Consider the following 102,373-nt stretch of genomic DNA (forward strand, 5'->3'; position numbering starts at 1 on the left):
ATTATGTAATCTATTTAAGAAAATTACGAAATAGAAAAATGAAAATTTAGTGAACAACTAAAGCGGAATATTTAAATTTCAGAGAAGAGATGATACAAATATCTGGATAATATTGGCTTTGCAGATTATATATCAGATACAAGTACAGGGGTGCAATTTATTTGCGCAACACACTAGAGTGTTTATTTGACTATTCGTTGAATTTTTTTTACTTCTTTCTTTATTGATTTCGTTTTTCTTTCTTTTTATTATTATTATTATTCTTTATGTGAATGGTGGTACATTTTGGTAGTTGGGTGCGCAGGGTTGCTAGGCACAGATAATTGACTCGCAAATAACTCTTCAAACAACATTAGAGCATACGACACATATTAGTATAATATACATAATTGTTTTTTTTTGCTTGTTTGTGTTTTTGTTTCATCATTTTGCTTCGTAATAAAGATATTACTATTATTAGCATATCTCATGTAAGTTGTGTTAGTGTTGTGTCGGTGCGATAATTGGTTATGTAGATAGGTATATTATTTCAATACAATTATTTTTGTTTGTTGTTTCTTTTTCATTTTCTTGTTTTGTTTTTTTTTTTCGTTTTCTTACTTTCTTATCCGTTGTGATCTCGTAGTTTAATACAGATGGCTAATACTAGGAATGAGTTCGATTACACAACTTTTCGTTTCTAGTTTCAATTATTTATACATACATATATATATACCTACTACGTCTCACAGATTGTGATTTAAATAAATAAATCGTTCTTCATTAATATCAATATTATTAGCGTATTGTCGTACAAGAAATAGAGAGCCTGCGACCGTCAGTCAATAACCGAGCAGCATTAAGAGTACACAAAGAAGTTGGCAGATACTAGATTCAAAACTAGCGACAAGCTAACTTTATTTGGATATATTACAGGACTTTTGCAACTATGCTTTTCTTTGCTTTAATCGACAATTTTTTTTTTCAATTATAGTATTTCTATTTTGAGCCCCGAGCTGATTAATTCTACGCCTATACACTGTCGATTTAATAATATTTGACAGTTCAGTCTGGGCGAAAGGGTAGTTTTCGCGACACTGGTCAGCATTGCTACTCCGTGTTATTCTCCAAATACACAGCACTAAGATTATTTTTCATTTCTTTCTTTTTTCTTTTTTGTTTTTTAACAAATTTTGCACGTTCCTATGTAGTATTACATATATATGTATATATGCAGTATGTAACGTATAGTCAACAAACCTTATGATTTTTTTTTCATTTTTTTTCTTTATAATCTAAAATTGTCTTTTGATGCAGCAATGGGAAGACGGCGCATAGAGTAGACAGTTTCCTATTTTTTTTTTTGGACCAGATTTTAGAAACTGATTAATGGAGCAGGTGAAAACCAGAGCCATAAAGAGAGGAGGAATAAGAGGAGAAAGGATGGGGCATGGAGTGATTAGTACTTCGCAGTGTACGTCGTTTCTAAATAAGAATTTTTCATCTTGTTTTTCGCGAAATAAAAGTCGAATGTTTTTATAGGGAAAGGAGAGGGAGCGGAATATAAATATTGATATGACACGTCATGGTGCATAGAATACCTACGACCTGATATGTGGAGCAGACGGGTATGTCACCGGTAATACTTGGGATTGCTAAAGGCTGCTGCGTCTTGGCTTGTTTTCTTTGATGTACACATTTGATGTATCTATTTGTCCCACGCATACATATAATATTGCCGTCCACGCCGCCGCCACCATTCGTACGAATATGTTCATCACTGACAATAATAAAATCGTCGAGTTCAGAATTTTTCAAAATATTGTTGTAAATATGTACCCTACATTAATTTTCCTAAGATATTTCAATGTCAAATATTGTACTTCAACAGCAATAATCAAGTAACAAAAAGACACCAATCAAGACGCTGAATTAGTCTGCATAGCTAAGTTTGAGACATTACTGTTGTTATCCTTTAAATTTTCTCACTCTGTCAACAACAATAACAATAGTAACATAAGTTATAATCGTCTGAGTAATCCATTATTACATTAAAATTTTGAAAAAAAGAGAGAAGCAGTATGAGAATTGAGAAAAAAAACGAACCAAAACGCATCTGCCGTAACATTTCTATACAATACTTACTATTAATAATTAATATTTAATAATAATATTAATAGTAATAATAATAATGTTAACGATATGTACCTACGATCTATCTAACTAACTACAAAGATTAACTTAATGCCTTAAACGCAATATCCATTCAATATGTCTATATATATATATTCCAATTTTTTGAAAATTGGAACTATAAACAATAATAATAATCGCAATAATAATAATAATAATAATAATAATAATAATAATAATAATCAATAAATTGTATTTTCATGCGTTCGCAAATATATACATATAGATGGGATATGTATTGGTAATAGAGTTAAACAAATTGTTTTTATAATTACTTATCGACACAGATTAGGTTTTTATCTTACAACCTCGAGTTTGTTGTTATTGATGTACATGCGTAACTTTTGTGTTATGTTCGGAACCTCGAGTTATATTCTACCTGGAACATTTAACTACTGAGCGATTTTAAGAAGTAGATGAATACACGAAATAATAGATGCTTCGTTTCAGTAACAAAGTAAAATTATCATTAATAGATTGTTATCGTAGAAATCTACGATTTACCAAAATTAATTGAATAGTTTGGCATAAAAATTATTATTGAAAAATTTTAGGGGTCTTTAAAGAAAGTTATTGAAATGCATCAACACCAATTACATGTATGTACATTACATTCTTATACTCAAAAACGCTTGCAGTAATTTATTACAACTTCATTGCATTTCCAGTTAGAAGTACTGCTCAGTAGCGTGTCGTGTGTTCGTTGTAACGTGTAATACAAATTCACTTTACCCCAGCTATAAGTTTGCAGGTAAAGTATCAGAAAATAAGCAACAGTCTTGCATGCAAAGTGTGTGTTCTATGTGTAGTTTTAGTTTGTTTTTTTATTAAATTTTTTTTCTAGTATAAGCATCTCGTTATAACCGAATGCCTAATGTACATCACATTAAATTAGACTTCCAATTAGGAAATTCATGATATCCTCTAGGAAAGTGATAACGTCGGTATACAGAGAAATGTAGGATGAAAACGTGGGGTATTGCATTTTCTGTTTTCCTAATTCATTAAAATTTATTTCATTTAGCGGAGGACCAACAAAAAAGCATCAAGTTAAATCGCCCGTTATCACATCCCTGAATTGAAGCCTAGTTTTCATTTTTTATTTTCGCATCACATACATATATATATCTACAAAATTTTTTTATGATATGCTTACGCTTTCTAATCGCTTATAGACTACCCTTACATGTCTTAAAAACGTGATCACTATATGAAAAAAAAAAAAAAAACATACGACTATTCAACGACAATAAATGACATATGTTAGTCTTCTCATAGAAACTTAAACTTCGAATTAGGCAATAAAATAAAGGAAACCTACTTATGCGATAATAACGTGAGAATGTGACGTGAAATGGTCAATATTATTAATAATATTGATAATTTAAAACAGAAAAAACAAATAACTATAGGGTAAAGTTACTTCCGGAGAAGATTAAAATATATTTTTTAAGTTTAAACCGGGAAGAAGGGAGGGGTGAACCAGCAAAATACATTTATGCATCATATAATATTTCGTAAACAGGAATTGAAACAATTTTCAAACAATTCTTAAATATCATGCACCGATAGATGACCATTAATCGTTATTAGGCTACTATTTCGCACAAATCTCACATCCACCTAATTTCACATATTTCGCATCAATATACATCGTCGTGTGATGAAAAGAAAAGAAGTGTCCTTATTGAATTCATAGTCCTTTATATACAATACGTAGTGTATTGTATATATAGTGTATACATACGAATGTGTAATTTACACATGTGTCATATAGTATGTTGCTTTCAGCAATCATTATGGGATCCTTTTAAGCTTCATTGGGTCGGATCCTAAACGATGTACAACTTACTCTCTAGTTGTATTGTAACAAATATTGCCTCGAATATAAACTTCTGTTATTTCCTTTCTTTTTTTTTTACTTAATTAAATTATACTTCATTTGTTAGTTCACTCACGATCAATGGACAAAATTGCGGATATTCTTTACGCGTTAAAAGGGTATAATAATAATTATCCCTTTTCCTTACGATACGTATGGCCGAGTCAAGATTGTATATTTATATCAGTATAGTCATTTGGTTCGCTTCGAAGTTTTAGAAACACCTTTTCTAAAAAAATTTCTTTTTTTTTTGTGTTTTTAAATTATTATTATTATTTTATGTGTTTGTGTGTGTGTATTTCTTTTTTTTTTTTATAAAAACGTCCCACAGTCTGTCAAAATATTACTGGGAGACACTACAGCATTGTGTTTTTCACATCAGTATTTGTCTTATTATTTTTTGTCCCCTTGATTTTTCTCCCGGAAGGCACACATCTACACATAGTATGTATAGTTGCACCCTATGTATTTATGTATGCCAATCTATTATATACAAGTATATATAGATATAGATATATATATGGAATTTCAATTCACACTCTTCAATCCGATCGTGCGATTGAGAGGGGATTCAGGTTACTCACTTTTTTTGCATCAAGGTTTTCGGCAACAAGTCTAGTCCTCGCAACTTGAACACTACAGCTGAGGGATTGTTTTCGTTTCTTAGGAACAATGTCGTGGCGAGATTCTGGTCAACTTGACATTCTTATAAACAGCAGTCTTGTTTAATGTTTAATTTAAAAAAAAAAACTTTCGTTTTCATTACTAACGCGTCTAATCCCCAATCTTTTTGCATCATAGAGAGCACTGATACAACGGTTCCAAGCTATATCAAAGGAATCTAATAATAACGGACAAACCCGATTAATCTCCTTCATAGACGGATATATATACTTTTGGTTTTATTATTTATCAGGTCCCATGATATAAAATCCATGCAAAAGATTTTTATTTCCAAACGAATTCTTCCACTGGCATTGACAAACTTTCACATCTCGACACTTGAGATTTGTTTGAAGCTTGGTGAGGTTTCTCCAATATTTGGAGATATAGTTGAAAAATGTCGATATTTCATGCAATAACACATTTTTCTTTACTGAAAAAGTTTATTGTATTTTCATGCAACAGTTGCTTTAGGAAAATCCACACCCATTTGTTCCAAACTTTACAAAAATTAATTGAAAAACCCCCCCCCAAAAAAAAAAAAGATCCCTAAGTTGTTGATAACCGTTACTCGACAATTACCGTGATTTCACATTTACGAAGTTATATCATTTAGAGATGTGAAAAATTGCTTCATGAATGATGGGAAGATTATCAATATGTAACATAAGAGCAGATTAGTTTTATCTTACATAAGGTTAAACCAGCGCAAAGAATCAATTCCTTTCAACATCACTGCCATGTATAAGACGTTATTCACCAAATTTTCATTACAGGTGAACGGAAAGAAGGAAGTGTCGTGTCTCTCGTTTGATCTGCGACAGATGAATTTCAATAAATATTTCCCGTCGTTACGTCCCCGTTTGATATGTGGCTAAATTAATATTATTCTAATTTTCTACACCTTCCCTGGATCGATGCAGCGAATTACAAGCAAGGGTTCCGCCGATAGTCCTAAATATAAGATATGTAATCCTTTGGAATAAATTCTAAAGCATCTAGGTATAATGCTTATCTCAATGCACTGTTACACACAACAGTTATGCCAAAAGTCAATTGTTTAAACATCGACTAAATATCAAATTCTTCCACACGCCCAAAAGTCTTGTCATCGCAGATCATCACTTCCCCAATCTACCGCCAACTTTCTTTCCACCCGTTAACCAACTAATGAACCTGGTTTCAGTATGGCCAAAATGCCGGAAGCGGGGGAGGAGGAGGTGGAGGGACAGCAGGGTACAGGGCAGGCGCAGCGATAAGAAGGCATGCGGGTGGCAGAGGGGTAGGAACCGGAGAAAGAGCAATCGTTGCGGGATGCAGAGCCGGCATGGGAGCGGCGCATATAGGATGCAGGGCAATAGAGGGGCGCTGGCGCTGGCGCTGACGCTGGCCCTGGGTTTCTCCGTTCTATTCGGAATCCTGCTGCATTTTGATGTGCCCATTCCCAGATGAATTACTCGCTACTCCGCTACTGCTTGGTGGAAAGTTGGTCGGTATGGTGCGCGATGATGAGAAGCAGAGCTTCATGATGTACGGAAACTTTCCATCTATGACAGAATAAGTGAAATAAACCCTCGTTACTCTCATACAGGCTAGCCATCAGGCAAAACCTAACACGGATAATTCAGGGTATCCACTTAATTTGGTTTTGAAAATTGCCTGCATATTAGCAGTTTCCTTGTCTGTAATTACGATTTTTCCTTGACCTCTTGCTTTGAGATATCGCATTTTGCAAAATTTTTTTTTTTATTGTTGAAAACATTGTAATGGAATACTTCACTAACAGAAAGCAGAAGGTCATAAGCACTAGTGAAAATGAAGTTTAACCTTTGGCATTCACGTTTGCAGTATGATTAATATAAGCAATATCATCCATATAAATAAATATTCTTGATCGAGCAAAGGCAGCAGGTGAAATAAGAATTTAAACTTTCGTTACTCGCGTTTGTTTGCTCGATGTATTTCATCGGCCGGCGAGCACTGTGCCCCCATGTTAACTGCAATGCAACGTTGCCACGTTACAATATAATAATGAAATATTTCTATTAAATAGCTTCATTGTTGAATTTTGAGTTCAAATTATAAGTAATAGTTGAAAAACTTAGAGCTTAGTATTAAACACTATATTTAGCAGGATTCCCAGGAACAGCTGCAAGTCTTTATTAAAATTCTTTGATATTTTCGGTTTTTCAGGTATTGCAAACAAGTCACCTTGTTAAATTCCGTTCGTAAAATACAGAAAATTTGTAGATAAACACGAACTGCAGTTTCAAACTAGAACATTGAAAAATATTTTTTTCCTACGGTCGGATAATCCTGTATATACCAGATCATTGGGTACAGAGGTTCTTTACAGACCTCTATTGTCGTTTTTCACAATCAACAGCCAAACTGAACATAGCAGCTACCATGAATTTACCGCACAACTAGTACTGCGAACAGCCACAACACTTGGTTCCTTGATTGCCTAGGCTCAAATTGCTTAATTGGTATAATGTAGCATTGCACTTTGCACGAAATGACTTGGTATAATCTCTGTTGGAGTTTAAGAGTAAGTTTAATCAACATGATCAATTTCTATTTCAGTTTTCATACAGTGACTGTTACTTACTGCTGTTTTCAAGTGCTGTATGGTTGCACTCCATGATTGCTGCTACCGCTACTCCAACACTGCTGAATTCGATAAGTCCGGATGAAGAACGTTCGGACTTTAGTGGGAACAGTTTAACTGTAGTTGGCGTTTCTATGCCACGTTCCATAAATACGCGATTTACCGTCTCCTCAGTGAGATCCGGAGGTGTATTGAAGAAATGAACTATTTTCGATGGTGGCTGTATCCTATTTTTATTTGCCATTGCCGGGTTTAAGAATCTGGAGATTGAATACCAAAGATTCAACATGTTTCAGCAGTCATACATCTGTTGTGGATGTTGAACCAGTACTCCAAAAAACCTTTGGGATTCATTACGGGGTAACACCATTCTAACAACCGAAAAGAGGCCTAACTTTGACGATTTATTTTGGGAGTATGGAACGAAGGAACAGTATTTATTTTCAAAAAGTTTATTTAACACATATTGAAGTATGAAAAAAGAATTTTTATTACCATTTTGATGCAAAATGACTGCGATAGGGCCAATCTTTGAAATCGCCTTTTGTTAAAACTTCTTCACGAGAGGACGAATTTTTCGTAAAGTATAAGATCCGGCACGAAAAAGCAAACCATTTTTTGCAGTGGCAAAATCGATAATTGAACCTTTAAAAAAATATTTTTTCACTATAGGACCAACTGTATATTGTTTTTATGATTCTAAGACATTGTATAATCCAAAAAAAAAAAAATGAAAAAATCGATTTTCCAAAATTCTAGAGTGGTGTTACCCCTTAAATCGATAAATGTTCAATGTCGAAAGAACATCATCTACATCTGAGACTGTGGAAAGACATAGTACCTGTTATTCTTGCTCCCTGTAAAATCTTTGAAGCTGGCCGTTTTGTCAGGCAGGCTGTAAGGATTTGTGACATCGGAGAGAAATGCCTGTTTTGAAAAACCAAGCTGCAGTTTGCCCTCAGCACCGATTGTAACATTGTTTAAATTCTGTAGACACCTTTCAACAGCTATACTATCGCCCATTTGAATCATCGCACAGCCTTCTTTAGTTTTCAGAAATTTCACCTGAAATATTTGCGTGATGAAAAACTTGACTGGATTATATGATTCACAATATTACACATCTATATCGACGACGAGTTCAACAATGCTTTTTCTCATTATTAGATCTGAAAAAAAAACCCACAAAAATATACCTTTGTAACGTTCCCGTAAAGACAGAACAAGTTGAATAGCTTGTCTGTATTCACTTTATCAGGTTGAAGTCCGTAAACCATCATGACGGAGCCTTGTGTGGTGGATGGCGGCGTCTGTCCAAGTGTTGGTACGTATCCTGGACGAGGTGGAGTCGGGTGAAGTGGTTCTCGACCACCAAAATCATTCTTAAGCCCATATCGTTCTACGTATGGTTCAGGATACGTTGCAGGGCCATTGAAACCCTCTTCATAACGATCATGGGTGGCCCCAGGTGGGAATGCGACTTGCGGCGTGGAACCTAGAACAAAATAATCTTTGATAGTAGCCAATAATATATTTCTGGTAATTGCTGAAATTCTATTTGTGCAAGCGTGTCATGGTATAGACATATAATTTTCGGTGATGAGCTCAGTGTACCCGAATCGATGAAAGTCTGTAATTTACGTTACATAGTATAATATATTGCTGTAAAAACGAAAAGTAAAATACCATAAAGAGAAATTCATTCACTCAATTCGTATGTACATACCTATACGTTTTACTGAAGTTCCCAAAACATAAAAAGATATCAACAACAATAAGAGACAAGGGGGCAAGAGGAGTGATGTAGAAAAATTAACAAAACCCACTACCAGTAACTGGGAGATAAATATTCATGCGATGGTATATGTGAAAGGAAGCGCCAGGCGTTTCGATATGTCAGAAAGTATTGTTGTTTTTATTTTCAGCTTATTGTTTAACATAAATTAATCAATATAGTATGTGTTAATTAAAATAGAAAAATAAAACGAAACCTAGCGAGGATATGTTTATACTGATGTACGTCGCAGCGTAAATTGTGTGAAGGTTGGCTTTGGGGCAGCATGAGTTTGTAATACGGGGAGGAGGGTACAGCATAGATAAAATTTTGGAAAAATATCGACAACTCACCATATGGCTGCGGTGCTGCACCATATCTAGGCTCTGCCAGTAGAGGCGCAGGCCTTCCATTGCCCGCCGTGTCGTTTTTGTGGGCGCTGGTGCCTGCAACAGACAAAATTTATGCAATCAATTTTTCATTTTCTGCATAAATAATGCTTGTTTAAGGCAACGCTCGATGCGCAATAAGTAAAGTACTTTTCTTTACAACCGTCGCAAGATCTTTATTCCACTTTTCACTCAAAATCATACTCTAATATCATATATATCAGTATAAATAAATGTGTTTCGACTTGTTTCAAAAGAATTTCGTTGATTAGTCTTTCTGCTTTCTGTCTAATGCGTTTACACGCAAAGGAATGATCTCTAAATTATTCTCTTGCAAATAAATTAGATCAAATAATTAAATGTAAGGGATGGTTGAAAGCATTCACAAAGAACTTAAACTCTGTGTGAACAAGTTCAAATGTAATATTTATAACTCATTTTCTTATTCTTACAAGGCGGATACTATAGGAATACTTAATAAAATGAGAAGTTGAGTAAAGATCGTGCTAATACGTCACATTCTGTGCGGATTTACTCGACATTCTGCTTATACTTTAGTTTGTATTCATAAACAGTTTTTATCTGTGATCGTGTATATTTTTGGTCCATTGTACATGAGGTGCAAATTCAAATAAGGTGCAATACACGTCAATTTTTATAAATAGTGGATACATGCACTAGGGGGGGTGGGTGAGTTCGTCTGTTTCTTTCTTCAATTTTGCGTGTATATATTCATTGAACCAAGTGTATAATCAAATTATTAAGTATACGGTGAATATTTTGAGGAAATTATCATTTTTCATCGTTGAAAAATTAAATGAAATGTGAATATTACAATCTGTTAACAGACGATATAGGTGTGGAATTATATAATACGTATAAAACGTCTATACGTAAGTTTGTAGATATACATATTATGTGTGCGGAAAGAAGAAAAGAAAAAACCAGAAGATAGGATACTGAGTCTCGACAATTTTTTCTTTCTTCGCGAAACATATCCTCGCCGCAATGGCCGTTTTTTTAATACATGACATACACACATACAATGGGAATTATTATACAAGGTATTGCAATTAGGGGTACATACATGTGGAAAACATATTGGGATGAATGAGGCTTCTCTGTGTTAGTTTACACAATGAACAAATATGTGCCTCGTAATGAACGCAATATGACTAGATTAAGGTAAAGCGGAGGAGAATGTAGAGTAAGCAATATCACATAATTACTTTTCAGATAGGATAAACGAGATTTTCAATTAGTACAAAATGACATTCTTGACATCGTACATACGAAAAATTAAAAAACCATTCACAACGCTCAAAAAAAAAAAAAAAATCATCTAACCATGCGTTTAATTTGAATGCCGTCAACTCCGTAAAAATAATATAGTACAATTAAGGGTAAATAACTCTATTAAATATTCGCTCTTTGTTTACAATGAATGATTTTAGAAAGAATTAGTTGTTACAACTGAAAATCAGTTCCTCTCGAGTATCAGACCTGTTGATTCATTTGACAAAGTACCAACAACCATTAGTTTCGTACAAAGTAATGAAACATTTATTTGGCAGTAGATGAATCAAACCAAACAAAAAAACCAAATGATCGAGTCGATAAAATGTTTTGTTACGCTTTGTGCAAGTACAGGTGTATAAGTGATGTAATGGAAAAAATGTTAATACACATATTAAAGCGATTTCGACATGGCCGTATATATCTTCAAATATCGAAGCCCAAGTATCTCAAACGTGAAAAATGGCTTAACATCCCCATTCTATATACAATTCTGAACAAAAACACTTCACACATTTTCATTCGTCGGAGAAATAAAGAACTAGCATAAACTCTACGAATTTACTATTGCGTTTTCATAGAATCGGTGTCATTTCTTTATTACTGCGTCAAATGAAAATGTGTCTTAAACGTTTTTGTCTAGAATCACGTCTATAATGGAGATAAGTGTACTTCGATATTTACATAAACATATACACATCGACGTCAAAATCGACCAGGGCTCCCCCCTTAAGAAGAATGTAGGAAAAAAAAACCCTAGCATTTTCTAACCAACTATCATACATTGTACGTCCAACGTACCAAACGGTTCATACCTATCACATATCAAATACATAGGTATACCACAAAAGTGGGGCGTTTCATTTCTCACGGCATTTTCATTCCACGATGCATACAAACTATACGCCATCCGCCTATCCAGGAAGTAAGGTAAAAAAACATTGGGTGCAAAGTACACACGTGATAGGCGGCTAAAGGTAGCCTCGGCCAAACGTGAGCTGATAATTTGGTATATAAGAGATGGCGGGTAAGGGGGGAGGGCGAAGGGTGGCATGCCTGACGGCGTAGACGACAAGCACCCCGCTGTATCGACCCTCGACGCCGCCACGCAGACTGCTTCCGCGCACACCCCCCTCCCTCCTCACGCTCCCTCGCCCTCCCTTGCCGGTTCACCTAGCCGTTTGCCGCTCTTTGAACCTTCCCGGCGCTCATCTACGTCGATGCACCTGTCTACCCAACCCAATACAAATCTGTGTCTATTGTAATATCGATGACTAGCAAGTCGTTGCGGCTTCGTCCGCTAATATTTTCAAATGCTTACTGTGGCAAAACTATTGGACAAACTCGTAGAACTCGTCGAGTACTTATAAAACTGTTGATTATAACTTTTCGCTAGACGTATGAGTTTAGTCAGTGTTTGCATAAGTGTGTAATCCCCTTCCGATTTTGCTTACAAATATCCTTATATACCTACAAAACTACCGATCTGATTACAACTATACATAGACTGAAACGCAGTCAGATTTTGTAGCTATACACGGAAAAAAAAAGAATCAAGTTCGGTTCAGTAGTTTTCGGGTGTTATGAGCGAGAATGCGGACAGACAGACACAGAAAATTTGAGTTTCGTACATGAAGAGAAGAGAAAATGTGGTTGCAGTTCGAGGTACATAAGTCGAGATCTGTTCTACCGAGAACATCCGAAACTATATTTTTGTCACCGCAGGTTGATTATTTACTCATCAGGTGTGATACTGTATTATGTAGGTCTATTGGAAAGGGTTAGGTGAAATATGAATGGGCCTCACCGTCTAAATCAAAGATAGGAAAACGGAGAATAAAAATGTTACAGAAGTTTCGAGCAATGTTAGTTCCATCACCTGTGTAGTAAACCCGGATGAAACAACAGCTCTATTATGTGGTAGATAAAAAAAAATAATAGTATCTCCGGAGATCGCTATGGCAAACAAAATAAACTCAAAACATTAGAAACGGATCAATAGGAAACTAGAGTTTATTTATTTTGAACGTTCTAATTATAAAACGTTTCCACATATTGTTGATATCTTAGCGTGCCCTATCCGCATATGCTGATTGAAAGATTAATTTCGATTATACAGTAGGGATGTTGTTTTATTTGTGTTCACTATTATTAGCACAAGTTACACTACTAAAAAATGTGTAAGCGGTTTTTTCTTTTTGCCTAACTTTAGGTTCAGATGGCGGGATCCATTCATCCCTAAATCTATACAGTGTAAGAGAAAGGTAAGAAGATTACGAGATTTTCTTCTTATCGTGTCAAGGCAGCGAGCTGCAGAGGCCGCAATAAAACTAATGAAAATTGTCTAATATTTGCGTTCCATTTTTTAATGCATACACGCGCGTGCATATACAAAGCTCTTAGTAAGTGTTAAATCGACTGCGCATAAACAACCGACGTTACTGTTTCCGATTGACAACCGTAATTGCCCAACTACAGACGGGTAAATTGGTTCAAGCAAATTGAGAAAAATATGCGTATTTTCCATATGAACAAATATTCATTTTTTATGCAACACTGTACGTAAAATTCGATTTTACGCACCGTTAGTAATGCGTAAATCGACAATTTTCGATACAGCGTCCGTAAAATCCAAAAATCAATTTTAGCTAATTTGACACTAAAGTAAGCTGTGGAATCGCCCCAATAGTGTATCCTTACAACGTTCATGTAAATAATAATATAATTGTAACCTATCCTACGTGATACTGAATATTGTGTTTTCATATCGTTCTTGAATTCCTTCTGTTTTTTTTGTTGTTTCTATATGCTCATATAAGCTAATAATTATCGTGACGTTAATACTGATTTGGAATATTCAAAACTAATCTTGATATTCGTTTTGTCGTTACGTTTATATCAAGCAGGAAAAATAGAATTATTACAATGAGAAATTTTCGTTACGTTAATCCTCTTTATATTATAACTCCCTATAAATAAAATAAAATATACACGTGCATACAGATTTTGATGGTTAACTTGATACAACAACTGTACAAACTCAGATGAAATAAAAAAATGCGAAATAAAATAGCATACGCATTGGAAACGCTTCTATTTTTATCATGTGTCAAATATTTTATACTTGTTAGTATTATCACAGTTATTATCATTTACCTAAGACTCAAAAAAGTTGTGGAACGTTATGTGTGGGAAAAAAAAAAATAGCAAACGATTCCCAGACTTTCCGCAAAAACCCCTGACTATTCCAGAATTTCAAAATTCCATGACATTTCCAGGTTTTCCATAATTTCGTGACCAGGCCACCCTGGATACGTCATTAGGTATGTGACAATGTATTGTTACAAAGGGTGAAATCACCCGATTTCCCCTCTTTCTAGTCATTATAGATAAAATATATACAAGAGGTCTCATATGTCATAAAATTAATAAGGTTGCTGCGTCAATCAACATTATTGTAAAAACAGTCCTCTTTCAAACTTTAAACTGAAAATACGTACCGCAATTAAACCTATTTTCCCATATTTTAATTTTGCCAGTCTTGGTCACTTCTTTATCGCACAACGATCCAATTTTTTATTTCCGCAAAATCCAAAAGTGTCACCAATATATAACTGGTTGAATCTGCTGACACGTTAAATCGAATTGCTTGTATCGTAGGCTCTCGCGTTTTTTGGTCGTGCGGCTAAAGGAAGAGACATACGTGTAAATGGATGGATGTATATATAATGCGCCGAAAACGAGAGCTTAGGACACCGACTGCCATGACCATTACACACCTGACAATCTATCTACCGCTTCAGCCGAAAGAGTAGAAATTCCAGGTTTTCATTTTGCGATGTGTACCTCGAGCGATTAATTGCGTTTTCCTTCAGAACCGGGTCACCGTCTGTGTAGAGGGTGTAGGCATGAAGTAATTTATATATGAAGCGGAAAGACGCGGATGTTGAAAGAGACCGAAAACGTACGCATACACATAAGTGTTTATAAGTACATACATACATACGTAGGATATACGTGTCTATAGCTGGCATCGTTTTAACCGTCGTCGTCTCGAGTCGTGAGGCCAGTCGTTGCAGGGCTGTAGGCAGAATTGGATTCTCTAAAAAACGGCACATCGTCGTGGAAATCGTCACACTGCTCTTGACTGCATAAGCTGCCTGCCCGCTTAAACGACAAGAGCCCTCATAACGCGAGACGACCGTATTTGGGTTGGGCTTTCTACCTCCGAGTTCGGGAAGACGTTAAATATCATGCTTGAACTCAAGTATACATAGCCGGTAATGATAATTGTACGGTGATTCGGTTGAAATTCGAATTACATTAAGGATGGGGTTACAGAGTGATGTGGAAAATATGATGCCCCGAATAGGTTATATTCGAAAACGAGTGTTCCAAGATGATATTTGCACGCAAAAAAGAGAGGGAATCGAAGGACGGGCTATTCGATCAAGCTGGAAGTTATAGATTTAACGGTTGGAAATCAAATTATCAATAAAAGGCACTTGCCGTAAGCGACTGAAATATTCTTTAAAATAACGAGGAATCAGTCAAGATGATCGAAATAACATTGCAAACCACTTAAAATCGTATGCTATTGTTGATGAAACGGCGTGACAAACGTTGGAAATCATGAAAAGTTCAAGGTCACGGAGGGATCGCCAAATGATTTCAACTCACTAACATTTTATTGATTTCCAATGATTCGTCGCGTTATTTCGTGATTCAGTCCGACCTAGAAATCACTGAAAACCGCTTAGAAGGCTCGGAAATCATTGGATAACAAGGGTAACATTGGAAATCATTTGGTACACGTATCGTCACGAATTCTGCGTCGACCAATTTTTTGGCCAAGTCTGCCAGATTCTGCATTACCAGCGTCCAATGAAAATCCCACGATATAATATAAATCAATATCAATCAATCGAAATCAATGCTAATGAATTGGAATCATTGCGTTTGATTTACAAATGAACGGCCCCTCGAAATTGAAAGGAAGGAAAGGAAAGAAAGGAAGGAAACAGCACTAGTGATTGGGTCATCGGGTATATTATTTGTATAACAAAACTTACCATTTCGTTGCGGGGGTATATTTTGAATAACAAGTAAGTCTCGCGTCCGCGTTGGACTCGGCCACTCCACCTTCGCCTTCGCTTCCGCCACCGCCTCCGAATCAGATTAATCCCAGAGCCGTAGATCTGCCTAAGCCTCCTCTCACTCACCATCCCTGAACTTGTCGACTTCCGATTCCGTCTCAACAACACGGAGTAAAGCTGCATCTGCACACAGACAAACATTCCAACATGACATCATCTTTTTCTTCCTAATCAATTTTCACCTCTCCGGTGCATATATCGATATTATTCAATTGTAGTAGTATGTATATATATATTATATATATATATATATTTTTTTAACTTCTCGTTTCTTTCATCAACTTGGAGTTAGTCAGGCCGCAATTTGTTGTGTGGTAAGCAAAAAGGTTATATCGACTAGCTGTGTGCGTATTTTTTTTTTCTCTTTTCTAATTTTTATATTTATTCTATATGTATTTTTTTTTTTTTTTTTTGCGAATCTCTTTTTTTCCTTCATTTTTTAAGGGTGGAAAACAAATGTACATACATAGATTTTACACGTCGTGTATGTATTCCGGTTTTTTTGATAGTAATAAATTTTTTATTTATTTTTTTTTCTATCTTTTGCTGCTGTATCCGACTTTTGCGACGTGCACATACATATGTACGCATAAACATACATACATACATACATACAGTGGATAAATGGTGATATATAAGTAACGTAGATATGTATGTATGTACGTATGAATACGTTGAGAATTGTTTTTTTTTTTTTTTTTCGCCCTCGGATTTCGAAATCGATATTTATATACGATATATATATATATATACGGTAGAAGTGGTTGACTGAATGTTTGTCTGTGAGTGCTCTGGTAGCCCTTGCAACGGTATAAGGCAGTGATCGTTACGTATTTATACATATTATTATCATTTTCTTTCTATCAATACGTATTTAGATTTGTTGTTTTTTCATGTGAAAAACACATGGTTTTGTTTTTTTTTATTTATTTATTTTTTTTTTCTACTATTGAAGATTTTTTTTTTTTTTTTTTTGTTTGTTAACCTTTGATCGTGGTCGATGGTTGCAGGTGCATGGAGGGTCCGGCAGATCTACGGCGTATGTGTGACTGACGTTGTGACGTAGGTAGTTAAGAGGTATGTAATACATATATCTATCTACCTATCAATCTATCTTTTTTGTGCCTATAATATTAACATGTGAATATATCTGTTCCAATCACAAAATTTAAATATACATATCTAATATAATGTCGTGATAGTACCGTTATTTTCGTACAAACGATTACTACTCTATAATATTCAATAATTTCTCAACAACTCAATGGTATTAAATTCAGGTCCGTTTTCACACAATACTAATCATCCAAGTAGTCTACGTCGTTTACAGTTGTCGTTATCTTCAAAATGTTACTACTATACATCGGCCTCTTATTTCTCTCGCCGTTTCTCTTGCTCTCGCATGTTTTCTTTTTTTTTTTTCTATCCCCTACTAACGCGTTTGAAACTGCTGTAATACTGTGGTTAATAAACGTCTACGCCATCATATCTGTATCACGTGAAAATTTTTTCTCATACTTTACTCTTGCATCCGCAGAAAAAAAAAGGAACAAAGAATCTACGTCGACGTGTAGCAAAAAGCAGATTTTTTTTTCGAGACAATTAAATGCGTTGTATATAAGGGAAAAAAAATTTTTAAAAATGAATCATGCCACAGGCTAACCTACGTTTACGTACCTATTGTATATATACCTATTACCTATGTATGCATACTATAGGCATATTAATTCAGCGTACTACTGCAATAATTGATCTATTCATTCGACAATGATGACACAGAGAGCCGAGAGCCAGCTGTAATATACGAGGCGACGAAGCGGGTATAAAGCTATATGACATATCCGGTTGTTACAGTTATTGGGATAAAACAACGCATACTGTTCACGTACTTTAGATATGTATATATATATTATATGTATATATATGTAGTAACAAGTGACGAAAATATTGTTTGTTAAAAGTCAGTTCTCGTTCTTGTCATTAGTTTACGATGTATGATATTATGTACGTTATCTTCAGGAATGATGAGTTAGTTTTGCTGTTGATATAACAACATGTTTGTTGTACAACATTATATTTCACGATCTTTGCTGCATTTGTATGTTCAATGTTCATATTAAAATATATTATCAAGTTAGGTTTTCATAGTCACAAAGGCGGGGGATGCAGTGTGTTGTTTTATTTTTCTATATCTTTCTTTCTGTATGCATATGTTGTATATTTTTATATATATAGTATATATATATATATATATGGTCGTTGTTTTTGTTGTTGTTGTTGTTGTTGTTGTTGTTGTTACTGTTGTTGTCGATGTTGTTGTGGCAGATATGGTTGTTCTTTGATTCCATTGACTCGCACAGTACCTATTATATACTACATATTGTGCACACATGCGATTCAGGGCCGAAATCTTCCTCACAATCAGTAATGTCGTACTGTTCAGAATTTGTTCCATTTGTTGTTGTGTTTTATTTTCTTGTCATTATTGTATTTTTTTATTTTTATGTTTTGTCATATGCAGTAGTAACTGTTTCGTATCTTGTATTCTTATTTTTATCGATTCATTTTTTGGCGGTGCTTTGGGAGCTGTGCGGACAGTTTATTTTATAAACGGACAACGTTTTTTTTTTTTTTTTTTTTCATTTTGTTAATGTTGTTGTTGTTGTTGTTGTTGTTGTTGTTGTTGTTGTTATTTTTCTCATGTGATTTCCAAGACAAAGTTGGGGCGACGGATAGTCAATGTTCTTCAAACAATCGTCACGATACACGTGTATGTAAAGGATGGTTTTATGTCACACACACGACACATAAATAAAACACGAATCAGCGAAAAAATGGTGAATTTGATTTTTGTTTGTTTGCCTGTTTTGTTTTTTCATTGATAAACAAACTGCTAAAAATTGTCGTGTAAAATAGAATGTATATACACTGGCATATACGTGTAAAATTTGTACGTACTTTCGTGTAAATTTCCTTTTGATTCGAGTCACATTATCTTCGCGCGAATTGCTGTACATATGATATATTATTGCTGTACTGTACTCGAAACTAAACATGTTGAAGATACTTGGAACGTTTCAAACTGTGTTTAAACGTAGGTTACAACGAACGCGTATTATCGTTATAGAAAATTCATAAATAATTATCATGGTCATTGTCATGAAAATAATTACACAATAATCATTCGTGCAATTTCCGAACGTGTACTTGTGTCACACTTAAGTGATAATAGATAGTAATTGTATACTGAATGCAACAAAAAAAAAAAAAACAACAACAAAAAACGAACAAATACATATATCATTATACGACAGAAGGGTGGGAAAGGTGAGCGTACACGTTTCAAAAAAGCTAAACACATTCGATCGATCATAAGCGAATACACGTAAATATTCAGCCAGATGGATATTCACAAACATGTTGAACGACAATTATATTAACGAAGTGTGCAATCGTGAACAGGAGAAAATAATAGAAAAATATTGCCCCTCCCTTCCCCCTCCGCAGTACCACGACAAAATTGGAATTTGCAACTGTTGGACGACCACACGTTGCAAAAGAATTCCTCCATTTTCAATTGGTATGCGAAAAATTCTTAGGCGAATTTTGAAGGTGGGAAAACGATGATATAATATTAAGTCAAAAACTAATGAGGCTGAGTTTAGTAACGTTAAAGCAACGAAAAATCAGGGGAAAAATCGTTATTGCGCAATTTTAGAATAACTTTCAAGGTGTCTGTTTATGAAAATAAGAGTATGTTTTGTTTACGATGGTTTACTAAATTTCAAATATTCCTAAAGGTGCGAAGTAACGATTTTTCCCAAACATGCATTATTACCCTAACGTTACTAATTTCATAGTTATAAAAACTAGAATGAAGCAATTTACAGACTGCATAGAGTTTGTAGAGCGAGGAGAATCCCAAGATCTACGATGCCAAGATTATAAGCGGTGTAAGAAATTTCTGCAGATGTTGCAGTTTGCGAAGTTGACGCAATGATAATGGTATAAAAAAAAATCAAATGCAGCCGCTGCTACCGCGAAATTTGTTGGGTTGGAATTAATTTTGGATTTTTACTTTTTGTACACCATTCCCCAAGTTTTCTATTTTGTGAATTGAAGTAAGTGAATTTTAAGTACATTTTTTTTCTACGCGTTAACGTTTATCAGCCAATCTACCAGCTTGACTTAAAACATTATTTACCTTACAATGAATTTCACGTTCGGAAAGATCATGCTTTTTTACCTAAAAAATAAATCAGCTCGTACGTTTCGACGACAGAAAGTGATAAAGATTCGAAAACGTGATAAAATTCATCAGCATACTTCTCGCAAATGGTGAGGTTTGGAAGCCGAATAGTAGAATCATTTTCATGTTTAAATATACCCTGTAACATATGCAAATTGTAGTCAAATCGAATCTTAAACGCTGAAAAGCTGGCCGAAAGTTGACGGATCAGCCGATAATGCTCATAAGTACTCTGATTGTGAGAAAATGCTGTAGTATGCTGTAGTATGCTGCCTATTATTTAACCAAAAAAGTAGAGTAAACCGAACAAACTAATTCTGCGTTGCAATGGCCAAAAAAGGACAGACAATAACGCAAAAGGGTTACGCGTACCTCGTTTTTCGTAATTCCAACTACACTCAAACAGTTTTTTAACGATGCATGTTTTACTGAATTTTTCCAGTTACTGTAACAAATAAAATTTTTCTCACTGCACCATTTTTATTTAAAAATCCAACTTTGGAATTCGATTAATCCTTTTTTAATGAAAAATTTGGAATAAAAGTCGACGGTCTTTTTGTTTTAGGTATGTAATCTCTGAATCTTTGACTGAAGATTTGTAAAAGCGGTCGCGCTGATGGGTCTTTGTGAGCCAGGAAAGTTCCATGTCATCGACAAGCTGCATTTTTCTCTAATTCTCTGGTCGCCATCGTGATAGGGAATCTCGGCAGATTATTTATTCACAGCACGGTATACGGTATTATAGTTTTCAAGACTATGTGCAAAGTTTCGGGAATTATGTCGATAGTCTAACCGCTACTACGCGAATATGGTATCAACTACCATGTGACCATGGTAAAAGTTACTAACAATAAGCATATTACGTAGTAACCGTTACTTGGTTTACATAGTTTAGAGCACCAAAATAGCAAAATCTGTCACTCATTTTGCTATGTTTCTTTGGTTACCGTAGCTATAATTTTAGTTACCGTTTGAATAAAATTTGCTCACTACCCAAACTCCAACGTCGTGAAGATTTTACGAAACCCAATGCCGTTCGTTAAGAGGGTGCCCCGGTCGATTTCAACGTTGTCGTATGTATCTCCAAACATCGAAGTCCATGTATCTCAAACAAAAACACCCCGATAAATTTTTATTTCTGCGTGAAATGAAAATGTATCGGAGTGTTTTTGTTCAGGATTGCATATGGAATCTGGCTGTTGAGCCAATTTTCGCGTATGAGATAAGCGCACTTCGATATTTGGAGATACGTGCGTCAACATCGAAATCGACCAGGCACCCCCTTAATGTTTTATAGAATAAAGAAAAATAACGAATCGAAAGACGAATCTAGTTATAATTTTTTTCACCATACGCTCTTTCATGTATGAATACATCTAACGTATATCGAAAAAAGTTTTCATTGGGTACTTTTCAAACCGTCCGTCCGTGTAATGGAGAGTTAGCGTAGCGGCAACCCTTTCACGATCAATGCATTCGAGTGAACTGTAGGTAGTTACGTACAGACGTATGTACAGATATGGTGCATTCCGCGCCAAATCTCCTTATCAACTCCAAAGTGCAGTTATCGAATCGTTATTAATCGTTTAAAAATTTGCTGGAAAAATTGAATAAAATTAACAACTTCCGCTGTAACAACACAGATATTTCTCATTAATGACTGTGCGGATTGTTTCAATTGTAAAAGTGAAAAAATTTGCTATTGAAACGATAAGGAAAATTGATTTTTTCTGTGATATTCGAAGATTATAGATCAATCTTCAACGAGATGTAAGTAAATCGCGTATGCAAGATGGTAATATATCGTGGAGATGAAACATCCGGAAAGCAAATTTCGTACGATGAAAATATTTTCTATTTACACAGACCAAAGAAAAATATGTCGCGGCAAGAATGTCGAGTAAAAATTTCATATTCACGATTTATCAACAATTTTGATAACAGCAGTGTGAAATCGAGTGTCAAAAAAAAAAAAACAACTCTACCAGTATATACGTGTTGTTGTGTTAAATCAATGCTAAGATCAGAGACAAAATTTAAGTTGGCAAGATCAACGTGACGAAAGACGTGCAAGATGAACGAGTTGAGCTTGCAAGAAAAAATTAAAAAAAAAAAATACAATTATATTTTTCTGTAAGATATATTTTACTTACGATTAATTTCAAAACAATTCTCAAGTTACGTAATAACGATTTTTTCCAAAAAAATATCGTTACATCAACCTTGCGACCTTCAAGCTCGCGATCGGAGAGGATGCATATAAAGGGTCTCCAGCTACACGTTCGACAGTCTGCCGGAATGCCCCATATGTATATATACTATATACGTATAACTCGTAGAGGTAACCAGTAATAATTCTATGTAATTAAACCGCGACCTGTCCATGGCGGAGGATGAGGAGGATGAGGATGAGGATGAGGAAGAGGAGGAGAGCGATTTCATTTACGTAGGTGTGCACGTATACATGTATATACTTGGACCGCCCATATATAACAAATATAGGTAGGTGGGTAGGTACAGTCCATGCACATGAACGATAAATTCCGGAGTTCGATTTTCCACTCAATTTCCGCATAGCTCGTATATGTATACGTTATATATCCCGTTATACCCATCCCCTGCATCCCTCCTCCCACCATACCGTCATATGGTATCAGACTATGTATATAATATTTATATCTAGGTGAAACTGGGTGGGTTACACAGGTGTATTATATATATATATATATATATGTAGATGATTTTATGCATATTATATGTATATCAGGGTGTTTCGCTAGAAAGAAACGTCTTTTTTACCCCACCGGGAAAACTTGCCGAAGGCTATTTTTTGAAATTCAATTTTTAAAGGTCACTCACGAAATTCCGAAGTTTTACCATTTAAATGACACGGGGAAGATGCTGGGTTTTTTCTCCAATTTTTACCACTTGCATCAGCCAAATTTCATGATGGGGCCTTCATATTGGAAGCATTTTTTAGGGGTATTCATTGAATGTCCTACAAAAGCGTGTCATTTAAGTTTTCGTTGCAAGGTCAATGGTTGAACCACTTAAAGACGTTCAAAAATGAATTTTTACATCAAACCAACTTTCGAGGTCAAAGTTTATATAAATTTTCAACCACGTAAGCTACGTGTTTCGCGGAATGAATCATTTTGTACCGAACTCAAGTTTTTACAAAATGCTTTCAGAATCAAGTCAGTATCATGAAATACAGCTGATTGTGAGTGGTAATGATTGAAAATAAAAAATCATATTTTCTCGATGTTGTTTAATTGGGATAAATTATAATTCCGAGATCGACCTTTCAAAATTATATTTATGATCTAATCTCCGGTGCGGATTTTTGTTTTTTTTTTTTTTTTGTTTTCGTATCGTACAAGTTCTTTACGTGCGAGCGCAAAAAATGTTTGCTTCTAATCAAAATTCTCTAATACATAATTACGTAAAAAAAACAAGTAAATCACGACGGAGATGGGGATAGAAAAAAATCCTTTCCCTCCGCCTCTTTACTTCTTTTCTCATTTTATTATTCTAATCCAGAGTTAGCGATATACGATACTTATATCGATACCTATTAGGGTGTATCGAAAAACTACGTTCTGCTAATTTCGACACGGACTAGTATGAAAAAGTTCGGTCTTGACAAAAAAAAAAAAATAAAGTGGTTTCAAAGAGAACATTTTTGGTTAATATTTTCTACTCGAGCAAACGGTTTTAAATTTCGAAATTTCTCTAATACAGCCAAACGTTCCTGAATATAGTAATGAAACCAAGAAAAGTCAATACTGGTATGTTTTTTTTCCAATAGATATCCGTAGAGGAGTGAAATTGGAATCTGACTGACTTACCCCTCCCCCCCCCCCCCCCCCGCCCCCCGCTCTTGCGGTAAATGCCAGGATCAGGATTCGAATAGGAGTAAATGAAGATAAAATTGACACATTCGTCATCAAAACCTGCACTGATGTCGTTTACATAAATAAATGCATTAAAAAAAAAAAGAAAGGATTTTGAGGTCATGTCCTTATTCTCATATTAAAATCCTTCCTCACACATTTAGGAAAAAATCCAAAAATCTCAACGTTGCCACATTTGACCACTTGGGGGCTAAAAAAAAAAAATATCCCAGTATTGACTTTTACCATTTTCCTAAGTATATTCAGGAACATTCGGCTGTATTAAACCGTTTGCTCGAGTTGAAAATATAAACTAAAAATGGTCTCCTTGAAATCGCTTTATTTATTTTTTTTTTTTTTTGTCAAGAGCGAAATTTTCCACACTAGTCCGTGTCGAAATTGGAAAAAATTGGTTTTACCATACACCCTGATACCTATGTAGATGGGTTCAAATCAGTATGTATTTATGATACAAATACGTACAGACCGACGGTGAGTTACTTCAACTATTATTTATACCTATCCGTTCGAAGCCAGAGATATATAGACAAATCGGTATAATGTACCCGGGTACTACATTCGAATAATACACAGTTAAATACAATGTATATACGCATACGAATTTATATACATATACATTATACACGTATTTACCAATTTACGGATGGACGGATACGGCGTTATTACCGCTCATCTTTTCGGTTTGATTGCAAAGCCGAATTTTGCTGGCTATACGTACGTATGGAGTAAAAATCGAAAGGCATATTATCCGTGCTGTAAACGGTATTAACTACATCTTCTCAACTTACGAATAATAACGATTCGATTAAATTCTCAAGGTGCGATCGTCGCGTAATAACGCTGAACGAACAGCGCCGATTTTTGGCCGACTAGCCTCCTTGATCTATACGCGGTTCCTAACCAACATAGCGAGACAAGACGAAAAAAGACGAGACAGAACAAGACCGATCGAGTTCGTTATGCAATGTGAATCACGAGAGCAAGTCCCTCGTCGGATTTTGACCGTAGCGCGTCTGTCGAGCGCTCTTTACGGTCTAGCGATCCCGTTTCTCTGAACCACGCGGTAGTTTTGCCAGAACTAAATTGCTGGCTTGCATACCTGGGTAGAGAATAAAAACGTGTCCTCGAAACAATAAGTAAGTTCGTTCGTTCGATGAGCAGGTGAAACGACGTATAATAAGTATCTTGTGACACAACGAGGGTAGGACAGACATCCGTCATCTTTTTTTTTTTTTTTTGCAACGAATTTGGACCATTAAACACTGTCAAAAATCTTTTGTCAAACTTCACACGACACGAAAGTCGACCGTAATTTTCTTGCAAAGATTCAGAACCTGCACGTTTAAATTTTTCCCTATCTGAAATATGTGCAAAGTTCGTACATGTATGTATACTTCAAGTCAAAATCTGTGCGAACAAATTTAATTCCAACATTTGAAGATACCTGTATACTTAAATAAAAGTATGAGCAATATGTACAGGTTTGTACGAATTTCGTGCGATTTTTGCAGTAAATGATGAGAAGGATAAAATTGATATCAAATCGGTGTACACAAATAACCGTTCCGATATCTCACTGCTGTGAATTGAGATACATTCTTCGATTAAAAACAAATTAGCGGAAAAATATCCGAAGAAATAATTTAATAAAAAAAAAAAAAAAAACACACGATAAACTGCAACGCGTAAGAATATGTTATACGTATATACATACGAGTACATATGTACGATGCACATGATACACGCAAACACGTATTACATGCTGCAAAATTGGAAGACGCCCAATGTAATTCTTGTGGGCGTAGCCAAGACCAATTAGCCGAAACCGTAAGATATATCAACGCGAGTTTTTGAGTGACAAGACGTCAAGCTGGCTGTAATTGGAACGCATATCTCTACCGGCTGTTAGATGACGCCATTATTACGGATACCTCTTCCTCCTGCCCCTCTTTCCGTTTTTTTCAAATCTTTTATCCCATAATTATACTCCTTTCTTCTCAATCTCCCGCATGCCGAATCGATATCTGTTGTTATATACTCGTATACCCAGTACATAGCTGTTCTTCGGGTTTCGAGACGACTTCACTTTATAGGTAGGTCCATGGAAACATAGGTGTGATGGACCATGGAGAGTACACGAGGAGACCCGAACACCATTTAAACAAATAGCTGTCTGAAATAAGACGGCACTGGTGTTTCGCACGCAGCAAAGACAAATGTACGTCAAACTGGAACCGCCACATTCGAAAATCGATAATTCTCCTATGGAATAATTAAAGGCTTTAATTTTAAATTAAATGCTCTGCGTTTTTTTTTTAAACCTGTGGCGGTGCCACCTCGAAATAAACCTGGAACTACCGTGTCAAAACAACGCGATCGGAAAATCATTTTGAAAAAATCTTCTCACCAGAATTGAAGGTTCAGTAAGGGATCCAGGAATCCGTATGCAGAACATTTTTTGAAAGCCAATCCCAGGCGGGAATATCCATCGAACTCGAAAAATCTGTGCAGTCTTTGACGGAACAAGTAACAGGGTTCTTTAATTCCAGATTAATTTTTACGCCTCTAGGAACCTTGTAACTTGTTCCGTCAAAGACTGCACAGATTTTTCGAGTTCGATGGATATTCCCGCCTGGGATTGGCTTTCAAAAAATATATTATTTATAGATTCCTGTAACCTTTAATGAGCCTTTAATTCTGGCGAGAAAAGTGTTTGGAAATTCCTTTTCGATCCTGTTGTTTTCCCGTTTGTACCGCCATTTCTTTCATTTGTACCTCGACTCAAAAAAATATCAGAGCCGTTTTTTGATTTTTAAAAAAGCCAACTTATCTGTTTTCAAAGATAATCGAATTCCGCCGACGGAGATCGCTTCACAATCGATTGTACCCGTTTGCATTACCTTTCTTTTCGTTTGTACCTTCACCCAAAAAGAATTATGCGGTTTTATAATTATTAGCTATAAATGTAACAATCGTACTTTGACATAACCATACTCAGATTATTTTATTGCTAAAGCTGTTCAGAATAATAAAAGAAGGAGGTAGATTGCGATCTAACCTTGTTAGAACAATGTAGGTTTTGGAACGAGTAAAAGTATTTTAAATGTTAGGTTTTCTAAAAATCAAGAAACGACTTTATATTTTTTGCGTTGAGGTTACAGATGAAAATAATGACCGTACAAATGATTCTGAAGCGACTCCTGTTGGAAAGAAACCAAATTTTCACAAGTATGATGCAGGTCATTTTTTGAAAACGTCACATCCTTTTTCTGTTCGAAGTACAAACGAACAAAAAAGTGGTAAAAACGAATACAAACAAAGTAAAATCGATATCCGTTTACGAATTTTTTTTTTCCAAAGTCGGGTGCCACGTTTACATAGGTGTTTATCTTGAGGTGACACCGCCACAGGTTTAATAATAATAATAATAATAATAATAATAATAATAATAATAATAATAATAATTCAATTTGAAAATAGATCAATTAATTAGCCTTTAATTAAAAACCGTAAAAGGGCGAGAAGAGAGAAGGAAAGTCGATATAGCTAGCCCAATTATACGTGGAAAAATTGTACTCGAATACCGGTAATTCCTTCTTACAATTATACGAATTGCGTGTAGTATATGGGACATTGTGTATGATCTATAAGATTAGTTTAGCGGCGACATTCGAGTCGGCACATTGTATACCTATATACAATGTTAGGTACACAACGAGGTATTATTATAAGACATATAGACATCAAAAGCTGCACACGTTATACAGATAGATACATACAGTATACATACATGTAGTATATAATAAACTAAAAGATAAGAAAAGGCTGTGCGGATATGGACTGCGGACGATGGGTATAACATTATATAGGCTGGTGAATATATGGATAAGACACGGTGTAAGTAACATTGTACTTATATGTATACCGATAGATACCGGTAAAGCTTAATGTTAGCAGATTGAACGTCCGACTGCGCATGCGCGAGCTTCCTCGGATTTTCACACAGGCTGGCCACCTCACCAAGCTTCAACTGTCAAACGCGGCTTACGAAGGTTACGCAGATGACGCGAATTTTTTTTTCCGTCTGCTTGGCAAACTTTTATTGTAAACTGACTGATGACCGATGACTTCTAAGAGTCGTCATAACTATATGATTTCAATACTCCCCTTGACACGGGAAATTTTTACATCTCACGGTCCGTTTCGAATAAGTTGGCTCCCCTGCCTTGCAGACGAAAATATTGCCGCGGTACGATTTCGTCGACCAATAGACTTCAATAATGGAATTCGTTATCCATTTAAGGGGAAGAAGAAGAAGAAGAAGAAGAAGAAGAAGAAGAAGAAGAAGAAAAAGAGTTCAATTATTTTACGCATGCGCAGTCGGTTACTCAGATTGCGAAATTACACCGTTTTCTCTCGGTATGTATATGCGGTGAAAGGTATCGGATGGATGTATATATTGTATATATATAAACAGCAACACATATAATGTATACCTATAATCGAAAAAGAAGTAGTGTTGTGAAAGGAAGTGGGAAAAAAAAAAAAAAAATGAAAAAGGAAAAGGAAATGTACACTGTGTGCATACATGTACATGTATATGTAAGTGCTCACCTAACGTCGGTGTTGTGTAGTCCCAGCTCTCGGCGTCGTTCTTGTACACGTTCAGTTTGGTAGGCTGTAACAAGAGAAACGAAATACTGTTAGACGAAAATAAATAATACAGAAATCATCATCATCATCATCACCTGGAGCATTAATCCATTCGCGGTCATTGACACGGGCGATATTAACGAGTCAGCGAAAATATGTACAGTATAAAAGTTTTGAACGTTCGGAATTTGGATCATTCGATGTAACGGATCAGTCCGAACTGTTCGACGACTCGGGGAATTGTTAGCCGCACCTTGTTTTTATACCATCTAATGCACGTAGCTTCTTCCGATATTCAGCACTACGCCATTGCTGTCTATGCGTCATTTTGCAAGCGACAGATTTTGAGTGCAAGTACAGATTTAAGCACCGCCATCCCTCACCGTCAAAGAAGGCGATCGTGTAATTTCGTCATCTTTGAAACTTCAGAGCGGAGTCGGATTCTTCCGAAAATCATGGCGTTGAAACGATAATTTCACAGTATATGTATTAGCGGCAAGTCTCCCCCTCCAAACTGTTCAAAACTATCGCGAGAAACATTTTTTTTTTTTCCAGTAGGTACCTCAATTCTCCGAGTGATGTCGGTGTTTTAATTAAAATGGGACACCCTGTACACGTGATACGAATTCACTACGTACAACACATCACCCGGTTACCGGTGAATACACATTACACGTATATTACGTATCCTGGGTTAGGCGTATCCATAATTATTTGCGGTGAAATATATGTGTAATTGTCCTTACATCGCGCCAAGCTTATACGACGATCATTCTTATATATAACCTATTATATTCGGGCAACGAATAAATACTCATTAAAATTCATTGGAAATTAGTCGTTAATTATTGATAATCGATTTACCCCGTGCTATATCCGTATTATACGTACACGTATATGTATATGTGAAGAACGGGTTGTAGATACGTACGGCGAGTGAGTTACCTCGTATATATAGTTCTGACGTCATTTCAGACAGTATCTAATTTGAAACTTTATCGTTACATATGCATGATAATCTCGTCACGTTATAATATATCTACGTCGGAACCAAAAGAGAACAAATGTGTCTTATTGTCAATCATTTTAGAATAGCTTTAGTTCCATTTTCATCCTCCCATTTTATAATACTCTGAAAATATTCCAACAACGATAATTTTACCCGTGGAATCATTTCGCAATTAGACTGGCAATTTCTTGCAACGAATAAACATAAACATACGATATTTAACAACAATATCGTATCAAAAGACAATATGCGATTAAGAAACAAGTAATACGTAAATCAAGCGCCAAGTATACGAAATTTAAGACACGTCTCCGATTTATATCTACGCATTTGACGGAAGTAACATTTTTCCCTCGATATACTCATTATCTTTTCTTATTTATATTCGAACCAAGTTTTCTAGCCCATACTCGCAATTTCTGCTGCTGCTCGGGTGTGTGTATAAAATGAGTATGTAGACGCTGAAGATAGGTACGGTTATAAATTGTTGAGAAGGTGTCTAGAGCCTCGAGGATGGCATTAATATTTTTCTACTGCCCCCAATATAGATATGTAGGGTATGTGAGCGGTACACATGTCCGTATACCCGCAACCAATAAATACGTTGTGTGTGTGTGTGTGTGTGTGTGTGCGAGAGATATTCAAGGTGTACGTTACACGTGTAGGTATACATGCAATATTCCAGTAGAAGAAGAGAATACGGAAAGGAGAGTTTCTCAACTCTCTTTCGCTGCTACGTATATGTATATACACATAGAGGTATGGTAAGTGCATTACATATCTATAGATTGGGAACACTGCGTGGCAAGCAATCCTGGTAGTTGCTGCCGTTGCAGGGAAGACCCTCAAACTTTATACGTACTACGGTTAATCTTCTTCGCAACCGGCCGTTGTTCGCCGAAGTATAAAATATGCAGGAAAGAACAAAAAAAAATTATTGCATACATGATGTATATGTATATATATACATAGATAATACGGAAAAATAAAGGAAAAAATTAAGTTTAAAAGAACTTAGTTACCAAAGAAAGTTATTACATTTCATACCTAATAATTGAACGGTAAGATATTATTTTGCCTTGAATAACGAAGTGTGAAAAATTTTCATAATATTTTGTCACAAGTAAATTTCTAAAAATATGTAAATGAGTAAGCAATAATTCGCTTTTCGAAATGTCGGCACGCTCAATATCTCGAATAATCGTAGTTTTTTGTATAAAAATTGTTCTTCACTACGAAAATCAAAACGAAATAAATATTTTTCCTTGGGTATAAAGGTCGGTAATAAAGTGAAAAAAAAAAAAATTGTTAATGAAAATCACAACAATTAAAATGACGGAATTATCGAAAATCACTTCCGGAACAAGCAAATTTTTTTGCTTTTTATACTTGTAATATACATTATGAACATCTCAGAAAATTTTCACCCATTACATAGTTGGGATTTTTATATTCACACTTTTAAATACTTTTACTCAGCCATTGAATGTATTTTTTCTTTTCTCAGCTAAAGATGTAAGAAAATTAAGTTACTCTACATTTTATTTTCCTCACTGCCTCCGTCCAAGTAAGTGTGTAAAAAAATATTTCCACGTTCACAGGAATTTCGGCCAACGAGAGGGAGGCAGAAAGGGAGAAACTCTGCGGGAGATAATAGATGCAAGACAGATTCAGAGTGACGGCTGTCAAAATAATAACTCAGCGTTCCTCTAACCTTTTTCCTTCTGGGGGAGGAGGTGGAGCCGGAGGGGATTGCAGAGGTTAGAAGCTCTGGCCCTGCATGTTATATTCTTCCGTCGGTTAGATATACATAGATAATATATGTGTGCGCATGCATGGTCCTAGCGAAAATAGATCGATTGATCCGTAACCCGTCTCAAATGACAACCTGTACAACTACGTAAAAATAGACGAAATCTACGAATGGAAAAAAAAAAAAAAAAAAAGCGCAGGTATACGAAGAATAGAAAAACTTGGACAATTTCTTGCAGTTGACTTCAACAAAATTAACGTCGATAACAGAAGCCTGCGTTAAATGTTAAACAATGTTTTGTTTAAATAATTTATCAACAAATTTTGGGTATTATTGTTATTCAAATTTAATTTTCTTATCGCCTTTATTTTGGTTAATTTTTTCCGATCTTTATCTTATCATAAAATATTCAGTATTGCCGACGAGACGTTTCAAAAAATTTTTTCGAATACAGAGCCCGTTTGAGATCTATTTTCAAATTTTCACTGTTTTATTTAGAATTGAAGTGGGTAACATTTTTTCCAAAATTTGAAGTCGACGAGTTGATGATGAAAAATGTTAATAAAATTTATAAACAAATTAATAACAAATGAAAATTTTAAATCTACTACTACGTAAAATGACTCAAGATCTTTAAAATCGACATCTTGCATTTTTTTTTTATGTCAAACGGGTTCGACGATACATTAGTTCGAATATTCACACGCGCGACGTTTTTTGTGATATCTCGCAACTTTCAACCGTTCAAAAAAAAATCGCAATTTTTTTTCGCCAAACATGTGTTTCATTATTTCATATGTAGAATGCGTCTGCAAAATTGAAAAAAAAATCGGAATCATTGAATATAATTTAATGATCGGCTTGACGTGAAAGACGAATAGTACGCTTCCAAGTTTAAAGATGCATGAGACAAATTTTTCTTTGAAGCGATGCCTTCCGCGTTGACAAGCCTTAAAAAAGCACTGCGACCGGTATACAACTAACGCTCGTGTCTATAATTATAATTTTCTACTATGACCAACCGTATACTGTTTGTTTTATAAATTGATTCCTGTCTCGAGATTGAACAACTTTCTGAGAAAACAATTCGGCGCCGCCATCATATTTAACGCTCGTATGTAAGCGTGTTTCGCAATAAAGATGATCGTTAAACTTTCAACACTTTATTATAAAAATATAAAATTCCTCTATAATGTAAATTATAGGTTTTCCTAATTTAAAACAAGCGGGAATCGGATTTAATCCTGACATCCGAGCTGACCAAATATGTTTACGAATTAAGGACAAACGAGCACCATCGCCTAAATCCAAAGTTTGGAAAAGACGTAAAACCACGTAAAACAACGTCAAAAATCTCCAACAATGACGGTGATCGCGGAAGAAGGAGCATCCCTAATGTGCAATAAGTGAATTTGATCAGATTCGTACAACACAAGCTTAGATGTGAGGAACTCGAAAAGAGGTTTCATAATTGGAACCTTCATAAAGCTCAAACTCTGGGGTTTTCAAACACGATTCTAAAGTTTTTCGGATTATTTTGTTCGCTGTCTAGACCTCAACAAATGGTCTGAAAACCACTCGACAAATCTAACAAAATCAAACAATAGTCATAAAGCGCAATTGTAATTACTAGCGAACATCTGTCGTACCGTACTTGCACAAATCTATTTTCATCCTCTCTGAAAACAACTAATATTGTGAACATTTTTCTAGGCGATGTTTGGAAACCTCCATGGTGAACAAAGCAAGTTGTTCAACTATCTTAAAAGTCCTTATTATAATTATAGAATCTTTTCTGAAATTGTCGATGCCTCAGCTTATGTTATTAAAATTCGGTGAAAATCATTTCTACTACACAGCACGAATATTACTACATTCTTGTTCACTATACGTAATTGGTGTAAATAACATCGTCGAAGTTATTTTCTCTCTGCTCAACTTTTCCATCAGGGGACGTTCGGATCCTTCGGTAACCGACACTTTGAAACTAGGAACACAAGAATCTGACAACACGCGGTGTAACTTTGTTCCTGGTATGCGTCTTGATAGCATCGAGCGGCAGGTCTGGCCAACGATATTATTCTTGTGACTATAATTGTTGAAAGTCCATGGAACTTGAGATTGATACAAGGTGTGAGAGATATCTCGGTTATTTCGTAGTTTGGAAGGATTGCCACTGTCGCCGCTTATACCCGGCAAACACACGACGTGTATAATAAGTACAGTAGATGAGTATAATACGGTAAACCATCGTCGTGGTCGAGTCTAAGTGTTGAGAGTGATATATTTACGACGCAATAAACGCTGCTAACGATCCATGACCTACCTTTTATTACTATATCCGCATGTACGTACCAAGCTGTCTACTCAGCGTCATCTCTCTTTATACCATGTCCATCGTCATCTTCGTCGTCGTACACGCAACAAAACCCCTTCATCTTATTTTCGTCACATTTCATCGCATCCCGACACACGTGGACCGTTGCAAGTTTTTCCTACCATATACCGTGAACATAATTTCTTTAGTCATTTTTCACCCCAACGGTTCAAATAATTTATTACAGACGTATCTGATTAGTTTTTTTTTTTTTTTTTTTTTTTTTTTTTTTTAAACGCGATATTCCTAACGATTATCTTTTATGTCAAGTGTGCAGATTCCTATCATACGTATAATTGGAGAAAAATTGCCAACATTCGTTGAAGAAAGAAACATGGTGAAGCAGTTTCAGACATTACGACAATTATTATTGACTAACCGATGAATATACGACGTGAAAATAATATGAAGATTGATCAGAGTTCAGTTCCCAGCAGCCCTCGTTAAACCCAAAATTGCTGCTTGACGTAGGAAGAATGATGGAACGAATAATATGCCTGTGTATCCCTGAACGTATAACGTGCATATATATATATACGTATATAACGACGCACGCGGAGGATGAATTATTGATGAAAGTGTATAATTTGAAACGAGGTAAACGAAGGGTTCGGTCTGCATAAATCTAAGCTTGATTATTTAAATAATATTTGTTGATGCATCAAAATTAAAACTCGAGGTCGCTTTTTTATGATTGAAGATAAATGCTGAAAGAGAATTGATAATTCGTGTACCGAAGGAAATACCGGAGGTAAAATTTACTTCTCGAAAGCAACGCCGTTGCGGTTACTGCTATCGTCGTCGTTCTAGCTTGCGCCAAAACGAATCCAACGAGTCCCAGTTCGTCAATTTTGGACGAACAGAACGGGAGATATCGGACTTTGAAGCTCGCGAATAGCGCGCGAGTAGCGCGCGAACAGCGACTAGCATAGCTGCGCGTCCGGCACGCGAGCCACGAATAACTCTTGCCACTTCAAAGTGCGATATCTCGGGATTAGTTCATCCAAATTCAACGAGACAGGACTGGTTAGATTCGTCTTGAAACCAGCTACACCGTCAATGACAGTGTAACGCAACGTTGAATTTGGAAAATGCCGTACCTTGCGATGGTCGCAGGCACCAGGCGCTGGATTTTCACTTCATATTCGTAACCTGAAATATAATTACTCTCTCAATATCAAAGCTGAATAAAATCGACTTGAGAGGGATTCTTGAATTTGACAAATCCACGATCAGGCAGGCATGTATGAAAAATTTCAACGCTATAATACTCGTCCGAAAGGAGGACACAGAGTTTCAAATCCCGATGTATTTAGGTCACCAGAGGGTCCGGATAGACGTGAAATTTGTTTTATTTTCTAACGAGAAACCCATGTGGTTAGGAGAGAACGAGGACATGCAAGAAATCGTTTTCTTTACTACTGTCCCGACGAAAAGGCAGCATTATTCGCGACTGAAACGAGAGCTTCTTATACCAGAAACCACGCGAGTTTTTAGTCTTCAGAAAATACCGGACGAGAGACAGAGAATACGATAGATGAAGAAGAGGAAAGATAAACGAAATAAGAAAACGTTAAAATGTCAGGTAAAGTTTCAGGGATGGTACCTACGATATGATTACAAAATCGTTTCGCACAGATCTCGTTCTTTTCCTCCTGCGCGTTATACGCTGCAAAGTTGTAACAGAATACGAAAAACCGTGTAGAGCGAAAGTCTTTTCATTGCGTAAGTAAAAAAAAAAAAAAAACAAACATACATGTATACAAGGGACGCGCAATCATTCTCTCGATAACGGAAACACGAAAGGGGATATTCTCAAAAAAAAAAAGTTGTAAAGCGAGTTTAGACAACGAGAAAATGAAACGAAAGGAAATGAAAGGAAAAAATCGTGAAACATTGTTGGGTTATATCGAACGACGCGAGAAGAACAGCGGACTTCGCGATACTCGGTGCACGGGATAAAGAGGGAAGATCGAAGAGGAAAAAGAAAAAGAGCAGGAGTAGTAGGAAGAAGAGGCTGTCCGTCTGTCCGTCCATCCACCCGTCAGTTACCTCGTCTGTTAGCGTCACGTCACTGAAATACTCCGGTTAAATCCGTCACTCGGTGTACCAATACATCGAAGCCGTGGAAACCCACGTGCACGTCTCCGAAAGCACAGGTATGTAGATGTACCAATTTCACCTCGTAACCGTATCTATAGGTGGTGGTGGGCATACGCACGTGCGATGTACGGACACGTCGGAACTCGATTCCTAGGTGAAGGTAGGCTTAAAGAGACCCGCACTACTCCCAACCTATAAATATCAAATCCATCTCCTCGGTTTGAACCTCCTTCGGTGAAGTCAGCGTTCCATTCCTCCTCTTCCCTCATTGTACTCTCGCGCTAATATCTTGATTATCAATATTGCAATTCGGCGAGTTACGTACTCGGGTTAATAATTCATTTATCAATTTTCCGTTGCATCAGATTTCGCAGGATTTCAGACGGTTCAACATGGTTTCGAAATGTTCTGGAAGATTCGTGTACAGGTTATATGGAGATTTCATGGTCAGTAGAGCGTACGTAATATATTTTAGAAGGTAACAAGAAATAATCTTCATCAGAAAATTTTGAAACAGGTTCAACGATCTCGCGACATTTCGGGATTAATCATCTAGGGGACATCATAGTTTAGGACGGTGTTACGAGCGAGCCTCGCTACCTACAATTAGTGCAATTATATCCTACCTGTATCGATGTTGTGAACAGTGATTTAGACGGTGTATCGTCGATTGACAGATCAGACGAATTAATTAATCGCGCCTGCTCTAAATCAATCATCTTTGACCCGAGATCTGTTTCGACTCGAATATCTTCGCTTTCCTGCCCGGCTCCTTATGAGATGACAAATTGTATGCGATTTCAAAAGATCACGAACTATTTCCGCATACACAAACACGATATATAGTAGATTCAAATCGAACGCTTTGTCGGATTGTTGATATCCGCTGGAGAACATCAAAGGTGACTGTGATATTTGGATCAGAAGTGAAAGAATAAAAAGAATATGTACCATTGACCGGCGAAGAGTGAATAACCCCTATTTGTGCATACCGTATATCTACGGTATAAAAGTCAGATCTCTACGATCATAGACCGTGGATAAATTTCCATCTTGATTTCTCCGTTACGCTATGGCGGTCAGTGCGGCTGCGGTATAGATCGGACGCGAGATGCGAAGACAGGAACTACGCGTGTCTACAATAATCTGAGTAACGTACGCAACACGAGCACGACGCCAAAGCGTTTCAATGACATTAGAGGCACCTTGTATAGAAGAAAGAATTAAAGTTTGCACAACGCGAATGGTGCAAATTATTTTTTTTTACAAATAAACCAACCGAGTGTGAAATACCACGAATGGTTTAGTGACGTCAAAGTGTCAAAAGCACGTGTTGCTTTCCTAGATTAAGAGAGAAGACCGTCTGTCTTTCTGTCTGATATAAACACACAAATTTCTAACGTACAGTCGTAACGATGCCCAGGCTACCGCTGTTGCTAGTGCTTTACGCGTTGCGTTACGCCACGGTTATATCAAATGGTGATCTAGCTGCGGCTTAACAAGTATAGATAGTTGTAGCGGAGCACGTGGGTGGCGCAAAGATCGTCAAATTTATATCCGGAGACAGATCAAATAATTACTCGTATGGTAAAGAAAATAAACAACTCCGACTGACCGTGGATGATAAATCACGTTCTCACTACCTGCCGCGTCCTTCCTGATCAAATGCTGCGGATTCCGTAAAACGGAGTCTGACGATTCGTTAGCAATTTTTTGAGAACCCCCCCCCCACCGAGTCCGTCTGAATTCTCGAGAATAAAATGCTGTAAGAGGATCTCGGTTATAGTCAAGTGTTCCGAGGCGATATATCGCTATTTCAGAACACACAAGTGTGCAGCATCGCTGGTATGGAATTAGAGATTGAGCAGGCACGCGCTCGAATATATATAATGTTGAAAAGTATTCAGTTTATTGACGCCATTACCGTACGGACAGCGTCAGGACGTTAATAACTTCATTATCTCGACCAGAGCAAATTGAATAATTCTTCAAGTTACGAGTTCCACTTGGTTCTTTCCGCTTCGCATATCTGAGATATGTTCAATTTTTTCCCAACTCATTATACATGGCTTATAAGCTGAATAAAATTTGCAGCAACGATTTTTACCGTTATAGTTGTACATGCGGAATAAACATATTACGCTATATGCGTAACGAAGTAGGTACTAAATACAACGACACTTGAAGTTCATCGTGTCTTGTTATTTCCTTATCGCAGTGACAACGGACGCTGCAAAAACGCAACGATTTATTACACCTAACTACGTACGAAGTTCGAGTTGCACAGCGTTATAATCGTTGAATGTAACCGTGCAGGTATTACGAAAACTACGACGTAGCTGCACGGTTTGCAAATTCCAACGCAGTATCCGTAGAATATAATGCAATCTTCGTACCTCTTTTTACCTTGCGAAATTCTCCAGCGGATCTAAATACGTGTTCAAGTCTCTCGTTGAAAATTAATCGATTTTATCGCTCGGCCTGAATTCCGTTAACGCGTTTTTAATTACATTTCGTAGTTTGTAATTTATGCAAAAAGTACGTATCAACATATATACATATATAGAGTGAGTTAGAGTGTTTAAAAAAAAAACCGACCATTTTTTTTTTTCGAAGAACATTGAAAAATCTTCCGAGCGTCCCTCAAAAATGACCTCGGTAAAATATGAGCTCTTAATATCGATATTTAGAGGTGACGATTCTCAATTTTCTATTTCCCATTTAAATAGCATGGGAAATTTTTTTTTTTTAATTTAGAATTTTATTGCTCGAAAACGAATCAGTGTGAAAATATAAAAAAAAACATATTCTTGTAGGAAATTGTACGCTCTATAAAAAAGATCCGAATAAAGACTTGCGTAAGGTAAGTCGTTTCGGAGTTATCAGGCCTCAAACATCGAACCGTTTGAAATAATAATGTTATTAATTTATAAATGCTACAAAACTGACTATATATATATAAAGGAAGAAAAATTTAATCCCTATAAATTGATTTATAATTAGATGAACGGGAGACGACGGGATCGGATAATAATTTAGGAAAGAGAAAAAAAAAAGAGAAAATTTGAAACGACGTCGGGTATAATTTGTTTCATCGATTGGCTTTTGATATTGAATTCGGAACTCGTTTCAACCAACCCTCAGTAGCCAGGCGTTGCAATTACTCGATGAAATAACTTATATTTCCGACTTTCATAACAGAGCTGTCTCGGGAAAACTGTATAAAAGAATCGTTTTCTCACTGCGTAGGATCGAAATAAACTCACAGGGATAGATAAATCAATCCAAGGCGTGATTGCATCGGCTGGGCAAAGAGAGAACGAAAATGCGCTTTCGGTATAACGTGCGGAAAAACGTCGACTCGTGATTAATTTTCACCGTCGGAATTATTCAGAAAAATAAATAGCAATTCGTTACATATGTCAAACACGTAAATCCAAGGTATAATGACTTACTGCAAGAACGTTCAATAATGATTGCCATACTTTTTTCATTCGTATACGTTAATTAAAAAAAAGCTGCGTCCTTGTGGAATAACGATAAATAATTATAGAACAACGGCCACGCAAAGTTAACGCAACATTTGAGTATAATACGTTTCGTTGTTGTCTGCGTGCATGCGGCAAGCAATAGATCGTGGTGAAAGACATCTGGTGGTAATTATAACGTGACAATTATAGAAACGTTTAACGAAGAGAACAATAACGCGGTCGCCGAAACTGTCATTATAATATTTCAACTTCTATGTTACATTCTTCTAAACGTAATAGTCGTTTTATTTTAGCCGCTGTTTGAATTCTCGAAATTTTTAATCTCTCTGCAATAGGTCGATAAAAATTGAATATGGTTGCCCCTATATCTTTATCGAATCGTAAAAAACTCAATCAACACGTTTTACAAGAGCAACATTCTTCTTTTTATGAACCTGAAACTATCCGCCGATTCGCAGAGAGTTCGTATACACATTTAAGCATTAGAAATGTTTTAAAGCCGTTTATCCAATTTGTTTTTTTCATGGAAATCACTGCGTGTGAGAAGTTTTTGTGAATCAGTGGCTCGCCATCTGCAACTAGGTTGAGAGCATCATTTTCTTTTTCCAAAGTATGCAAAGTGTGTAAAAAAATATTGTCAGGAGGAAAGATAAAAAAGTTGACCCATAAATTTCTAAATCTTTTCTAGAAAATTTATCAATAAATCAAAAATATTGAAAATCCATTTCTATGACGCAGTACGAGACCATATTTTCCGGTTTTAATATACATTTACACATTCGTCAATATTCCGTACGATAAGCAATAAACCAAGCTCTCCGACGTATTCAGAATTTTCAGATTGCTTTACTTCACGCTGACCTGCGTTCTGATTAATGGGTCGAAAGTAAAAAAAGGGAAAGGAAAAAAAAAAAACAGCAACAATAGTAATAGCGAAATGAACCGAACTCACCTTGGCGTAATCGATCTTCAGGGTGCAGCAACCTGAGTAGATGTCGGCGCCATGGAGGGTGTCCTTCGCTCGTGTTGCTGACTCGACAGAATCAAACGTGATTCCGAGATATCATTTTACAGTTAAGAATTTTCACCATTAAATCGTACAACTTTTATACATATACCTAGATATAACATCTTGAATATTTTTTCATGCAAGTTACTATAAGATGATATTATCAAAAACGAAGGAGACAAGTTTTGGAATGTTTTTGTTTCTTCTATCCTTCAAACTAATGTAGCCGCCTTATACTTTCGACGACGGTTCATATATGAAAAGGATATTCCACCATCGCTTGTACGCCATTTTTCTTGAATATAACGATTCTCTGTACTTGACCGCTCGGTACGCTTATTGTGTGAAGAACTTCCTGTAACAAAAGATTAAAACCACGTTAATAATATTATATTTACACAACAAATAAAATCCAAATTGAGAATTCAGTACAAAGGACGTAAGTGCAACAAATTACTAGATTTAGTTGAAACTTGGCACTCGGTGATTTATAAAGTTGCCCGCAGTTAACAAATATCAATTTCGGATTGAAATTCAACAACGAGCGACTTCAAAAGCGACAGATATTTTAAATTTCGAATAAATCAATTAACTGGCTTCATCGCGTCATGACCTAATTAAATGAAATAAATAAATCTTATTTACACTGTCATGCGTATGCTTATTTTCCGCAAGTTACGAAACACCCTGAATACGAGGTATGTTTACATCGTACACAGTACGAGGGTTGGGTAGTAAATGGTGAATGGCACACACAAGGAAGAGGTCGGAGATCGACGGATCGCGATGGACGGTAAAGAACGAGAAGAGAAGCCATCGGTGGGACGGATGGCTCTTTGCCAAAGAGTTTTTACAGGTCTCCGGGTTTTATGAAGTTTGTTTTGTGTATCGATTTACCAAAGGAGGAAGAGTAAGAGTGCCGCAGGTTGGCGGATGGATTTCTCGAAGACCCCAACCGTAACACGCGATGACCCTCCGGTTTGCTATCCAGATGACAAACAGAAGGATGATCGGTAGCAACGGCAGCAACAGCAACATACTTTCCCGCTGATTGCCCGACCTTTGCTTACACGCACGTAGAGACACGCACAAAAATGTGTGACTTACGTCCCAAGCAAACACCCATCCAAAGCGCGGCGATGAAACCGTGTCCAGCATCCCTGCGTGTTTTCTGCTGGATGTAGGAGAGTGGAAAAAACTCGGCCTCCGAATTGAGAAGCAAAATCTCGAGAAACAACATTTGCACATACGGCAGGCGGAGGATAATTCCCAGAGATTCTTCTCCCTTTCGTTTTCTTCTTCTTCATTCCATTTTGACAAGTCGAGTCTGGTTTTACGACTGCGGAGGTATAGATTACCTGACAAATCGGATAACGTCTTGGTCAACTACAAGACCGGAAGTGAACCGAATGGAAGTTTGTTTGATTGTACGGATGCGAGGGTGAAATAGACAGGAAATTACTTGGAATAGCTGCTTCACCTCACTTCGCGATTGATTCCATATACGAATGCAACCGTCAATCAGAGAACACCATAAACAGTCTGCACTCAATATTTCTAAGTGCCCATCCACGAATAGTTATATCCAAAAGAAAAGAACATTTTTTCGCCATGCATAAAAAAATCTCCAATCTTTTCTGACTGGCACGTTTTACATCTGTTTGATTTAATTCGGTAACATTCCTTTGTTTAGATTCTATTCAAAATTTTTACCTTGGAAGATGAAAAAAAAAACCAAGATCTAAGGTTTTCCAAACGCTATGCAAATTTGTTACGACCATTCGTACACTGTTGAATAAGTTTTGACCAGAGTCTCAAGTCTTCCGACAAATTGGTTAAATACTTGATTTCAACAAGCGAGATTGGTACCCAACGTTTATTTTTTGATCATCTACACAAGGCTGTACAGAGAAGATTGAATGGGGTAAAGTAGTAGGAGGCTGCGTTAGATTTAGAGAGCAGTATAATCCGCGTAGTGTATACAGACATTCAAACGCGCGGTATAGTTGTTTCGCCACGGTGATGAAACGATGTAACCTGACCTAAAAACCTCGGGTCCAATTCAACGTCGAGATGTTTCTTGTTCCATTCTTTCAAAAATCTCGGCGCGATACGGGATGATGAAAAATGAATGAGTACAAAATAGGTACCAGTACATATAAGAAAATGAAGGCATAACAGATAATAAAGCGTAGCAATGAGAGAAGAAAGACAACGAAATTGAACCACCGCGATAGTATGTACATAACAGATTGATCTCGTCGATTTCCCGAAGGGTAAAAAATCTTTAGGTATTCATTGCTACAGCTGCCACGATGCAGCGCTGTATTGCCATATACATGAAACGTATCTACGATATATACACAGTCATTTAAAAAATTCACCCTCGCGCGTGCAGTTCTCGTTTTGGTCCCACTGTTTTATGCCAGCTACAGGACTTGCCGAAATTGAAACAGCAGCCAGCCAAGCTTGAAAACGTAGGAAATACGAACATCCTTTATATACGTTTGGATTAAGGATGCGAGGAGGGGAAAGGAGGATGAAGAAGGCGAGAAGATTGGACGAAAATTCACACCCAACGATACGTCCAATTTCCCTGTGTGTGAGTTGTATGTATAATAACGAACACCCGCCATAATCCCGGTGCAATTTGCGGCATCTAATCTGACCTCACTTGACTTGACTTGACCTGACCTGACCTAACCTGACCTGACAATATTTCGAATTAATTATTTTTTCTTCACATACCGCGCTGATGGTGTTTAATACGTGTGTATATTGTATAAACAGGTCTCGAGTTATCGGTTTACGTATATTATATATTACATTTCCCGCATGGAAGGAAAGAAAATTTAGCGTATCATCTTCACGCCGACAATCGTTGTTATCCCAATTTGCTCGGAATTATTTCCATCGCATAGTAATGGTGCTGTTTCATTCGCTGTTTCGTTCGCGTTCACCATAATTGACACAGATAACAAAGGCTGGAGATTTTTTATACGGCTTTTCTTTTCTTTCCTAACATTTGATCCAGACAATCTAACCGATTTATCCTTGAACAAACGCAAACTTCTATTACTTGAAAGTAATTCAACACTGAACTGAGGGGAGTTGACAAAAAGATTTTCAAGACAATGGTGTAGAGAAGATAGAGACGTGACTGCGGAAGATGATGAGACGATCGAGTATTTAACATGCGTGTTCACGTCGAGTTGGGTCGTTGACAAAATTTGGCGTTTGTACAGCAGTACGTGGCTGGTAATGGTGAATGCCTTTCGTGCAAGATAAGCTGTCGGATCGGGAAACTGCGTATAAAATCCATGTGTAGAACACATCTACAAGTGTACGAACATGTAGGTATGTTAGAAGAGTTAATCCGATCTATGGGAGCTATCTCTCTCTCAACGACTATACCCTGTTGTCATTAGGGATACGTGCTCAGCGATCAACCCTCGACCCTTATAGATCTTCCGGAATATCACCTCGTACCCAACAAACTACCAAACTCGATCGGCTATCCACGTGCCTTGTGAATATTCTCTACCTCTTATATATAATGAAGGTAGCTGACAGGCGGCAGTCGATAAGGGAAGGAGCTTCCGTCGTGCGCGTAAATTTCACTACTTGGATAAGAAGAAGAATATCAGCGAAGTAAAGAGACGGAGATAACGAGAAGAGGGGTGAAAATCATGTCAACTGCGTACAACAGCTTGAGTAAGACTTTCTTTAACCACACAATTGCACCCAACCAACGTTATACATTGAATTAGTAACGAGTCGCAGCTTGCATTAATCTTGAAGTAAGTTCGATCAAGTGTAAATCTGGTCGCGACACATCCTTTAAAAACTTTCAAAAAGCAGTATAAATATATATATGGCATGCGACGTTTGCATCGGTTATATTATACAATTGTATACTGCAGAAGTTCGTCTTATCGGTATAACAATCGTTGAGAAAAATCTCTGAACCACGCCAAGAGTTGAAACTTGAGAAAGTAAATTGACTTTCGAAGCTCTATATTCAGTTCGAAGCGGCCGACGTGGTATCCGAGAAATGGGATAATAGGGGCTTTAGAACCATGCTGCCGAAAAAGTTTATGGAACACGGTAGCTCAAAGATGAATCTGACGTTATCGCAATCGTAATCCTATCGTAACTCACTTCCGGTATTCGCAGTTATTATCAGAGGTGACGGTTCAACATCTTGTAATCTGAATTTGAACACGATATTGATTATCGGACAAAAAAGCAATCTTAATAGAATTGTTACTAATACTCATCAAAAGTTCATGGTACAGGTTAAAAACTCGCTTGTGAAAGAATCCTCAAAGGGAAATTGGGACCCTTAATTCATTCTCGTCTGTTCCAGTCCAACCCGATTACAGTCAATTCTCATATATTCTATTCAATTTGTCACGAACAAAGACGAGACTCAGCAGCTGCTCTGCTAAAAAAAAGGAAAGACCGTATATCAACACGGTGCTTTTGATGAAATTTTTTTCAACCAAAAAATGTACAAGTTCAAAGCTTTCATCTAGTCACTCAATTCGATTCTAAAAACTCCCCAAGATTTCCCGGGTTTTACAAGTTACCGAAAGGTGGACAGTAGTGGACACCCTAAGTATAAAATCATTGAAAACAACGTTAGATCGAGATACACAAAGTTGAGGACTTGCATTTGGAATTGGATCATGGAGCTAGCCACTCTGGAACCCCAGGATACGGAATCTGGATAAGTGGCGGCGCTTGTTCACGGAGAGTAAAGCAGTTTCAGCCAAAGCCATTCGAACATGTACTGCTCGGTACACAACAAAGTATACGAGGGGGTGAGAACAAATCGAATCCGGAGGTAAATCTGGGATTTAAAGGCATTCCCAACAGCGGGACCCGGGGGTGTGTCTCTCCGCTAATCTGTAAATCGTTGGACACCCAAAAATACACACCGGCGCAAATGCTAGGCGCGCGCACCGCTCACGGACATCAAACAGCGGGAGGGTGGCAGGTTGGTATCGCTAATGCAAATCGATACCGACCTCTAAGCGTTTCGAGAGGGTCTTTCCGAAGTGGTCCAAGTATATCGGTGGGTGTGCGGTGCATTGTCGCTCGTTGTCGAGTATCTGGTACATCTTAATGCTCCCTGTCGTTTGAGTGCGGGACCCCCAAGAGCCGTGAGAGGGGACCCGAATTCGTCAATCTCGATTCCACTGATCGATCTCACGTTATACGCCGAGGCGATTCGCGTATTGCGCATCAAGGGAAAGCCCGATGTCATTTAACGGTGACAAATTGGGAAAAATGACCATCGATCAGTGACCACTTGTTTCGCATTATTTTTCCTGGAGTTTCGCTTTCCTTTTTCTTACAAGTTTTCAAATCGATTCTCGATAGAACGAAACTTCGTACAAGAAAAACGAAGCTTTTCGGTAATGGTTTTACCACGCACTCACGACTCATTCTTGGTCTCTCTTATCTAATATACTCTCCATTTCACCTGACTATCACCTTCCATTCCCAGAACCCTGATTCTGCACTCGCCAACGCTTCAATCCACTCGTCCCAATACACTTTTCACCTACCATCTAAACTGCACATTTCGTTTCTACTGTTGTTCCATCAACTTCCTCAGAATAAGCATGTAATTGATGTTCCAAACATACCTCAAGTTATTCAAGCCTCATCCTAACCTACGGATTTCCTAGAACGTAAAGGCGAAACCTTTTCTGTCTATTCCTGATATCTCTACCTATTCCCTACCGCTCGGGAATAAACGACCTTCGGGTCATCGTAGCTTGTATTTCGGTACATTATTTTTTTGCAATAAACAGAATAACAATGTTTCATAAAAATTGATGTTCGTGTTGAAAAACTGGAAAACGAGTGTTCTGAAAAATTGACACACATATATTTTATTCAGTACTCTGTACTAGACGTTAAATTTTCCAGTAAATGTTACTCAATTGATTTTCTAATTTTCATGGCCTGATTAATGGAAATGCCAAAGAAAGAAAATATATACACCGCTGATGTCACGGTAACAGAACACTGGCAAAAAGTACCGAAGCGGCAAGTATTTCAGAAATCAATGAGGATGAAAATTGATTACGTTCTTTGGGTGCTAATCAACCATATTGAAAAATTATTTAACTCCATGTTTTTCGGGTAAGAATAACTTTATGCAGTATGGCTCTTTCGACTCGGTCTTTTAAATTTTTGCAACGATTATGAGCAATTTTAAAACAACGCTATAATCAAACGTACACAATACAAACGTAATTTTGCGATTCCAAGTTACATTTTCTCTCAGTTATTGATCCTACTTATACGTTTAGGCTGCATTTTTACTGAATTCAAATGACAAGATCAATTATTTTCAACTCCCGCTATTCGATGTCCGATTAGTTTTCGTTTACGGCTGATGATAAAATTCCATAGTATAATAAAAAAGCTTCGAAAAGATAATTCCCTCCGGGAATTTGAGGATCGCTCTGAAGTACATCCTGTCATGTTGAAAATTCGTAAAAAGATGTGCGATTAATGATGTAAAAAAGAACGAAACTAAAATTTGGTAAAGAGAAACCGAATAAAGGCTTGTTTCCTTCTTCTTTTTCTTCTTCTTCCAGCCGCTAATTTGTCATCGGAAAAAAAAAAAAACACACACACAAACAAAAACGAAAATTCACACCGACGTGTCGTCCTCTCGTTTTTGGCGTGCGTTGAGTTAAATTCGGTATTGCATCATTGATAATTAATTACCCGTCGTACCCGCGTCGTTGCGGTCTGTTCGCATTGTCTAGAAGCGCTCAAGCAAACCGTTATGCTGGTATGCAGGAGGTCGTCGTCGTCGTCGTCGTCGTTGACGAGAATCGTTCCTGCAACGGCAGCACTACCAACGAGCTACGGCCAATAATCCCAGCCAATTTAATTACACGCCTGTCTCTCGCTGTTTATAGTTTCTCTCCCTCTTCTCACACACATCGATCTACACGCACGTACCTCCATAGTATTTATCAAATGTAATATACATGTACGAATAATTGACCGTTTTTTGGTGTTGCAGACGGGTACGCATATTTTTCGAATTCCATCAACGAGCGGCGGTGGCGACAAAGAAATCGTTTAATAAAAAAATAAAAATTAATAAATAATATTCATATTCTTATCTGTGTGCGCGTTTAATCTATATACATATAAAATGTATACCTATATACGAAAGTCCGCTATTGTAGTACGAAAAAGTCACGCTTTTAGACAGTATATTTTGAATAGTATATATACACACAACACATTTTTTTTTTCTTTTTACTTTTTTTAAACACCTATGTGAACGAGGCGGTAAGTATAAATAAACTATTGAATAGCACATGCGAATGTATACATATTTTAAGTATACAAATAGATTCAGATACCGAACGACAAGTTTGAGTTAATTGCATGATCATCAAAAATGTCGGATGAAGTATTACATCATCATTCGTAATTTTTTTCGAACAACGTTCTTAATATAAATCAGTTTTCATCGTGAAAAATTCGTTCCCTCGAACTGTATCGCTCGGCGATAACCGTGAAGGTTAAAAATTTTCAAATGAATTATTGTGCATTCAATAATTCTCTCAGAGTTGTTACATCACGGATTTAGAGTTACTCGTCTAATATGAAAGTTTTCATACAGCCCGGTTAAGATTGTTTATCAAGATAGAGTTATAACATAATATCAAATGTAGGCTCGACAAAGACGGACTTACGTTTAACCCTTAGAGTCACGCATTACTGTACTTTTATAAGAAAAAACAATTTTATGGTTTCTGGGGTCGCCGATTACGAATCTAAAATCTGATTTTTTTTAAATACAAGGTAGCGGATCCAATATGGTTAACGAAAATGTTAGATTCGATCAAATCTGGAGAAAAAAACTCTAACTAGGGGTGGTTTGGAAGTCGCTGATTACAAATCTGAAATTAGATTTCGGAAATTCAGTATGGCAAATCCAATCAGCGGCCCCGAAAACCTCTCGGCAGAGTTTTTTCTCCGGATTCAATAAAATCCGAAATTTTCATCCATCATCTTGAATTTGAAAAATCCGATTTCAGATTCGTAATCACCTACTCCAAAAACTTTCTCGGAAGTGAATTATTCCTTCAATTTCCACGATTTTTTTTCAACCCCTTTGTTTCCAACGATAATAATTAATTACATTATATCGCAATAATTAATTTCGAGTATTGAAAACCTGTTACATGTACTATCAGAAATAGCAAAAAACCGCAAAGAAACATACTGAAAAGTTTTCTAAATATCCAAAAAAAAAAATGGCTATAAAAAAGGTGGTAAGGGTTGAGGGATGAAACGTACTAAAAGACCCATGCAAACATGCAAATGTACCGATGTAAACAGATCGGCTCGGTGTGTACGTCGTTTTATATAACTATAAATATAGTAACAGTGACGATAATGAGAAAAAATAGTAACGGATACTAGACTGTCCGGTAACAGTTATAAAGCTAATTTTCATTTCGTACCTAGAACTATATTTTTCGATTGTAGTAAAAAAATTAAAATAGTTAAGGACTGAGCGGAGCGGTAACCGGAACTAAAAATTTCTCTCAGTGTAGTCGCTCCAACGTAAAAAAGAGATTATTAATCAGAGATAATTAAACTTTGTCTACACGATTATATCCACGTTAAACCGTTATACACACGATAATTTTGTAAAATTCTGCTAAGAAACTGGAATGAAATTCACATACGCATGCGAGTCATGTTTCAGACTTCGGCTAAAAATCCTATAACTTCGCGAGTGAGGGATTTTTCTTTACAGCCGAAACTTGTGTTTATAGCTTGTTCCAAGAGATAAAAAAAAAAAAAAATTATACCATCCTAATTTGAAACAGTCTGATACTTAAATTACACGCGTTAGTTTTACAATATTACAAGCTGTATAATATCGTATATTTCATCACGTAACTTCCGGTTCCCTTTTCTTATTTCTTTTCCATCTTTTTCTTCTTATTCCCCCTCCCATTTCTCTTTTGCATGTAACGTCGACGAGTTAGTGTGACGAATATAACACGTATACGTACAACACCATCAACCGCATATATCGGTGCAAGTTGTAAGGTTATTCTTGGTCACGATCTAGAGCGATTCAACAAGAGAGAAAATGACGCGGACGTATTCTCTCTCTCTCTCTATTTTTCTCATCTATCTCCTCTCTTCTCTCTTCTCTCTTTTCTCTTCTCTCTTCTCCTCACGGTTAAAAGTATGCTACGAACGCAGCCGTAAAGACCAGGGGGAGCCTATTAATAGGCAAACAACGCGCGGGGCTTTAAGCTTCGCGGGCTCACGAGAGCCTCGCGATAAATTGACAACGCGTTTTATATAGGTGTGTGGTATACGTGTGTATGTGACACGTGTATGTAAGCTGCAATTTTACAAGCCCTTGTTATAATATCTGATGCACGATCCGGGGAACGTGTGAATCAAGCGTCAATATTCAAAATATTAACACCTAATTGTACCAACTGATAAAAATAATTTCCAAGCCTACGCGGTGTGAAAAAAAAAAGACAGAAAAAAAATTTTTATTTACCAAATGACAAAGGAATATTTCGTCGATTCAAACAAATGTAATTCAACTCAATAACCCAAATTATTGTCAAGATCGCTTTCTTGCTGATGTTATTGAAGATAATTTTTTTAATCGCAAAGGAAAAAAAAAAAAACATTTCTTTCGCTATGTTTGATAAACTCAAAGAATCTTTACCCTGTGTGTACATAATTTTGTTTATTTCTTCTTCAATAAGTAAGAAATAAATATATAAACCTGTATTATATGTATATAAATATGTTAAACATTCGAAAGAAAATTATAAATGTTTGCAATGAGAGTATTTCTAAATTCGCTTATTCAAAATATATGCAAGAATTATAAGTGAAATTAGCCAACGTTGATTCTTACTTTGTAATAAGAAAAAACCCGTGCACAAAACTTCAACAACACAAGTTTAGTATAATAAATGTATGTTTGGTATATCCGGTCGCCGCGTTCCGGCGGTTTCAGTGTCGCGAGTTTATTTTGCCTGATAATATGTTTGTAATGTGTAAATCTTTTTTTTCCTCTTCGTTTCGTGTATACGGCAAAGGAGAAAAATGCCACGTGCAAAATGATAAAAAAAACTCGTGGTTGGGTCGGAAGCGAGGCGATATCAAACCTATACAGCCTACCTACCAGCCTACAATAATACATATGCAATGTAAACCGTCATATTCGTTGAAGGCGGCCCTTGAAAGATAATTACAGGAATCATGTTCCCCGAGCGTTATGTAAAACCAAAGATATCACAACGCCGTCGAAGCTGGTAAAACCCAACGCGGTGATTGTGACGAAAAAAAGGTGAAGCAATGAAGAAACAAAGAATTCATTTACATCGCAAGAAAAAAAAAAGAAATGGGATAAAGGGAGAATAAAGTTTTAATCAAATTTGCGAATATCTTCAATTACATTCAAAATTATTCCAAGTAAAATAATATCCAAGTCTAGAGTTGTCAAATTTTCTCCGAACCCCCGTATTCTCCGTTGCTTAAATTCTTTCTACTTCTTTACACGTACTCCTGTTTTTCATTTCCTGAAAATTTACAGACGCGTATTGCACACGCACTGTGAACAGGATAACGGAAGGAGAAGAAGATGGAAAATAATATAAGAACTTTTGCGAAAACGAGAAATGTATTAATTAACGCTTCGGAGATGGAAGATACATGTTATAACGAATTCGTATGCCGGTATCAACTGGGTAATTTAGGTATGCAAATCCGCCAGACATTGACGGTGAGAAACGGGATTATTTCCGTGCACGGATACGAGAAGATGCAGCGGTGCAGCAACGGCATTGCAGCGTCGTTGATGTTGTGACAACCGAATTGGTAGCCGTTTATCACTCGCTACAGAAATTTTGTCCCTTGCTCAGCTCCTCGTTACATTATTTATATATTATTTATATATAATTCCACTTAGGACACGTGTAATTATACGCATTAGACATATTTCTTTCATTTCTAGAACAAGGTCTGAAAAATAGTTTTTACTCTAAAAAACATCCTCAAAAAGTATTGCTGAAATTAAGCTTAAGCCCAAGAGTTGCCCGACAACTACGATATAACGTTTTCCCATTTAAATGATATTTCGGAAGAAATCGCGATCGTATTGATAGAGAATACAATATATTATACATTGGTACTACGGATTTCATAATAGAAGATTCATTGACCAAAATTACATGATTCTATTATTTCTTGATAGAAAGTAATCACAAGTAGTGAATACGACCGAGACTTCAACTAACTTGTAATTAATCTCAAGATTCGTTCAATGTCAAAGATCTTACGCGATAGAAATGAGAAGTGAGGGTGATCGGTGTGAATTGATGAAACGGGAATCACCGGCTCGCATATATACTGTTTTAATTAACACGATGTATAACTCTACGTAATACGTATACGTATTCTGTAATATATATGTATACTCTTGCGAATTTAGGTACACACACACACACACGCACACACATACCTAAATTCGCAAGTACCTAAGGATAATGGTATAATATACCTACAAAAAGATGATGATAAATTCGATTAATTATCAAATAATACCTCAAAGAAAGATGCAATAAATCGACCGAATAGTTAATTCTCATTGTAAAAGATCCCGACGCGAATTATGATGACAACTTTTAATTTACGCGAAAAGTTAAACACGGAAAGAACTAAAATCATTCAAATAAAACCAGGAACAAAGTATATTCCACAGAGTTGAATCCGAACGTAAATCAAGTCAGTTCCGTACTGATATCATTTGCGATTTTGTGATAAGAAATCGTGAAAAAAGGTGAAAAGAAAATCTTTTCCTACTAGAAATCCATTAACACTAGAGCTGTTCAAGGGTCATGAGTTTTCCTGCGGTTACAATACATAGACCATTGATATGTAGTTTGCGGTTTTGTCGAAGCAAAAGAAGAAGAAAACCTAAAGCTAAAAGAAAGAAAAAAAAAAGAGCACAAGAATCAAAAAATGAGTAATAAACTAAAACGAACAGTCGCCGCGAATCTCCCATATAAAAAACCACCCACACACACACACACAATCTTTCTCTATTTTTCAAGACACTCTACCCTTGCACAGCATCTATCCATCTATCTTTCTCGACGTGTTTGTGATTTATCTGCACGGCAAGCAGCATCCTCGTACCGGTCGACGCATCTGGAGTTCTGCGCTAGTAGTTGCTTCTCTCTTATTATATACGTATATATATATACGAGAGGCTCGGCCAAGGAATACATTAATTTATTTACCGCAACCACGGCGGTAGTGGCTTGCCTATTTTTCTTTTCGCAAGTCACACACAGAAGTACGAGTACATTTATCTGTATAAGTATATACTAACACGGCGTACATAAACGGGCCAATGTACGTTATACACTTCGCCACAGTGATTCCTGATCGAAATATAATAAGCCAATCAGAGAGAGGCTAACTAAAAAGATAGACTTAGGATGTAAACTGCGTTAATCCTCTAGACATTTGTTATTCCATGGTCTTCTTCGTTTCTTATATTTTCTACGTTTCTTATATCGGTGAAGCTAAATAGACGCTATGTTAATTGTACGAAGTTCCGTTTCTTGTTATATACCAACAAATACATTATAAACGTTAGACTGTGTCCCGAAAGAAATCCTGTTCCACAATCATCTTTGCAACAATTCTGAGACGGTTAAGTTTTTTGAATAATTGGTTACGTTGGCAATGCAAAATCAGACCGGAGCGCCACAGCCGGCCTGCCGTGAAACATACTCAAACTTTGTAAACGTAACATAAATTCGTGACCGTTGAATTTCGCATTTTTAGGTTAGATTCGACGGTCGTGGATTATGTTACGTTTAAAAAGATTGAGCCTGGAATTTCGTATTTCTTGATAAGATTCGACGGTAACAGGTTATGTTACGTTGAGAAAGATTTAACCTGTTTCGCGTCCAGCCGGCGGTGGCGCTACGGGTTGATTCTGCATTGCCAACGTACCCAAATCGTTGAAAAAATTATCCGTCTCAGAATCACTGCGGCCAAGTGTACATTCTATACATACGGTATGCATACACAGAGCAGGAATGCGGATGACAGAACGGTAGCTTAGTCTCCACTCTCCTCGAGCGAACTAGACTCAAACGGACTCGATGATCGGCTCGCATGCCACTGGATTAAGCATAAAATAGCACTTAAAACCGCCAGCGTGATTGGAAACGAGCATATGTGTGTGCATATATTTGTTACATACGTTATTCAAATGCCCATAAACGATTTTCTATATTTATATTATGTAACCGGCGGTTCAGATTGTCCCAGGTCGGGAACATGTAGCCAAGAATCGTGTATATTTTAAGGATGAACAACAGACGCACCGTCTCAATCATAAGTTAGACTCTAAACGTTTAAAAAATCTCCAGCAGTGTTACGTGTTATCAGCGCCACTGATGACGAACGCGAATGAAACAACACACCTGTACTATGTAATAAAATTGAATGTGAGGAAATTCGGAAAACATTGTTAATGAGATACCCGTCAAGAATTCGATAAAAGGTTTTATAATTCAACTTTTACGTAGTCGATCAGATTCCAGTATATTTCGCCTTATTGTGTTAACCAAACAGAAATCACCATAATTTAGGTACGTGATCATTTTTGATAAACAATTATCTCCAAAGTGGTTTAAAAATACATTTTTATACGATATGCAACAAATGTTCGTCGAAAATTCCATTTCTGTGTTTTGAATATGCCGTAGTAATAGGATTTTTCTTAAAGGTTTTTCACGCATTCTTTATGGATATCTCGCCAGCGAGCAAAATGAATCAAAAAACATTGGAACGGGATCGAAAATACCGGATTTTAATCATTCTGACCTTTCTAACTATAATAACTTGTCTCAAATTATTCACATATTTCTTAGCTTGTTCTATTCAAATTTCCTCAGATTCATTTCTATTATGATAGTATTGGTGTTTACTATCGTAGACACAAATAACACTACTGACAATTTTTTGAATGGTTTTTCCCATATACCTAACTCTTGCTAAAGTGAGTGCGGCTCATTCATCCTCAACTTCTTTGCCTTAAGTTGTTTATTTATACGTAATACACGCACATGAAAGAAGTATGTGTGTATATTGAGGTGTCCTTTATTTAGGGTACTGACGCCCCCCAACTTCAAATAATTAAAAAAAAACACTTGCCTCATTTTTTCAAATTTTTACTTCACCTCGAACACGTGCCACCAACAAACAACAAAACAAAATCCGTAACTGCATGGTTTTAGTGGGAATTAGTGCTACTATCTGAGAAAAAATTCACATGATTGTACCAGAAAATCTAAACAAATTGTTCTATCTTTAAAAAAGAAAAAGAAGAAAAAAAAAAAAGATTTCCGTAGTGTGCAATTCGTGTAGATTGCCTGGTACGATAATGTGAATTTTTTCTCAAACAGTAGCACTAATGCCCACTATGAACATTATTATTCTTACAATAACAATATACATATACAGAGAATGTGTCCGAAACACGTGTTCGAGACGAGGTAAAAATCTGAAAAAACGAGGCAATTATTTTTGAAACATTTGAAATTGATTTGGGGGCGGGGGGTCGAAAAAATTCGTTGATACCCTAAATAAGGGACACCCTAATAAATATATACCTATATAGATTATAGATATTTATACCTGTACGCACGCGACATCGTTATGTAGCCCAGGTTACAAATATGTTTATATAAGACGCGCGTTACGTTGAGAAATAAATTAACTATATTTAATGATCAACTTCCACTTTCGATTATCTTTACAACACGCGATATATCGCCCACAAGCAATTCGATATGCATCGGGACTGCGGCTAGTTGGTTATACCATCCATTCACCGCACTGAATTACCGCATTGGGTACAGTTATATTCGCGCATGTATCATGCAGGCTTATACGTTATGGATAAGAAAAAAAAAAAAAAAACTTGATCACGGATTAGAATTTGTTACGATTTTCTGCACCTTTCTCGTTCCCGCCGATTCTGCTTTACATTTACACATATATACCCATATATATATATATATATATATATATATATATATATATATATATATATATATATATATATATATATATATATATAAATAAATAAATCGTTCTCTCAACTGTCACTACCAAACGGTAAAAAAGAAATGGAAAAAAAGAAAAGTAATCGTTCAATAAATACTTTACGGAATATACCGAATTATTTTTGCAGGTCTTTGCGGGAAAAAAAACGAAATAAAGCAGAAATAATAACAAAACTTTTCGCACCAACCTCTATTATAATTTCGTCATATTAACGTGAATATTGAAAAGCCGAAATGGCGAGTGAATCGTACGAGCAGTTACATGATAATTTGCGAGAAACTCTTCAGCCTACATGGGTATACATATATTAATCCTCGTGATCGGTATATTCGTACGTAACTTTTTCGCAGCAAGGCCAAGGCCAATGTCATTTTTTTTTTTTTTTTATTATTATTTCTTCCTCAAATTTCCTGTGGTATAGGTTGGCAACTAACTATACGTGTAACCGGTTCTTACACCGACAGCTTCTCATAATCGTTACTGACGTGAGCTGAAGACTCTTTTTTACGATCAAACTTTCGACGCTGAGCGTGCGTGATATGAAGTCTTTTTTTTTTAATCACGTACGTAACTATACATATCTACGTAGTGCTCACGGTTGGTAGAGTAACAGTGAGATTTGTGATCTTTAATACATGTTACATAAGAATAAGTTACACCGACACGAAATTAAAAAAATACCACAACGCGTAAGAACAAGTAATTTCATTTGCTTGGTTCGTATATATATTGCAGCTAATTGTAAGACTGACCTCATGCACGCTAGCAATAGCCAGAAATATAAACGTTGCTTTGGTTCAAATTACTTTTAAACTGAATTGAATCAAGGGTATAATATAAATTTATATTAATCAACGGTATTGCGATTTTTATTGATTCAATTAAATATTTCTATCGTTAATTACGTTATTCAATACCGTATTTAAGAAATGTAATCCTCTTCAAATAATTATAAAATTTATTCATCGCACGATCAATGTGAAATTTACTAATATTCATTGACTGTAAGTTATAAGCAAACACATGACAGAGTAAAGTCCAAATAACCTAAGACTGTATTTCAAAAAGTGCCTTTATACATCAGGTATAAATTGCCAAGTTTAGTTACAGTCGAACATTGCACATCATTTGATAAAACGAAATTGATAATTTTTATATTCACGATCAAATCAAGATAAAATAGATGATTTACAATTTTCGGTGAGAAAAAAAGACGTTTTACATTCCTCGACGTAATCTATTATGGTTAACGTTTATATCATCCTATAGTTTACATATGTCGTAGTGTGCGCCGAGCATGAAAGGGCTCCAATTTTGAGTTGATCAAGTTTTACCGATTACCAGACACTTTGATCAATTTTATCGCATTTTTGAATTGGACCTTTGTCTTCGAATCTCTGGCACTTCCTATGGTCAAATAAATATAACCTCAGGCGTTATTTACGTAAAAAGTTTAGATCTTTCAGGACGTGAAATACATTATAACGTACTAGTACGGTAGAATAGTGAATAACTGCGCGTTTTGGGTAGAATGCGTTTTCTTTCCATTTCGTACGGGGTCTGGCCATGAGTGTAAGACTCAGTTTCTGGGACTGTAAGTGGCATGAAACCACCGCCATCTTAAAATTAAGAGCGTAATTAGTTTTCTTTAAATTCATATCTGTAACCGTGAGGCCGATGCAAAAATTTTACAGAGCTTTTTTTACCTGACACAGTTATCCATAACTTTTATTCGCAACTTTTTCCGCTAATATTATTAAGAAAAAAGTTACGAGCAAAAAAAAAAATAAATAAATAAATAAAAATTAAAAATGAGGGGATAAAAGACTTTCAGGCTTCGTTATAAACAATTTGTACTATCCAATTTTTGTATTCGGTTTGTTTTCATTGATTCTAATGGTTATTAAATTCTACTTTTTCTTTTTCATTCAGTTTAAACGGAATAATGTGACAATGACTCCCATCCTCTCACACCAGCTGTATCGTCAGTCCTTATCACATAATTCGTATAGAATCTAACTCGGATTTTATTTCGGACCGTAGACAAGTTGGCCTTAAGATTGAGACATCAATGAATATTGCTGTACCAACATTATGACCTATCCAAATTCCAGCCAGATCGAAACTTTCGCCATAAAAAGCTACCGGAACTTGTTGGCGACAGCTCTACATATAAAATCAAAATAATTAAATAAAAAAAAAAAAAAAAACGCACAAATACACATCCATGCAACAATCGTACGACTACGACGTTGTAACACTTAGATGCTTGCGTCTAACGAGCGAGAGGGAAAGAAGGAGAATAAAGAGAGAGAGAGAGCGACAGCAACTAGTGCGTGAAAGGGGGGTGTGAAGAGAGGAGAGGGTTGAACGTACGTTTCACGTACTGGCTGGTGTATTTTTAATATATGGTACTAGCTTGGGCTCTTCTAGTTAAAGATATAAATATAACAAAGCGCCGGATGAAAAGTGGACCTATTAAACCGGTGCGACTGTATGTACTCTTGTATACCTATACCTATGTACTTTCCTTCGGTCTTGTGCAGCGGCAAAGGATGCACCGTCGCAGCTGGACGTCACATTTGAGCGACGAAAAAATGTTAAAAGAAACGGAAAAAGAATGGGACAAAACATGAACGTGAGAAATAAAAAAAATAAAATCTCTTCCTTCGACATAAATTACGTATGTTTATATTCAGGCTGTCTAAGTAAACGACCCGATTTACAACACGTCTGTTCGTCAGTTAGATAAAGATTAATACTTCGTCACTCATTGACATGGTATTCTACCTTATATAACCTACAAACAAAACACCTGTATAAATATGCGTGGATTCCGAGTTTTCTGTGTCAGCTGCTGGCTTAGCTTTCACATCGACCGTCATGAGATATATATTTTTCCAATTTGTTAAATAAAACGTGTAGTTTGACATAAAATGGGCCACCTAGTCTGGAATTTTTTTCAGATCATTATTATTATTATTATCGTAAGATTTCCCGTTTCTCGTTTCAATTTTAAATCATTTTCAAAGTGCGATTCTTCTTTCTTCGACCTATTATATTTTTAATAATACTTATTTTTTTTTTGTCCGAATGGGAATTTTACCGAATTCGCATGTGAGAAGGTTTTCAGAAATTAGTCACAGTGATAAAATGTGTAGGGCGATCAGTATAGGGAAAGAAAAAAAGAAAACGCTGGAAAACTATTATCTATAATAAAATTGATAGAAAATATATTTGCATCGTTAATTGGGAATTCCAGATCTTCAAACTAATTGGAAAAGAACAGTTCAACTGTTGGACGATTCGTTGTTGCAAAAATTTTATTAACCTTATACCCGATTTAACCAAATTTTTACCCACAATTCCTCGAGTAGGCTGAATTTTTGCAAGACTTCGGCAAACTCGACTAACGTGCCAAATAAAATAATTCCTCAACACTTTTTACCGGAGAAAGTATAACTACGGCAAAAGAAGAGCGATTGAAAATTAGTAAAAATCAATATCAATGAATTGAAACCATTGACCTTACATCCCAATAAACGGTCGTTTATTTATTTAAGTTAACCAGGCCATCGTACGTTTTCCACAAGTATAACGTACATCACAATACACTTGTGTCTCGTGACATTTTAACCACGTCTCATATCATCACGGAGAACGAAATCACAGCCGATAGATGAATTTGCGCTAAGCCGTTAGATACGAGAAGAGCAGGAGAATGCGACACGGACCAACTGTTCTCTGTCTCGAATTCTACTCATATGGTTACGTAATGATGCCCCGTTCGCGTATACTAATAACTTGCGAGGCATCCTCTTCTTCAAGTGCGTTGGTACACACATGCCTACGTACGTACGTACACGGACGAATATAAATAAGCGTGTGTGGCTGCAGAGACGAGGGATGATAGTGTGTGTACGCGTATGCATACATGCATACATACATACATATATATATATATATATATATATATAAACTATGTACCCTACCAACGAATTTAACGTGCAAGCGACAGATGCTTGACGTCTTGCGCGACTTGCAGCGGCTCTTCTTCTTCGGCTTCTGCTTTGCCATGCTGCCGTATTACCAAATAGTTTATGACTAAACGTGCAAATACTTATTGCAGATTCTTGCGGATAGACTTGAAGAAATTTTTAGTTCCGGTTACCGCTCAATCTTTAACTATTTTCATTTTTTACCACAATCGAAAAATATAGTTCCAGGTACAAAATGAAAATTAGTTATCTAGCTGTTATCACAAAGACTAGGATCCGTTACTATTCTTTCTCATTACGATCACTGTTGCTATATTTTCTTGTAACTGTTGCGAAAATTTAATGCGTGCGATTATTGCGATTCTTCCGATTCCTGACCACGGCAGTGTGCAAGACGACAAGATTTGTAGGTATGATTAATGTTTCAGGGTTCATAATAATTGATACATACTACATTGCAACGATACTGTTTCACTTTTTTATGTTGATAAAACCATCCGAATTATACTATCATCAAAGTTTTGTTGCGCTGTTCATGCGGACGGCATGAATGCTTGTATAATAGAAACACAAAGATGCTGGAGAAAGGGTGAGAGCGAAAAGAAGTTCACGTACACACACGTTTTCACGATTAGAAAGTACAACTATACATTTTATCTAGATTTTAAGAACACGACAATACGATAGCCAATGAGGTAGAATTTATGTGCGATCTCTACAAGGTATCGCTACTTACACTTTCTCTGCTGGATAATTGTTATAAGAAAGTACAAAAAAAGATGCCCGTCGTGCCTTAATTCAACAATGGCGATACAGTGTGATAAGGTGTTCGTATTTCTTTATGGGGGAGGTGGAAGTTCGGAATGCGCCCAACTCCGAATTATTTATTGAGTAACAAAGTTGTTTCGAATGGTCGGGAACCCGCCGGCTCAAAGTTACGATAGAGCAAAGTTCCTAGAAGTAAAGTTCCGATAGGGCAAAGTTCTGAAAAATAAAGTTTCGATAGAGTGAAATTCCGAAAATTAAAATATACTCGCACAGCGTAGTTTATTCAACGAGTGGGTTAAAGAAAAATCGAAAATCAGAATGACCAAGATTTCGAACGTAAAAATATAAAAAACTCTAAAACAATTAAAGATCAAAGTGGTTAAATTTCTCCAAGCCAGAAATTCATAGAAGTGAAAACATCGATCATTTGGAAATTCGATGTTTCAGATTTTTAAACTTTCTCATTTTGAGCGTCTGGTTTCGTACCAATTGAAACCATGAAGTATCGTCAAAGTTCGATATCTTTACTTTAAGTTTCGCTACCAAAAAATTCTGAATTGAGCGCTATCGGAACTTTTCCCTTCTGGAATTTGGAAACCCTCCCCCCCTAATGATTAATGGAATTGGTAACGTCATCGCATTCCAAACTTTTTCTCTCTCATTGTCAGCATGATCGGAATGAAAATTGAAAACAAGTTTTCATCTCAATGCAAAGTCATATCGTATTGATCGAAGAATCTCGTCGTTAGTAAACTATCATTTTTATCGTCAGATTTTTTTACTCAGAGATTTTTTCAAAAGTACACTGCCATGTAAGTTTGGCACGCGGTTATATGACTCAATCACTTGGAACATATTTTTCCTGACGCATGAATCAGTGCAACTCGAGGTGAGTTGCCAAATATCTTTTTACATACTTACATCTGTCCCCACACATACATCCATATAGGTATGAGTATGTATGTGTAATTTATATTTAAATACATATATATATATATAAAATGAGTAAAATGACTCACAGAATAAGAATTGCTCGCGCATCGGTTGAAAACCACGAGAATTCTCGCCAGAACCAATAAAACGAAACTTACATACAGTAACTTGTAAAAATTACACGTCGTCCATCACCGTGTTGAAACAATTATACAATACAAATCGTGAAAATACAGTTCCTCGAATAAATAATACGTTGAAATAAGGATAATAATTTATGACTATTAGCACCGTTCACTGAAGTATATTTGAAAGAAAAATTCTGCAACACGTTACTAAATACACGCTGTGAGAAAAAACCAAAATTCAAGAAACATAGACGCCTGAGATTCGATAGCAATCGAACCTCCTCATTTATAATATTAATCACGTTTGACGCCGATTTAAAAGAAGACAAGGAAAAGATTACAAGGTATAAGGGGACAAAAAGAAAAGAAAGAAGAAATAAATAAGATTATGAATTCGAAACTAACCAATCAGGAATTAATTCACACATCCGTATAAAACGACTCGAGTATCTACGAGTACGGTAATATTAAAACTCGTCAAGATAATTACAAACAATATAACGCATTTGTTACACGATATACGGACGCTGCGGCAGCTCGTTATTCACACACGTCGCGAAGGGTGCTAAATTCAAAGAAAATAGATAATTGGTCATTTTGTAATGAGTCGACGACGTTACACGCGTGTACATGGATGTAAATGTATAAATATAGAAAGAGAATGTTTCGCCTCGTCGTCTCCTCCTTCTCCTTAACAAGAATCTCTTAATTAGTGCAGCACTCGGTAAAGCGTCCGACCAACCATCGAACCGCTCGTCTCTTGCCGCACGAATGAAATGAAATGGCGTGTTGAACGGTACGGTAGGCGATGAGTATAACCCGGGGTGTTGAAATAAAAAAATAAAAAATAAAAAAAAAAACAGAGTTAAAAAAGAAGAATAGAAGGAAGAATAGGATGGAACACGCGAGAGACCCAGAAGAGCCATTGTAACCCGTCTGTTGACCGCGGAGCAATGCGGAGTGAGGAAAATACATGCGTATGTGTATCTCTCGATCGCTAAATAAATTTTAGTACCAACAGAGCGCCGGCGGCAGCTCAGCAGGGCTATTATTGGCCGCCCAAAAAAGGTGACGTGAAAAAAAAGAGAAAAAAAAAAAAATTCAAATTCACCACAGCGGAAAACTTCTAGCTTTGTCAATGATCCGTTTTACGGTGAACGGTATGTTCTTTGATACGTAGTAGTACGTTCTACACTACCGCGTTCAAACTGCTGAGCTTTCTACACTGCAGTAGCTTGTTCATTATCGATGATCTCAAAAACTGTTGTACCGATTTTCACGACGCTCCGACAGAAACTTGAGTACCGTTTTTTAACCCTTAGGGTCATAGTGGCAAGCATTTTTTGTACATTAAGAGAACTTTTCGATATGTTTCTTTACGATTTTTTTTATACAAATCTGAAATCAGATTACGAAAATTCAATGTGGGAAATCCGATCAGCTGCCCAGAAAACCCCTGCATAGAATTTTTTGACCGTATTCAATCAAGTTTGAAATTTTTGTCCGCCATATTGGATCCGACATTTTCAACTTTCGCAATCTGACTTCGGATTCGCAATCAGCGTCCCCAAAAAGCGACCGAATACTATCGCGTTATAAAAGTTGACTCGACGCAATAATGTGTGACTCAAAGGGTTAAACTGTCACGTCGTTATTTATATTACCTACTGAATCACAAGTATTAGTCTCGCGAATTGTAGGAGAATTTTATTTTGGAATATTCGTTTGTTTCTACCCAATCCTATACATTATAAAACATTTCATACGAACAAATGCTTGATTATCGATCTTCATTAAAAGCTCTTAACGGTCAAAGTTTAGCGAAACGAACTACTATTGTGCTCATAATTGCTGTTCCAATCAGCCTCGACGATAAGTTATGCAATTAAAAAGTTGTTTCCGGTTGTGCGCAGAGAAGGTATATATATGTTCACTAGGTGTACCGGTCGTAACGCGGTAGTGGATAAAGGTAGAAAAGCGAACTTCGGGCTGCGCGGTGAGAATCGGTTGTACCAAGTAGGAAAGGCTGCTTTCTCGGACGGCGGAAACTGTATACGACGTCGTTTTATTTACTACTTCGGCGAACCTGCAGCTCTCTCTACCACAACAACAAAAACAAGTAAGCGTAGCTATCTGAAAATGGTGCGAACGTAATCCTATACAGCAGCCGATATATCTCGTGGTTAAATTTATATTATCCTGCAGCTGCACCTAGCTTGCAATACCTTTACCACTTTCAAAGTAAACGGTGAATGAACGTGGTAAAATAAAAAATGAACTTGAAGCAAATTAACAACCTCAATAAAATATTTCCCGACAATTTCTTAGAGGCAATAAGACGCATGCTAAGACCCCAATTGCGGATTGGTAAATAATTGGTAGGACCAGGTGTAACTGAATGGTTGAATCGACAAGTTTAATCAACGACGAGTTCTTGATGATAATGAAAGAAAATTCGATATTGGAACTCGTCAGGTTGAAAATGGAATAAGTATTTACAAAAGGAGAGAAAATTTTGATTTCAGGTCACACCCAATCAACTACATACATCGAACGATGAATTGACGATGAAAATCGTGACCCGTTTATAAGAATGGAATATGGATGTGTTTCGCCGATGCTTTGTTGAACGTGAATTCGTAGAAATAACAGGGTAATGGCGATGCGTAAAACGAGCCTATTGTTACGTGTACATGAAAAGCCAAACAAGAGACACCATCAATGATGAATATCGACGAGCGTGCTACATTGTTACAGAAGGTAAAAATGAATACAGCTCTCCATTTTTTTTTCAATCTCTCTTTTTGTTGAGGAGTTGATGATGAATTGCGTGCCTTGGTTGACGGACTTTACTGTCTTGTTCCCAATAATACTGGGTCTAAGAATTCTACCGTTCCCATTTACACCGAAGAAGCAAAGATAGACATCGAAACGAGACGAAGACTGCAAGTCACTCGACATCACTGCTGCTGGCTCCTAAATGTGGTAGATCACATCCCCCCTTTTTGTTAGTCCAGAATTACTCGGATCGATGGTTATCGTAATCGACATATTCTTTGTTCGTTATTGTTGCATCTTATCAGGCTTGTCCTACCAGTTTAAACTATGTATAAAAACTCTTCATTGTTTCATCTATCTTGTTTTTTTTTCCCACAAAGGTTCACCGAGAGAAAATCAATTCATCAATTACGATCAGTATTCGATAATTGGTAATAACATTGTTTTCATTTCGTTTTTGATCATCCGATACAGAAAATTTTTCACAAGTTTAAGGAACTCGTTATTGATCGACTATGAGGGATTCGATCCTCCTATTTTCGTAGAGTCAAAAATTGGCGCATTCGTAGTTCTTCTCGAGTGTCGTACAATTGTCTTAGATCTACGAAATAGGCGAAAAATGGGTATAAATTTTGACTTACCACCGTAATTGGATAGACGGGGTTGATTACTGTGAACAGCAGGACGTGGTTGGGCTTGTTATTGTCCTCCCTGTAGAACCAAAATGAAATGAAGATCATTAGAAATCATTCGCTATCACGCTCCAGCTGCGTCAATTATCAAATACATTCGAAATTGATGTAACAATGTAACAGTATGAGCTTCGTGAATAATGTAAAATCGGATAGTACCTCTTTCTTCGTGGCTCATCTCCGTAACCTCCGTACTCGTGATTCTGAAATGCGAAAAGAAAAACAACCATGAGAATGTGTAAGCATGACGAAACACAACGAGTCGATGTTAAGTATACGTTAGAATTACAAACGAAAGATGGGTTTGAACCAAAGGGATTTCATCCTGTAAAAAAAGGAATACTTGAAATATATGCGTAACAATACACCGTGTAACGTGAGTACTTGTCAAATATTTTTGCTCCTCGTGTAATTGTTCACGCTATGCATACGCACGGTGGAAAACTTTTTCACAATATGGTGTAAAACTTTTCGTATAATGTACAACCGTGAAAAAGAAGAATGGCAAAGTGTCGGGCGGCGGCATTTTGCCGAGAAGAAGATATAGAGGATAGGTACGTAGAACAAACTTTTGCGACGGCTGGCTTAACAAGACTAGAGAATTCCTGCGCCGGTAAGATAGTTCCAAATTATGCGTTTAATATTAACGTTGCGAAAGCAGAAGATGAAAGGACACGTTATTTTCCTTTTTTTATTATAATATGCATAGCTGTGTATCCGTATTAACGGATGTAAAGAATACGTTAGATGCACTCTACTTATGAAATATTTAGTTAAGGTTACCCCATCCAGTCGACAACTTTATTCATTATTCAGCATTAACTGAAAATATACAATGCTGGGTACAAAGTGATAATAAAAGTTGTTTTGTAGCTGTATATTTGATGCTGGTAAAACAGACAACTGATTTCAAGATCCAATGTAGTATTGACAACTATAATTAGACAAAAATAGAGTTGCTGGTATCAAATTTTCCTCTATATTATTGCATCAATGTTTGAACATTATTTAAAAAAATAAAACCTCTCTCCGTGTGTTTTCGCCAACAGCTGTTTTTCCCACATTATTCTGCATTTAAGTTTCTTCTTGCGTTCTCTAAAATGCAGAAACAATTAACGGAGGACAACCACGATAATCCAAATGTCGTTGTTACACAAGTTTGCACGTATAATAGAAGAAATAGTCTATTGCATGTACCAAGTATACAGTTGTCTAGCGGTACAATGATCCAGCAAATGTCTGCTTCAGGTCACGTAATTAACACCTGCAACTCTGAATAATAAATTTCCAATTCTTCACAGCGTACCAAAAGGTTATCGTTCTCTTTTCTGCATTCCATCTTTCTCCATATCCCCTGATCGCGTATCGCCACAGTTTTACGTCGCGAATATCAATGAAACGTCGTCGATTCAACGAAATTGATTCAGCGTATGAAACAATATCAGGCTGCGATACGCACGTGATATGGAAGAAGCGTGTTGATGATTTATTACGCGTGTGCGAATGTAGGTATATAATAATATCGCAACCTGGCGAGTAGAGATACACGCATGCATAGAGACGGAAATAGAGAAATATAGAAAAAGAAAAGGGTAGAAAGATGGAAAGATAGAAAGAAAGAGAGACGGATCGAGGAGGAAATTGGCGGTGAGCCAACCACGTGGCTAACCACGAGAGAAACTGAGAAGACACTTCAATGGAACCTCCAAAGCGTGCCTCTCTTCATTCCCCCTTCCTTCCTTCCTTCCTTCCTTCCTTCCTTCCTTCCATCCACATCCACATTCTGTGGCCGTCGATGCTGCTCCCGTATTCCAGTTTTCTACCTACCGGTGAAAAATTAATAGCCAGTTCTTATCGCTCTAGCGTGTGCGATAAATATAATCATCCCTTCTATTTCTTCAAAACCCACACTGAATCCTTCCTCGTGTAACCGATCAATCGACGCGCATCCATTCGGGTCACCGTTGCATGTGAGGACGTGTAATGCACGCACAGCACGTGTTATGGGATAGATATTATTATTATTATTATTATTATTATTGTGGCATTTCAAAAATTCCATAAGTCAGCAGTGGCGTGCCATCTTAATGTGAAGTGGGCGTAAAATAAGCCTAAAGTATTTTTCGAAAAGTTGGGTTCCAACTGAATTAAAATTACAACTGATCATTAGCGGTAAGTTATAGTCTCATTCGAGATTTTCAACCGTCAATCCCTCGTAATTATCTCGCTAATGTTCGTGCCGAGGAGGTATATTCAATCATGGTTCGGGTAACAAGCGATTGCGATGATTTCAAGGAATTTCCAAAGCATTTCATGCCACTTCAACTAATTTCAAGGAATTTCAAAGTATCTGCTTTCCAAAGTGATTTGCTGGTTCAACAAGTGAATACACGTGCGATTTCAAGTGATTCCATGTGATTTCACACACTTTCACACGTTTGCACGTGATTTTGAGTGATTTCACGTGACTTTGTAAATCGATTTTGGATGGTTCCATCGATTAAGCATTCGTTTATAATTTCATTGTTTTCTGTCATTTCATTTCATTTTAAATGCTTTTTTTAAATGCTTTTATTAAAATGCTTACGAATATAATTATTTGAAAAATACTACGATTAATAGCGAAAATTGCCGAAACGGTTTTAAATTACGCACGTATATGTATAATACATATAAATACGTACGTAATAATAAATCTGTCAACGGATATATAAATTTATCCGCATATCCGAGGAGTTATGCATGAATATTTTTTTGCAAAGCTATTGATATTTACCGTTACCTCACTTTTTTCTGTTCCTTTCAAAAATGTTCGTATATACCCATGGTCAGGAATCTTTCATCAATATCGGAGATTTTTAAAGAATCTAAACGTGGCGAATGGAAATCTTCCATGTAAAAATAGTATTTATCAAAGTATAATATTTTCTTCTACACGAAAAACGATAAAGTGTTTATTAAAATTTTTGACAATTATATATTTCCGACAGACAGGCACATCAAGTTCGGTTAAATTGAATAAATTTAACGTATTTCACAGATATTATTCAACATTTTACTGTGGTCCAGTCGAAGAAGCTGGGCGTTTGTCGTTATCCATTTTTCGAAAAGAAAAAGCTTTTACAACGCGCCGATTTGAAGGAAACATAAAAGTAGTCAAACGTTACCGCACAGAGATCGATCCGTTCATTGCATAAAAAAAATTATCATCTCCCTCCGACCGTCAGAATTGAATTTCTTACATGTCAATTAAACAGCGAACAAAAAATGTCGATGTGGCACCGCTCAAAAAAATCGCACAGCGATTTAATTTCACGAGATTCGATATTACTTTAAAAACTATGATTTCACGAAGTGGGCGATCGAAATAAAAAATCACTAGTTCTTTTTTTTAGGCAGTCCGATACACATAGATTCAAGATATATACCTTATACGCAGGTACCGTACAGATAAATATACCGTACGATACACGCGTACGTTCTACCATAATACGCAAGTATAATAAATCCGTAGACGTAATTTGCACGAAGAAGTGAAACACGGGGTACAGCAGCAGCGGTAGCAGCAAGTGTAAATCGGTAATTTGAAATTCCGTTATGAATAAGTTCACCAACTGTACATATATACTGGCAACGAGCCCAGATTATACCGTAGATCGTATAGCACGAGGAAAAGACGCAAACGCGATAATTTATTTTTTTCCACCGTCACTATCGTCGTCCTTTATTTTTCTTTCCGTTCCTTCTCACTCGCTCTCTTCCTTGGTTTGTCAAACTCGTCTGTGCCTGCCCCCCCCCCCCCCCCAAATGTTATATCTGCAGCGTAGATTGGAGCGTACAATTTTTCAACTCCTTGAATTTACCATCTGTCTTCAAATATCCTTGGCTTCTTTCGCTTTGACGATTTCACGGAGTTTTGCAGAGAAAACAAAACAATAAACAATTATGAGGGGAGAATTGAGATGAAAAGAAAGGAAGGAAAAAAGATGAGACGAAAAATGTATTTTGTAAGAGTCGATATAGGTAGGGGAAATTCCATGTCAAATCTACCAATTTTTTTAACCCTCGCTATTTTCAGGTTCGTTGAATCTTTTTTAGGCGATTGTGAAGTCTTTAAGACCATCGATTAACTTTGAGGAATTTTTATCCATTGCATCACTTGGATGATTTTAAATATCGATCCTTTTTAAGTTGCCACTTTTTCTGATAATTCTCAAAACATATAAGTTTTTGCTCCGATCATTTTGAAATTGATTCCATGACGACTTTATCTTTTATTTATTTAAACAAATCGAAAAAAAAAAAAATTTCTTCACAATTTGTCTTCACTGTATATGGAAAGTGTGCTGTCAAAATTACGTAGAAAATTAATTGAAATTAATTTTCTTGCTAACTATTTATCATCACAGTTTCGAGAAACTGGTTTAAAAGCAATCTTAACAATTCATCAACATTCAAGATGAATTCACAAAAATTGCATTCTTTATTTAAATCACTCGCAACGAACCTTGTAATAGATTTAATTACTTATTTTTCTATTCTATCAAACACTTGGATAATTTTCTGCTCAGATTACGATATAAAATTGTCGAGATACTCAACAAAATAAAAATAGTAAAAAAAAATTCATACCATTATGGCACGAATCTTAAAACGATCGGAGCAAAGAGTGAAATAAGATGAATATTTTTCGGAAAAAAAATAAATAAATAAATAAATAAGTAAAATAAAAATAAAATATGGAACTTTGAAAGGATTTGTATATCTTCATTTCGGAATCGATTCCACAAAGAACATTCAAAAAAAACTAAATTGGACGCCTTATAAATGATACGAAAAAAGTTCTAACAAAATCAAAAACGATGAGAATCAAAACCGGTAAGATTTGACACTGACTATCCCATAGATATGAGAACGTAATACGCGTTCCGTTGCTCTCATATAACACCGCTGTAGAGAGACGGGCGAGTTTATTACCCGCGGGCGACGTTAAAAACCGTAAAGAGCCGTCCGGAGGTTGAAATTCGCCAATGTACCAAACCTCCTACTTCTCTTCCTCCGACAACTGAATTCAACATTTTACCTCGATACTCTGAAAACCGTTTCCGTGTTCGATATCTGGAAATGCTCTATATATGATTTTATATGTACCTGGTTATAGGTGTGTATACATATATATACATATATATATATACACACACACACACACACAGGATTCTAGTCGTGTTGTGATTCGATTCGAACGAAATCCCCGAGCTGCAGTCAGTTGGCAGCTGCTGCAACCACCGTCGTGGCAGCGACGTCAGTGAAACGTGAAATGAAATCTGGTACATGTGAAATCTCAGCGTATGTACAAAACATTTATAGGAAGTACAGGTTTATCCAGGCTATCTCACGAGTTTCACTGAATTTACAGTCACTCGCGATCAAATATCATCCCAGCACTAAACCGTACAAAGCTATCTATCGTTAAGAGAGGACACAGGTTTAGGACTACGTTTTCTTTTCTTTTTTTTTTCAACGATTTTCGCGAATTGTTTTGGCGAAAAAGGAATGTGTATCATTTATTGAAACCTTGAGAATATGTTATACGTCGTATATTCAAGTAAATATCGTCATTTTCATTAAGTATTTGGTCGGAGAATATGAAGATATCAGCTGACACCCATCGGAGGTCACCATCAGATAATTGAATAAATCAAATTTGCAGATAAATAGCCACATGGCGTATAAATATATGCAACACGCATCTGAGAAATGTACTGATTTGTTTCCGGGATTGATACGCGAATCGACGCAAAGTCTTACAGCTTTGGCACGTATAAAAAAACAGATATAAGACTGTTGCCAAAAATTTCGTTCATCGATATATAACATTACAGCTTCCTTCATAATATAAGTATAATAATTATAAAAATTTGCAAATCACGGGATTACAAACTTGTAGAGGAAAATTTTTACTGCAACTCTAACCCAGCTAAAAAAAAAAAAAAAAAAAAAAAAACCAATACCCTATAAAAAACGAAAATGGAAAACAGGCGCGTGTTTTTTCTTGTCTAAAGAATACCACAAAGGGTATGTTAGGTCAGGTCAGGTTGTGTTATGTTATGTTAAGTGTTAGGTCAGGTCAGGTTGTGTTATGTTATGTTAAGTGAGGTTAAGGCAGAACGTATATAGCATCGAAAGATAACCGGCAAGGAAAAAGAAACGAAAGAAGAAGGCCTGTGAACTTATTGTGAGAATAAATCACCCAGCGTCTAGATAAAATAAAAAAAAGAGAGTGTTTTAACCCATCTGTCCTTACATAATCTCCTCAATTCTTCTTCTTCATATTCATCTTCTTTTTTTTTTTTATCCAACGTTGTCAAAATATAAGCTGTATATATTTCACCTCTTTTATTTTTATTTTTTTGTTTGTCACCGCTCTTTCATTTTCAGGAAATTCCACATTTGTGTTCCTCGCCGCGTACAACAAACAACGCTCTGCATTTATTACGAGTTTCTTTATTATTATTATTATTATACGCATGTATCAAGATACCACGCAAGTAAGGGCGTATTTTATTGTTACTCGTTATCTCGAGTGTTGCGAATGTAAAGAATAGTGATAATAATAACAACAACAATAACAATAATAAGAATGAAGAACACCGCTGCTTGAAGATGTTTGACGATTCTTATCGTCGCGTCGGAGATAAAGATCCGACAAATGTTTCGAGACCTGTTACACATTGGTGTAAAAATAGCTATTATTTATTAATTACATGGCACACCTCGACGATGTTTCGTTTGAATAACAGAAAATTGAAGACAAGAAAGGGAAAAGATGCGATTCAAATTGACTGAATATAAAATTTATAAAAAATAAAATAATAAAATAAAGCCAACAACAACCTCAAAATCACCTCAATTGTATCAGAAATAACAAGATATATATATATACATATATACAGACTGCAGCTAATCGAGCAAATGATATATTTTTAAACGAACGAATAAACATGTGTGCACAATGTATAGTACCTATAAGATATAATACATTTATTATCAATACGAGCAGTTGTTCAACAGTAACGTAACTACACCATCGAACATGTATGCATTTTTATACAATCCCGTCTCTGCAACTGTTGAATAATGAAGGATAATTTTTTTTTCTCACACATACTTTTGTGCAATATTATCTTCCCTCTTCTATTATGTATTTCACATTTTCTAACACGGTGAGATAAATGCATCGAATAACAATAATCTCTCTCTCTCTAGCAACTACAACAAGAACAACAATTTTGTATTTTTCGATCGTGAAAACGTAGTAAAAACAAGACGACAAGATTTTTCCTCTTTTGTTTCAGTTTTCTTAAACAATTTAAAACCTAACCTAAACGCGCAAACCTCACGTTGAACTCACGTTCAGCCCAAATGACGCCACTCGTAGCGAGTAAATTCCGTGCGCAAAATTAAACTATCGCAAAGTGCGCATGCGCCGAGAAACCCCGAGTGTGTGAAATTGAGAATTTCATCCAAGCGCATGCGCCAGCATGATTTTAGCGCACTGTACCGATACAGGTTCAAAAAATTTAACTTTCCAAACATATTTTGAAAAGAATATTCATTGTTAAGGAGCACAAATCTAATTATAGGTTAAATCTAAAGAAATGTTTTTCTTAAATCAGATAAATTCTCTGAAAAAAAACGACTTTTTTAACCATCATTTTTCTTTTCAACGAAAGACGCAATTTTTTATATTATATTCTGTGAAATCGGACGAAACTAATATAATCACTTTGAAAAGCACATTTCTGCTTCAGCTTGAACGAAGGGATTGTGAAATAATATATCGATTGTCACTGCACAATTTTTCTTTCATTGATATCGTAGATCCTGCTACATGGGATCAGGGCAGCGGTTTAAGAAACTACAGACGAGAAACTTGTAAGAGAGTGATTTTGGCATACGACGATGACGAGGAGGAGGAAGGCAGACGGATTAGTTGACCGTGTGTGAGAATTATACCTACGTATCCACTATAAGTATGTATTATAAGCCGGACGCGCTTCGTGTTCGCGGATGCTTAAACGCTTGACAAATAACGCATGGCACGGCCACGGCAAGCAGCGGCAACAGCAGAACCGACGACTCTAAGGTTTGGTTAATACGATTTCCGGTCCGTGCAACACCGGCGATACGATTCTTATACAACACCCGATCGCCTGCCACCGCAGTTATTAAAATTATTTAAATTACTATGCCGCACAGACTGCGGCGCATTATAATAAGCGAGGCGTCGCAAAAAAAATCCCGCGGTTTACCTCATCCCGACATTACGTCGCCCCAGCTTCCGGTTCTTTAATTTTTACCTATTCTCTAGTATTTCTTTTTCTCCACTTCGTTATTTTTACTTGTATTATTAATTTTCTCTTCCTGTTATATAATATTAAAATTAAGCACGTACGTTCGGTTTGTTGCAAACAATTGAAACAAATAAAATAAAGTGCTACTACAACACGATCCAGGTATGTATAGCACGCGTATAACACTAACATTATCGAGGGAACGATTTTAGTTTCATCACTGCGCGATTAAGAGCAGAAACGGAGGCGCGGAGGCGTTAATACTTTGAAACATCGAGAATAGACATTGGATTGTAGGGGTAAACGCTGGCGTTGTACATAATTTAAGGTGGCTTCCTCCTTTTCCTCTCGCCGCCGCCCACAAAGCCTAATGGAATAAAATATGTTATATCTTCGAGCAGCCATCCGACCGAAGCACACCTCGGAAAGTTTCACGTCTTGATTAAACCCTCTTGCTTCAATTCTGCACAATGTGTACATATTTTCGTACAATTACAACCAGAATTGAGAATATCAAAGCAGAGTATTATTGAATTTATTTGTCGTCCGGCAATTTTTTCGCAAATTTTTATCAGTCCTCGGTATGTAATAATATTAATCTGATCCTAAACAAAATGTCAATAATAACTACGTGAATTTGACAAAGAAAATAAGAAAATAAAAAAACCGTATTAAATATAGTTGATGGGAAAAATAACCATCGTCATACTGCTACTGTGATATTTTTTTCCTCAGGACAGCCGATTTCTCTCCCTCTCTCTTTTAATCTAGCTTATAAAAAACGTGTCGTTACAACTCCGATGCGTATAATCATTGAAAATATACATATCACGTATGTGTGAGTGTAAAAGTTATTTCATCCAGAAATATCGTGTAGAAGTTTTAATGCTTGCTTCCCTCGTATCGCCCATAATAATAATGTCTGCAGGAGCCTGGAGCCATGATCGTAAGGGAATAAAAAAATCGATATTAAAAAAGAAATCATAAAAACGCAACCTTATTTATACCTATGCGTGTGTACATATGTGTGTGTGTATGTATATATATATAAACTCCCAGTATCAACGTATGAATTCAATATACATATATAATGTACATAATGTATATAAATATGTAGATACGCACACAGAGACAGAGAGAACTTCAATCAAGACTTTGATATAAAATAGAACTGTACCGTTATATCAAACATGACGGTCACTCACCGAGGCACAGATAAAAAGAAATGGAAAAAATCAACGTCCCTTTCCTCTGTTAGGAAACCTTCCAGGCCTGTTAAGGAGGCATTTACAAAAATTTTCAGGAAATTCTCTGGTATTTCAGTTAATTTTTGTTCTCCGGCAGGAAAAGTTAAAAAAAATTTTAAAGCTTTTAAGTATGCATTTCTCACATGTTAAGAAAAAAATGGACATTAATAATGTTGGTATTACAGGAATATATAGTAAAACAATTATTAAGTGTGATTATAATTGTTAACGTTAAATTTCATGATTCTTATGGCGTTGAATCCGCGGTTAAATAAGTTTGTATAGTATACTAAATGTTTTTTTAATTAAGTTAGACCGCAACATTAATTCATTGTTACACCAGCATCAAATTATCGCAATAGTTACGAAGAAATATAATACCAGTGACAACAATCAAAAGAACCGTATTTACGGACAAAACACATTAGATTTCATAATTACAGCTACACAAATCTCATATATTTGTTTTGTACCCAAAGCCGTTTGCTGTTTGGCTTTGGTAAAAGAAAAATTAAAATAGTCGTCACGAACCGTATATGTAAACCACGGCTAGAAATCTACGAGTAAATAAGAAATTCACTTATTTCCAATTTTTAATCTCTCTGCAGAAACTTAGATTTCAAAACATGAGTGTGTCTTGTTGTATTACGATTTGCTGAATTTCAAACAATTCCGAAGACGCGAAACAGGGTTCCTCAACATGAATCGTCACAGTACCGTTCATGATTGCGATTGAAAAGATTACAATTTACAATTGCAACGTGAAAAGAGGAACCGAAGCTCTCATGTAGACAGAGCAAAAAAGTCTGTCGACTTTGCGAAACTCATCGAAGTAAGAAAGCAAGTTGGCAACTCGCTCCCTCCTTAGATGGTCATGGAGAGAACGGAAAATCCATCATGCCGTTCTCAACTGATAAACCGACCGACCGATCAACCAATCGGCAAAATAATCAAGTAACCAACAATAAACTCGATATGTAACCAAGTAATACGTGTATTACGTGCATCGTCACTGATTATACACCCACTCCACTCTTCGTCAGTAAAATTTACACACACTTCAGATGAGAAAGAGTACAATGTGAGTAAGAAGTAAATAAATGAGTAAATCACCGGTGGATGGGTGCATGCGATGAAGCGTACAACCACCACCACCACCACACCATTTTACAACCACCGACGAATTGCCATGATACGCGAATTATAGCCGTATTGTTCCGCCACGGTATGCATGCAACAACGTAACTAAGTACTGCAAATATAATTGCAAAGCAACGTCGTGCGGACAGAGCAGCGTGAAAGTGACCAAAGTGCTTCTCGACGATCTTCTGCGGAACAGATTCTAATGTATGTGTAAGAGTGTTTTTTTTTTTGTAAAACGCGCTGAAGCAGGTGATGGTCGCGTTGTACGTTGGCAGAATTGATTAAATAACCGTAAATAAGTCTGTAACACGATGTGCCGATAATAACAATAACGACATCGCGCTACGTGCTTTGTAAAATTAACCATAAACAACGGCCTACGTGCGCGCTGACTATTTCCAATAAGATTTTATAAGTATGAAAAAAACGCATACTTTTCAAGAATTTACATACATGGCTACATGAAATTTGAATCATTTTTTTTTTCATTCGTACTGAGAGAAAGTACCATTCGTTGAGCAAAATTTAATAAAGAATTTTTATCCCAGATTTTTCATCCTTTTTTCCTCCTTCAATATATTTTTATTGTTTTATTTTCGACTAACTTCTCTTCCTTCGTCATTTTGTACAGAGGACTTTATTATACCCTATACCCTACACCAATGCCAATGCATACTGCAGAAAAACTTGCGACAGCTGTTTGTCTCTGCAGTATAGAAGCCGGCGGGAAGACGAACAGAAAAAGATAATTCGGACTTCACAAAGGCATTTCAATCTTGGCAAGGAAGAGATAGAGAGAGAAAACGAGGAGAGGAGAAAGAGTGAGAGAATATTAAAATAACACATGAATATACATGCTCGACACATATTTGATTCTCCTGGGGCTGTACCATCATTTATTCGCAATCCCTCAATCTCACCCATTGTCAGCCATGTTTGAATATTGTTTTCTTCTTCGTTCGGTTTCCTCCCAATGTTTTTTCTTTGTTTTATTCGTTTTGTGCACGATCGTGTTTTTCCGTCAAGCAAACGCACCACAGCCCATTCATCGTGCAAATCGTCATTTAAAAGATAACGCATAAGTATACAAACATATAAATATGCGTATGTAATATGAAACAAAACTATTAAATAATTCAATCTGGGATTAATGACAGAGGCGCGCGTTATTCGTCGTACAAATGAGCAAAGGAATGATGCACGGGCGATATTTTGCACGGTGACGTAACGCGCAGGGATGGTTATCCATCCGTTTTTGTCAGTGGAGGTTCTCGATCATCGAAAATTAGACATTCTAGTCTATCACATATGTATTTGCAAGAGTATTTGAATTTCTCAAGGGAATGTCTGTTCACGTACAGTTACAAAATCGTATGCAGCGTGGTGGCACCGGGCATTACGCGAGAAGAGAATCTCTGATCTTCTATCCAGTCTCCTCTGCTGTTCTATGGGTATAAAATAACCCCCATCTCGTTGTTAGCTTTGAGGAATATTTTCCCCGAGGCTTGAACTAAAGCTCTCTATATGTATATGTATATGTGTGTGTATATATATATATATATATATATATATTTATTAGCTGCCGAGGGAAGTGCTGCAGAAGGAGCAAAGCAGCCCGGCTTATAGAATATCTACCCGTCTACCCAACTGACGTATGTGTGTGTATACATTTAAAGTGTGTGTGTACGTATTATTCTGTGTGTAACGAATATGGAATGCCACGCCGGTTGGCTGAAGAAAAGTAATTATACTTGCAAAGAGTATATAATATATACTCTTATAATGTATAGATTACTCGAGACGGAGAAAAATGGTTCTTGCGATTATAAGGTTTCAAGCTCCCTCTCCCTGTATCTCTGTATCACCGGTTGCAGAGACAAAATCATATTCTCTGCTTTCATCTTACTTTTTTCTTCCCTGGTAAGTTTATTTTCCCTCATTCTTCTCGATGACCCATTTCCGCCGAATAGACAAGTACGTAAACCGGAAAGAAGAATGAGTATGAAATTAGTAACGTTACAGTAACGATGCATATTTAGTCAAAATCGTTACTTCGCACCTTGAGATATTTCTGCTACTTATTGTTAGTAAACCATGATAAACAAAACATACCTACCCTTATTTTGAAAAAAACCGACTCCTTGAAAGTTATTCTAAAATTTCACATCAACGATATTTTTCATGATGTTTCGTTACGTTAACGCTACTAACTTCGGTCTCGTAAAGACTAAAGGTTCTGCTGTACGGATTAGGCATTCATTGTCCGAGGAGCAATAACGATTTATCGCTGCATCGTGAACAAAAAGCAAAAACTAATAAGCGTACAATGGAGGACGATGCAGTGGCGGGCGGGCTCGCGATGAAAGATGAGGAGAGAATTTATTGTGTTGTCTAATCGTGGCGAACTCGCTCGCAGCGACAGCGTGAGAGATAAGGTGTCTGACACAAGAAACGGGGTGTGTAAGTAACCTGGGCGCAAGACGGCGGCGACGAAGGCTACGTAGAAACGACAGCGAGACAGCGACTCGGCTGCCACCGTCTTGTCAATAATTGCTACTATAGCTAGCCAGCCGACGATGAGCGGGATCCGAGATTGCAGCCTCTCGAGGAGCGCTGATCTCGTTCGATAAAAGGGGGCGAAGAGCAAAAGAAAAAGCAATGACAGTGGAAGGAGCGACGATCGGCAGATCTGCGCAAACGAGAAGGAAACAAGAATCGAGCAGCAGCGGCAAAGCGTGAGACAGAGAGGGGGGGGGGGGAGGGGGGAGGGAGAAGCTTCAAGAAATAATCAATATTTCTGGCAACGGAACCTGTGGCCACCGGTCTGCGACCGACGGACTCCGCCGAGTGCCGCCGGGAGAAACGATAACAGGTTGTCGACGACGGAGAGGAGGAGGAGGAGGAGACCGGTAAACGACTGACTGAGTCTTACTCCTTTGACGGAGCTCCTAAGGTTAACGGACAGATAGAAAGAAGCGAGGAAGTATGTCGGCGGGCGATCGATCGATTAGCGAATTGTTGTCGGAGGGCTCCGGCTACCGTGACGAAGTATATACAATGTGAATGGCAGAAACTCGTCGAACGGAGTTTACGCGGTTGCCGTTGGCGACGTGTCCGTGTTTCCCGCGAGGGAGGAGATTTTACCGAGACAATTTTCAAACGCCGGGGAACGAACAATGGAGATGATCGTGATCGTGACAATAAATGGCGACCAGAAAGCGTGCAATCTCCAAGGTACGCAGCAGCCCGACCGCGTGCGGATAATCGATGCACCGTGAGTAATAACCAGTCGGTGGTGGTGGGGTTGTTTGAAGATTGTTAAGAAACCGGCGGCGATCAGGAGTCCCGGACTCATTCTCGATAGGCGAACGGGGCCCGCGGGAATAAGGAAACATGGGTGCAATGATACCGCTGCACTTCTAACAATGGAAACGATACGCATTACAGTGAAAAATGTGCATCTCGGCATCGCTTACCCTGTGCCCCGACTCCTCGAGACGTTGCCTCTTCGAGTGCGGTCCATCGCCGTTGAAAGCCATTCCCAGATCGTTTACTAGCTGCCCTTAAGCCGAGTCTGAGCTTCTCTACTTCTCGACGGATTGTTCGGAACTCAGGACGCGGACTTTGGGACAGCTTCGACGCGAATATGTATAATCTATACGCGACGCGCGACGGGACGGGTTGAACGCGTTCACCAACGGTTTGCGAATCACTGACGAACGCGAGCTCGCCACTCCGAAACTGCGGATCCAAGAGGAGACCGGAGATACGGTCGCCGACAGTGGTGCCAACTTCCCGCTCTGTTCAACTATTCCCCCCCCCCCCCTCTTCCGCCACCCTATCGCTGCTGGTGTATGCGCGCGCGCACACACACAGATTAACACTCGCACACCCCGTCCTTCTTTGTACGCGATGATGCGTTCAACGTTTTGTTTTGCTGTATTCTCTGTTCCCGTCACTCGACCAACCGTACTTGACAAAGAATCGCTTTTTTTCGATTAATCGTGGATACCAAAATGTATAATGCACGCGATCATACGCGATACTGTAATATTAGGATTATTCCAAAGGATAAAAATTTTAGCCTACAATGCAAAAATATATCTGTGGCATTTGGTGTAGGTACGTACATGCATACATGCATGTATGTACGCTGAACGCATATTTTTACGCGTCAATCAGTACTCGGTGTGTTACTTTTCGTGCATAGTACTTTACGCAATATTAAAGATGGGGTGACCGTGAACGAAGAGAAAAACTTATTGAGTATTTTCGAGATTGATTATTCAAATCCGAAAAGCGCACATGCCCGAATGTATATTCATTGGATTGGCAACACTGGATGGTGATGCAGCTAGGAACGAAACCAGAGATTGGTAGGAGAGGAGGTCGAACTTCCTACGCATCCAACAGACACAAACCGAGCTCGACAAGGCGTCGCTTCGCGTAGTTTCAGTTTTCGCCACCGAGCAGCACCTCTGGGCCACTCTGAAAAACGGTAAGGATGACGTCACTTCTTGACGTCATACCACACCGTTCTTACTTCCTTCATATCGCGTGCCTTTTTTCTTGCTTTCTTCCTCTCTCTAATAATAATAAAGAATGTCAATAAATCCGTCTCTCTAGCGCGACTAAGAAATCGTTCGAATGCAGAATGAAAGGGCATGAGAGAAACGTAGAAAAAGGACATAACGTCGTAGTCTAGGCACCCTACATTTGTGATGAACTGAAAAATAACAATACAGGCATTTCGATGTACAATCGGTATGGCATGGCCCGTGTGGATCTTAACCCGCCCGGCGTTGACTGAAGACTGTATTGACAAACGCGCCTGCCCATAAGCAACAATAGCCACGTTAGTGTAGCACACTTGCCAATTCGTAGGCGCGATTTTCTTATGCTGTCACGACACACGGTTCCGTTAACTGAAAGTAAATAAAGTCGTTCAGCCCTGAACTGATCCGCCTGGGTGGGTCCTAGTGAGTGTAGGGGTGATTCTACTGCTCTCAATTACAGACTCTTCTTATTGGATGCTAATGTAAAATCGAGTCGGCATATTAGAATAATGTGGAGCCAAGTCCACAAGGTGAAATATTTTATATATCCTCAGTCAATTACATTGCTATTACAGTGATATCGAATTCTTCTAAACAAAACTCCACGGAAAAATTTCCAATCTATTTTTGGGGATCTGTGGCTGATTTATTTACCTATTGATGTTCTCAGCACTTTCGCGACATTGCCCGGTATTCAAACATGTGCAAATATAACAATGAGTTTTGTTATGAAGGATAATAATATAATACCACACAAACCTATATGACGAAATAAACAGCAATATGGATAAAAACATCTCATTATATACGTGCATCACGTGCGAATATTTGAATAATGTATCTTTACAAATGGTGGCAAAAATCCTCACCCGCGTCTAGCGCGCTGTTTAGCGATTCGCACAGGACCCTCGATTCCTTATTCAGTGCATTGAAGCAACGCAGGGTGGCGCTGCAGACGCATCTTCCCACACCGTTCGGCCCCCTAGCTGACAAGTGCTAACGGAACATCACGCGTCCATCTAATTGTAAAGCGTCTATCCGGACACGCCACGCCATTCTGTCCGCACAAGTCCGTGGAACAGTCAGTTGGCCTTCCGTTCTTGACGGTATTATTGTATTAATTCGGGGCGATTATATCTTGTGAGCAAGGTTCTCGTGGCTTCTGTAACATGGCGGCAGCTAGCAAACCATTGACAAACTGTTGTAACTGTCACAAACCTCTCAGTGGTTATTAAATATATACAAATATCTGTTTTGACGGTGCTGAATTCCCTAATTTAAAAAGTTAGCTCGTGAATGCCGTGTGTCGGAAATTCTTCCAACGACATGTTACAGTTGATAAACCTCCCCGACGTTGTTCTAGAAACAATTTTGTCTAACCTAACATACGATGAAATCGCTAGAAACAGAACGGTAAGCAGCGGTTTTTACATACTTGTACTCTACTATTTCGCGGTGTCCTTGATATCCATCAATTATCATCGCCCACCTTCTCGCCATTAACGTTCCGCGCTTTTCAAATGATCCCGTCGTAAATGACCCTCGACCTCTGTGCAATACGTGATTGATTATTGAATTTTTTATCATCTCTAGGTTTGCAAGCAGTTTGATCGAACTTGTAAAAAGCTTCTGAATCGAGGCTTCAACCTGATGGAAAAGTACCATGCTCAATGCCTAAGAGCAGTAAAATGTCAACTGCCCAGAAGGGAATCAGAGAGACGAAGTCACCCTTTGGCCCGTCACTGTGATATACTAACAGCTATAGAAACTAGGATTTCTATGCTATCAATGACTTTCATCAAATATGTCGACTTGAACCTGTGCTGTTTTATTCCTGGAAAAGTGAGTATTGTTAGCTCAGTGAAAAGAAACAAACAAAAAGATGCTCAACGGAAATATAAATTGAGCAAAAACCCTCTAACTGTGTTTATGATTTTCTCGGTACTACTAAAATGAAAGGTTATCGATGAGATATTCCGCGTCCTCCGGTTAATACGTGACGCAAAAACCCCACCGAGAGCTCATGAGATTCTGCAAGAGTTGCGAGATATTAGCAGCATGGCAATGGAACATTTTGATGAAAAAATATTGCCAAAATTGAAGCACAGCATTTGCACTTCTGTTGTGAGTCACGTAGGTACTTATGACCTGCCAAACGCAAGCCTGATGATATCACATCATACCAATAGCGGGAATATTACACTGGCACATGGTTTGAGTCCTGAGAAATTGAACCAAACATTTCGCAAGATACAAAGTCGGGCGAAAAGAAATTACATTTCTGTTATGTCAGTGAGAAGTAAGATAAACAAACTTAAATTGAGGTTGAAGAGGCAGGGTTTTCAGATGCGGAGACAGAATATCAAGATACAGGAACAAGGAAAAAAGCTTCGTGAACAAGACACTCTGATAGCGGAGATGAAGAAACACCTTGAAGAGTGGGAACAAAAGATAGGTGACTTAAAAGCTGAACTGAGTAGGTCCAGGGAAGAAACGCAAAAGCCTGACACCATAGAAACCTGCAAAAGAAAGCATATCGATAGACTCAAGTCTCGAGAGTCGGTCCGAGTACAAAGTAAAAATCTTCAAGCTAAGAAGAGGAAATTGATTGTCGAACGTAAATCATCGACTAGCCCAAAAGATGTTCAGTTTAAAAAGTTTTTATCAGATCTGTTGGATACGGAACATATGGAGGATGAGATTCCATCTACGTCCAACTAACTAATCCATGGTTAATTGTGTTCACTTATGTAAAAAGAAGCTTTCTTTAAAAATTCAACAATTTGTATTTAATCAATATTTATGAAACGTGAACAAGACTGATTATTCTTTGTGCTGTTGTGTAAATGGTATTTTTTAGAGATTGTTTTTTTCTTCGTTATTTCTTTAATTCTCTTGATTTGTTAAATAATATAAATACATTATTGCTGTAAAAATGCATTGTTTAACTAATTATCTCTTAATTTTCTCACAAATTTTTTCTCACTTTCATTACTCATAGGGTTAATTTAGTTTATTTTATATCAGTAAAAAATAGAGCCTGTATCGAAGAATATGAGCAATGGGGTTCTGTCATAGAAGTCACTTTGAAATTTTTCAGTACAGTAAACCTATTTGAAAGATGCCGTGTAAAAATTCTTCTGCACTACCTGTCAACAACTCTAGTTACTTTGTAGTTTTTATGAGCTAAAAAATTACACAACATTCTCGTTTTTGACAACAAGTAGCACAGAAAGTAGGATTTATGACATGTGAGCATATAGGGACTCCTTGACTTGTGTGGTACTTTACACTCGAAATATATTATTATTGTACAGCAGCAATTGAGAAACAGATTATGAAATATTTGTAGCAAAAGTGACTTGCATGAAATGAAGCTGTGCTAATGAAATTTAATTTATCTCATATAGGTATATGCTGGGTAAAAAATAATGCATTTTCGTAAGGACCTTAATACATTTTTAAACATGGAGCGTTATTATTTTCAAGAACAGATAATAACGTTTACAGAAAATCCTCTATATCAGCGTCTGCTATTGAGTTAATATGATGATAACTAGCACATATAAAAACACTGAGTATGGACTACTCTGCAAATGGCTGATTTTAGTTTTCGTTATGAACATTGCAAAGATAACATTTGTTACACACGTCCAATTCTACACACGGTTTCTTTCCACTGTCTGCCCGCATTGTATTTTGCTTTTCATTGGTTTAAATATAATCATGTTAAAGTTAGTAACATCATTATAACAATGCATCTTGAGGAAAACTGTTATTTCGCACCTTCGAACTGTCTGAAATTTAGTAAACCGTATTAAAGCAAAAAAAAACTTGTTTGAAAATTTAGCTCCTTTGAAATCATTCTGAAATTGGAAAATAGTAAATTTTTTCCCAATGGTTCGTTATAATAATGTTACTAACTTCAACCACGTTAAATATTTGTATATAAAATAATAAATATAATTTAAGAAGCGACTTTCAAAATGAGAAATTGATTCTAATCCAAAGTCTCTGTGTCCTTGACGTGACTTGGAGGAGCATTAGACTTAGCACTGGAAACTAAAATGTGTTTTTCATCATTTAAAGCCAAGTTTAACTAGCATGGAAAGCCAAAGAAATTATTCCGAATTTACAAAAAAATTAACGAATAAATTCGATAACCAGTATTGATCAAAGGAGAATCTTTGAAAAAAGTAGTGAAATGTTAAATTAATAGTCTTGAAGAAATTGGTCAGGATTTGTTACAATTATCATAATTTAAAGAAAAGTTTAAAGAAAATCACTCACCGCTAGAATAGGAGGACCCAGCTGATCCTGAGGCTGAGGATCGTGCTGAAACTAAAAATTGATGGGTTTAAAACAATAGCATAAAACAGATGTAAATTTTCTTTATACAACTTACTTAATATTGACATCTGAGAATTACCAACTAGGGCTTCCACATCTTTGATAACATTTTCAAGTATGTAACGCGCGATTTTTTCGCCATCTATAAAATATCGAGTAAAAAGTTTGATCCTTCGAAAGGAAGTATTTACAATTGGAAATTGTACTAACTGAAAACACTTCTAAATAGTATCTTTTGAGGTTCTTTTTGTTTTTTCATAAATTGCTAACTAACCAGAAAGCACAGAGCGAGAGATAAGGTGCTTTAATATGCTGCCAGTCAACGTCTCTTCTGGACTAATTATTTCCCCGATTATTCGACGTTTTATCCAATCTGCACTTGTTTCCTCTGTTAGTTCCTGTGTAAATAAAGATTTTTTTCTATCACATTAGAATATTATTTCATGGCTCCGGGCATAACGTGGACAAAGTCTATCAAGCTGTTCAAGTACTCGATTCAAAAAGTAGTAATTTACTTCGACCAGCTGGTCAGGTTCTGTTAACCGTTCCTCCTCCACTTCCGCTGTTTTGTCACTTTCACCTGCAGCTGTTGGCTCTGTCGAGGGTGTTTTTCGTTCGATGGGTGGTAGCTCCAACATCTTGTTGTAAATAGCAGCGTGTGCATTTTTTAGGTAGCTAGCCTGCCGCTCAAGCATTCTCTTTCTCACTATTTGTTTGTCGACGTCAGGGAGTACGAAGTTGTAAATCATATCAGAAACCATTTCTTGTTCAGCCAAACCTTGAGCACTGTATGTGAAGAAAGAATACTTCAGCTGTACGGATATTATTAACTATATATTGTAACTTGATCCATTGATACTTACGGATTCATTGTTAATATGAGTTGTTTAATTACTAGTTATGTAATACAAATAAAAACCTGTATACATATATGTGCATACACATATTAAAAATTTGAATTTATTACTTCGTATTTGCCTGCACGTACTGTTCATTTGCATATTGCAGTGTCTTATCCACTTTATCAGCCGTCTCTAGGATATACTGCTTTGCTTCAGCGTCTGAGACCCACTCGATGCCTTCCTTTATTATGTCTTCCAAGTAAAGTTCGACTGTGTCTTGATTTACCTTCACCATTTGCCTGAACATTTCATCGCATTCTCTGCGACGTTGTTCTTCCAGCTGCCTCCTTCCAGCCTCTTCCGCCTCCCTCTTCGTTCTTTCACGTTCAGCAAGCAGAGCGAAAGCGTGCGCTTTACGCTCATCTTTCAGTCGCACCAACTCCTTTGAAAATTTTATTAATATTCGACAAATGCAAATAAACTAACGTTCACTTTCATACTTCATACCTTGCTCAGGTAGTCCAACATTCCCGACAACGTCATGCCTTCCAGCATGTTTAATATTTCGTTCAACCGATCTTCCTGCAGCGTTCTGTGATTTTCGCTTTGCTGAAGCTCTATAACGTGCCGTTTTTCCATTTGTCGTAGTTTCTTGGTGTCTGATTGCAGCCAATGCGTTGACTGAAGTTCCTCAATCAGTTCTCTACACCTATCTCGTCCCTCGAACATCTAGTGTCACGGAGTGATACATAATTATGCCAAGTCAATCGAGTTTGATGGTATTGGATTTCTCACAATAGTTACAAAACTCACAACGCATTGAATCGCTCTTCCAGTAACTAACGTTTGAATCAATACAGCTGCCCGTTCCTGACTTTCATTCACGTTACGCTCGTTTGGCAGTTTTGGGGTGATGGGCATAGGTGGAAGTTTGTATCTACGTTTCATGAAGCTGGTATTTTTATCCGGCTTGATGTCCATTCTAATCGATTTTAATTCAGCATGAAGCTTTCTCAATTTTTCTTCGTTCCATCTAGTCTCTCGCACACAGAGTTCATGTGCCTTTTGCTTCGGTTTAACTGCCTTCAACTCAGAATATGTAGGAAGCAGTACGTACTTATCATTTTCATCTGCATCTGTTACAAGAAAATACAGAAATATCACTTTTACTCTTGTGGATATTGGAAAATGGGGTGAATTAGGGACAGTTTGTTTATTTATTTTTTTTGCTTAATGAATTATTGCTAAATTTTTATCTTTGATTGCAGAATTTAGAATAAATGTAATGCGTTCGCCTTTTTTTTTCGTGAACATATGACCTGTACAAGGTGCTAAACTAATTTTCAATTGTCCCTGATCCACCTTGTTGAATCCCTTCTACAGTACTTGTAATTTGTTGAGTTACAAACCGGGAACATTCTTATCATCTAGTATTCTTCTGTTAATGATCTCGTGATAGTTCTTGGCACTTTTTTTGAACTTGAAAATCGAGTCACCAAGACCTCTCGCTGCGCTGCACTTTTTTGCCCATTTATTTTGACCACCGTGATATTTTACCGTCAATTTTCTTAGTTCTCGTCCAAGTTTTTGCCTGATATTTCTTATCTCCATATCTCGCCTTTTGTCTATCAAATCTTCAACTCTCTGGTACCGATCCCCTATGCTTTTCTCTCTCGCCGCATCCTTTAGCTTTGCATATTTTTCCATCAATTCCATTCGTGTGTCCATCATAAATTGAATCTCCTTAAAAACCCAAATGTCCACTAAGAATCCAAGGGCTGCAAGTGTCGCGAGATTCGTGAGGTTTAAATTTGAAATGCTTACGGCTTCACGAAACGCCCAGTCATCAATTTCCATTGCTTCAATTATAGTCGTTCGCGTTTTGATGTTAGTCGCGTTATCCATTGGAGGGAGTATCGCCTCCCAAGCTCTTTTCATTCTCATTCTGTTTATGATCTCCACCTCGTGCATTCCTGCTGGCAATCCATGACCCCAACTCAAATGGGCAATGGTCAGAACTTCAGGGTTCTCGTCTATGAGACATAAGGACAAACAATCAGCTCCAATCCGTATGCCAACAATTCAATGATCATTTTCGTAAGAGCCAACATACCTGGTCGCACTTTGTAAGGAGGTGTCCACGGAGACGTTTGTGCCTCGCTTTCTCTGTAGTCTGTTTGTGTCTGCTTAGTCTGTGTCCTATCTGGCAAATGGCAACAGCGTACCACCGCATCTTTCATAGCTTTTTCCATATTGTCATATTCAAGATTCATGTGAAATCGCATTGTAGGAACAGCTGGCTTTAAAAACGGCATAACTGGTCTTCGGTAAAACAAGTGTCTGTGTTGGCCATTGATATCAATACGCTTTGGTGGGTCTAAATTTGCCCTGTAAATAATTTTAATCATCGGCGAGTCACTGCAAATAATGAAAAATAGCATACTCTGCAGCCAATGTGTTGCTTAGCCATCAACATACTGTAAATGTTTCCTACTTCAACTGCAAGCTACTAACTTTCATATAAACTTGCCGAATACGAGCTTCGTAATTCATCTGTCCCAATGCGCAGAATGGTTCAGTTCGGATTTTTAGCAGATGGTCGGGATACTTTAGTTGATCATAAGATACAGGTGGAAAATTTTCACAAGTTCTCTATGCAGATGACATAAAATTAAACGATTATGTATAGTGAGCATCTTGATTTGGGTAAATCTATGACGCACATACAACTCACATACAAACAGGTACGTTTCGCAGCTATGACAGCTGCCTTGAAGTGGTCTTTAGCACTACATACAGTATATACTGGATCTAAAGTGTTCCACATGACAGACATTAGTAAGTGCTTAAAGACATTTTCATCATGTATTTACTTACCGTACAAATAGTCATAAGTCCGCGTTAAGGGCTGTCGATTTGTCCGCGTAGACATTGTGAGATATTTTTTTAAATTTAATTTCTCTCCTGAACTTTTAAAGAACGTATCGCAAGTGTGACAGACAGTAGTAGACAGATGGTCACATGATAATGTTCTGAATAGTGGTACTTGTCACTTTGTATAAAACAGAACCATGGCAACAGAATTGATTTCTACTCATCGCCAGTCTCCATATTCCCTTCAGATTCCAAATTTTTGTAGAGAAATACAAAGAAACTGCTATGTTGCATCGGATGATAATTCTTTATTTGCTTAAAAATAATGTATACATCAGTTTATTCACATTCAAACTTTTAGTTTTCGAATATACTATCAACAATTGAATCTTGGAAGTATAGGCATTATGTTGCATTACTTTAAAATGGGTTTATCATGTGTCGTAATTAAAGAGAAAGATAGGTGTCTACATGCGATTATCGGTTTAATTTTTTTTTTATGTCGTCAAAAAATTCTGTAACGGCACAGCTTGTATTCCTTATCACACGGACTAAAGATAATGATTATAACCATTGATGAAGGACTAGCATTCACCGATGTATTATATGTAGAGTTAAATAAGAAGAAAATATTTTCAATGCTAACAATTTTTGATTATGCGATATACATTGAAAGAATTATTTCATATAATTTCGTAGAACTTTTTTTTTCTTTCTTTTAATGTATACATACAATTATGCATAGTATCACATTTCAAGAAGCTGGTTTTCTCAGGGGTTTGAAATACCCGTTTGTCGTAGGCCCCAAATGCTGAGGCCAGCTTTGCTGCGACGATATACTTCTGCAAGTCTGTCCTGCCAACATATCTTCAGGACAAACGCATTCTAATTTCATTCTGTAAATTGTCATTTGACCTAGGGGTATTTTCACGTTCTCTCTATCAGTGCCTTCTTGAAGTATCTTGTAATCAATGCCACGTTCTGCCAGGCACTCAAGTATCGTCTGTGTTCGTTCTTTTTTAGTATTCTTCCCACGAGAACCAGGCGATGTAGATTCTTTTCTTTTTCTATGAATACAGTCCAGGTCCTGTTGAAGCAGGATAACAGAGGCATCAGAAGGCGGCAGCCATGACGTTAAAAACACTAAATCAACTGAATTTGAAGGCTTTCCAATTCTTTCCAAAGAAGGCAACAATATGCCAGTAGGCGGTTGTCTTTGTACACCATCCACATATTCATTCTGAGAATCAACAAGTTTTGCTTCTCTCTTTGATTTGATTTTGTTGTTGTTATTATTATTCAGAAAAATTTGTCGGTTCTTCATTGATTCCCGTTTAAATATCTTCTCTATGTTCGCATCTTCTTCATTATTTTTTGTTACCTTGGAAAATATGTCTCTCGTCACCCAAGAATCCTTCGCTCTCACCTCATTCACGACTACTTCTACTTTTTCCGTACCGTTTGGCTCTTTTGGTCTCTCAATGATTTTTGCTATCCAGCCTGGTTGATCGCTAGAATTTCTTATTTCGGTTACATCGAGAATTGATACATTCAGAACAGATCCTTTATGGAGTAGGCGTGCTTCCACAACTTTGCCAGCATTTTCGTCAGTTGAAGATTGATCCTCGTTTTTTTTGGGCAGTAGTTCATGATTTGGCCGCTTGTTTATTTTGAAAAATCTTTCATACTTCCGGCTATTTTGTAAATTTCCGACAGCTATTTCTTCTTGACCTTGAATTCCCTCAGACTTATTTCTATTACCATTGATACTCCGCTTCTGTTGAGTGTCAGCAGAACTGTCCAAGTTTACATCAAATTCCGGATAGCTCAGGCTTTCCTCAACGTTTGTTGTCCGATTGTACTTGTTGTTCTCGGTTTGTCCATTTGTATAATCCATGTTCGGGTCCAATTCATTTTTCACATTGTCTGTATAGTTACCGATTTTTGTAGTATCAATAAAATCGCTGCGCTGTTCGCGGATTCCGTTACCTTTTTCTACATCAATGTCATGGTTTGATCCTTCATCGTAAAGATCGTAATCTTTATTTTCATCATACCATTTGTTGGTGTCTCTCCAATCCTCATCAGAATCAAAATCTCCAGACACGTTGGTTTCAGGGTTGTTACCAACATTGGCAATGCCTGCTTTGAGATCTTGGAAATCATTACCGAGTTTCGAATTCGGATAATAATTGAATTGATCTGCAAAAATATCATTTTCGGCATTCTGGGAGTTGCTCGACCCGACGCGACGGCTTGGGTGAATTCTCAGCGATCTTTCAGTGATGGATGAAACGCGAATTTCTGGATTAGGTCCGTCATAATCTGGGTGCATTTCTGAATATTTCTCAGCCTCCTTTCTGGGATCAATGGAATTATTGTACTCCAACTTTTTCCATTCATCAGAAATATATATTGGCAGCCCAGGAGGTGCAGTGTGCTGACTTAATGCCAACAATTTAGTAGACAGTGTGGAATTGAATCGTAACTTGCAGAGATCTGCTCCCATTCGAGAAGAGAATGACGTAGTTTTGAGAAACTCGAACACGCTTCTGTCTCCTTCATGGTTCAAACAGTCGGCTGACCAGTGTAAGAACCAGTCATTGCCATACCCATCAACGGTAACAGACAATCCTGAAATTTGACCACTCATACTGTCTTGCAGTTCGTTTTCTAACAATGGTTTACCGCTTTTTCCATCCAAAATTGTGGCCACTGCATAATAATACACTGGAAATCCTGGCCCAAGTTGGTGCTTCACCATAAAATCTGGAATTTCATCGTCATTGTAATAACCGGGAATCGGACTACTAATTACTTCTGAATTTGGAACTGTGTAGTTCCATATCTGCTCAAATGATCGCCCATCATAAGCGGTAATCGTGGAATTGAACTTGGCTACTATGATATCTTCTGTGCCATCTCCTGTTATATCTGCAAGGACAGGCTGTGTCAAGATACCTTTTTTCGAGTCATGATATAGTTCTTTCAGCTTCTGTAAAAAATGTCATAGAGGTCATATTAAATCAAATATGGAAAGTGTGAATGATAATTTATTTATATTGTTCATATTGCTTGGCATACTGACTGTAACGAAGCCAGTTTTTATTTCTTTCTTAATTCGATACCAATAGTGTCACATCAACAAGTGGGAAACATGATTGCTAACCAGTCTGATTAAGAGAAGTTGTCACTCTTTCGCACTTTATTTTTGAGTCAACTATGAACAGCTACTATTGATACAAAAATATTTATAAATAACCATTGATTAAGTGGCCACAAGTTACTAATTTTATCTTGACGTGAAGTTTTGGAAATTGAAAAATAATCTGTAAATGTTCAGCTTAACACGTTTTCAAACAATAATTTTGAAATGATTCGTAGAATTTTTATGAAATTTAATAAGTTTTCGCAGGAACTGGAACGATTCATGTCCGAATTAGACTTTGTAAGTTATAAATTAATGATGTATTGAAATTTGATAAAATTACAAAAATCGTACCGAGAAAAGAACTTCCAGTGATGGCATGAGTTTCTAGCTTCGACAAAAAGTACATGTGTGTTGAATCTGAAACCATCAGTTCTTTTTGTTTCACATAATTCACAACACCATGATATAAAAAATGCAGGCTCCTCGAGAACTCTGATACCTAATGGATGTGTCACAATTTTAAACAATTAGAGACAATTTTTCAAGATCAAAACTTTCAACGAAGATATAAATAGTATTTTCTATCTATATCTGGTTATTTATTTATTTTTGAGCGAATCTTCTTGTATCGATAATAACTATTCAAAATTAATTTGAAAAATCAAGTGTGCAAAGGTGAACACCTACCAGTGCGTACAAGTGTTTAATTTCCACAACATTTTTACTTACAAATTCTGCGTAAAGGTCTGAAAATGAAGCGACGTATAGTCCTCCTAGCTGTTCGTGGCTTCCTGTAACTATGACGAGTATTCTTTCCCCGTCTGGGTGGACCAGAGCCTGTGGGGCAAGGAACAACTGTTCCTTGTTGTTTATAGCAATTTTGTGAAGAATGTCCCCAGTTTTCCCAGACACGACAACAACATTACTGGATCTCTTGGTACCTATTTGCATCGTATGAGCAGCAATAATATCTCCGACCTCATCACCGTCTATATCAGCCATGTAATTAGCATCATAAACATCTAGGATTCTGTGATGGTCAGATTTGTCGAAATCTTGAAGCGGCAATGCCCATATCATAGAACCGTCTCGCCCGCTTATAGCGCGCATCGTCCCACCTCGGCCAGCTGCAATGCAGTCTTTAATCTCGTCACCATTGACGTCCATAGAACAATCCAGGGAAAATATTACATGCCAAGACCAGTGCGTCCATATTGTCTCCCCGGTCGTTCCATCCAGAGCAAGGACTCCACCCAAGCATTCAGTCTGACCTCCAAAGTAAACGTTGCACACGTACTGAGGAGCTTCAATGTCACTTAGTCCTAGAAGTGATTCGTGAATGTTGGTATCGTGAAGGCGGGTACAGAGGATTATATGGATGGTTATTTTAAACACATTTTATGTCAGATCATGAAGTGTAATACAAATATGAAATAAAGGGTGAAAAAAATAAGTAACAGTTGACTTAAGATTATTGCACTTCAATAAATTGATAGTATGTAGGATCTTTGAATATATCGATTAATCCTGTGCTCTTTTAAGCATGGTTTTACTTACAAGCAAACGAACTAAAGATACAGACAACGGAACTGAAATAATGCAATCTGTAAAATAAACATAACAAAATTAAAATATGTCTTTACACAGTGAAATATGATTATCAGTGTCAGTTTTAAACCTGTACTGAAGGCGACAATGATGTCGTCGATATTGTCGCTATTAGCATCTAGGCTTCGCAGAGGAGCTTCTGATGTCAATTTGGGTAAAGACCTGGTCCAGACAGTGCTTGCAGAAAGTGATGTACAAGCGGCGATATCAAGTTTAGGAACCTTGGGTTTAATACCTCGTGCAAGCCAGTTCTGTAGAAATGTTAACGGGACAGGAAATACACTGACGGCAAATATGACCAGGGTGATTAGTCCTAAGAGAACGAGCAGCGCTATACTTCCATAGCAGCAGGGAACCAACAGTGCTTTACAATTTGGTCTTCTCCTATCTGTTTGTCTACTTATTTTGCATTTTCTACGGGGTGCCATTAACGGCCTTTTGACTCCTCCTTCGTCATCTATTTTCAGACCTCCGTTTCTTCCATCTCTTATGAACACCTCGTCATCAACGTCACTTAGATCCTCATCGTCCAAACTGTCGCGTACAGCCAACCTGGGCAATGTTGGGTACACAGGCGACATGATTGGCCCTAGAGTGAAAATAATTTTGTGTTTTGTTATGTACAATGTGACTATGTATTGCATGTAATATAGGCAGAATATACCCTATTTTGTTCGAATTGGCAGCTGATTTCATAAAGATTAATATAACCCTCGTATGTACGCACATGCGTAAAATATCTTTCATAATTTTTCTTACCGAATCTAATTGAACCACTTCTGAGAAGTCGATCTACTCTATCAGGCCGAAAAAAGCTTCCACCGCATATGTACAGACGACGTTAGGACGGCTGAGTGACGATGTATCAGGAATGACAGGTGTCGGGTTTTGTATTTTTACGCACTATTTAGTTTGTTGTCACCTCAAATTAGGCTTGCGACACGGCCCTGGAGGGCGCAACGTCACTGGAAGGAAACCATAAATGTGTTCCAAACATTCGTAACATCAACCAAATGTATGTATCTGCTGGTCGTGAAAACTTAAAATAGATTTCGGAACACACCCAACCCGCGGATAATCGAGTGAATACTGAATACTTTCAACTTTGTTAACCGTCGGCGGGCATGCATTGAACTGATAAAGTGTTGCAGTCGGAAAAAATGATTGTTGTACGATATTTTGCCTGTTTTTCTATATTTTTCGTGTTATCGTCAATCCACGGCGTTCTCGGTGGTGATGGAGGCTCGCTACAGCTAACCGAAGACAACTGGAATAAAATATTGGTCGGAGAATGGATGGTGGAATTGTGAGTGTCGAACAAACATTCATCCGCTAGACAGGAACACGTTACTAGTGTACACACATGCATATCATCGATATATCTTATTGCGTGTGAAAAATCACCCGGCCCCCGGTTTTCGCTTATATTTACTACGACGAGTACTTTGTTTTTGATTTTTTTTCGCCCACGTCGAGGCTCTGAAACTGAATTGTTGAAAATTTGCGGTGACCGCATGACTACCAACGCCCGGTTTTTCAACCTCCTCGTATATCGCTTTTACCGCTATCTCGGCGCCATGCCCTGTCAGTTACCACGTTCTATGAGTCATGTAAAATCCGTCCAAACAATTCTTTCTTACCCTACAAATGAATTTAATAATTTTCAAGATAACAGCGGTTTTTAATATGTAGGAACTTGTTTTGTTTTAGAGGTTAGGTTAAGTTGCCAAAAATTGAATTCGGTGTTATGCGCATCTATGATAGGATAATTATTTATTCAATGCAAATACGTTTCTCGAATAGTTTCCTCCTAATTTCAGTTACGCACCTTGGTGTCCGGCATGTAAAGCACTGGAGCCAGTTTGGGAGAGTTTTGCCTCATGGAAAAATGATCTCGGCATTCGGGTTGGCAAAGTAGACGTCACAGATTCACCTGGACTTAGTGGACGATTTATGGTTACTGCCCTACCGACAATATTCCAGTAGGTTGTTCACGCCATAAAAAACGAGAATTTGTATTTTATAGGCACATATTAACTATATGTTGCTTCATAGAAAAATGTATACTAACATGATACAGGCTACAGAAAATGAATGTATTTGTTAGGTAAAATGTTGGAAGGAATTTGTGAAGAAATCAAAACATTATTTGATCCGACTCTATTACTGAATATGTGTATTTTATATGTGATTATTGATCATAAATCTGGTCATCTATACTTCGAATTCATTTTCAATTTTTAGCGCAAAAGATGGTATATTTAGGCAGTACAAAAGTCCACGAGACAAGGAATCCCTCATATCGTTTGTTAAGGACAAAAAGTGGTTACAACTTGAGCCTATTTCCAGTTGGAAAAGCCCAAACTCTATCCAAATGTCTGTAATCAGCTATTTTTTCAAACTATCACAAATATTGAGGGTGAGTAATTTATTTGCATGATTCAGTTTGGCTATTTTTGTACTGCGTATTGATAATTCACTGAAGCCCTGGTTTGAGTCCTATCAATATTGAAAATATTTGCAACATCTGCACTATGAGAAATTTTCTGATTCTAAAAAAAAGTCCTTCAGGAGTGCAACAAATTTGAAGTTTACGAATTTTTTTACCACTTTGGCCAACAGACTGAATTATCTGCAATCGTTTGAATCTGTCGTTTATAGGGAATGCATAACAAACTGATGGAAGACTATGGCCTGCCTACTTGGGGTAGCTATTTGATCTTTTCAATTGCTACAATAATCCTTGGCGCCATTCTAGGACTTGTAAGTATACATCGGATGTTGTTCATCACATTGATAACTTTGAGGCTGATAGCTAAACTGTATTGAGTAAATCATTGTATATTCCAGTTCATCGTTTGCCTGATCGATTTTATATATCCGCCAAAACCAGTCTCATATCCTAGTAAGAAAAAAGAAAAGGATGGGTCTGGCGGTTTTATGCAGGAAAAGAATGAAGGTGACGAAGAATTGGTCGAAAACGTTAAGGATGATTTGGTCGATGAAGATGCAAGTGGATCTGATGCTCAGGAAGAAGATAAGGAGGAAGACGAAACAAAAAGTGTACCCAGCAGCCCGAACGTACGCAAACGAAAGCCACGCAAGGCTGACTAATTATATCTCATAGCATTTCAGAAAAGAAGTATTACCATCTTTAAAGGACGGCTAGGAACCGCAATACTATTGACTAATAATGCAGAAGTTTTTTGCGAATCTTTTTTCATAAATCGTAACGTAACTCGATAACCCATTTTGCATGTATGACCGATGAATCTAGTGTTGCTAGAGTATTTCGGCAATGGAGTGCGAAGGTTTTTTGTCAGGGTATTGAAAATAATCTTATTTGAAGGTTTTAATGCACGTATCTTGTCATCTGTTCTTAGTTGACTGTTGGCATTATCATTGACAGTCTTTTCTTGTGTTGTTCCACTACTTTATAGGTAAAATGAAAAATGTGTACGTTAGACATTTGGTCATTCTCTATTAATAACGACTTTTCTCGGGAATATTTTTTAAATATAACGAAAATTATTTTTATAATTTGCAATTAAATACAATGTTGTAAATTACCGATTGCATTCATCTCGAAATTCATACAGCAAATTTTCTCGGTCAACAAAATCTACCAATGTATGCGCCCGTGATTATAATGCTATTATAAACTGGTTAACCATACTGTGAAAGGGATCCAAAAATTAATATATTATAATTATAATTTTTCTGTAATTACAGTGAGGGTGATAAAATTCAGATTAACATTAATTATGGTTTTGTGCTCTCTGCATACTCCGTATTACATAATACGGAACATTTACACTGTATACCAAGGTGAAAAATTGTACATACATGAATGTCGGGAGGATCCGATATACGTTGTTTATTCTTGCCTGTTCTACTTATTCTGGCCAAATTTGCCTGTGTCGGTTAGATAGAAATGGATAGAATTTCTTTTAGATTCCAATCGTGCAATTAATTATTCCTTTTATGTTTAGAAGGAAAGTTATAATTTCGCGTGGAGTTTTGATCGCAAGAAACAACATACATATATTGATATTCGTCTTCCGTATATTATCACGCGCAGTGTTGGTATGAGTAGTTACATTGATTGTGTCAAATATGCATAGTAGTAAGAGACGAGCGTTAATATTTAATACACAAACTAATGTAAGTTTTCTTCCTTTAATTTAATTTCTAATTTCGCACAGTTTACGACGATTTTCAATTAGGTAGGATGTTTTATACTGCCGTATTATTTTCACATTTCTTGATATACGATGATATTGATATTATAAATATCCTACTACTTCATTACATTCCTACTGAATGAAATTATCCATATAAAAATATGACGTATGGTTGAATGAAAAACGAGTGATATTGATGAGTTGAATTATTGAGAAATGTGTAATGTGCAGGGTAGCCAAAAGCTCTGTAATACTAACTGCCTAAATAAATATATAGATATACAAGGGTGTATCCCATTTTACATTTTTTATCGAATACATTAATTCTCGGTGAATACTACGCATTTTTGGTTGATGAAAAAAATTGAAAATTCATGAAATCGTCACAGATCAAAGAATCGATAAAAATACGTTCGCCTGACTGTATGCAATACGAATAACACTACAATATGCCTTATTGTATGCAAACTACTCGACGCCATTCAACACTAACTAATAACACATATTTCAATGGCTGTTTTTCGGAAGTATCAGTTTTCATGCATGCTTTATATAAGGCGTTCACTGAATTATGGCACCTTTCGCAATCGAATATGGACGAGATAATTTTATCGTTAAGCGGCACCCTCTGCGTCCTACCTTGCACGCGCAACTTAATCCGGCAAGTGGTAGGTACGTAAAGTCGACAGAACTGATGCCAAATTCAGCAAAGTGAATCTATCTCCATTGATTGGACAATAATAATGTTATCTGAATACATGCACCTGGTTTACTGTTAACAGAGTTAGAAATCTTTTCTCGATGCAAAGGATGGGAGACAGTCGAAGAAGTTAATCAAATGATGAAGATATATAGTAGTTCCTATAAGTACTTGAGATAATTTCTATCCATATATTATGTTTAATATTGAACTCGCACCTTTAACTGAAGATGATAATATGTATCTTTAGTCAACGCTTATATCATCATTCCGAAAGAAGATGCAGCTGACGCATAAAAATAATTTCTTGACTGACGTTAGATTTCCGTGGTTTCTTACAAATTATTATAATAAAAACAGTTCCAGAAAAAAATACTGGGAATTTTGTGCCGAATAAACAATTGAAATTCAACTAATATCTCCGAAAAATCGAGTTCTTCAATAAGTAGCGAGTGAAACTTTGGAATTTTACAATTCGACGATTTTACTGTGTCGATTGCGAAAGGTCAAACGGGGGAGAAAGATGTTGGAATTGCCACTCTAAATTGCCAAAGGTATGTGCACTTTGTTGACTTTAATTAAGTAACGAAATTCATCTAACAGAAAAATGTATTTACGTGGAATTCACTGACTAAACTAGAGAAAACCGAAACTATTATATGTTAGTATTTGACCAGTGAAAATAAGTTCACTCGTTTCCACACCACCGCAGGCGGTAGAGCACCCGGCGCGTTTTTTTTTTATTACGTGGTATCCCCAGTAGGCCTACTACACGAAGAATACTTGCAAGATCGATCTTACGTTCTTCGAAACATTGCAAATGAATTTTTTTCACATCTTAATTATGCTAAATTGTTTCCCAATCAATTTGTACCCGCGGAAATTCGCAGTTTGTACGAAATTTTTCAGTTCATATAACCCGCTGACTATTTATTATCGATGAAAGATGACTGCTTTAATTATGGATGAAAGATAATTATTTTGATTATGGATGAAGGGTGATTGTTTTTATCTTATATGCGAACGCCAGTTGACTTTGAATGTTAGCGCAAGGGTTTTTTCCGTATGCGGTATCAGATAATCACTAGAATGGAGAACCTGGTAAATACGCAAAACAATCCACAACTAGACCAATATCGAAAATACGAATCGCTGTAAGACGTTGGCATTTACCTATCGGAAGACGATGTAGGAATCTTTGAAGAAATGGAAACAAATCGAAGTAAAATAAGCACAACGACCAAAATACGACAGAGCTGTATAATTCTACAGTGGAATACAAGCCAAACATGACCTATGAGCGATTCGATAAAAAAAACTCTTACACTACAACGATCGCAATAAAAGACCGTTAAACCAATATAAAAAAAAATACAGCTGAATAAATTTTACTACATTTTGTGATCATGATGATTCTGAACCACATTGCTAAATCTGTGTATCGATGAAAACAGATGACTGACCCTGAACCAGACCTAAACCAGACCTAAGCCTCAAGAATGAAACGTTAATTTTTCAATACAGTCAACTGAACTCAGTTACCTGGAAAAGATAAAAATACAATTAGTGACATATGTCGATACAGACAAAAATATACTGAGCTTAGGTAAGTGAAAAATATAATTAACGAAAAACGAGGCAAAATAATTGGTTGAAACAAACATATAATCTGTTTAGCTGAAACAGGCAAGAGGTTTTATTAGCTGAAACAGACGAAGGTATGGTTAGCACCGTCACATAAGTTCATACACTGACAAAAAATGGGTAGGAACCAACATGATATTCGCTTTAACATTCATTGCGTTGTTTATCAATTGTATCGACGAATACAAAACATTCTAAATTTTTTGAATCAACATCCTTTTCTGCTTCGAGTTATTAAAGTGAATATCTTTTTGGAAACATTTTATGGGTCTCAGTGCATTTGTTAAGAAATCGGTTTTGTTGCCCTGAAACAGAAAATAATACGATCAGTTGAACGAGTATTTCTGTACGTTTCAGATATATTTCATAAATATTTATGCTACGATTTTTCACTATCAGTATACACTACCGAGATTTTTGTTCCTACGCGTTGAGCGCCGGATTTCAAATGCCGCGGTTTCTCTCATAACTGAAAGGTATCAAGTCCACGCGCAAAAGGCGTCGTTGAACTTGAAAATCTTATTATTCGTTAAAAAGTTGCCTGAAGAATTGAAAAATCAGCACGTCGAGAGTGCGCAACTTTTTTATATACTGTTTGCAAAATAGACATGCAAAAAGACGTGTCCAACTTCAGTTATTAATTTACGCGCATGAAGCTGCGTTCAATTCTCGTGATTAATCTACGCGCAATAAGGCGCGACAGATTAAACTGTCAAAAAATTTGTATTTTCTGGAACTTGTCCCAAGAATTCTGTAGAAACCCAATCCGCATCTGCATCTTTTAGATATCAGATACATTGCTATGCGGATTGTTGTTCTCAGATTACAAATCAAATTGAAACTGGGAGGGAGGTTGGAGGGCATGCATTATTGTGTGGCGTGACGGTCGGCGGTCCTCTTCGACGCGAAGTCTTCGAGCTCAGCATCTCTCCCCATCTAGCGTACCACGGAACGCGATAGATGGTCCAGAGATGCGTTTTGCCCATTCAGACGATCACAGAGATTAATCGAATGGAATAACGATCGGTAATGACTAAATAATTGAATTACATAACGACTGAAAAATAGTTGCAGATTTACAATAAATGGAAAATTCAATTTCGTTTATATTCAAATGTTTTCAAATACTCGAGAGACTCGAATACGGAGTCTTTTGGGAAAATGTCTGTGATCGTTTGACGCTGTGGATTACAAAAGTTAGTAACATCACGGTACGTCGCGACCTTCCTACCCTCGCCTGTTTCCCAACGAAGCCACCCAACGGAAAAGAGAGATTCACACACTCATGCATAAGCCCCGCGACGGATCCCAAAACGTCCACCTACCTACCCGGTTACCTATATTCGACCTAAACGATTCTCCATTTTTTCCAACACACATCATTCTTCATCATTTGCGCCGTGGTCACTGACTTACATTTTCGTTGGTTACCTGTTGGGAGCAAAATGTTTTTGTATCGTAGTCTGCCTTCTCGGAATACAGTATCGCGGTTGTATCCCGCCAACTCTAATATTGCATTTGTTATTTTAGTAAATGTTGGCAGACTATCGGTACATTAACCTTTGGTAAAATTGATTAAAACATCCTGAATGCTAATTAGCATTTTTCTAAGCGAGCTAAGCCTGCAGTTGATCAATACTTGTTGGCTGTTAAAAGATTGAAAACGATATATAAGATGCAAATTGATTACGTTACGTTATGCCAGACTTTAGAATTTTATCAATTTGACAATAATGTGGATAATTGAATACTTTTGAAACCTCAGGTGAACCCACCACTTAAACGGCATCATCGGTAAATTCAAACGTAGATTATTACATCAGTTACGAAACACAATTCCATCTCGCGAGTGCCGAGTAAGCGATGGTTACCTGTCGCGATGCTCATTCCACTTTTAGCAACGTGTAAAACGTCTAACTTTAAGTAAGCTACGTTAAATTGCATTGCGAAAAAAAAATGATCCGACTGAAAGTCAAGCACGTTGCGATCGTGAATGAGCCTATCCATGCAGCTAAGAAATCGAAGATTTGTGTAACAATTGTTACCGCCACGCCACGTGACAAAGGAATCCCAGGGAAATACCCGTAACCTAACACATGCAAACTCACCAACGTTGCCGAGAAATGGAAAAGTTACTCGGAAGTCTCTGCTTAAATCTGTAAAAAACAAAACACGACACTTGAATTAATTTAGGAAATTGGCTTTTCAGTTTTCAAATTAATTATTACTGATGTCTTGTTTCATATTTACGAATTCGTTCGGCTTTAAATAACCACCGTGAACTATCAATCAATAATTAAAATAAGTATTGTTACCTCGACTCTGGGCTGTTCCACACTTTCATATGCAGTAGTTGCAGCATCTCAGGTTTATCGGTGAAGCGACGCACTTTTCACATCATTCACATCTTCACTAGTCTCTTATAGTTCAAAAGTCCGCACCGCAATAACACTCGGATTCTACACTCACGTTTTGTGCTACAGCTGTCTGTTTGAACCGAGTGAATAATCTTGCTAACAATGCAATAGCGCATTTGCCGAAAATAAGCCATAAAAATATTAAAATTGACACACGACGCCCAGAGACAAAACACACATCACTGAAATCTGAAGTTACACAACAAACAATGAAAACTCGGGACACAAAATTCACCTTCAACGTTCGCAGGATGTTTTTACTCTAGTAACTCGGTTTTTTGTTAGGCTACACACGGCTCCTCGTGTTTTG

General features: G+C 36.9%; 5 protein-coding genes and 1 long non-coding RNA gene across 10 annotated transcripts; 3 read left to right on the forward strand and 3 right to left on the reverse strand.

The window, feature by feature from the left end:
• Positions 1-344: 344 nt before the first annotated feature.
• Positions 345-79,500, reverse strand: LOC124177171 (heterogeneous nuclear ribonucleoprotein L). 3 transcript variants are annotated; one of them, XM_046559259.1, is made up of 11 exons: positions 79,214-79,493; positions 65,153-65,196; positions 64,943-65,012; positions 40,774-40,859; positions 40,448-40,544; positions 28,724-28,787; positions 9,456-9,548; positions 8,525-8,823; positions 8,170-8,393; positions 7,329-7,588; positions 345-6,264 (listed from the first exon to the last, which is right to left on the reverse strand). In XM_046559259.1, exons 1-11 carry the CDS (start codon positions 79,274-79,276, stop codon positions 6,125-6,127), a joined length of 1,440 nt encoding a protein of 479 aa, XP_046415215.1. In that variant the 5' UTR covers positions 79,277-79,493; the 3' UTR covers positions 345-6,124. The 3 variants fall into 3 exon arrangements, with proteins under 3 accessions (XP_046415215.1, XP_046415216.1, XP_046415217.1); XM_046559260.1 differs by lacking the exon at positions 9,456-9,548; XM_046559261.1 differs by lacking the exons at positions 345-6,264; positions 7,329-7,588 and adding an exon at positions 7,677-7,973 and having other exon boundaries at positions 79,214-79,500.
• LOC124177172 lies at positions 63,488-64,378 on the forward strand. The gene is made up of 3 exons (XR_006869543.1): positions 63,488-63,642; positions 63,729-63,901; positions 64,049-64,378. It is a non-coding gene; the product is annotated as an uncharacterized LOC124177172 (long non-coding RNA).
• Positions 79,501-81,331: 1,831 nt separating the features above from the next.
• LOC124179250 (F-box only protein 28) lies at positions 81,332-83,415 on the forward strand. Its single transcript, XM_046563476.1, has 3 exons — positions 81,332-81,706; positions 81,887-82,135; positions 82,253-83,415. The coding sequence occupies exons 1-3, from the start codon at positions 81,590-81,592 to the stop codon at positions 83,012-83,014; spliced, it is 1,128 nt and encodes a 375-aa protein (XP_046419432.1). The 5' UTR covers positions 81,332-81,589; the 3' UTR covers positions 83,015-83,415.
• Positions 83,416-83,517: 102 nt separating this feature from the next.
• LOC124179249 (cilia- and flagella-associated protein 91-like) lies at positions 83,518-88,323 on the reverse strand. Of its 3 annotated transcripts, none has more exons than XM_046563475.1 (10): positions 87,599-88,323; positions 87,310-87,518; positions 86,895-87,228; positions 86,299-86,621; positions 85,993-86,214; positions 85,632-85,927; positions 85,159-85,429; positions 84,918-85,041; positions 84,584-84,634; positions 83,518-84,355 (listed from the first exon to the last, which is right to left on the reverse strand). In XM_046563475.1, the coding sequence occupies exons 1-10, from the start codon at positions 87,924-87,926 to the stop codon at positions 84,294-84,296; spliced, it is 2,220 nt and encodes a 739-aa protein (XP_046419431.1). In that variant the 5' UTR covers positions 87,927-88,323; the 3' UTR covers positions 83,518-84,293. The 3 variants fall into 3 exon arrangements, with proteins under 3 accessions (XP_046419431.1, XP_046419430.1, XP_046419429.1); XM_046563474.1 differs by having other exon boundaries at positions 84,584-84,785; positions 87,599-88,322; XM_046563473.1 differs by having other exon boundaries at positions 83,518-84,785; positions 87,599-88,320.
• Positions 88,324-88,643: 320 nt separating this feature from the next.
• On the reverse strand, positions 88,644-94,063 carry LOC124179248. The gene is made up of 4 exons (XM_046563471.1): positions 93,878-94,063; positions 93,189-93,707; positions 92,240-92,832; positions 88,644-91,354 (listed from the first exon to the last, which is right to left on the reverse strand). Exons 2-4 carry the CDS (start codon positions 93,697-93,699, stop codon positions 89,114-89,116), a joined length of 3,345 nt encoding a protein of 1,114 aa, XP_046419427.1. The 5' UTR covers positions 93,700-93,707; positions 93,878-94,063; the 3' UTR covers positions 88,644-89,113.
• Positions 94,064-94,185: 122 nt separating this feature from the next.
• Positions 94,186-97,604, forward strand: LOC124179251 (thioredoxin-related transmembrane protein 1-like). Its single transcript, XM_046563477.1, has 5 exons — positions 94,186-94,424; positions 94,939-95,100; positions 95,363-95,537; positions 95,780-95,881; positions 95,969-97,604. The coding sequence occupies exons 1-5, from the start codon at positions 94,279-94,281 to the stop codon at positions 96,230-96,232; spliced, it is 849 nt and encodes a 282-aa protein (XP_046419433.1). The 5' UTR covers positions 94,186-94,278; the 3' UTR covers positions 96,233-97,604.
• The last annotated feature ends 4,769 nt before the right edge of the window (positions 97,605-102,373 follow it).

The sequence above is a fragment of the Neodiprion fabricii genome, chromosome 3 (assembly GCF_021155785.1).
Source record: "Neodiprion fabricii isolate iyNeoFabr1 chromosome 3, iyNeoFabr1.1, whole genome shotgun sequence".
In the NCBI taxonomy this organism is placed as follows: domain Eukaryota; kingdom Metazoa; phylum Arthropoda; class Insecta; order Hymenoptera; family Diprionidae; genus Neodiprion; species Neodiprion fabricii.

Bases quoted from the DNA above. Each gene is read 5' to 3' on its own strand.
- LOC124177171 (XM_046559259.1), bottom strand. From the start codon at position 79,276: ATGGCTTTCAACGGCGATGGACCGCACTCGAAGAGGCAACGTCTCGAG. The intron at 28,788-40,447 runs GTGAGTTCGGTT...CTCTTGTTACAG, and splicing joins TGAAGATCGATTACGCCAAG to CCTACCAAACTGAACGTGTA. The intron at 6,265-7,328 runs GTAAGTAACAGT...ATTCTGTCATAG, and splicing joins TACAGCACTTGAAAACAGCA to ATGGAAAGTTTCCGTACATC.
- LOC124179250 (XM_046563476.1), top strand. From the start codon at position 81,590: ATGCCGTGTGTCGGAAATTCTTCCAACGACATGTTACAGTTGATAAAC. The intron at 81,707-81,886 runs GTAAGCAGCGGT...TATCATCTCTAG, and splicing joins AAATCGCTAGAAACAGAACG to GTTTGCAAGCAGTTTGATCG. The intron at 82,136-82,252 runs GTGAGTATTGTT...CTAAAATGAAAG, and splicing joins GCTGTTTTATTCCTGGAAAA to GTTATCGATGAGATATTCCG.
- LOC124179249 (XM_046563474.1), bottom strand. From the start codon at position 87,926: ATGCTATTTTTCATTATTTGCAGTGACTCGCCGATGATTAAAATTATT. The intron at 87,519-87,598 runs GTATGTTGGCTC...TATGTCTCATAG, and splicing joins TCCTTACAAAGTGCGACCAG to ACGAGAACCCTGAAGTTCTG. The intron at 84,786-84,917 runs GTTAGTTAGCAA...GATATTTTATAG, and splicing joins CTCTCGCTCTGTGCTTTCTG to ATGGCGAAAAAATCGCGCGT.
- LOC124179248 (XM_046563471.1), bottom strand. From the start codon at position 93,699: ATGTCGCCTGTGTACCCAACATTGCCCAGGTTGGCTGTACGCGACAGT. The intron at 92,833-93,188 runs GTTTAAAACTGA...AATCACTTCTAG, and splicing joins CATTGTCGCCTTCAGTACAG to GACTAAGTGACATTGAAGCT. The intron at 91,355-92,239 runs GTAAGTAAAAAT...CATTTTTTACAG, and splicing joins CAGACCTTTACGCAGAATTT to AAGCTGAAAGAACTATATCA.
- LOC124179251 (XM_046563477.1), top strand. From the start codon at position 94,279: ATGATTGTTGTACGATATTTTGCCTGTTTTTCTATATTTTTCGTGTTA. The intron at 94,425-94,938 runs GTGAGTGTCGAA...TCCTAATTTCAG, and splicing joins GGAGAATGGATGGTGGAATT to TTACGCACCTTGGTGTCCGG. The intron at 95,538-95,779 runs GTGAGTAATTTA...TGTCGTTTATAG, and splicing joins AACTATCACAAATATTGAGG to GGAATGCATAACAAACTGAT.